General features: G+C 33.9%; 11 protein-coding genes and 2 long non-coding RNA genes across 17 annotated transcripts in view; 7 read left to right on the forward strand and 6 right to left on the reverse strand.

Moving 5' to 3' along the window:
• Nucleotides 1-1,802: 1,802 nt before the first annotated feature.
• LOC145555651 (uncharacterized) lies at nucleotides 1,803-3,248 on the reverse strand. The gene is made up of 3 exons (XM_081617428.1): nucleotides 3,115-3,248; nucleotides 2,931-3,041; nucleotides 1,803-2,846 (listed from the first exon to the last, which is right to left on the reverse strand). Exons 1-3 carry the CDS (start codon nucleotides 3,199-3,201, stop codon nucleotides 2,430-2,432), a joined length of 615 nt encoding a protein of 204 aa, XP_081473554.1. The 5' UTR covers nucleotides 3,202-3,248; the 3' UTR covers nucleotides 1,803-2,429.
• A 14,216-nt stretch (nucleotides 3,249-17,464) lies between these two features.
• LOC145627721 (uncharacterized) lies at nucleotides 17,465-20,907 on the reverse strand. The gene is made up of 2 exons (XM_081680076.1): nucleotides 20,361-20,907; nucleotides 17,465-19,973 (listed from the first exon to the last, which is right to left on the reverse strand). The coding sequence occupies exon 2, from the start codon at nucleotides 19,964-19,966 to the stop codon at nucleotides 17,465-17,467; it is 2,502 nt and encodes an 833-aa protein (XP_081536202.1). The 5' UTR covers nucleotides 19,967-19,973; nucleotides 20,361-20,907.
• A 1,047-nt stretch (nucleotides 20,908-21,954) lies between these two features.
• On the reverse strand, nucleotides 21,955-23,500 carry LOC145641709 (uncharacterized). Its single transcript, XM_081692630.1, has one exon. It carries the CDS (start codon nucleotides 23,452-23,454, stop codon nucleotides 22,282-22,284), a length of 1,173 nt encoding a protein of 390 aa, XP_081548756.1. The 5' UTR covers nucleotides 23,455-23,500; the 3' UTR covers nucleotides 21,955-22,281.
• A 785-nt stretch (nucleotides 23,501-24,285) lies between these two features.
• Nucleotides 24,286-28,905, reverse strand: LOC145641717 (serine/arginine-rich splicing factor RSZ21-like). 3 transcript variants are annotated; one of them, XR_014115501.1, is made up of 7 exons: nucleotides 28,802-28,905; nucleotides 28,572-28,679; nucleotides 28,237-28,325; nucleotides 27,337-27,559; nucleotides 26,897-27,049; nucleotides 26,162-26,392; nucleotides 24,286-25,986 (listed from the first exon to the last, which is right to left on the reverse strand). XR_014115501.1 is itself a non-coding variant. In XM_081692640.1 (6 exons), the coding sequence occupies exons 2-6, from the start codon at nucleotides 28,658-28,660 to the stop codon at nucleotides 26,386-26,388; spliced, it is 561 nt and encodes a 186-aa protein (XP_081548766.1). In that variant the 5' UTR covers nucleotides 28,661-28,679; nucleotides 28,802-28,905; the 3' UTR covers nucleotides 26,049-26,385. The 3 variants fall into 3 exon arrangements, 2 of the variants coding, with proteins under 2 accessions (XP_081548766.1, XP_081548777.1); XM_081692640.1 differs by lacking the exon at nucleotides 24,286-25,986 and having other exon boundaries at nucleotides 26,049-26,392; XM_081692651.1 differs by lacking the exon at nucleotides 24,286-25,986 and having other exon boundaries at nucleotides 26,049-26,392; nucleotides 28,572-28,665; nucleotides 28,802-28,862.
• An 8,928-nt stretch (nucleotides 28,906-37,833) lies between these two features.
• On the forward strand, nucleotides 37,834-41,153 carry LOC145627728 (uncharacterized). The gene is made up of 2 exons (XM_081680083.1): nucleotides 37,834-38,257; nucleotides 38,645-41,153. Exon 2 carries the CDS (start codon nucleotides 38,652-38,654, stop codon nucleotides 41,151-41,153), a length of 2,502 nt encoding a protein of 833 aa, XP_081536209.1. The 5' UTR covers nucleotides 37,834-38,257; nucleotides 38,645-38,651.
• Nucleotides 41,154-41,712: 559 nt separating this feature from the next.
• Nucleotides 41,713-45,774, forward strand: LOC145641731 (putative potassium transporter 12). Its single transcript, XM_081692662.1, has 8 exons — nucleotides 41,713-42,094; nucleotides 42,184-42,432; nucleotides 42,926-42,976; nucleotides 43,162-43,422; nucleotides 43,774-43,826; nucleotides 43,913-44,027; nucleotides 44,123-44,377; nucleotides 44,547-45,774. The coding sequence occupies exons 1-8, from the start codon at nucleotides 42,022-42,024 to the stop codon at nucleotides 45,587-45,589; spliced, it is 2,100 nt and encodes a 699-aa protein (XP_081548788.1). The 5' UTR covers nucleotides 41,713-42,021; the 3' UTR covers nucleotides 45,590-45,774.
• Nucleotides 45,775-70,335: 24,561 nt separating this feature from the next.
• On the forward strand, nucleotides 70,336-75,940 carry LOC145641738 (potassium transporter 6-like). The gene is made up of 8 exons (XM_081692674.1): nucleotides 70,336-70,715; nucleotides 70,853-71,345; nucleotides 71,513-71,566; nucleotides 73,278-73,538; nucleotides 73,633-73,685; nucleotides 74,111-74,234; nucleotides 74,325-74,579; nucleotides 74,692-75,940. Exons 1-8 carry the CDS (start codon nucleotides 70,671-70,673, stop codon nucleotides 75,759-75,761), a joined length of 2,355 nt encoding a protein of 784 aa, XP_081548800.1. The 5' UTR covers nucleotides 70,336-70,670; the 3' UTR covers nucleotides 75,762-75,940.
• Nucleotides 75,941-82,376: 6,436 nt separating this feature from the next.
• On the reverse strand, nucleotides 82,377-83,871 carry LOC145555750 (uncharacterized). Its single transcript, XR_014091556.1, has 3 exons — nucleotides 83,706-83,871; nucleotides 82,875-82,997; nucleotides 82,377-82,762 (listed from the first exon to the last, which is right to left on the reverse strand). It is a non-coding gene; the product is annotated as an uncharacterized LOC145555750 (long non-coding RNA).
• A 5,643-nt stretch (nucleotides 83,872-89,514) lies between these two features.
• Nucleotides 89,515-93,091, forward strand: LOC145555817 (uncharacterized). The gene is made up of 3 exons (XR_014091585.1): nucleotides 89,515-89,861; nucleotides 91,866-92,140; nucleotides 92,712-93,091. It is a non-coding gene; the product is annotated as an uncharacterized LOC145555817 (long non-coding RNA).
• Nucleotides 93,092-94,496: 1,405 nt separating this feature from the next.
• Nucleotides 94,497-100,572, forward strand: LOC145627733 (uncharacterized). The gene is made up of 4 exons (XM_081680086.1): nucleotides 94,497-94,550; nucleotides 97,406-97,501; nucleotides 97,625-97,756; nucleotides 99,874-100,572. Exons 1-4 carry the CDS (start codon nucleotides 94,497-94,499, stop codon nucleotides 100,333-100,335), a joined length of 744 nt encoding a protein of 247 aa, XP_081536212.1. The 3' UTR covers nucleotides 100,336-100,572.
• A 5,464-nt stretch (nucleotides 100,573-106,036) lies between these two features.
• On the forward strand, nucleotides 106,037-113,110 carry LOC145641746 (putative alpha,alpha-trehalose-phosphate synthase [UDP-forming] 9). The gene is made up of 4 exons (XM_081692685.1): nucleotides 106,037-106,194; nucleotides 109,356-111,381; nucleotides 111,825-112,092; nucleotides 112,176-113,110. The coding sequence occupies exons 2-4, from the start codon at nucleotides 109,400-109,402 to the stop codon at nucleotides 112,497-112,499; spliced, it is 2,574 nt and encodes an 857-aa protein (XP_081548811.1). The 5' UTR covers nucleotides 106,037-106,194; nucleotides 109,356-109,399; the 3' UTR covers nucleotides 112,500-113,110.
• Nucleotides 113,111-117,655: 4,545 nt separating this feature from the next.
• On the forward strand, nucleotides 117,656-120,808 carry LOC145641754 (uncharacterized). 2 transcript variants are annotated; one of them, XM_081692697.1, is made up of 7 exons: nucleotides 117,656-118,152; nucleotides 118,272-118,352; nucleotides 118,503-118,679; nucleotides 118,959-119,129; nucleotides 119,440-119,652; nucleotides 119,734-119,822; nucleotides 119,905-120,808. In XM_081692697.1, exons 1-7 carry the CDS (start codon nucleotides 118,053-118,055, stop codon nucleotides 120,595-120,597), a joined length of 1,524 nt encoding a protein of 507 aa, XP_081548823.1. In that variant the 5' UTR covers nucleotides 117,656-118,052; the 3' UTR covers nucleotides 120,598-120,808. The 2 variants fall into 2 exon arrangements, with proteins under 2 accessions (XP_081548823.1, XP_081548829.1); XM_081692703.1 differs by having other exon boundaries at nucleotides 118,506-118,679.
• A 21,471-nt stretch (nucleotides 120,809-142,279) lies between these two features.
• LOC145555879 (uncharacterized) overlaps nucleotides 142,280-144,179 on the reverse strand; it is a 4,836-nt gene continuing 2,936 nt past the window's right edge. The window contains exons 5-6 of one of the 2 annotated variants that reach the window (XM_081617624.1): nucleotides 143,222-143,322; nucleotides 142,280-143,143 (exon numbers count right to left, since the gene is read on the reverse strand). In XM_081617624.1, the coding sequence (XP_081473750.1) occupies nucleotides 142,631-143,143; nucleotides 143,222-143,322 (614 nt within the window). In that variant the 3' untranslated portion in view covers nucleotides 142,280-142,630. Of the gene's footprint in view, nucleotides 143,148-143,221; nucleotides 143,323-144,179 lie in introns of both variants that reach the window. The other variant, XM_081617682.1, reaches the window with a different exon arrangement.

Genomic DNA, 144,179 nt, shown 5'->3' on the forward strand with positions numbered 1-144,179 from the left:
GCGCCAATCTGCAGTTACTGACGCCAATTCAGTCATAAAATCTAGGCGAATTTCGGTGTTTTTCGGAAAATTTTCGACTTCCGTACTCGAAGAATTTCTGAAAAATTAATTTTTTCGGTTTTTCATTGCTTTAATAAAATAAATTTAAAGTAACAATTTAATTGAAAGCTGAAATTTCATTAATGAAATAAAATTGCATTGTTAATGGAATTTTAATAAGGCTGAAATAAATTAACTTTAAATAACAAAAATTAACAATCTAATAAATCTAAAGCTAAGAAATGTTCTAGTCTTTCTTCTCCTTCTTTTCCCTTTTCCAATTCTTTTCCGTTTTCTCCTCTTCATCCATTACTTTAGCTAGTAGGCATCTTTTAGAGGACCTACATTCAATTTTAGAATAGATTGTTTCTCCTTTAGCTAGCACCTCATGCTTCTTTTCCACCCAAGTCTTCTTGTCTGTAGCTTTCCTTTTCCCCTTGTCTTTAGTAGTATTCTTCTTCTTAGGCATTGTGGGTGTTTTGAACTCAATTCTTGCACCTAAGCGTTCCTTGGCCGGTGTCACCCTGTCACCTAGACGACTCTTCACAACGGTTCTACCCTGATCGATTGAAGACTTCTTCAACAACCACTTCTTTACATCATTAGGTAAAGAAGGGGGAACCTTTTGGGTAATCACTTCCCATAAAGGTCTAGCGCTCCAGTAAGTGTCAAATTTATCTACTTCTTGAGATATGGGATACTCATAGGGAGGACGAAGATCCCCGGAAGGAATATTTTGAAGCAAGCCATATTGTCTCTTTACTCTGCAGGGGTAATAATATGTCACGCGAGACAAGCTTGGAAGACGGCAGAAAGGTTCCTTGTTAACACCAACCATCCTTTTTATTTTCCACCATGGGATGACCCGCTTGATAGCGAAATCACGTGATTCAAAGACTTTCTTCCACCCATGGCGCCCAATTTTAGGGATGCGCTTCTTTCTCCTCACAAAGCAAGTGGGCGTATAATTTTCAATATCGTCCGGAGGGCTAATTAATCCTAGCCTCTCCATTAACCACATCTGTAAAAAAATTCCAATGCAAATAAATTAATATTACAATACAAAAATATGTTTTTTGATTTCTGTAATTAAAAATATTATTTTTCTACCTGTAATAAAATTGGAGAACCGCGAAGAGGTGCTTTTGGGTCCCTTTTCAATTCATCCAGACTAATCATAGTCTCTCCAACTATCAATGGCATTGGATTTCTCCCTGATTCAATTTGTTCTAGCACAGTGGTTATAATTGATTGTCCCTCATTATTTTTACCACTACTAAGACAATATTGATTAAGCATGCAGAATAAAAACGCCCTTCTTCTATATATGCGAAAAGATTCATAGAGCGGTTTATCAAAATAATAGCGTGCGAATTCTTTTAAGTTCACTACATTGCCATCTACTATTTTTGATAAATCCCTTTCCTTCAAGTTAAAGAAGCGCTCAAAATCCTTATAGTAATATGCATCTACCCTAGGGATTACTACCAGGTCTATTGCAGGGAAGCCTAAAATAGCACCAAATTCCTCTGGCAAAGGGCTAATTTCATCATACCCTATTCTAAAACAATGTGTTTCAATATTCCAATATTCTAAAGCGGTATGCATGAAGTCTATGTCTAGATCTGCCCCTTTAATGCCATAAATCCCCCCCAAGTGAAATAAATCCAATTCTTTTCTTTCTCTAGCATTAAGAGATCGACACCATTCATGAGAATATTGGGTGAAGGTTTTAGTGGCTAAAGACATGATTATTATTTTTTCTAAAGAGAAGAATAATTTTTTCGCTAGATTTATGTGAAGAATCGGCTGAGTAGGGGGCTATTTATGCACAAATTGCGAGGAATTTCAATCTGAATGAATTACGGAGTCAGCGTCCATTGGCGTCAAAACCCCGATATTGGCGTCACACGCTATGTGTAGCGCCTGACGCCACGCGCCACAGGCTGGCGCCAGCTGGCGCCAAGACAGCAGGACGGCCGCGCGTGCTCAGTTTGTGTTTTGATATTAAATTGGAGTCGGTTAATGACTTTATGGCCCCGTTTTAATTTCTTCTAAATATCTTTCTATCCTTTTCTTAATTAATTAATAGCAATTATTTTTATTTTCTTTTTTTGGATTTTATATTAAAATTCAAGAAAATCAGCCTTTCTCTCTGTTTTATTTTTCCTTTTTATTTTCTTTTTGGGGGAGAGAGTCGGATAATACCCTCCATCAATAATAAAAATGACGGAATTTTTTGCGCAAAATTGTTATCACACTTGCACACAGTAACATACACTAACATAATAATAGATAAATAACATAACATAAAGTACAAAGTGTCTAAATAATAAGTCAAAGGCAAAGTTCTATAAAAAGTCAAAATAAAATGCATATACAGAAATAAACTACGGCGCCGGAGGACGTAGGCCCATCATGCCATAAAACTGCGCCGTCCGAGGAGTCACCTCTCCACCAGCTCCGGCCTCAGCACCAGCTCCAGCTCCAGTCTCCGTAGGAGGAGGAAAACTCAAAACAGGACCGCTCCAGCCAAGGTCAACCTGAGGCTGAGATCGCGGAGGCTGCTGCGATGACGAGCCAACCTCGTACATCCCACCACCTCTGAAAGCCGAGGTAGCCTCTCCTACCGGTGCAGCAGGAGCACCCTCAGAAGAAGACCTTGAGCCCTCAGCAACATCGGCTCGAGCAGCCTCGGAACGACCACCTCTACCTCCGGACGAAGTGCGACGACGTCTCGAGCTAGACCTCGCCGGCTCTCTCCGCCCCTCAGGCCTCGTACGGGTGTGAGAAGCAATCGGCTGACCCTGCAAAAAGGATTAAATCAGAAGCAAGGTAAAAAAAAAAAAAACTGAAGCATAATGCAAAAATAATAAGTAAAGAAAAGTTACCTCTCGGATAGTGTCGTCTCGACGACAGGTAGCTGCATTCCTCATCCGAACGAGTTGGCTCCGGAAGGCATCTATGCATCGTGCCATAGCCGAAACCACTTCGCGTGAGAACTGTCAAGGAAAGTTAAGTCAGTAAAAATGCATGATAACTGAATACAAGATGCTGAATTAAAACTAGACTTACCCTCGTCTGGTGACGAGGAATCGACCGCTCCACGAAGCGCTCGCCCTCAGGAGCCGGAGAAATCATCTCCTCGATCGGCCCATACATCCCCCTGGTAGTGGATGGACATACGGGGTGGCACAAACTCAGTGGGACCATCCTGATAAGACAGAAAGAAATCAGCAAGGTATTACTTGGGGGCTACTTAGCGAAAAACAAAAGCTAAGGATTTTACCCTCACATCCTCGGCCGGCACAGGGGCTGGAGCTAACAAAGGAAGTAGCTCCTCAGCATAACTCCGCCCAAGGATCACATGGGACCGCCAGAGGGAACCAGACTCCTCGGCCATGCTCGATAACTCTCTCTCGTCGAACATGTGACGTGGTGGAGGAGCGGGAACAACAAAAATATCGGAAGAGTGTTGTCTAGCAACTCTCTCTCCTAAGTACACAACCGCTTCGTAGGTCCCCAGAAAGTAGCGGCGCTCAGCAGAATATTGCGCGGCTAATCCAGGGACTGTCCAACCACCCCATGGTCGGTATACTACCTCAGGTCCCTATAAAAATACCAATCAGGTAAGAACATGTCTAAAACATTGCAGAAGAGCAAGATAAAACACTAAAAGTCGTACCGAGATGATCCGACTCCGGACACGTGCAGTAGACAGGTCCACATGGTGGCCGCCCCAAGAGGCGCTCACCGGATACCCCCTCGGCGATGGTCTCGCCGGCGCAATGGAAGGAAAGTACTCATAGAACCAGATCTACAAAAAAAGCTAAAGCATGAGTAAATGCTGCCTAACATATAGGGCTAAACTTTATAGGAAATAATGTTTACCTCTACGACTTTCCAGAAAGCAGACAAAGCAACGTTTGTCCTGAAGGACCGATGACGACACGAGTCCCTCAGTGCGCGAACGAAGTCAGTGTAGGCCAAGCTGGCCCAATCAGAAGTCCCGATCCGCTGGAGATCGCGAACAGCAGGGAGGTAGTAAAGCAATGCCCTACTACCCCTGTCAGGGGAAAGTGTCCCTGACAACAACATCAGCACAAAGATGCGCACCCGCTGCTCTCGGGTGGTCACATTGTCATCAAGAGCCGCTGCCAGCGTTGAGCGGCGAATCCCCCTAGCACTGAACTGAGTCGTCTCGACCTCAGCTCGGGCCCGAACAGCAATCGGCCCCAACAGCTCCTCGACCTCTGGAGAAAATACATCGATACTGCCGTCGAATGGCAGCGGCACAGAAGAGAACTCCAGTCCTGTGATGAGACTGAAGTCTGTAGGAGTGACCATCATCTCACCCCAGGGAAAATGGAAGGTGTTGGTGGTGTCCCAGAAGAACTCCACCAGAGCGCGTACTACGTGGTGACCCCCGCTGGAGGCAACCATAGCCTTGGAGGTCTCAAACAGGGCAACCAATCCGCAAGACTCCCATAGGAGTCTCGTCTCTCGATCTCTGGCGATATGCATCCTATACAAATCGCCTAGACCATCACAGCCAGAGCCGTGATGCCGTGTCCTCCCAGGCTCGGTTCCCCGTCTCACCCTCTCAGAAATGTGGTGGACAGGGGCAAAGAACAAGGTCTGCTCATCCCACTCTGGGAACCGACCAAGCGAAGTGGACGGTGTAGTGTCGTCCTCCACGGGCTCATGCTCCCGTCTAGTGTTTCGGGACCGTGAACCTGAGCCTCGTTGTCTAGCCATGCTACATTGTGCAGAATCATCATAAATTAAGGTTCTATAGTATCTAAAGGTTTGCCTAGCCGCATGATACTATGTTCGCAAAAACAGAGTACGTAGTACTAAAACAGAGCACAAATTCAAATTGAGCATGACAGTATTTTTTCAAGCAATCAAACAATTTCTTGCAACACTATAGTGATTATTGTGACAAATTGAACAAGAATTGCTAGCAAAAACATCAAGAACGAGCCACATTGTTCTTCACGACCTTAAGAGGTTCAACAATGGCGGATTGCTCATTTCTTCACCAAATTGAGTCAAACAAGTCTCAAATTACTCCCAAGGCAATATACAAACATAAGCAAACAATTTCATGGCATAAAATTTGATAAACAAAGCAAATTGAGCATTATAAGTTTCGAATTTTCATGAAATTCGTGAATGAACATGCCAATAATTCATAAAAGCCGGTGTGAGTTGGAGGAAAACTTACATAGATCGAGAATATGGATGAGAAGAGCTTTGATTTGCAACAAATTTGAGCGAATTCGGTTGAGAAACGAATGAGCAACGATCAATTGAAGTTTCGACTTCTTTCGTGCAGCGTTCGCGACAAACCAGAGCACGAAATGAACTGAAAACGGGAATTTAAAGTGATTCCCGCGCTAGCGCCAGTCCTTAGGCATTGGCGTCACTTTCTGTGCTTGGCGCCAGACGCCAATTTCAGCGCATGGCGCTAATGCAATAAGGCTGGCGCTGATTGATTTTCAGCGACGCCAAAGCAGCCAGCCACCTGTTGGGGTTGTGCTAGCTTTCTGCAACATATTTTGGGTTCCTTGGTACGCCAGTTAGCCCCTCTAAGCAATTTGACATGATTAGGTAATCGGCTTGATTACGTAAAGTGATCGACCTGATGAAAAGATCGTCTCACTAAGCTTAAAGCGCCTAAGCATTGGCTCATTAGCAAAAAGCACCGACATCCAGGTTCAAGAGCAAAGGGCACCGACATATAGGTTCAAGAGCAAAAGAGCGCCGACGTACAGGCATAGCAAAGGCAAGTTCAGGCGAACTTTTAAAGATCGACAGGCGTGGATCTTCGGTATTTTCCTTTGGGAAAATTATCGCATCAAATGAGGATGACTTCAAGAGAAGATGTCTTCGACATCATTCCCTAGCTTGCGGAAGGTTGTCACAAACAACTGAAGGTAATTTCAGGGTGAAATTGTCTTCAATCATAGTTCCTGAGGCATGGAAGATGATCGTAATGCGGATGAGAATTATTTCAAGAGAAATAATTTTCGATGATATTCCCTTGGACGTGGAATATTATCACAGCGGAGAAGGTAGTTTCAGGCGAAGCAATCTTCTAATTGGAAGCAGTTACAAGGCGTAGCGGTTTTCAGGCGGGATGGCATTCTTTAGCTTGCAGGAGGTCATCAAAAAAAGCAACATACAGCGACAGAAAATCGGTTACTTTCAGAGACGTGTGCTCGACGGTGCAAGATACGCGTTTCTTAACTCTTTTATCTGTTTAACTAATGCTAGTTTTGCAGGTATCGGCGTTACAAGATTGATTTAGGATCGCAGAACGTTCTGAATCATTCTCCGTCCCTATCGTTACTTTGACTTTCGTTTTCGAAACTTGCGTTTCTCCAAACTCAGTCAAAGTGGGGGCTTCTGTAGACACCCATTTGTGTCTCCCCAAAACCAAACCCAGTGATGAGTACCTTTCACGTCGAATCATAATCGAATGAAACGAAAGTGTGGAAAGGTCTAGTGTAGCGGAAAGTTTTATTTCTCTTCTCCCTGTTTTTGAAAACTTTATTTTAAGAAAACAGCCAATCCAGTTTGGTTGGTCCATGATATGGGTCCAATAGTGGTGTAGTTGGATGGGGCTTGCAAAGACCTTTCCAACGATATATTATAAGCCCAATTCCGATGAATATTGAGGAAATTATGGCCAATTTACTAAACTGGGCCCGGTTTGAGCTTTATGTACGGCCCAATGATCTAGGGGAGGGCCTAATATGATTCCTAATGCAATTAGGAATGGTTTTAGTTTTCTAGAACATTCTAGAAGGTTCTTTTCATTCCTAATTCAATTAGGACTCTTCAGAGTTTTAATTGGATCAAATAGCATTTTCGACTGAAATTATATTATTTTATCTTCCAGTACGGTAAATTTATCGGATTTTCGAAAACGCGTTGAAATCCAAATTGGCGTCCAACCCCAGGCCTTGGCGCCTGGAACCAGGATTGGCGCCAGACGCCAGCATTGGCGCCTGGCGCTAACCACTGGTCCTGGCGCCAATGAGCCAGGGCTGACGCCTAGGTGTTTTGTGGTCTTCAGACTCTGTTTTGATAAATTATCTTTTTTTGGATGATTTTCTCTATAAATATCGTATCAAAAACTCCGGTTTCATTTATCAACAATCACCAATTACCAACTATCTTCATCATCTACATCTATCGTTCACTAATTCTCTTTATTCTTAAGTTTTCATCAACTCTCTTCATTCACAAATTATTCATCAATTAGCATTCATCTCTTTCAATAATCCTTTTCATTCATCAACTTTCATCAACATTCATTCTTTCTAAACTAACTTTGCTCTTTAATACAAAATTCCGCATTCGCAAGATCTTCATACACCTAGCCATATTCGAAGTTGCCTTCGCCCTAGACGTGAAAGGTTTTAATTTCTGAGGGTTTGGTTCCAAATCTCTATTTCAATTATTTAATTTAATTGCTTTGATTATTATTTTCCTTGAAGTTACTAACATGTGTATTTTGTTATTAGAAAGAGGTACGAGGCATCCAAGTAAGTACTTTAATTGATTAATTGATTTATGATGTAGATATCATGCTTAGATTGTTATTTTGATTCCTAGTATCATGTCTAGCGTAAATTTAATATTAAGTATGATTAAAAGTGTGATGCTTCCTATATTCTTCCTAATATTTATTCATGTTAGTATCATGTTAGGGTTAAAGATTTGATTTTAATTGCTTAGTGACATGCTAAGGTTTGTTATTAATCTTGTTAGTATCATGCCTAGGATCTTGCTATGCTTTAACATGATTATGATTGATATTATTATTATTATAATTTATTTTTATGATGATGATTATTTTTTATGTTGCTTGATATGTATCATATTTTATATTCTTTATTGCTTGATCACCTTTATTGAATGTTAAAGGGAATTGGTACTTGCAACCACGCTTAATAAGATAATTAATAATCTTGTTAGGGTTAATTGTGATTATAATTCAAGTGATCGCCAATAATAGTTTGTTTGTGCATTAATATTCAACCAACATAGATTAAACAGGTTTAGGGTTAACCTGTTGATTGTATGTTAGTCAGAAAGCGCACATGAATACGAGCAGAATAAATTAGAGGCCTATTATTAGGGCAAGTTCAATCTCTTTTAGGTTGGATTTGTACCATCATCCCCGAACCCTTATTTGGTTCATGACCTTATGGAGTTGACGATCTCTTGGATCGTTAAGGGGCGTAACCTTCATCCTATGAACGGTTTACAAGTTCCTTAAAAACTTGTTGGCGACTCTTTTGCTCTATCTTCTTCCCTTTTGGACGCCACCGTACTTTAGTGTATGATCACAGTGGGGTTCGAGATAGTGGGATTTTAAAGGCTTGCAATTATTCCCTACAATAAGGCTATAGTACTTCATCTTTGAGACATAATTACTATGTGCCATAGAACGCTGATCAAAATACTGAACTCTGAAGAAAGCCATTGTAAGTCCTTATAATGTCCAATATTATGTTTCACCACACCTAAAACACCCTCTTTTGTTCCTTCGCTTCCCAAAACGCTACATTCAAGGAGATAGCAGCATCTACCACTTCAGCAGGGTGAAGAGGAGAGGACCCACATACATTATTTCTGCTATTCCATATCAACCAAGCAATTGTTCAATCTCAGTATTGTTGATCATCTTCAAACACCAGTCGAGCTTGTTAAGCACATTTCCTATATTGCATTCATCTGTCAACTACCAATCTTAAGCTCTCCCAAACTCTAATTGGATATGGGTGTCTCTAAATAGCATGCATATTCACCTCTTCTTATGTTTTTACAACATAAACAATAGGATTGCACAAACTTTACATTTCCTTCCAGCAGGCTCATTTAGATCACTTAAATCACGTTTCCAAGATTTTATCATTCCTTATCATATTTCATCTTTGCTCCAAATTGCATTTCAACTCATAATAATTGAATAAACTACCAAGGTCATACAACCATCCAAACCCGAATCGTAAATGGGTGTTCAAATTAACTACTGCTAAATCACATTTCAGAGATTGAACTACTCTTGCTAATAGCATGACTGTAAAACACCGTGGGATTTAAATGTCAAAAATTACAAGAGATATCTAAATATTTGGGATTTTTTCACTTATCAAAAACCATAAATTAAGACCCAACCCAATAGAGCTAAAAACACCAAAGGCCACCAAATTAACTCATCTAATACGAAGTATTAGATATTAAATAAAACTGGCAGATAGTCGCTTTTCCTCTTTCTGAAATTAGTCTCATGCATTTTTCCATTAAGATACACAATACTCTTACAAGTAAGAAACACAAACTTGGTTCTATCTTTCTTATTCTAAAAGAAAATTCAGCAGGTCTTAGAGTTGGAGTTCTTATTTATTGCCAACTATCATATCTCCTAATCAGACAATAATTAATTTATAGTGTAACAAGAACAAGCTTGAAGCAGAAACTAACAATCGCGGGGACTGGGGGAATTAAGAAACTAACATCTTTTTCAGACAAGGGAACAACAATACCGTAACAAGAACAAGCTTGAAGCTTGGGTAATCAATAATTTGCAGATTTGGCAAAGCCTAAAAAGCAAAAATCAAAACCAACATCAGAATTTAAAATGAAAATTCAACTGATTTATATCAACATTTCATTTTAACAAATACATTCTTCAAACCAAAAGACATTTTGATTGTTCATTTCGTTGAGCACGATTCATTGCTTGAATGTGTGCATGCGGATTGAAATCTGAATCAAAAATAGTTACCAAACCTCAATTTTCGAGACATGCCAATATCATCAATCAAGATTATAAACAATATTCAACAAATAATAACCACAAGATTTCAACTTAGTAAAAATAAAGCATAACAATAAAACAGCTCTCAATACATAAATTAAGCAAAATCAAGCGAAGATTACGTTTCTAATAATCCACTCACCATTTGTGGAAGCAGAACAGCGGCGGTAGGTGGCCTGGTGACCGGGGGCACCGGAATGGAGACTGACATGTCAACTTCAAGGCAATTCCGGCGGAGGATCTAGATTTTCCGAGAACCAGAAAAGGGGTTGGTCGGTGAACCTGATAAAAAGTAGGAGCAGAAAATAGAGAGGAAATTGAGAAATGAGGAGTTGGTGTGTTGGGGTGTTATGATGGAGAGGAAGACAAACAAATAAACATTAAAGAGGGGAGAAGATCAGAAGATGAAGCGGACTATCGATAGAGCCACATTGAGTAAAAAGATATCAATGGTCAAATGTATCAAAATTTTAATTGGGGGTAAATAGGTAAATAAACTTTTTTAAGGGTATAATAGTCCTCACACTGTTCATAAGAACATCTTTCCACTTTTTATAAAGTAGGGATATATATATATATATATATATATATATATATATATATATATATATATATATATATATATATATATATATATATATATATATATATATATATATATATATATATATTCGCAAAATTTGATTACGTACTATAGTTGAACAACAACAATGAATTGAAGCCAAAAATATATAAAAAAAAATAAATAAAAAAATAAAAAAATAAAAAAAAAAACCCCAATAGTGCAACTAGAATAGAAAGACAAACAGAGTAACAAATTACAAACATATGCATATGCAATTAATAAATAAAAGTGAAAATAGGATAGAAACAACCTATTGGTTCAATTAGCAATTGTTCAAATGCCAAATATTGAAAACCCCATTGCCGCTTATCGTAATTACAGATTTACAAGTTACCAATTTCTTTTACTTTCCACTTAAAAAACTCAATGCTCATCAATATATTAAGGGGCCATTTGATTGGGGGTAATAATCAAAGGGAAAGGGAATGAACATGCTCCATTCCCTTTGTTGTTGTTTGTTTGCCACTATCAATCATACCCTTTACCCTCTTTCATTATTGACTTTACCCATTTTTGCTCTAACATGATTCCCAACCCCCCCCCCCCTAGACTTTTCCATTCCCTTTCCTTAGCCACCAAACCCACCACCATACTCACCCACCTAGCAACCTTCTACAACACAACCACCACCCAGCCACCTCGCCACCCTTCCCCCAGTCACCGCCGCCCCTCCCTTCCCCCCGAAAACATCTCCCCTCCCCGAAAACACTTCCAGATGATGCAGAGGAACTAGCTATATCACATAATAATGTTTCCGGGTAAATCAATGACGGTGAGGGTCGGAGGAGGGAGGGTGAGGAGCGGCGAGGGGCGGAAGAGGGAAGGTGAGGGGCGGCGAGGTGGTGGTTGGGTTGTAGGGTGGCTGGAAAATGAAGAAATAGAGTGTTGCTATGGTGGATGTGGTGGTGCTATGGTGGAGGTGTTTCTCTTGTGTTTTTTGTAAAACAAACAACATGCTAAATTGAAAGGGATTCATTCCATTCTCTTTGATACCCTTTCTCCATTCCATTCCGATTCTACCGTGCGAACCAAACAGCCCCTAACCTTTTTATGGACAATGAGTTTTCTTATTTTTTTTATTCATAATCTATAACTAATACTAAAATAGCAACCGCTAATGTCATCTTTTTCTAAAGTTGTACAAGTGGCTCTATCTCATGAAAAAATTTCCCACTCAATCGTTAAGCACCGAGCATGTCTCGGATATTATCTAGTCTATTAACTTATACTAAAATCAAATTCTTTTATGACCCTTGTCATTACCTAGTGAAAAATTTTCCCACCTTATTCGCTTCTTTTTTTTTTGGCAAATTTTTTAAGTAAACTATTTATACCTTATGTATTTTCTTTTCAGTTTGACAATCACATTCCATGTATACCCAAATGAAATATTTCTAAATATCTTTTACATACTTTATATTTTGTAATATTATTGTCAAAAATATTTAACAACCGTACATTGCATGGGATTTTAACCCAAGTGATTCTCTTTTTTCCCTCCAAAAGATCTTAAAATCCCGCCCATGTCCTTCTCGTGGTTATTAATTTATTTATCTTATTACCTACCTATTTTTTTAACCTTTATCACCAATCTATTATTATTAGTTAAGAAATATTATGGTTTTTTTTTTACCTTTTTTTTTATTAAGAGATAATTATAGGGGTGGCAATATCATCCAAACCTGATGGATAACCATCCACCCGATCCAAATATATGGATGAAAACCCGAACTTAAGCGGATGACGGATGGATGATGGATGGATCGGGTCGGATACGGATGATGATACATCCAATCCATAACCCGACCCATCCATCCACCCGTTAAATTTATATATAAAAAAATAAAAAATAAATATCTTTTTTAATAATTAAATGTCTATTGTAGTGTTAGGAATTGACATTTGTTTTAATTTAGTTAAAAGGAACAAGTATTAGAAAGATGTATCAAAGTTTTAATAAAATTGATGACTTTTTTGTCAAATCTTGATTTTAATTATGAAAATGAAAAATTATATTTATATATTTATTTCACCCGAATTATCACCCAATCCACCCGATTCATCCATGGATGACGGATGGATCGGATGTGGATGAATATATTAGGTGATGGATGGGTCGGGTGATGGATGGATCGTTGGTGGATGGAGGTGGATGAAGCATCACCCGACCCACCTCCGATCCATTGCCATCTCTAGATAATTATGATTGTTTTTTTTAGCCTTTATAACCTACCTTTTTTTTTTATGAACATTTTTTTTTTTTGAAAGAAATCTTAGAAGACATTAAATTTCATTAAATAAAGTCATATGACATTTACAATTGACAATTAACAATAATGAAAACAAAATTAACAAAATCAATAAACAAGAATTAATCGGGAAAGAGCTAAGAATCCAAATACATAGATATAATACTCCGGTACATTCTCGATTCGTTGTATCATACAACTTTTTGAGTGAATATGTCGTCGCTTTATAATTTTGTCATACAAAAATTCTTGTGTCGCTTTCGTAACCAAATCCGAGTAATAATCAATAGTAGCCCTGCACAACTAGAGACCCTATTAGGCGCAAATAAAACCTTGTCTTTCAAGGGTGTTCAAAAAACCTTGTTTTTTAAAGGAGATTAAAAAAAAACCTTTCTTTCGAGGGAGACATTATTATGGCCTTAAAAACAGAAAACGTACAAAAAACCTTTCTTTCGCTTGTGCCCGCCTTGAAGTATTGGCCGTCACAGTACAAGCCCTGACAACCCGCACTCCGTCGCCTAAATAGGCGTGAGTACTCTTGTGATTTAATTTCCACTACAAGAATCAGGTCAAATAGCGACAGATCGGTTCTGACGGATCTGAAAATCCGTCGGAAAAATCGATATTTCCGACGGATTTATTTTCCGTCGGATATTTCCGACGAATTAAAAAATTCTGTTCGTCGGAAATTTATGACGGAAAATAAATCCGTCGGAATAATTGGACGTTCTGACGGAATATTCCGTCGAAAAAGGTCAATTCCGACGGAAAAATCCGTTGGAATTTTAATTTTAAAAAAATAAGAAAAAAAGAGTATTTAAACCCCCTAACCCTAATCCCCTTTCTTCCGCCCCTTTTTTTATCTCCTCTTTCCTCTCTTTCTCTCTCCTCCTAGTCCTCCTCGTCTCCCTCCTTCTTTCCTTCCTTCTCTTTCTCTCTCCTCCTGTTCCTACTTCTTCTCAGATCGGTCCGCCCCTTCTCTCCTCCTTTCCTTTTTTTTATTTTTTTTATTTCTTCTTCTATTTTTCCTCTCCTCATCATTTTCATGTCCTCTTTCTTCTATCACCACAAACAACAACATCACTACCATCACCACCAACAACAACCAACATCGTTGCCACCAACAACACCACAACCACCGTGCAACAACAACAGCAACGCCTAACAAATGCAAAGCCACCGCGCAAGAATCGTTAAACGATTAGATCTAGTTTTAATTTAGGTTACATTGTAGATCTAGTTAATTTTTTATGTAATTGTAATGTTAATTTAACAATTTTATACATAATTGTATAATTATATGTTTCCTTTAATTTTTGTTGTTTAATTATCGCTTTTTTTTTAATTTTCTTATGAAATTCTTATTAAATATGTAGATCTAGTGGTTTTGATTTATTTGTGTGGTATTTTTCGATTTTATTGTCTTTATTTTTGTATTTTTGGGTTAATTTTCGATTATTGAGGTAAGTTTTCGGTTTTTTTTTTTTTTTTTTTTGCGAAGTTTGGTGTTTTGGGGTTATTGTGTGAGTGTGGTGGTGTCGGTGTGCAGTGGGGTGGTGTCGGTGTGAGTGTGGTGGTGTCAGTGTGAGTGTGGTGGTGTGCAGTGGGGTAGTGTCAGTGCGAGTGTGGTGGTGTACAGTGGGGTGTTGTCGGTTGTGGTGGTGTGAGTGTGATGGTGTGCAGTGGGGTCTGGTTGGGTGGGCTGGTGGTGTGGGGTGGGGGCTGGTGGTGCGCGCTTTTTTTTTGTTTTTTTAAAAGAAATTTTTGACAAAATTTCCGTCGGGAAATTCCGACGGAATCTGATTCCGTCGAAAATTTCCGACGGACTTTTCCATACCTGAAAAACCTCTTTCGACACTAAAATCCATCGGAAAATGTCGATTTTCCTACGAATACTTTTCCGACGAAACTTTCCGACGGAAACACGGTTTCCAACGGGAAACATGGTGTTTCCGATGAAATTTTTCCGTCGGAATTAAGTTGTTTTCTAGTAGTGTGTCCGCTTGTGTTGCTTTGTGCTCACAAGCCCCTCTTCCACTCAAGGCTTGCGTTCTTGCCGCCAAAAGGCTAGAGTGCGTCGCACATTTCGAGGCCCAAAATCCCAAACCGTGACACTTTTGTCTTATTTTATTTTATGTTTTACAAGCTAAGAAACGCAGTAATGCGTGCCTGTGCAATATAAGTAATCTACCAAACTTGATTCTATGCTCTATCCATAATATCATCTCGTTATTCTAATAATGATAAAAATATTAGTGGGTTTAAAAATTATTGAAATTTTTTTTTTAAAAAAAAATATTAAAATAAATATTTTGATTTGATGCATAAAGGCTAAATAATAAAATTTGACTTCCCTTAAAAAAAATTGAAAATTTTAAGGTATAGGCAAAAAACGTGAAAAGAACACGTAACTGTTTTGTAAAGAGCATACAACTGTTTTGTAAAGAACATATAGTTGTTTTGTAAAGAATATCAAGTTTACATTTTTTTTATCTAACAAAAATATGTAATATTAATAAATAACATGATAATATTATTTAATAAACATTATTTATATATAACCACCATAATTTAAAAACAAAATTCAAATAACATTTCACAATTTTTTTTTCTTTTTTATTTTTGGTGTGAAATAGAGTCTGGGACTCTAAAGAAACAAAAGAACACAAACAACCAAACAAAACAGAAGAAAAAAGAAAAAACACACAAAAAAAAACAAAAGAAACTAAATAGCAACATACAACAATGCTGCTTTATTCAAACTAACACTAAGGCTACGATAAAGCAACAGGCACCATCCTTGACGACGCATACCCCCAAGTCCTCCAATAAAATAGCACGAAGGTCCCTCGGGACCGCCTCAAGAATCATTACTCGTTGTGGAAGAGAAACTCCGAAATTAGCAAGCCAATCCGCAACACAATTACCCTCCTTGTAGCAATGATGAACTGTGACTTCCCATCCACTTCTACGAGCAATGGCTTTACATTTTCTTATGAGATGAATGTAAGGAGAATTTAAAGGAGTTTCCTCTCTCAGAAGCCGAACTACAACTTCAGAATCTACCTCCAATTGAACCTTTCGATGCCCCGAATTCCAAGCTATGGCAAGGCCACGCATCACTCCCAACAATTCAGCCTTTGTGCAAGAGCGGATACCACAATTCGAAGCAAACAATTCGAATAACTCCCCCCTATGCCCACGAATTATTCCACCAGCTCCTGTCTGACCCAGGTTCCCCTTCGAAGCTCCATCGGTATTTAGTTTAACCCACTCCTCTTTAGGGAACAGCCACTTAACCAGACGTTCCACCTTAATATTCCTTCCTGTCTTCTTACTTCTACCCAAGTCCCAAACTAGAGCTTTGTTAATCTCTCCTACTCTTGCATATATGAAAGCAATCTGGTCAATTGGAATATTCACCTCCCTTGCAAAGGCGCACTCATTCCTCCACCTCCACAACCACCAGCAGGTAGTAGAAACACTATCTCCAACCCCTCCTCCGTCACACTACCACAAGAGTCAAGTTTTCCAGTCAGCCGTTCATTAAAACTTTCTCCCGAATTTATAAAAAATTCCCTAACCCCAAGCTTACTCCACACCATTTTGGCAGCAGGACACAACCTCAGGATATGCTCTGTATCCTCTTCTTCTCCACGGGAAATGCATCTAGGATCATCTGTGAATTTTCGAATGAAGCGATTCACATTAGTCATAAGTCTGTCCTTTAAATCCAGCCATAGAAACATTCAAATGCGTTGCGACACTTGTGTTTTCCAAACAAGTTTCCAACCTTTAACTTGGCTCAAATCAATGTATAAGCCATTTCTCATAATTGCCAAAGCCGAGCCAATATTAAAGCCCCCTAAAGGAGCACCTGACCAATACACTTCATCAATCGCCTCTTCTTCTTCTGCTAGCTCAAAAGAGGCTAACTTACTCAACACATGAGACGGTAAGTAATCCGCAAAGAGCTCATACCTCCACCCAATATTCGGATCCCACATAGCCTCAACCAAGTCCTCATGTATCTCAATTGGAGGTTCTACTACAGCACTCTCTAAAAGAGTCTTCTTCGAAGCCCATCTGTGTTTCCAAAATTTAGTCTTGCGGCCATTACCAACAGCCATCCCTACCCCCTTTCAAAGAGTATCCACACACCTTAAAATCCCCTTCCACGCATTCGAGGCATCCGGCCTATCTTTGAACATATCAATGTCACACCTACCACCACAATATTTGTATCTCAATACTCTCGACCAAAGGGTGTTAGGCTCTGCCAACACTCTCCATCCCAACTTAGTAAGAAAACCCGCATTTTCTTGTCTCATGGAGCGTAAACCTAAACTGCCAGCACTTTTCGGCTTAGTAAGCGACTCCCACGCAACAATGCAAGGTGAACCTTCCTCACATTTTCACTGCCTCCCCACAGAAATCGCCTTGCTTTTTTTTATCAATGTCGTCACAAAGGGAATGAGAAAGCTTAGTTGTCTGCATTGTGTAATACGGAACAGACGACAAGCACGATTGAATCAATGTGGTTCGGCCCAGTGGCGTATCCAGGATTTCCAAATAGTGGGTTCGGAATCAGAAAAAAAAAGGAACGCGAATACATTAATTAAATATTCAGTACATTAGTTCAAATTTCGGATTACAAATGGATTACACTTAGAAAAATGAAAAAAAAAATAATAAATTAAAAAAAAAAACCTACAAAAGCATTCTTCGAGTTTTCATACTTTGGAAGCGTATCAATACATCATCATCACTAACTCTAGCAAATAAGTCTCTCTCAAGAAAAGTGACTAAACTATCATTCAATAATTGATCGCCCATACTATTCCGCAACTTATTTTTTACATAAGTCATTGATGAAAACACTCGTTCCACACTTGCAGTCGCCACCGGAAGGATCAATGCTAGTCGTATAAGCAAGCAAACCAATTTGTAAGAATTATGCTTATTTGTTTCAACAAGCACCATAGAAAGCTCATTAATATCCTTCAAGTCTCCAAACCTTGCATCTTTGCGCATATCATCAATAAAAAATCCAAGTTCATGACGAAGTGCAGTCATTGTCATATCATTAGTTGGAAATTCATTGGGATATAGCTCAGCAAGTCTCATCAACTTTTGCTTATCAAATGCCGCAAATGAATTGACCGGATTTAAGCATGATATACAAATAAGCAACTCCATATTTTCCTCATCAAATCTATTATTGAGCTCTTGGAGTTGTAAATCAATGACACTTATAAACATTTCTACCCGAAATCGGTGGAGATTAGAAACTTTGGCAAAGAAGCGTTTCGATCTTCCACGAGGAACATACATATCATCCATAGCAGGTACTTCCACATTATACTTATCACAAAAAGAAATTACAAGATGTAAAAAGTCTTCCCACCCATGGTCCCTCATATTTTGCAATCGCTCCTTAGTTAATGTTACAAATGCCATGGCATTAACAATATCTTGGTCCCCTCTTTGCAAAGCTTGGCACAGTTTATCAGTTTGGCCAAATATTTCAGACATCAAATGTATCATGAAAACAAATTCAAATGATTCAAATGTAGACATAATAGTGATAGCCTTCACACGATCATCCTTATAAATCTTATTTGATCCAACCTTCTCAAGAACTTTAACAATAGTAGAATACAATGAGGTAACATTTGAAACAGTTTTATAATGTGACCCCCACCTAGTATCACCAGGCCTACCTAAACCAAGTTCTTGGTTTAAACCTTGCCCACTTTCAATTTCTCCAAGATCTAATGCTTCCAGAACATGTTGAGATTGAATTTCTCTTATCATTTCCTTTCTCTTACAAGAAACACCAATAATATTCAACAAAATAGCAAGTTGATCAAATAACCAAATGCAATCATCATTATCCTTAGCAACAGCAACAAGGGTTAATTGAAGTTGGTGAGCAAAGCAATGAATATAATAAGCTTGTTTTGTTTCATTCATGATCAAAGTCTTGAGGCCATTTATCTCACCCCTCATATTACTAGCACCGTCATAACCTTGTCCACGAACTCTAGACAAACTCAAAGAATGCTCCATAAGCAAAGACTCAATTGCACTCTTTAGTGACAAAGCAGTGGTATCCTTTACATGTACAATTCCAAGAAACCTCTCAGTTATCTTCCCTTTTTTATTGACATAACGTAAACAAAGGGCCATTTGCTCCTTTTGAGATATATCACTAGATTCATCAGCTAGTATCCCAAAATAATCATCCCCAATATCATCAATGAGAAGTTTAGTGGTTTCTTTGGCACAAGAGTTAATGAGGTCCTTTTGAATTAAAGGAGAAGTCATTTGATTATTTCCAGGAGCATTACTAAGAACAACCTTTGCAACATCACTATTATTTTCTGCAAGCCATGTTAAGAGTGCAAGAAAATTACCCCTATTCCAAGATTCTTCACTTTCATCATGCCCACGACAAGCTAAACCTTGACTTAAAAGAAACTTAATGCATTTCAAAGAATAAGTCAATCGAGATTTGTATTGAAGTTTAGCTTCCGAGGAGTAAGTGCAAAAAGATTCAGCAACAGATGTCTTTGGGTTAGTGAAATTTTTATATTTCTCATTAGCTTCATTATGTAAACTACCAATACCACCTACATGAACATCAAATCTACCAATCTTATTCCATCCTCTAAACCCCCCTTTAACAAAGTTATCATTAACAGCCATATGAGTATCTTTATCCCTGAATAGATAGCACACAAAACAGAAAGCTGCATCCTTCTCAACACTATATTCAAGCCAATCATATTTATCAAACCAAGCAACATTAAAGCGGCGCATACCTCCTATTTGTCTTCGAGGGAAATTATGTGTTCGTGGAGCACAACGTTTCATTGTAATATAACCTCTCCTCACAGCATCTTGATCATTAAGAGGATACTCCAAAATTGGAATTCTCTTCCCAGGGTCATGTGGAAGAAGATCAACATCATAAATGCGAGTATCATCAGTTTCAACATTAGCATTTGGATTGTTCTCCCTTTGACAAGTTTGAGGTGTGCTCTCAGGAGTCTCAGGGGTTGGAATGGAAGCAGCCACAGGAATTGCATCATCGTTCGGAGACTCAATATCATCTTCTTCTATAAGAGGATCCCTTGAACTAGGTGAAGAACAAGCAGATGATTTTTGTGACTTCCCCACACGTTTCCAAAAAGACTCTAAACTCATTTGCAAACTGAAATCAAACAACAATCATACAATAAATTAACTACATCAAACAATCATCAATTTATCAATTATAAACCCCACAAATTATATTTATCAAACAATCATCAATTTATCAATTATAAACCCCAGTACCCCACAAATTATATTTATCAAACAATCATCAATTTATCAATTATAAACCCCACAAATTATATTTATCAAACAATCATCAATTTATCAATTATAAACCCCAACAATCTAAGTATTCAATATTTCAATCAATAAATCAATTATAATTTATAAACACCACAAATTTACAATCTAATTAAATGAATTAACATTTAAGTATTGAACTATATAGAATTGTACTTGTAGAATACCTAAAAAAAAGTAGAATTGTAGAAATGTAGAATACCTTACTCAGTTGCCTCGCTGCCGTCGCTGGAGTCGCTGCCTCGCTGGGCTGTTGCCGACTTGCCGCCTGTTGGGAAGGTGGTGGAGCCGTGGGTGGAGGAGGAGGAGCCGTAAGTGGTGTCGGCGTGCTGGAGAGGAGTGGTGGAGCCGTGGAGGTGAGGAGACGAGGAGAGCTGGAGAGGCAGAGAGGTGAGTTAGGGTTTTCGAATTTGGGGGAAATAATTTGGGAGTGAATCAGTGAATGACTGAACTGCTGAATAAAAAAAAATTACAGAATAAAAAAAAAAAAGGGTTATGGCAGGGTTCGAACCCGTGCCTTCTTAATAAGAGGGGAAGTAAAGGCGCGCAAGGCAAAACACCACTAGGCTGCACATTGTTTTGTTGATATTTAGTGTAAAGATATTGTATTTAACCTTTTTTCGTTTTTTTTTTTTTAAAAAAAAAAACTTTTAATTTTTTTTCAAAAATTCAGTGGGTTCAATGAACCCACTTGAACCCAACCTGTATCCGCCCCTGGTTCGGCCAGCAATAGACAATGTCTTCGACTTCCAACCTGGCAGTTTCGAGTTAATTCTCTCCATGAGGTACTCATAATCATTCCTTGAGGTCCTACCATTAATAGTGGGCACGCCAAAAATTTTTTCCAAAGTCAAGAGTGGCCTCCATACCCAGCTCTTCACAAATAGCACCTCGAAAATCCAAATTGGTGTTATTCGAGAAAAAAACCCGAGACTTATCTAGGCTCACTTTGCTACCCGAAACTTCACAAAACTTATCAAGGCATTCCCTCATCAACCTAGCTTGATCCACATTGGCTTCACAAAAAAGAATTAAATCATCCGCAAAGGCCAAATGAGAAATACTCGGCCCATTAACACTTGCTCTCACCAGAATCCACCCTCCACATTGAACTTCATGTTCAATCAAATGTGCCAACCTCTCCATACAAATAACATAGAGATACAAAGATAACGGATCACCTTATCTAATTCCCCTAGTTGGAGAAAAAGGCATAGTAGGCTCCTCATTCCATAAGACCTGCAACTTTGTAGAAGATACACAATTCATTACAAGATCAACCATATATTGCGGAAGCCGTAACTCAAGTAAAGAATCTCGAATAAAACTCCACCGCTATCTATCATATGCTTTCTCAAAATCGATCTTCACCGCCATATAACCCCTCTTCCGTTGCTTCCGTCTCATAGTATGGAGCATTTCTTGGACAATAATGATATTGTCCGTTATTTGACGTTTAGGCACAAACGAACACTGAGTCGGAGAGATAAGGCTAGGTAGAACCGGTTTGATACAATTTACTATAACCTTAGTCACAATCTTGTAAGAACATTTCACAATAACTCAATAAGCAATGAATTTATGACACAAAAAAGAAAACATTACACTGACAATCAAAGAACATGGATATGTTCTTTTCACTCTTTTTTGGTGCAAATATGTTCTTTCCACTCTAGAAACATGTTCATTATATTTTAATAGTAGTTGTTTTCACTATGGCTATATGTTCATTATTTTTCTATATTATGTTCTTTCCTACAAAACGACTGTATGAAGCATAAAAGTTTTTCAATCTGTTGCTCTATATAATGTTTTTACTTCTATAAAAACTGAAATACTCCGAAAACAGAACAAGAGATGTTTCAATTATACATCAGTTTGCAAAGTTTTGCGCTCCTCCTCAACAACCTTCTATAACAACACTAGCCCAACACAAGTTTACAAGAACTTTGTTCACTAAACTCATGAATGTACAGCACAAGTTTACAAGAACTTTGTTCACTAAACTCCCTCCGCAACAACCAGCCCAACACGAACTGCAGTGACTACAACTCAAATAATCAAATTATAACACAATTTTAAAAGTATAAAGGGTAGCCTCAAAGAAAAACTAAATAAAAATATCAAGATAAATCCCCAGTTGCTTTCACAGTTTTCCCCTGCTTATGATCATCAACCTTCTTTTCCATAGTTTGCTGCTTACAATATTCAAAGTACAACAGAAAAGCAATCCACTTCACCAAATTTCCAAATGAAACCGACATTATAACAATGGAAGTGATCATAACACCAGCCACACTTCCATTACATAATCCGGCATACAAACAAGGAAGCCTCAGAGCATTACCAAACACAAAAAAACCGAGCATCAACTGAAACCCGGTTTTCTTGCAATGCCTGCCATAATATTCTGATAATCCTAACGCAGCAACCCCAGTTTGTTCTTCTTTACAAGAAATCGCCATTCCCATATTCCAAAATGCACTCCAATCAAGGTACTTGTATAGCAAAGCTAGAAACATCACTGACTGGAGTGCAACAAACAGTACATACCAAAAAGATATAGACTGATCATAGTACCTAGGACCTGAGAAGAGAACTTTACTCAATAGTATTATCCAAGAAAGACCTAACAAAGTTGTTGATGACAGTAAGTGAACACAAAGACAGGTAGTAAAAGGACCACCGAAATTAACTTTCTGGTGAAACAACTCTTTGAAAGTTGACAGTTTCTCAGCTGCAAGAACTTTTGATGCAATTTTCGTAGTTAAGCTCAAGCTAAAGAACTCTAGAAAGGGATACAGAAGCAAATAAAAGAGAGAAAATTGGAATGTATTTAAGAAAAACTCCCTTCTTTGATCAGTATATGTTGTATAACTAGTGAACTCATTATCATACAACACAACTTGATAATTATCTACTGAGTTTGATGCAGTACTATTTATTAGTGAGGAATTATATGGGTACATAGTTGTTACAGAAATGGGGTAGTGTTGCAATAGAAGAGGGTTTGATGAAAGAAAACTTACTGATTTTTGGAGTTTTATCTCATAAAAGACCATAAAAACAAAAAGAGGAAGAATAGACAATATCATAAAGAGCATAAACTTGGTATTACTGGTAAAGATATTCAAAGCAGACTTCAGAATTTCAAATGACTTCAACTGCTTGATATCAACAATAGCTTTCCTGATATCGATCCCAATTCCTTCCCCAGTTCCTAGCAGCCTCTCATTTTGTGACTCGATATCGTCGAGTTTAGGAAGTAAGGAAGCTTCAACATTTCCTTCACTCATGTCTAAAATTGTAGGCCTGTATGTAACTTGGATAACCCTTATATTTTAGCTAACTTTATAGTCAATCAGCCATCCAAATCTATCATCATTATACTTTGAATTAAGTGCTAACCATTGCCTTTAAATTTCCACCGTTGACTTTGAATTTGACTAATATAACGTATCCACTGATTTAATTAGGTGCTGACCGTTTACTTTGAATTTTCCACCTTAGGATTCTACAAAATAATAAATGGTGCAATTGTAGTTGGAAGTCTATTACGGAGTAACTTGCTTGATAGCGAACATGAAAATTGACAAAAATTGGAAAGAACTTCCTCATCACTAAACCTATAATTTCATTTTTGCTCCATCCCAAAATGTCGTGCCTATTTCTCAATTTGCACAGAAATGAAGGTAAGTGAAGTGACCGGAAAATCATGCGTGAAATACGTTTGAAATATACGATAAAGGCTACACATACAATTGTTGTATGTGGTCCCTACAATAATGGGTCCATGTTCCATTAGAATTCAATTTATATTTTACTCTTAATTTTCTCCCTTTTTTTGATGATGTGTCAAATTTCTTGTGATGTTGTATGTAGGGACAACATACAATGATTGTATGTGTATCAGCTCTCGAAATATACTACAAAATGCACAACACATTTTCTTTTCCACATGATGCATTTAATGTACTCTGTTGATTTGTGCAAATATTACATATGGACGTCAAATTTGAAAGATATTCTGGGATCTTAACAATTACACATTACAACTATATACTGAAAGTATCAAATCAAAAATTATATATCAATCAAATGAAAAGTTCAGCTCAAAACATAAGCAATTGGTGCCAGAATAAATTTTTAGCCGAGGATAATTTGACATTAACTATTCAATTTATGTACTAACATACTGGATAAAAACCTACTCGGGAAAGAAAAGAAATTATACACCATGACTAGCAGTCTAGCACGCCTAATTACACATTTTACCCCAAAAAAAAAAAAAATAAATAAATAAATAAAATAAAATACTAATTCAAATACGTACATTATAAATCACATGAACCAAGTGTATTATTAACATTTGGCTTGGTGACAACATAGATCAATCCATCTCCATCTTCAAACATATTACAATTGTCTGGGGTTATCAACTTATCAAGTATATCCACAATCATTCACTTGAATTTGAAGAGGTCATACAAGAGATGTCCCCAAACATCACATGGAAAAAGTAACAAGAAGCTCTGGATTCTTCATACTTAAAGTAAAAACCAACCAAATTCTATACAGCAAGCAACATACACAGGCGTTTAGGTGAAATTATGCACAGATGTCACATGTGTTTTAAAGAAAAAACAGGTACCAACCAGAAAAGAACGATAGCTTAACATAGGACCTTCCACTCAATTGCACACAAACTCGTTGCCATTAGCACAGCTATTACTTCATATAAAATACGTGTTCAGTTTCATGTGAAAGCTAATCACAATACCATTCAATATGTATTCAAAAATAATCAAAAGAAAGCAAAGAAGCAACTTGCCAATTATTATCATTTAGAAGTTTGCACAGTTTGATTCTCTTCCAAACCGACTCTACAAGAAGTATCAAAATAAAAAAGAAGCCCTCTATGTAAGTTGGAGGCAAGCCAAGTTGTTGAGAAATCCAAAGATAAAGTTCCATAGAGATTTAAAATGTAGACCAATAAGCACTAGCCTGATTTATTAAGCATATTAGGCAAGAAACAATCTCAAAGCAGATAACTATTTTCAAAATAATTCATTGGTTCTTGATAGTTTACTACTAGTGACGCACCCAAAAGGAAATGACATCCTTCCTAAGTCCCCATCTCAAACTATGCAAACATCAAATGATGTTGGCAAACAAAATTTGAAAAAAAACAACAATGCATCTACAATTTGAGGAAGAGAAAAACAAAGTCAACAAGTGACTAAGAAATGTGTTTGCAACATACCCAAAATAGCAAGCAGGCAAATAAAATAAACTTACCTGCTGAGGGCCTTTGTCTGATGTCCTGGAAACTGTGCAAGAGAAAAAAGGTTATTTTGCCCTGAGGACATAACGGTTGGAGCAGTAGTTTTACCAAGTCTCATTGACAAACTGGGACATCAAGTCCATAATGTTCCCTGAGAAGTATGTTACTATATAGCGAATCTTATAATCAAAGGGGCATGTGCGGTTTACTTCCTTTTCTACACTGTGTGTACTTTTAGATCATCCAGAAACAAATTTTTGATGGTTCCTATGCCCTCACAACCAGGTTAGATGAAATGTGACGAGGTTTCATCTCCTTCAACTGGGGCAAGGATAGTGAACGTGTTCTAAGTGGAGCAGCTTGGTCATACATGATGAAATTTAAAGTTTGAGGGCGGCCAATGTAGTGGGGTTCCAGAGTCATGATGATACGAAGTTAAGAAGAAGCGATGACAAGCAGATGATGACGCAGACAAGCAGATTTGAAAAAACGGAGCACGGTAAGCAGTAAGAGTCGAAACGATGCCGTTGCATCCTAAATCACACTTCACAAAAGAAATATGAACTTTTAGTCTTTCAGAAATACCAACTTCATATAGAATACACATACACACACACACACACACTAAGAAGATTATAGAGCAAGAAAATAGCATTTGTCACAAAACTAATAGTAAAATATAAAAAGGCAGTAATATGGCAATCAAAACAGAAACCTACAACATTCAGAGAGCTGTAGAGAGCAAACTGATGCAGAAGGGATGTCCAGTAAACTTCCTACATTAAAACAGCATAGAAGCCATCCAAGCCCCCGAAGCAAACTTTAAGCACTTCATAGCCTTCAATATGCACAGTAATATCAAGTCTCTATTCCTAATAGTACTATTGTTGGATCCTGGCTGCAACTGTTGCCTGCTATAAAGCTTCGCCACCATTTATCAGCATCAAACTCTGCAACAAAAAAATATAAATAAATTAAGACTGGAAGCACAGAAAAAGTTCAAGAATATAGTCTGCAAAACAAGATTGAAGTGTATAAATGGGGATCTAAGAGAGGGCAACAAATAACTTAGTGTGGTAAATTAATGTAATTATATATCTTGACAACTTCATAAAAGTCTACACTACAAGTTACTCTACAGCCCCCCCCCCCCCCCCCCCCCCCCCCCCATATAACCTCCAAAAAAAAACATAGTACTCGAAACCTAAGAGAGTCACATCAATCACATAACAGCTTTACTTATTAGAGATTAAACCACACTTGTTAACGAATAGGCAATTGCCAATAATAATTCACAGCAACTGTAACCTTTAGGTGTTAGACATCAAAACTCGCATCTTGATTATAAAACAACTATCTAAGAATATATTTTGCCAGTAATAGATAAATGAATATTTTATCAACAATAAATAACAATATCATGGTAGGTGATTAATGTGAAAAACTTCACATACCCATTAGCATACGGTGAGGCACGGCGAGCACGACGAACTGGTGGTGATCTACTGTAGCTTCGACCACGACGATATGCAGGTGATATGCTCCGTTTCCTTGGCGGTAGTGGTGACCTCCTTCCTCGTGGGCTGTATCCACGTGGGCTATAACTCCTGCCACAAGATAACATCACATCAATCATTGCAAGTTGAGAAAACAGTGACAAAAAAAAATCAGATGGCAAGCAAAGTTTACAAAAAGCATCTTATTGATTAGGCAACAGGGTAATTTTAACAAACTTATGACATAACTAGAAAAAAAATACAGAACCAATTGGCCTAAATTGAGCTGCAACAATAGATTGGAAAAGCACTGAAAGAACTTTCAAAATATCAACATAACCATCCTTCATAGAATAACACATAAATAGATAATCATTCACTAAATCACAAAAGCAGACCTGCGGCCATAACTAGGACTTCCACGATGACGAATAGGGGAAGGACTACGACGCCGTCCACCACCTACCCCTCTTGAACCAACTCGCAAGCGACATTCACGAGCAAAGTGACCAGGTTCACCACACTCATAGCATTTCATATCATCACCCCCACGCCCACGTCCACCACGACCTCCACCTCCCTTTGTATTACGGGACAATTCCACTCGCCAGCCATTCCTTCCTGTTGTATAAGCTTGCTCATGAATAATCCAACATGGTAATTTATAACAAAGCAAACATGATAATTCTAAACATGGAGGGGGAATATTCGATAAGACAAGAACACCACGTTCAGATTGCAACTAGGCCAATTCAGACATAACGTAGGCAATTCAAACTTCCATCAAACATCATAGAGAGATCCAAACAATGAAAATACCAAATAGTGAGTAGTGACAATAATCAAACATTCATGAAAAGTTACATTGCGCTATAAACAACTAGATAAAGTAATCCACTAATCCCCATGTAATACACAATGGCATGAACAACAAAGTTGTAAGAAAGATTAAGAACAGCCAAGAACGGGAATCCAAACCTATTATTTCTCAGCAAACTTTTAAAAAAATGTTTAAAAAAAAACCCCTATTAATTCAATAAGAAACGAAATGAGGAGGAGGCATTGGATCGTAAGGGATGGAGGAGGCGGGTCTTTGTCAATGATTACACATTTACACGTAATAATAAAATTTGGTTCATGTAGCCGACCCCACTTTAAAGAATTAAGGCTTTGATTGATTGAATTTAATAAGGAAATCATCATCATCAAAGCTAAAGACCTATTAAAAATGTAGACTTTACAAACGAAAAAATCCTCCACCCAACTAATTTGAAAGACCAAACGAGAAGAAATAATACCATCAAGAGCTTGAATTGCATCAAGTGCATCCCTTTTGTCATCGAATTCGATAAAAGCATAGCCTGGAGGCCTTCGAGCAACCCACACACTGCAATCATGGTAATTTGCTAGCATAAGAAAATCATCATCAAAGCTAAATTCATCTAATTTGATACAAAATATAAATCACCCAATCATCAAGAAAAGATGGACAAATCTACCCAACATGTAAATTTCAGAAATCAGAATCAAAACAAAAAACAAAGGAAATCCCTGTTTGAAGTATTCGGATCAAAATTAGGGAAAAAAACTCATGTAAAATACAGGAAAAGGAAGAAGGAAAAAAAATTAGAACCTGCGAAGAACGCCATAAACTCGAAATTCATCCTCGAGCTCGCGTTCGGTGACTTGAGGATCCAGATTACCGACATAGACTCGAGCCATTATTCCTGAAATTTGATAGCTGAGAAAAATTTATGAGAATTTAATCAAATACAAATTCGAGGAATTGAGAATGATTTTTTAAGGTTTAATTCAAGAAATTGAAGATGAAATTAATAGAGGAAGTGAGGAGAGAGAAAATACCTAGGGCTTGATCAAAAGATGTTACAATACAGAACAAGTTTCTGATTTTGATTTGGGAATAATGAAATGTTTAAGGGGTTATTTGAACATAAAAATTTATGGGCTTTGATGGAATATGATTTGATGGACTATTGCCAATTGTATGGACCATATTTTGAGTAGTCCAGTCGACAAAATTAAAAACGGTTTTTCTAAGCTATGTCCCGTGATTGTTGAGTTCCTAAGGTATTTCCATGCTTTATCAAAATTACAAGATATGCCCCACAACTTAAGGTGATTATTCAATCGTACTCTAAAACCTAACGTTAGCAATTGTCTTAACTGTTAATTACCCCACTTTAGAGAGAAATTTCACGCCCAAATTAAGTTAGAATTATATAGGGGAATTAACATTAAGAAATTTTTTCACATTTTCTCATCTATTTTTTCATCGTTTTTTCAAAAGGATATGTTGAGCTCTCGATGTACTTCTTCATTTTCTCTCATCCGCTTCTTATTACTTCCTATTTTCTTTTAATTATTAACATCAGGGGGTACGGTTTATTATGCAGCTTAAGTTAGAGGACATAACTTATAATCTCTACCTTATAAAAAGTAGAAAATAACTCTTAGGAATAGTGTTCTACCAATCTTTTCTACCTTATAAAAAGTAGAAAATAACTCTTAGGAATAGTGTTCTACCAATTATACCCTCAAAAAAGTGTACAAAAATGTGTATTTACTTTTTTACCCTCTCTACCTTATAAAAAGTAGAAAATAACTCTTAGGAATAGTGTTCTACCAATTATACCCTCAAAAAAGTGTACAAAAATGTGTATTTACTTTTTTACCCTCATTAATATGTTTACTCATTAATATGTGTGGGGAATAGTTTCAAGCCTTTAAAAATCCCACTAGCTTGAACCCCACTGTGATCATACACTAAAGTACGGTGGCGTCCAAAAGGGAAGAAGATAGAGCAAAAGAGTCGCCAACAAGTTTTTTAAGGAACTTGTAAACCGTTCACGAGGTGAAGGTTACACCCCTTAACGATCCAAGAGATCGTCAACTCCATAAGGTCATGAACCAAATAAGGGTTCGGGGATGAAGGTACAAATCCAACCTAAAAGAGATTGAACCTGCCCTAATAATAGGCCTCTACTTTATTCTGCTCGTATTCATGTGCGTTTTCTGATTAACATACAATCAATAGGATTAACCCTAAACCTGTTTAATCTATGTTGGTTGAATATAATGCACAGATAAACTATTATTGGCGATCACTTGAATTATAATCACAATTAACCTAACAAGATTATTAATATCTTATTAAGCGTGGTTGCAAGTATCAAATTCCCTTTAAACATGCAATAAAAGGTGATCAAGCAATAAATAATAAATATCAAGCAACATAATAATAATATCAACATCATTAATAACAATAATATCAATCATAAATCATAATCATAACCACGTTAAAGCATAGCAAGATCCTAGGCATGATACTAACACGATTAATAACAAACCCTAGCATGTCACTAAACAATAAAAATCAAATCTTTAGCCCTAACATGATACTAACAAGAATAAATATTAGAAAGAGAATAAATAGCATCATAGCAATCATATTTAATATTAAAATTACCCTAGACATGATACTAGGAATAATAATAATAACAATGTAAACATGATTTCTACATCATAAATCAATTAATCAATTAAAGTACTTACTTGGATGCCTCGTACCTCTTTCTAATAACAAAATACACACGTTAGTAACTTCAAGGAAAATAATAATCAAAACAATTAAATTAAATAATTTAAATAGAGATTTGGGACCAAACCCTCAGAAATTAAACCTTTCACGTCTAGTGCGAAGACAACTTCGAATATGGCTAGGCGTATCAAGATCTTGCGAATGCGGAATTTTGTGTGAAAAAGTGAAGTTTAGAAAAGAATGCTAAAAGAATGAATGTTATGGAAAATTGATGAATGAATGATGTAGATGAATGAAGAGAGTTGATTATCGGTAATTCATAAAGTGATTTTATGATCCATCAAACCAGAGTTTTTGATACGATATTTATAGAGAAAAACATCCAAAAAAGATAATTTATCAAAACAGAGTCTAAAGACCACAAAAACATATTGGCGCCAGCCCTGGCTCATTGGCGCCAGGACCAGTGGCTAGCGCCAGGCGCCAATCCTGGTTCCAGGCGCCAAGGCCTGGGGTTGGACGCCAATTCGGAATTCAACGCGTTTTCGAAAATCTAATAATTTTACCGTACTGGAAGATAAAATAATATAATTTCAGTCGAAAATGCTATTTGATCTAATTAAAACTCTGAAGAGTCCTAACTGAATTAAGAATGATAAAAACCTTCTAGAATGTTCTAGAAGACTAAAACCATTCCTAATTACATTAGGAATGATAAATCATATTAGGCCCTCCCCTAGATCATTGGGCCGTACTTAAAGCTCAAACCGGGCCCAGTTTAGTAAATTGGTCATAACTTCCTCAATATTCATCGGAATTGGGCTTATAATATATCGTTGGAAAGGTCTTTGCAAACCCCATCCAACTACACCACTATTGGACCCATATCATGGACCAACCAAACTGGATTGGCTGTTTTCTTAAAGTTTTCAAAAACAGAGAGAAGAGAAAAGAAAAGAAATAAAACTTTCCGCAACACTAGACCTTTCCACACTTTCGTTTCATTCGATTATGACTCGACGTGAAAGGTACTCATCACTGGGTTTGGTTTTGGGGAGACACAAATGGGTGTCTACAATATGTTTAATGTTTTTTTTCATTAAACCTATCATCAATTAATTTAAAGTTTTTTTTTTAAACAAAAAACTTGTAATGCTAGCTTTTTTTTTTTTAATAAAAAAATTCTAATGCTTTATACTTTATATGTTATTATTATTATTATTTAAAAAGAAAAAAAAAACTATATGTACAAAGAGACTGTTTATTACCAAAAGACTGTCTATTTTTACTCCTTCGTGGTTACTCTTCTTATTTACAATCTTATCGTCATTTAATTGCAACTACTATTAAGGTTTATTAGCTTTGAAATGCACATGAACAACATTATGGAATTTGAATGGGATTCACATTAAAAAGTGATATTTGAGCAGATGTTATCAAGAAGTATAAAGAACTTAAAAATCCTAAAATCAAGGGCAACGATGATTGGAAAAAAAATGGTATTAATTAATTATGGATAGAATTTAAGAAGAAAAGTATAACTAACGGAAGAACTTACATTATTAAGTTTTTAGCTACAATAAACATTTCCCATTTTAAAACTTCGTATGACCAAAGCTCACAAAGAATTCATTTGAAGAAAAACACACTAGGTATTATTGAAACATGTAAATAAATTAAGAGTTCTAAACTGACAATTGCCGCTTAAATTATGAAGGAATCGGATACAAATCAATTAAATACTATTTAATAATAATTTGGAAAAAAAACACTATCAAACTTTTGAGGGTTTTAAAAAATAACTGCCATAAAAGATTTTTGTGATTTTCTTATATTTCTACATCGCCACCACATAGGCACATAAATCAAATAGTACGTATTAAAACTACCAGGTCTACCACCCAAATCAAAGGTATTAATATACGTCAATACAACTTCTCTGAAGACCTAGCTCTTTGCGCGCATCGCGCGCGTAGGCCACCCTAGTTTTATAAAAGCATTGACACATTTTAAAAACTCAACAACCTCAAGGCATAATAGTTTAGAAAAACCCAAATAAAAATAAAGAATAAAGAAGAGTAAAAAATTTTTGGACCAAAAATAAAATGAAGAGTAATTTTTTTTTTTTTTTTTTTTTTCAAGGGTGTTTGAGTGAAACATGATTTAACTATTTTCAATACTACTCGTATGTATTTTGCATTGTTAGAGGATGAACACTTTTCTTCTATTTGCAACCTAAACGTATGCTGTTAGACATACATTTAGACCTTTTCTTGGGTTTCTAAACCTTGTACTACCTCCGTTACATTCTAACTCTCGGAGTATATGTACAATTTTAATGAATTATTTGTGACATATAAAAAATTCAAAAGTTACACATTGTATGTAACAGAGGTAGTATATAAGAACAATCTATGTCCCAATTTCTAATGCATCAATAGCACGTAAGAGTTCATAATCATTGGTTCTTTCAGTTATGGGAGCTCATGTTTTGACAATTTTTTTCTCAAACTTGGAATTTTTCTTAATTTTGGAGATTAAACTTGATTGTACTTTAATATTTGGGTTTTGCCTCTCATTAATATTAAGGGCAGGGGATAAAATATTGAAAGAACAAGGAAATGGGACAACAGATCATCTCAAGGATATTCTTCATTCTATATATCAAATTTATTTGTATTGCCTTTCGTTTTTCCACTTAACATCATGTTTTTAAAAGAAATGATGATGATGATCCATTTGTTTATGAATAAGACATTTGTGTTTGTACTAACTCACTTATGGTCCCTTAAGTAGGGGTGAAATAAACTCGGTTTAAAACCAAACCAAACCGAAAATTAGGAATGGCAACGGATCGGATTCGGGTCGGATGTGGCTAAATCCGAATCCGATCCGTTTAGTAAACGGACCCTGGACTCGGATCCGAATCCGAGTCCGAATCCGAAAAATCCGAGTCCGAATCCGATCCGACTCGTAATTTTCGGATCCGAATCCGGTCCGTTTATTCGGACCTCCGAAATGATCCGAATATTTTTTTATTTTTTATTTTTTGTAATGTCATATACCTATAATTGCTTGCATTGTCATACTAATTAAAGTATAAACATAACATATTTAAATTATAAATTAAGTTACATAACAAAATTTTGCTACAAAACAAGCAAATAATTGTCCCAAGTTATAGAGCATATGCTTATACTCTTGGATTCGGACTCGGATCGGACTCCGTCGGACTTTGCGTAGGGTCCAAGTCCGATCCACCTCCTATTCGGATTCGGATCTATTTTATCGGATTCGGATTAATTTTAAACGGATTCGAATCGGATTTTTTCCTTCGGATCGGATCGGATTCGAATCGAACTCAGTTTAAATTGCCATCCCTACCGAAAACCAAACCGAATAACAAATATGGTTTGGTTTTTTTTTTAAAGTGGTTCGATTTCGGTTTTGAAAAAATAAATATTTCGGTTTTCGGTTCGGTTTCGGTTTGAGAAAGTGAAAAACCGAACAAAACCGAACCAAACCGAAATTAGGCCCAAACCCAAAAAATTACCCTAGCCCAACAGATTTAACCCTAAATATATAAAGGAAAATAAACCCTAATTCTCATATTTCACCTCTCCTTTCCTCTTCTCTCTTCTCCGCGGCTCCACCATCCCTCTCCACTTCTCAATCGTTTTTCAATCTCTCTCCTTTCCTCTTCTCAGTTCGCACTTCTCCCCCTTCACTCTCTATCCTTTTCTCTTCTCAATTCTCACTTCTCCACCTTCACTTGCATCACCTTCGACGAATTTTCGAGGTTTTTTGAAGTTTGAACTCAATAAAAGGCATCAACTAAAGGGTTTTCATGTCAAATTCGACCATGAAAACACTAGATCTAGTGTTTTCATGGTCGAATTTGACCTTTGAAACCCAAATTTGAGGTTTTTCGGTGGAATGTGAGGTATGTCCTCCTTTTCTTTCTTTTAATTTGGTTTGAGTTTTTTTTCTACTTTGTTTTTATGGTGGTGTGTGATTGAATTGCGGTGGTGGTAGACTAGTAGGTTGTTTTGGCTTTTTTGGGTCGATCTAGGGTTAGGGTTTGGGTGAAAAGGATGAAGGGTGGTGAAATAAGGTGGGTTGTAGTATGGTGGGTGCGGATCTTGGTTAGGGGTGGTGAATAAGGTTTAAACTTGTTTAATTATGTTTGTATAGATTGGTTTGGTTTGGTTTGGTTCGGTTTTGATTGGGTTTGGTTCGGTTTTTTTTGCAAAATTTGATGTTTATGATAGATGATATGAAAATTCGGTTTGGTTCGGTTTTTTTTTATGAAACCGAAATAAATATGGTTTGGTTTGGTTCGGTTTCTAAAGTAAAGTGGTGCGGTGTGGTTTCTAAAATCCATAAACCGAATTAGGGTGGTTCGGTTTCGATTTGGACAAAAAACCAAACCGAAAACCGAACTTTCACCCCTACCCTTAAGTAATAGAATCTCTTATTCTATTTGTGTTTTGGCTTGAAGAGTGTCCCTCTGAAATCCGGGGGCTCTATGTAACAATATTGAACTTTTGGTGAATCAATAATATGTGCTAAACTGCAGTTTTTGTTTAAAATAAATAAATAAATAAATATAAATAAAAAATTTACCCATTTCTAAGAAGGGGAAGGCCTTAAACTAAGTAACTTCATAATAAAGCCAAATTTTGACCATTTTTTCTCAAAGCAATGGCAGAGTTACTTTTTTAAGACTCCACTTATATTTTACTCCATACAAAATTGTTGGGGTTTGGTGAGTCCGACTCACCGCGGAAACAACCCCGACCCAAGGAACCACTCGCAATTAATAAAACCATAAAGCATAAATAAATAATCACAAGAAAGGAAGAACGAATCTTACCCTCAAAGCTTCGCCCTTACAAAAACGGGCTCTTACTTGAAAGCTTCGAGCACTGCAAGCGCCGTGCCTCCAACGGTATCCACCCACAAAGGACGAACACGACTTTAAGGTCCGCTACCTTGGAGTTAGCAAGGTCCGACCAAAACCCGAGTGTTATTAGAGTTTAAGAGTTTTCCCAAAAATATGGAATGCTCTTTCTAACTCCCACTCAAGCAAAGAATTCTCAAGCCATGCCATGACTATTTATAAGGAAGTATGTCTTGTGAATTTCACTCATCTTTCAATGTGGGACTTTTCACAAAAAGATCCCACATGGAAAGATTGGTGAATTCAACCCTTAGTTAAATAAACAAAGGAACAAGTAACAAGTGTCACATGGTTAGGTGTGGACCACTTTCTCACTTGGTCCCCAAGGCATTTCACATGCAATGTGAACTAACCATGTGTCACCCAACCTTGAGCCCCAAGTTGGGTTCGGTTGGCCCATTTTATTTTGGCCCGTGTCCATGACCCATCAACCCGGGTCCACGGCCATTGCCACATGTGTCGCCACCATGGCGCTGCCACTAGGTGGCTGCCAACGTGGCGGCCACGTGTGCTGCCACGTGGCATGCTCCTATTGGGCATGCATTCCTAGCCTTTTGCGTGGCTAGGATTTTACTTGTTACTTGATGCATTTTCCCGTCTCGCCAAATCCTAAATTTTGGCTCGACATTTGAGATTCTCCGACGCTCGGTTTCGACGCTCCAAGCTCGAATTTCCGACGTCTAAATGTTTAACACTCGGGCGACGAATTAATTTCTTCTGAATTAATTTCTTCTGAATTAATTCGTCGAGTCAGTTCGTATATTTTGCTTGGGTGTGACCCGAAGGGTTCATTCAAGATTAAGCTGTAATATTAATTATATTAATATTACTGATCGGAAGCGGCCTCCACCCAGGCATTTCGATCACTTGACCTTGCTGAATATATTAGCTTTCTAATAATTCTGAACCCGCTATCAGAATAATACACTTGTTCGAAGGACACCATTCCTTTCAAAAATAACTAAATATTAATTTAGGGCTTGTTCACATTTAATTAATGAATTGAGATGAACTAAACTGAATTGATTGAAGCTGAACTGAACTGAACTGATTGGAGCTGAACTGAACTGATTGAAGCTGAATTGAACTGAACTGAATAAAGCTGAAATGAATATTTTATGAGAGAAGAAAATTAGGAACTGAACTAATTTGAGCTGAATTAAACTGAATTGAATTAAACTGATTGGAGCTGAACTGAACTGAACCGAGTTGAACTGAAATTAAGATGGAGTAAACAGGCTAGTGTAGAGCAAGAGAGGTTGTTGTTTTTGTGAAATTACATAGCTCCACAAATCTACATGATTTCTTGTTCAGCAGATTGAGAGTTGACACACTCAAATTATATACTATTGTCTTTGAGATGATTCATGGACTACTACATATTTAAGATTTAATTACTCTTATAAATAAAAAAAAAATTACATTTATATGATGATGTTAGTTTTGTTTAAAAGTTGGACATTGTAAGTTGTTATGAGCTTTATTTATTTTTATTTTTTTTTCCATTAATAAATAATACAGAGTACATTTTATACTTACAATAGAAAATTGATATTGTACAAAAATTTTAATCCAGAGGAGCTAGAAGTCAAAACAAAGTCACACATTAGAGAGGGGGATTAGAGATGATCTCAAAGCTCAAGTCACCCTCTCTTCAACCAATCAAAAGACAACCTTTTATTGCATTATTCTTTCTCTTTTATTTTTATTCCATTTTTCTCCATGAAATAATACGTGGCAACCGCTGATTAGTTCTTATTTGTGCGGCTCGATTTGTCAAATGAATGCAAATTTCGGTACTCCTCCTCCATCACTGTGATCTGTGACAGTGCAGTATCTTAATTCATCAATTATTGAATAAATAATAAAAAATCACATAAGATAACAAAAATACACACAACTACCTACTACAATTTGTAAAATTTACATAATTTGATAAACAACTACCAAAAATTGAAGGATTTCATTTATTGTGAGTGTAACTTGTATGCTTACAACTATGTTACAAAACCCATTTTTGTCACATCAAAGTCATTAGTTCAATAACTTAATTCCGAAAGAATGAGGTCGCTACATGAACCAAGATTACGTATCGTGGGTCTTCTAAGTAGTACAAAATTCATACCCCATTTGCAAGATTGATGAAAGATTTGATCTTTTTTAAGTTGATTATTTTTTGGGGTAATTTGAATTTTGATACATTTCTTTTGTTGAGAATTTGATTAAATAAAAATGGGAGGAGATTTGATTGAAGAGAGTAGTAGTCTGACATGGGTTGGAAGCAGGGGCGGATACAGGTTGGGTTCAAGTGGGTTCATTGAACCCACTGAATTTTTGAAAAAAAATTAAAAGTTTTTTTTTTTAAAAAAAAAAAAACGAAAAAAGGTTAAATACAATATCTTTACACTAAATATCAACAAAACAATGTGCAGCCTAGTGGTGTTTTGCCTTGCGCGCCTTTACTTCCCCTCTTATTAAGAAGGCACGGGTTCGAACCCTGCCATAACCCTTTTTTTTTTTTATTCTGTAATTTTTTTTTATTCAGCAGTTCAGTCATTCACTGATTCACTCCCAAATTATTTCCCCCAAATTCGAAAACCCTAACTCACCTCTCTGCCTCTCCAGCTCTCCTCGTCTCCTCACCTCCACGGCTCCACCACTCCTCTCCAGCACGCCGACACCACTTACGGCTCCTCCTCCTCCACCCACGGCTCCACCACCTTCCCAACAGGCGGCAAGTCGGCAACAGCCCAGCGAGGCAGCGACTCCAGCGACGGCAGCGAGGCAACTGAGTAAGGTATTCTACATTTCTACAATTCTACTTTTTTTTAGGTATTCTACAAGTACAATTCTATATAGTTCAATACTTAAATGTTAATTCATTTAATTAGATTGTAAATTTGTGGTGTTTATAAATTATAATTGATTTATTGATTGAAATATTGAATACTTAGATTGTTGGGGTTTATAATTGATAAATTGATGATTGTTTGATAAATATAATTTGTGGGGTTTATAATTGATAAATTGATGATTGTTTGATAAATATAATTTGTGGGGTACTGGGGTTTATAATTGATAAATTGATGATTGTTTGATAAATATAATTTGTGGGGTTTATAATTGATAAATTGATGATTGTTTGATGTAGTTAATTTATTGTATGATTGTTGTTTGATTTCAGTTTGCAAATGAGTTTAGAGTCTTTTTGGAAACGTGTGGGGAAGTCACAAAAATCATCTGCTTGTTCTTCACCTAGTTCAAGGGATCCTCTTATAGAAGAAGATGATATTGAGTCTCCGAACGATGATGCAATTCCTGTGGCTGCTTCCATTCCAACCCCTGAGACTCCTGAGAGCACACCTCAAACTTGTCAAAGGGAGAACAATCCAAATGCTAATGTTGAAACTGATGATACTCGCATTTATGATGTTGATCTTCTTCCACATGACCCTGGGAAGAGAATTCCAATTTTGGAGTATCCTCTTAATGATCAAGATGCTGTGAGGAGAGGTTATATTACAATGAAACGTTGTGCTCCACGAACACATAATTTCCCTCGAAGACAAATAGGAGGTATGCGCCGCTTTAATGTTGCTTGGTTTGATAAATATGATTGGCTTGAATATAGTGTTGAGAAGGATGCAGCTTTCTGTTTTGTGTGCTATCTATTCAGGGATAAAGATACTCATATGGCTGTTAATGATAACTTTGTTAAAGGGGGGTTTAGAGGATGGAATAAGATTGGTAGATTTGATGTTCATGTAGGTGGTATTGGTAGTTTACATAATGAAGCTAATGAGAAATATAAAAATTTCACTAACCCAAAGACATCTGTTGCTGAATCTTTTTGCACTTACTCCTCGGAAGCTAAACTTCAATACAAATCTCGATTGACTTATTCTTTGAAATGCATTAAGTTTCTTTTAAGTCAAGGTTTAGCTTGTCGTGGGCATGATGAAAGTGAAGAATCTTGGAATAGGGGTAATTTTCTTGCACTCTTAACATGGCTTGCAGAAAATAATAGTGATGTTGCAAAGGTTGTTCTTAGTAATGCTCCTGGAAATAATCAAATGACTTCTCCTTTAATTCAAAAGGACCTCATTAACTCTTGTGCCAAAGAAACCACTAAACTTCTCATTGATGATATTGGGGATGATTATTTTGGGATACTAGCTGATGAATCTAGTGATATATCTCAAAAGGAACAAATGGCCCTTTGTTTACGTTATGTCAATAAAAAAGGGAAGATAACTGAGAGGTTTCTTGGAATTGTACATGTAAAGGATACCACTGCTTTGTCACTAAAGAGTGCAATTGAGTCTTTGCTTATGGAGCATTCTTTGAGTTTGTCTAGAGTTCGTGGACAAGGTTATGACGGTGCTAGTAATATGAGGGGTGAGATAAATGGCCTCAAGACTTTGATCATGAATGAAACAAAACAAGCTTATTATATTCATTGCTTTGCTCACCAACTTCAATTAACCCTTGTTGCTGTTGCTAAGGATAATGATGATTGCATTTGGTTATTTGATCAACTTGCTATTTTGTTGAATATTATTGGTGTTTCTTGTAAGAGAAAGGAAATGATAAGAGAAATTCAATCTCAACATGTTCTGGAAGCATTAGATCTTGGAGAAATTGAAAGTGGGCAAGGTTTAAACCAAGAACTTGGTTTAGGTAGGCCTGGTGATACTAGGTGGGGGTCACATTATAAAACTGTTTCAAATGTTACCTCATTGTATTCTACTATTGTTAAAGTTCTTGAGAAGGTTGGATCAAATAAGATTTATAAGGATGATCGTGTGAAGGCTATCACTATTATGTCTACATTTGAATCATTTGAATTTGTTTTCATGATACATTTGATGTCTGAAATATTTGGCCAAACTGATAAACTGTGCCAAGCTTTGCAAAGAGGGGACCAAGATATTGTTAATGCCATGGCATTTGTAACATTAACTAAGGAGCGATTGCAAAATATGAGGGACCATGGGTGGGAAGACTTTTTACATCTTGTAATTTCTTTTTGTGATAAGTATAATGTGGAAGTACCTGCTATGGATGATATGTATGTTCCTCGTGGAAGATCGAAACGCTTCTTTGCCAAAGTTTCTAATCTCCACCGATTTCGGGTAGAAATGTTTATAAGTGTCATTGATTTACAACTCCAAGAGCTCAATAATAGATTTGATGAGGAAAATATGGAGTTGCTTATTTGTATATCATGCTTAAATCCGGTCAATTCATTTGCGGCATTTGATAAGCAAAAGTTGATGAGACTTGCTGAGCTATATCCCAATGAATTTCCAACTAATGATATGACAATGACTGCACTTCGTCATGAACTTGGATTTTTTATTGATGATATGCGCAAAGATGCAAGGTTTGGAGACTTGAAGGATATTAATGAGCTTTCTATGGTGCTTGTTGAAACAAATAAGCATAATTCTTACAAATTGGTTTGCTTGCTTATACGACTAGCATTGATCCTTCCGGTGGCGACTGCAAGTGTGGAACGAGTGTTTTCATCAATGACTTATGTAAAAAATAAGTTGCGGAATAGTATGGGCGATCAATTATTGAATGATAGTTTAGTCACTTTTCTTGAGAGAGACTTATTTGCTAGAGTTAGTGATGATGATGTATTGATACGCTTCCAAAGTATGAAAACTCGAAGAATGCTTTTGTAGGTTTTTTTTTTTAATTTATTATTTTTTTTTTCATTTTTCTAAGTGTAATCCATTTGTAATCCGAAATTTGAACTAATGTACTGAATATTTAATTAATGTATTCGCGTTCCTTTTTTTTTCTGATTCCGAACCCACTATTTGGAAATCCTGGATACGCCACTGCCCTATGGTTTTATTTTGTCGTGTCGTATTGATATTGTTATATGTAGCATTAAGGGCTAAGAATAAGCATATTATATATTTGTTCGAAAATAGAATTTCATACAATATTGATTTAGATGTTTAATGATTTTACTGCAATTGTCTTGTCAGAGAAAAAAAAAAAAAAAAAAAACAATTCAAGTAATTCATTAATCAAGGATGCTGAGATTTTTGGGAATTTCAGACAAGTGAGGGATGAAAATGTGATAAGTTTAGAGGTGTGATTGTGGTTATGCTTTGTCGTGGCTTAGTACTATCCCCGTTTCAAAATAATAGGCCACATTTAATTTTATTTGATCACTTAGTGATGAGATAATCGTCATATTGTATGATTCATTGGAATGAATATTGTATGAAGTTTTGTTCTGCATTCCAATGCTAATGCCAATATCAGATTGGGCTCTTAGCCTTTTCTTCCAGTAATTTGTATAAGCTTGCTCATGGGTGAAAATTTAACAATCTACTAAAATATGATGTTCGTGTTATTGAATACAAATTGACTATTATACAGGAACTATCTACATGGCATACTCTTTCATTGGCATTCCAAACTCTTGGTGTGGTGTATGGTGACGTGGGCACGAGTCCTTTATATGTATTCACTGATGTGTTTAGCAAGGTGCCTATAACATCAGAAGTTGATGTTCTGGGAGCACTGTCTGTAATAATGTATACGATAGCCCTTGTGCCCTTGGCAAAATATGTATTTGTAGTGCTTAAAGCTAATGATAATGGGGAAGGTACATGATTTTCCAACTTTCTTTTCGCCTTATGTGCTTTATCATGAGTTATTTTGCATCTAAAAATAATAGGCTGCTTCTGCCTGCAGGAGGGACATTTGCACTGTATTCTCTTATAAGCAGGTATGCTAAAGTGAATAAGCTTCCAAATCAACAGCAAGCCGACCAACAGATCTCTAGCTATAGGCTCAAACTACCCACTCCAGAACTTGAAAGGGCTTTATACATTAAAGAGATTTTGGAAAAGAACGCTTTCATGAAAACCCTTCTTCTATTTTTGGTTCTTACTGGAACTTCGTTGATTATAGGGGATGGCATCCTGACTCCAGCTATGTCAGGTATGTAATTATTTTTAATGTGTGTGCTACTCAATATTCTCTCTTTCTTTCACGAAGATAATAATAACTGTGGTAGTGTGATGCTACTCTATAAACATCACACTTCCACAGCTTAATTCAACAATATTAAGTGAATAAGTTATAAGTTACAAATATTTGCTTTATGAGCACTTCCTTTCTGTGTTCTCAGACTTTTTCGAGTTGGCTGTGCTCAAATTTGTCCAACATCTTAAGGGATTATATAGTTTTATCTGAAGCAATATAAAATAAAGAACATAGGAAAGCTTTATTATCATGTTAGCCACTTCTTAAAGAGCCAGGCATTTGCTTGCCTCTGCATCACCATGACAACTTTTGTAGTCCTTTAAGCTTCTGCATAAAATGAACTTCATAAAACTAAGTGCTAGAGTTACATATAGACTATAAATGCTTTCTTGTGAATCAGCTTTCTAATGTTTCCTCTAATTCTCATTTACTGTTTTCCCTTGTGCAGTTATGTCAGCTGTAAGTGGTTTGCAGGGCGAGATTAAGGGATTTGGTCCTAGTAAGTATTCACCCTTTACGCAAACACAGTAGTTTAATAGCTTCAATGCTGTTATCACTTTCATCAGACAATGTCAAATCACTCAAATGCAAATATTTCTAGGTCTTTTAGATGGGCTGCTGTAGTTATAAACTTGTTATAGAATGTTTTAAGCATGGGACTGAAGTTTTGTGATGTTTTGACAGACGCTGTAGTCATTGTTTCGATGATCATTCTGGTTGGATTATTCAGCATACAGCGTTTTGGGACCAGCAAAGTTGGCTTTTCATTTGCGCCTGCCCTGTCATTGTGGTTCTTTTCTTTGGCGACTATTGGAATCTACAACCTCCTTAGACATGATATTACTGTCCTGAGGGCCCTGAATCCAGCTTACATCTACCTTTTCTTTAGGAAAAATGGTGTTCACGCATGGTCTTCTCTTGGCGGCTGTGTTTTGTGCATCACAGGTATATATTTTGTGGTCCCTTCAGCCTTTTATGCGGAGAAATTTCAGCCTAAAGGCCTTAAATTTAGCATTAAGATCCATTCAATCTTGTTATATAATTTTTTTTTATCAAAGCAAACTGTTGCTATTTTCTGTAACATAATTCCTCGTGATCATTGCTCGATGTAATCAGCATGAAACAATCCCATTTGCTTGGGTTGTTGCAACTATGTCTCCTGTTTTTGTTGGTTTCGGAGCCAATATCTGACTAGCATACATTGCTGAAAGCCTAAAATCACTGTTTCTTACCTGAAAATCCATGTACGAGTTGTACCTATGCTATCAGTGTAATTTGTGAGCTATGTGATTACAGGAGCTGAAGCAATGTTTGCTGATCTAGGCCACTTCTCCGTACGATCTGTTCAGGCAGGTCTTTTTAGCATATAGTACTTCTAAGTTCCATCACTGGCTCACTACTTTTGTTGATTTATAATGAATGATGGAACTTTCAGATTGCATTTACTTCTGTTGTGTTCCCTTGCCTTCTGCTGGCTTACATGGGCCAAGCGGCATTTTTGATGAAATTTCCAGCCTCAGCTGAGCGAGTATTCTATGATAGTGTGCCAGGTGAACCTTTAATAGAAGTTACTTCTTTATGGTCTTATAGTCTTATATCATATGAGCTTTTTGCTGACACTTCTATAAAACTTTCTGGTTACTAGATGGATTTTTCTGGCCAGTCTTTGTGATTGCTACACTTGCTGCCGTTATTGCCAGTCAGGCTATGATATCTGCTACCTTTTCGGTAATAAAGCAAGCCATGGCTCTGGGATGTTTCCCGAGGTTGAAGGTAATTCACACCTCGAAGAAGCAGATGGGTCAGATTTATATCCCTGTCATCAACTGGTTTCTTATGGTTATGTGTCTAATAGTGGTTGCAACGTTCAGAAATACCACGGACATTGCAAATGCATATGGTAAGGAACCTCTTTTTAAACGTCTTCCATTCCCTCTATTACTCCTACAAAGTTTACTTATGAATCACATATGCATTTTAAGTTATAAGTTTACATCAATATGCATGACAGTATGACACAACTGACTATTGAAGAAACATCTCATATAGCGTAACCAATGTTATTTCAGGAATTGCTGAAGTTGGAGTCATGCTGGTCAGTACAGCCTTGGTGACACTAGTCATGCTTTTGATCTGGCAAACTAACATATTCCTAGCTCTCGCTTTCCCTATTGTATTTGGGACAATTGAGCTCATTTATTTATCAGCAGTCCTATCAAAACTCTTGGAGGGCGGTTGGCTTCCTTTAGCCTTTGCTGGGTGTTTCTTACTAGTAATGTACACATGGAACTATGGAAGTGTACTAAAGTATCAGAGCGAGGTCAGGGATAAAATTTCTATGGATTTCATACATGATCTCGGATCTACTCTTGGAACTGTAAGAGTCCCCGGAATTGGATTACTCTATAATGAGCTAGTTTATGGAATTCCTTCCATTCTAGGACAGTTTCTTTTAAGCCTTCCAGCCATTCATTCTACCATTATCTTTGTTTGTATCAAATATGTTCCTGTACCTGTAGTACCTCAAGAAGAACGATTTCTCTTTAGAAGGATTTGCCCTAGGGACTACCATATGTTTCGTTGTGTTGCTCGTTATGGTTACAAAGATGTACGAAAAGAAGACCATCATTCATTTGAACAACTTCTGATTGCAAGTCTGAAAAAATTTCTGCACAATGAGGCCCGAGATCTTTCTCTTGAGGCCAACATGAATGAACTAGATATGGACAGTGCTTCAGTGAGATCAGCAGACGCAGTAGACCCTGATGATGAGCTGAGAGTCCCACTGATGCATGATCAACGAACAGTTGAGTCAGGACATCAGCCATTGAAGTCAGAAGACACCGAGGAGTTGCCATCGAGTGCAATGTCAACAGAGGAGGATCCTAGCTTAGAGTACGAATTATCTGCTCTTCGAGAGGCTGTTGATTCAGGTTTCACATATCTGCTAGGGGATGCAGATGTCAGAGCAAAGAAAGAATCCTGGTTTCTTAAGAAGTTGGCCATCAACTACTTCTATGCTTTCCTGAGAAAAAATTGCCGCAGGGGCGCTGCTGTACTCAGGGTTCCACACATGAACATCATAGAGGTTGGGATTACATACATGGTTTAATTTCATGGCAAATTTACCTCATAAAGATGTAAGCTAAGCTTCTTGAGGTTCATCATTTATGGATTGGCCTTCTAGCATGTTATATTAATATAAACTAGCTTTTTGGCCCGTTCAATGCACGGGTTGTTACTTGGGTTAATTATTTTCATATGTAGGTATGCTTTATTTCTATAACTTAAAAGGAAAAAAAAAAGTGAGGGTAGAACTGTAAAAGAAGATGAAGGAATTTAGTTAGATTAATAGAACTTTATTTTATTATGGTGGAAATAAAACACTTCACTTTCTTAATTGAATTTGCAAATTGCAAGTTGTAGAATGTATAAAGACTTACATATAAATATTAAGGGAGGTGACATGTGGCATATGGTGTAATGAGTGACTTATGATGCCATGTGTCATTTGAAAAAGTTGTGGTTTGTGTTTTTAAATACTAATAAAGTATAGATATAGATATAGATGTGTTGCATTATTTTAACTCTAAGGGTCTTTCTTTTCTAAAATTAACTAACCTTATGGCCCGTGCAATGCACGGGTTATTCATATAAAATTGTATTGAGAGATAAGTGAGGAAATATCATGCAATAAGTCATAATAGGGTATAATATGTAATCGGAAACATGATTAAAGAAATTAAAATTTTGGAACTTTAATTGAAAAAGAGGCTTAAATAGAAGGTGGAAGGGCTAAAATTAAAGAGAGAATAGGAAAAGGTTTAATTAAAGGGGAGAGATGAAGGTGAAGAGATGAAGTGTGTATGAAAATGAAGTATAAGTTTAATGAAAGAATTAAAAAAAAATGGTGTAATAAAAAATTAATAGTGTAAGATGACATGTGGCACTATGGTTAGAAAAGTGTAATAGAATGGATGAGGACATGTGTCTTTCTCAGTATCTTGGTTATAGTTTTTAAATACTAAGTATAGATATAGATTAATAATATGGTTGAATCATACCAATAAGGTCTCGACCTAGTGGTTAAGAATGAGGATTTATATTCGATAAAATCCCTGAGCATCTTTCTCAAACATATAGCAAAATGGGTATCTATTTATAACAACGGCACAAGAAATCTATATGCTCAATTGCAATCTCAACCTACTAGTAGTATGATCAATGTTTTGCTAATCTCTTTTCGGCTACTCACTCATGCACCTTTAGGTCAGATTGCCCATATTTTGTCCATCATTCTTTCATCCTCAGTATTAATACGTATATAAAGAGATGTTCTTTATTCTAAAGGTACAAATTCATTGTCTGTGGCTTTTGTTATGCCACTTAAAACTTAACATCATGTGTTTCTTTTAGAGATGATGTTCATGAGTATGACATTTGTGATTGCATAGAGTGTCCAATCTCAATGGTCCCCTAATTTATACAATTGCCGACAACAAAATTTTCAAACGAACCTTGATTTGTAACACCCAAAATAAAGGGATTGTGATGTGGGCATTGTCACAACTCGATTCGGATGTATTGTGTAAAATTACACCTTTTTATCTACTGGTATCGTCATTTTACGTGCTAATGCTAATTAGGGGGTGTAATGTTTCATCCGAGTGTAAAATGGAAATTGTAAAGACACATGTTATTCCTTAATTTTGAGACTAATTAGCATCATATGCATGATTACTTGGTTTTACTTATTCATTTAGGTTAGGATTTACACTCATCAATTGGGGATAAAGTTTTCAATCTTATTTAAAAAGAAGAATAGATATCACCTACACCTTATTATCAAAAGGATTTGTTAATACACTACTTGCATTCAAAAATAGATAGTTTGAATTTATAGTAGAAAATTGAAACAATTTTTAATAACACACTAGTAAACTACATTATCCCCAATTGATGAGTGTGAATTCCTTAATAATACACTAATTAGCATCATATGCAGGATTACTTTAGTGTCTTTACAATTTTTAATAATACACATGTTATTTCTTAAAATTGTAAAGACACATGTTATTCCTTAATTTTCAGACTAATTAGCATCATATGCAGGATTACTTTAGTGGTTTTTCTTATACACTACTTGCGTTCAAAAATAGATAGTTTGAATTTATTGTAGGAAACTGAAACAATTTTTAATAACACAACTAAAACCTATCAATTTATTGTAGGAAATTGAAACAATTTTTAATAATAGACTAATAAAGATCTCCTATATTGAACTATGAATTAGACGACGTCGAACATATATTACATCATAGCTTTAATGAAATAAAACCTATCAATTTTTTGTAGGAAATTGAAATAATTTTTAATAACACACTAATAAAGATCTCCTATATTGAACTATGAATTAGACGACGTCGAACAGATACTGTATCATAGTTTTGATGAAATAAAATATTTTAAATTACAAAATATACGTAATTCTTATTTATATTCATGTATATATAATAGCGATTTATTATTAAAATGTACAAATTAAAAATAGGTTTTATATAAATCGTGCATCGCCTAGTTTTATCTATTGAATGTGAGCTGGGAGGCAATGAGGTATGGCATATTGAGATAAGCGAAGGGGTTTTGGTCCTTTATATATTTAGGAGTTATCCATCACCAAAAAGCCTTATGCAACCTTTTTATGGATCTTAAAACTTTAACTTTTGACTTTTTTAGGCTTATTAGATCAAGTTATTCCTTATAAGATACGTAATAAATTCTTTCAAAAAAGAAAAAAAAAAGGGTACGTAATAAAATACTCCATTAAATTAATGGAAGCTAATTAAGGTTGAGTCTCAACATCTATACCTAATCTATACCTCTATACCTAGTATTTAAAAACTCTAACCACAAATTCATACTAAGCCACATGTCACCAATCACTCATATGTCACATGTCACCTCCCTTAATCTTTCAATAGAGTAAAATAAATAATGTTTTAAGTCTTTATGCATTCCAAGACTTGCAAATTTAAGTAATAAGAAAATGAAGAGTTTCATTTCTACCATGATAAACTAAAGTTAAACTAATTACATAGACAATAAAATAATATTTTCATCTCCTAAACTTAAAATATAACTTAAATCAATAAGTCATTTCATACCACGCAATATCTATGTATATATATACCTAACTAAAATCCAAAACAACATCGACACATATAACACAAATATATATATGCAACACATTTCAACAAAAATAACCAACCCGTGCATCGAACGGGCTAAAATACTAGTTAGTGTTTTATAAATTGAATGTATGCAATTATATTATGAGACACGATGTCATATCATAAGATGAAAAGATACTACTTCATTATTCAGTAAAAAAAATTACCTCACAATTAGTAGGCTAACTAGCATAGTGCCCGTGCAATGCACGGTTTATAAATCAAATTATTAAATTCGTAGGAAAAATAAAAATAAAAACAAAGGTAATTCATTTACTATTACAGGACTTGGTTACTAATGGTCAATAAAAAAAAATTTAAAGGAACGTTATTTGAATAGTATTTTATATTATTTGAATTTCTTTTAATTTTTTATAATGTTATTTTATTAATTGAAAAATAATTGAATAATACTCCACATAGCTATATAAGAAGTGGACTAATTTATTTATATCTCCCGTTGAGAAAAAACTAAAATTTTCTTATCATACCATCCGTACCAGTAGCTACAATCAATCTAATATACATGTTTTATTTACCCATTGCACTCATTAAATCTATATACACAATAATAACCTTATATTTGACCTACCAGAACATATATTTTCCTAAGTTAACCATTATGCCAACAACTATATATTATATAATAGTCACATATATAACCAACAACTGATTAAATATAGTATACAACACAAATACTTCGTATATAGGTATGGATACTGATAATTTTATATAAATAAAATATACGGAGTATATATTACTAAGATTTATCCCTACCTTAATTATAAAAAGGTTAACAAAACTCTTATAATAGTGCATGGACATTTATATATCTAAAAATGTTCTTTTTACATATATTTTCCCCCATTTAATTTTAAAAGCCTTAAAATTGTCTCTTGAATTCGTTAAATTGATTTAAAAGGTTATGTTTATTTCAATATTTATGGCCATTTACTATTTTCATTTCCTTTTGTTTTAATTTTTCTATTTGGAATTTATTAGACTATTAGGTTTCAAGATCGAAGTCAATATCTTTTTATCGTACAATCACTAAATCAAAGTCGTTGAACTAAAGTTTTGGACATTGCATAGCTACACAACATCCAACACATTTAATGATTACATGCAAATAATTTTAATAAAACTACGCATTCGATATAAGTTATCAAACAATTTAACTATATATACATTTTGATAGGTTTATATCTTTCATATTAACAAAAATTTACAAATGTTATTATTATATTTTGAAAAAAAAATTAGACTTTGGAGTTTTGTATAAGATAAATAAAGGATAAGTTAATTCCCGTCGTATATGCATTGAGTTTTTGGGTGTTATATCCGGTTCACCCTTTGGGTTAATCCATATTTGAGGATCAGTTCTAGGTTATTAGGTTCCATTCCCCTTCCGATTGTTGTTGCAGGGGAGCGAACACAGGTCCTCCCTACCTAGTGTAGTCTCAATCACCACTACACCAACAACCAATTGGTGTAGTGGTGATTGGGACTACACTTGGTATGGAGGACACGTGTTATAAAATATTATATCATATACATGTACTTTTTTATATTATAAAAAATATTATATTATATACACATACTATTATAGTTAAAAGTATTATTATGTATAAAACAACATAAATTATTGCACATGATTGTTGTATATCTAGTATAGTACATGAGCAATGCACGATTTTTAAATCAAAATGTTAGTTTTTCTAAAAAAAATTCATAAGTAATAGCATTGCTAATACGAATATTACAATTTAAAACACGAGTAATAGTTATAATACATTTAATATCTATCCCTTTTCCGTCAAATGTCTAATTCAATTTAACTTTTATTCTTCTTGTTTAGATTGGTTATTGGTTCAGTTTTTTTTTTTTTTTTTTTTTTTTTTTTTTTTTTTTTTTTTTTTTTTTTTTTATGCAAGAAAAACAAAAGGTCATTGTAAAAGACATTGTATAGAAAATGAAAGGCCGATTAAAATTAAATTTATGTTCAAGATTATGTATTTTTTTTCCAAGACAACATTTCGGCTCAGCATTCAGTATTTGTCAAGGAGTACAACAAACGATAAAAGTAATTTTTACACTATTTTGTATTTTTATCAAAAACTTTTGTATTCATCCGATTACTTGAATTGAATTTAGGATAACTTGTAGACTATTTTGGGTAACTTTTATCAATAAAACATAAATAACTTTCCTTCATTACAGGGTAGCTTTTATATAGGTGCACAAATATTTTATTGTACATCTGATTTTTTTTTAAATGTTTGTATTGATTTCATAATTGACGTCAAACTAAATTCTATCGATTTTATTTAATTTTCATTAAAAAAACAATTTTAGCCTTTCAAAATACGAAATATTTGTTTCCTTAATTATGTCACTTTAATCATATTGCTTCAAATTAGCTATTATTCTTTAACTTGACTATAAATAAAGATGGAAAAGACTTTATGGTTTATTTGTAGTATTGGAAAGTATATATTTATTATAAAAAAAATTAAATCAATATTTATGTTAGGAAATCATGAAAATCTTATGCATGTATAGAAACTTGCTTTTATTGTTTGAAGTTTAACAAAAATAACTATGCTTGAATATGTAAACAATAATTATATAGATATATTTTATACATAATAATATAAGCCAATGAGAGAGTGACATTTGTCATCCTCACATTGAGGTGCTTGTCTTTTAGTATAATATATAGATAGATGTTTAGTGCCACATTTATCTTACCATACAAGTAATAAATGCACCTCATGTTGCACCAAGAAAAAAAACAGCACCTCATGTACAAATTACAAACTTAAAATACAAAGTCATAATAAAGTTATATTTCTAAAATGGAAAATTTGCAAATTGCAGCCCAAAAGTTCATATAAATTATAAATTGCAGCCCGATTCAACTTTTTTATCGGTTTACAAGTTGAAAAATCTTCGATTAAGGTTTTAGGGGTCATTTTAGTTCTTAGGGGTCCGAATTGAGCTCGAAATTAGCAAAAAAATAACGCAAGTATCTCGTTTTGCGTAACAAAAGTGTATCAATTTGTGGGAAACTGTAAATATGAGACACTTACGTTATTTTTTTGCTAATTCCGAGCTCAATTCGGATCTCTAAGGGATAAAATGACCCCTAAAACCTTAACCGAAGATTTTTCAACATGTAAATCGATGAAAAAATTGAATCGGGCTGCAATTTACAATTCATACGAACTTTTGGGCTGCAATTTGCAAAAAAAAAAAAATTAATGGCTGCAATTTGCAAAAATGATTGCAATTTGCAAATTTTCCTTCTAAAATTAATCACATTGAAGTAATAAAGTTATAAACTTTCAACAAAGCTAGTTTAGTACACTTTTGCTTTTGCATGTAAATATATATTTGTAGAAAGCCCAAAAGAAAGTCCAAAGCCCTCAAGCAAAGGGAGGAAAAGTTGGGCTGGACCATATCTGAAATTTGTACCTTTCAACCATTTTTTTATTTTTATTTTTTTATTTTTAATTTCATTTGTTTGGTAATTAAATAAATTCAAAGCAAGAAACAAACATTCTTGTAAATAAACTAGCACTTTAACATGTAGAGTCTTTATCTAAACAGCTGTAAATGGCCAGCCAGCCCCTTCACAAACTCTAGAATAATTACTTGTAGATACTGCAAAAGTGGCCCAACTTTTAAAGTATTAAAAAAAAAAAAAAAAGTGATTGTAGGATATTGATGATACTATCCAAAAAAAAAAAAAATAGGACAACCTAAACAATTACACATTTACACAAATCAAGCACTTTTATCCTAAATCCTTTTCGTATATACTAATTTTAAAGGTGTCAAAATTACATCCAACCCGATCTAATGCCAAACCGACTCAAAAAATATGTGATTCAGATTTCGACTTGCGTTGGCACAATATTTTAACATGACTCAAGTATAAAAATTGACCCCATCTAATCCGACCTCACCGAATTAGATCTGGACACCTGAATTGACATCTCTAATTTTAATTGGAATTTTTTAAATCTAGATTGATTTGATATAGTCTAATATAATACTCTGCATGAACGATATGAATATCAAAGTAATACTTGTAATCATATTTTAGCAAATAGGTAGAGGAGTTGAAATCATTCAAGCCTCATATCCAATTGCCCTACATTCACTTGCCTAATCCATATTTCCTTATCTACCCAATCCTCGATTTGTATCACAATTTCAAAACGATTTAAATATCTTAAAAACAAAGTAAAATAAAGTTCTAATATCATTAAGCGAATAATATACCTATAGTTGGAATCATTTGGATGATGAAGCGAACAGGATTTAAGTTTATCCTCCTTCATATTATTGAAGAATCTAATTTATTTATTTTTTTTCATTTTATTTATGATGATAGAATATGCTTTGAATATTATGGATACACATACGACTACTATACGAGTGATGGATAAAAATAGAAAAGGGGGGAGTTGAGTAGTTAAGAAGGTCATAGCTCCAATTATCTAAAAACGACCACGTAATACACAACATTTCGTCATGGTGTGCAAACTTACAAAGTAATAAGCAACAAAGTCACATCCTCGAGAATTTTGATAACGACTTATATGGGGACATTGGACGTTCAAAAATTAGGTAAAGGCCTTTTTACGTGCGATTTTGGGTCCCCCTAATTTTCACCAACTTGGTTTCATACCCACATAATTTTGGTATTAATGGATATGTCATCTCATATACTTCCTCTGTTCTTGTTTGTAATGATGTATGGAGTATAATCGTATTACAATTTAATAAGAAAAGTATTATATCAGAAAAATCGATCACCATGAGTATGAGAAAGTGTTATACTTCCTCCATTTTTTTTTTAGTTGCTACACTTTTGTTTTCACAATCTTCTAGATAATTTTTTAAGAGGAGAGAGATAGAGAGCTAAATAAGATGGACTCATGTGAGTAAGAGAGAGAAATAGAGAAAAAAGAATGTCAAAAATGAAAAGTTTTGCAACTTATTAACAATTTTTAAACTAGAAAAGTATAGCAACTAAAAAGAAACGGAAGAAGTATTTATTAAAACAAAATGAAGGGATATTAGATTGTACAAGATATAAATAATTTGGTTCCTTGAAAAACAAAATTATAAATAATTTGCAAAGAACAACAATTATGATAGCAAAATGAGGTTGCATTGTTGCATGATTTCATTTTTTAGAGAGTGTATAGTTTTTGAGAATCATGGAGTACGTATGTGAAGAATAAGTTGTAGCGGAAAGTTACAAATACAACTCCTCTATATTATACATAGGATTTTGGACAATTTTAATTTACAATCTTATCTAATCCATTTTATTTGATAATTTTTTTTTCTTACAGATTAATATACAAATAAAAGCAAAGTCAATTCAAATAAAAAAAATCTTAAGTGCACCAAAAAAAAAAAAAAAAAAAAAAAAAAAAAAAAAAAATTCTTAAAAAAGAAAAAAAGAAAAACAAATGAAATCAAACTAAATCATACTTCGTATTAGATTAGATTAGATCAAGCGAGTAGATGTCCATATTATACCTTACATATGCAATTAACTCTTCTTAAAGAGATTACAATAAATGAGTACAACAAAAGAAAACAAAAGAAATAATACAGTATTATAATTGTTTTATTATGACATAATCTAATCTAATCCTGATACTACGAATTAACTAAGACATAAATCATAATAATAACAGCAATTATATTATGATTGTGACATATCAATTACAACCACTAAAACACATTACAAATCAACTAAGTTTTGGCATTCTATTATATTCCAGCGCATGGATTATTTATGATTTTATCTAGTAAGTGGAAAACTATATAATATCTCAAATCACTTGATACTTCTACTCCTTATCAACTTGCAATTTTTATACCAAAATTCGATCTTCCAACTATGAGGCCAGGGCCAGCTGACAAGACATTGTCATTTCTTTTCGACTACTTATTAATCCTTTTTAATCAATCAATAGAGTGATTTTCGAGCATAAATGATACTTTATTCGTCTCATTTTATTTGGAACGTGCTTATTTTTCGTGATTTTTACTTTTTAACCATGTTTATGTTGAGTAACAAATATACTATCTCCGTTTCTTATTAGTTGCAACTTTGGGGTATTATTTGTGAGATATAAAATATTACAAAGTTGTAACTAATACGAAACGGGGGTAGTAATTACTTTAGGCTTGTTCTTTTAGCTTAATTTCAGTTCAGTTTAGCTCCAATCAGTTCAGTTCAATTAAGTTTAGTTTAACTCAGTTCAATAAATTCGAACAAGTCCTTTGTATGTATGTTACTTGTACTACATATACGTTATTTCTAACTAATAGTTTCAATTATAAATTTATAAGTGCGTAGTACTTTTTTCAAAAATTAAAAATAAAATTAATAAACTATGCATTGTATATCAATTGTATATTTGTGCACAACACATATGTTGTGTTGTCATTGCATGTATTGATTTATACTTCGTATTATCTAATACGAAGTACATCTTAGTTTCTTTATACCTTTTTTTTTTGGATTTAGATTAGCAATAATAATTAAAATAAACTTATAATCCATATAATATACCATCAAACTTTGAGGATGATTTTGAAATTTTTTATTTTCCATTCTTTTTTATAAACCAAACAATTGAATGTGTGAAAAATGATTATCGTAAAAGATATTTCCCTCGAAATAATTAAATGGAGGCTATGGAGCCTTGTGAATGCATTTTTTTCTTGTTGAAAATTACAAGACCGTTTTCGTATGTCCTAATCATAGCATAATAATTTAATAATCTTTTGACTTAAATTATTGGTAGGGTTATTGTAGTTTTTGAACCGTACATATGTCATTCTCAATTGAATTGAATTTTTTCAATCATCAATACATCATTCCCCTTCAAAGGCCAAACTCTATCTCCATAACCTAACAATTTAAAAGCCTTTAAATCAACCGTACTATTATTTAATTGGCAGAATTAATTTAATTAGGACTAGTACAGTTGTTATTTTATACCATAATTTTAAAATAATTATGATATCACAATCATCAAACTGTCGCACGTATTCTAGCTAAGCTAGAATTTCCAAAGATATGATACTACCAATTAAAAATGAAGTATGCAAGTAATGTAACTTTTGATACATACCAAATTCTATCAAATATATATTTAAAAAATAAAATAAAATAAAATAATAATTCTAGTCATGCATGCAACAACTTTTGATGTGAATATTGCTACGAAACATATAATAATGTGTGTACAATTCTTTTCGCAAAATTATTAATGTAATCTTTATGCATGGCAAGCAAGCCAAACGTGCGTCCCTTAGGATGGTGAAATTAGTTGAACAAAGTCACCATAGTTCATAAATCAAAGACACTTCAAATTTGGTCATAAAGTTTAAAAGAGTAATCCGATTAATTAGTCTTTAATCAATTAGTCATCAATATTCAACATTTTAGCTAGACAAGTACATTAATAAAATGGAAAAGAGGTGATCATTCTCTGTCCAATACCTAAGGGACCAGGAAATTTTTTTCCTTGATGCCTACTCTATTTATACTCGTAATTTTGCTTTCCTTGTTCCTTTTTGAACCATATCATGTGCGATCTCGTTAAATTCGATTTTAAATGTATTTTCTAAATATCGACATGCAAGAAATGTTACTCATACCATATTAAATATATACGTGATCAAACATATGTAGTGGAAACTTTAAAATACATAATTTAAAAATATACTGATATACAAAGCTCTTTTAAAAATTGATCCCATATCATTATTGGGAACGACAAGCTGAGAATTTGATCATTCCAACACCAATCTTTAATCAATTACTTATTGCTATTAAATTTGAGTAGTTTAGGTTTCTGAGTTTCTCCCTCAAAATACACAGTTTAATTAGGTTTTTTCAAAACTCACCTCCTTGTATACCTATTTATTTTTAAAAGGACAAAAAAAAAAAAAAAAAAAAAAAAAAAATCCACAAGTCAAAGTTAAGGGACCAGCAAAGGGTAGGCCAGATCAAAGATGGTCACAAGGCTCAGCATACGGCATACCCTCTCCTTGTAAATGTCGTTAGTTTTGATTATTGTGTACGTGCAACATCGTTCACCACCATTCACCAACTGCATTAAATATCTCAATTATGGAGATATGGGACACAAAGTGTTACTTCATTACTTGTAGGTCTCATTCCATGTAGTGTATATGAAATACTCTGTACTATAATTTTTAGTTTTTGTTATTATAGGGAAAAAAATGATATATATAGCCCTAAGGATATGTTGAAACTCATTGTAGTCTGAATGTCCCACATTGGAGAAAGATGAGAGGTGGTTCCACTTTATAAAGTAGAGGAGTAACTCCTCCTCATTCGGATTTCCCAGACTTATTTCATATTGTCTCGAAATTTAACAGGCTATGTATGAGAAGTTAAAAGAAGAAAGAATTAATTGAATACATACATTAACCACACTGATTTCGCGTGATTTTGTCATACATTCCTAAATTAAGAGTATGTTCTCATTGACTGGACTAAACTGAACTGAACTTATTAGAGCAGAGCTTAACTTAAATGAATATTTTATGAGAGAAGGAATTAGGAGCTGAACTGAACTGAATTTATTAGAGCTGAACTGAACTGAATTTAGTATAGAACTGAACTGAATTTATTAGAACTGAGCTGAACTGAACTGAACTGAAAATAATATGATGAAAACATACCCTAATACCAAATAAGGAAAGATATTCAATGCTTATTTATAGTCCATGTAGCATTATCCAAATGGAAAATTATGGTCCACATAACAAATACAACCCTTTGTCAAGTCGTTCCTAGCTAGCTAGGGCCTAGGGGGGCATATCTAATAGACTAATACTTTTATACTTGGTTCTGCATGTTACGGATCGGAGTATTACATATTTACATTAGATAGTGTGTGAAGGTCTTCATTCAGAAGAAAGTTGCAAATTCATTACTACACGATCACAAGATTCACAACAAAGTATAGCATGTGGATTTACTTAGTATTTTTCCCAAATATTTCATCATTATAACATAATTGTGTTTTGATAGAGAATTTATGTTACTAATTATTCAAAATCTTATGATTTGTATATTATGGGTATGTATGCATGGCTAAAATTGGCACGGTCGCTAGGTTGAATGTAGAAATTGATGCCATTATGTTAACTATAAAGCTAGTTTGTCCATGTAGTTTCATTCTCTAGCTTATGTGTTGCAATAATTATCGATGAGATTTTGACCCAATGGTTAATAGTTTAAGACTAGGCCTTTTAAGATATACCATAGGCCTAAGCTAATTCCGTCATTCCATTATTTGAAATGCTCTTCTGGTTTATTCATTCAATTTGCATAAAAATAAATAATTACAACAACTTATTATTTGGTTGGCTATGGTAAGTTTCATTGCAAGTAGTCAAGCTTCCCATGAAGATTCACTTTGTTTCACTGAAATTTGAGGTGTCAAATTAAAGGACAATGATAACTATTTTTTTTTTTTTAAAAAAAAAGGATAAGCTATAATTAAGATACAAGTAAAACCAATTGTTGCGTAATTAAAAGGGGTTAGAAAATGTAATTAATCCCCCAATAAAGGTAAACTTATTATAGGTCGGTGTCGTGTGATTAAAACTATTGATAATGTCAATTATGACCTCTAAGTTAAAATGCAAAAAGTTTAAAAAATTTAAGGTGTAATTGCTCATTTAAGGTGTAATTGCTCAAAAGTTATGTTAATTTTGCTAAAAATGATGGGGACAGGTGGAAAAATAAAACCCTATTATTGTCCAAAATGTCACCATTATTAAAGCCATTAAGGGTCCATTATCAAGTAAAAAAGATGACCTACCATAAAGTAAGCAATTATCTTCAAAAATAACCATCACAATATATATACTTTAATTTTTATTATAAGATAATGACCAAATCAAAATGAAATTCAATTCAACATATCATACAATTGGGAAGTGTCCTTATTAAACATGGGCACGGGCCGTGCCGGCACGCGGGCGGCACGGGCCCGGCACGACTCCGGCACGGCCCGGCACGGCACGGTCGCCGGCACGGCACGGCACGGCGGCCCATCTGTGGGCCGTGGGCCGTGCCGTGAACAAAATTGTGGGATTTGGCACGGGCACGGCACGTGGCACGCCGGGCGGCACGGTGGCCGGCACGTGGGCCGGCACGCTGGCACGACCCGGCGGCACGGCACGTGGCACGGCCGGGCACGGCACGGCACGGCACGAGCCCGCAAGGCACGGCCCGGCACGGCACGGCCCGTGCCATACCGTTGGAAAACTAGCCGTTTATGGCCGTTTTCCAACAGCTATAAACGGCTAGTTTTCCACCCCTTTTCCCACCCAAATTCCCTATAAATACCTCATATTTTCCTCCAAAATTTTCACAATTCATCAACTTATCTCTTCTCTCTTATTCTCTAATTTTCTTACTCCCAAATTCTCAATTCTCAAATTCCTACAAATCCTACAAATCTACAATCTTGCTCTCTTTTGTGAAAAAAAAAAAATTCCTACTCTCTTATAAATTTTACATTTTTACTATTATTACCTTTATTAGTCTACTACCAAAAAAAAAAATTGTTATATTTACATTCGGGAAATTATAAATTCGGGAAATTATAAATTCGGGAAATTATAAGTTCGGGAAATTATAAATTTGGGAAAGCATTGAAGCGTCATTGTAAGATCTAACTCAACTTTATTTTAATTTGTTATTGTTAGTTGTTAATCTTGTTATTATTATTATTATTATTATTATTATTATTATTATTATTATTATTGTATTCTTGGAAGTTGGAACTACTTAATTATATAAAAACTACTTTCTATTTTAATTGTGGGTTATTTGGATTGTTGAAATCTGTCTAAGGCGGGACTTGGGCTCTGGACAACGTCGCTCCTAACCTCTCCTACCTGGGATCTCATTGATCCAAGTAATCTACTATTATTATAATTATTTTTAAAAATTTAATTTATATAAAAACTACTTACTAATTCTTATTGTTATTGTTATTATTATTATTGTGAATTGTTATTATTATTGCTATTGTTACTTTGTTATTGTTATTGTTATTTGTATTATTATTATTGTTGTTATTGTTACTTTTATTGTTATTATTATTGTTATTGTTATTTGTATTATTATTATTATTATTGTTATTGTTACTTTTATTGTTATTATTATTAATTAATCATGGCATCAAACCCGAACGCTTCCTCCTCCTCTAGAAAAGCCAAGTCAAAACGTAGGGAATCACCAAATCCAAACACTTCAATGCCTATGCCCCCCCCTAACATGCCCTTTCCCTCCCCTAACACGCCCTTTCCAAACACTTCCACCCCTTTCTTTAATCCCCAAATCACGGGAGGGCAAGAACAAATGGATGATATGGCTCCTTGGACCCAATTTCAACAAAGCCAATTTCAACAACATGAATTTCCTTTTCCTCTTCCTTCCCAAGGTAGCCAAACACAAGCCTGCGGGTCGAGTGAACCATCCACCCAAATGCCCAACACCCAAAATCCTAACATATTAGAGTGGTGTACCGAAGAGGATTTTGCTCAAACCAAAAGAAAGAGTGAAGTTTGGTCACATTATCAATTAAGTAAAAATGGACAAAAGGCCAAGTGTCGGACTTGTGGTAAAATTTTCTCGGCCGATACCAAGGGAGGGACGGGACACCTTAATAGACATACAAAAAAATGTGGTGGACCATCTAGTGATCCAACCCAACCCAAAATTTCTCAATTCCATCCACAAGGCTTCATTTACAATTACGAGAGAGATAGGGATGAACTTGGGAGAATGATTGTACATGCGGAACAACCTTTTCTTTTCGCCGAAAATGATGCCTTCAACAATTATGTTAACCGAGCACTACAACCAAAACACAAAAAAATCTCCCGAAAAACCGTTCGATCTGCTGCCATGAAGAGTTATCTAGAGTACAAATTGAAATTAGTAAATGAATTAGCTAATCTTCCTAGTAGAGTTTCTTTAACCGCCGATGCATGGGATGGTGGTTACGGACTCCACTATTTATGTGTTACTTGTCATTGGTTAGATAATGAGTGGATGTTACAAAAACGCATCATTCATTTCAAAATGCTTGAATACCCTCATACCGGTCTTAACATTTCACATCATTTAATGGAAGCCATTGATGCATATAGTCTTAGGGATAAAATCATGTCAATGACTTTCGATAATGCAACTTCTATGACATATAGTGCGAATTTGGTCAAAAACCAATTGACCGATGTTATATTAGATGGAAATGCACTTCATGTTAGATGCATTTGTCATGTTCTTAACTTGTGTGTGAAGGATGGAACACAAGCAATTGGTCCATTTTATCACAAAATAAGGAATGCTATTATGTCTATTAATAGCTCTAACATGAGATATCAAGAATGGAAAGGTTTTTGCAGGCAACAACGGATAAAAACCATAAAAATAGCACCGGATTGTCCAACTAGGTGGAACTCCACCTATGAAATGTTGAGTCGAGCAATCGAGTACAAGGTTCATTTAACACTTTTTTATAATATGAAATTTCCACAAAATGCTTTACTAGAAGATGATTGGGTTAATTGTGAAAAATATATGCAGTTTTTACAATTACTATATGGTATGACACATTGTTTTTCTTCTGTATATAATCCTTGTTCTCATTCTTTTCTTAGTAATGCATGTTTACTTGCACAACTTTTTGCGGAACACCGATCTCAACATGTTTATCGTGGATATCTTCCATCCATGGAGGAAAAATGGCGTAAATATTACACCGATATTCCTATGATTTATATTTTTGCTTCTATTTTAGATCCTAGGCAAAAATATGATGGCACCTTTTTATTAATTGATATTTATTATAGTAACATGAATTTTGAAGATGATGTTGAAGCTTTTAAAACTAAGGTGACAAATGATTTTTTTTCTTTATACTCCACCTATGAAAGTAAATATGGAACCGTGTCTCGATTTGCCCCTTCTCAAACATCCAAAAATGTAAGTAAACGGGCCAAAAGTTTATTTGCACAAGCTGCTAACATGATGTCCAAGTTTTCAGGTACGGAATCATCATCAAGTAAGAGAACACAAAGCGATGTTTCGGAGTTGCAAATGTACTTAAGTTACGACTTCATGAAAGGCATGGACGATGAAGAGAAGTTTGGCCTCGACATCCTCGATTGGTGGAAATCACAAACCGTGAAACATCCAATTTTGTCGGCAATGGCTCGTGATATTTTTGCAATCCAAGTCTCCTCCGTTGCCTCCGAAAGAGCTTTTAGTGCGTCGGGACGAGTTTTAGACGATAGAAGAACAAGACTAAAACCCGAAACACTTGAAATGTGTGTTTGCTTCAAGGATTGGTTGGATGCCGAAACTCGTTCTCAAGATCGTACTTATGCACAAAACGACGACGATGAAGGAACGTCGACTTCTTTTAGTTCTCATACTTCTCAATCAACTCAATTGGCGGATGAACTTGAACCTCTAGAAGACGAAGACGAAGACGAAGGCGAAGGAGAAGACGAAGACGACCAATAATAATTACATGATTACATATTTACATTATACACTATTGTATTCTTTTTGTATTATCGAACTTCGTATTCCGTATAATAAATGAAGTTATTCAATATTCATACACTATTGTACGATTTTTAATTATCATTACTTATTTTGTATTATTGAATTATCGTACATTCGTACCGCGGTACCGGCTACCGTCATATAATAAAATAAGTTATTCTTCAATTTTTTGTGTTTTCGGATTATCGCACTCGTATTTTTTTTTTATTATATGCATTGTTGTTTTTTGCTAAATTAATAAAATTGTTTTTATTTGTTTAAATAAACTTAAACATAATTATTAATTAGATAAATAATTTATATAACCTAAATTAAAATAAAGTTGTTCAAAAAATGAAAACAAAATATATTAACATTAACATTTAACATAAACATAAATTAATCACATATATTAAGTTGTACTAAAAAAAATATATATCGTTTAATTCGTTTTTTTTTTTCATTTATTAAAAAAAAAAAAAAAAAAAAAAAACTGGCACGGTTTGGCCCGCGGCCCGGCACGGCACGGCCCGCAAGGCACGTGGGCCGTGCCGTGCCGTGGGCTGGGGTGTGCCAAATTCAGGCACGGCACGGCACGGCACGGCACGACACGGACGGCCCCCACCCCGGCACGGCCAGGCACGGCCCGCGGCGGCACGGGCACGGCCCGCGCCCGTGCCCATGTTTAGTCCTTATATAACGATAACCAACTTTTTATCATATTTTTTTCCTTTTCTTTTTCCTTTTTTAGGGAGCAAGCAAAATGGCTAAGGGTCAACCAAGAGAGCAATGGGTGTGTGTGTTACATACAGTAGTTAGATGTTGAAATCGTGACGAAATGTCGAGGTCGTCTTTAGGATTCTAGAACCAACCACATTCGATTCTTTTATTGCATACGCGATACGCCATATGGTTGTCAATACCGGAGGCGAATGGCTGAGTAATGTGTGGTGTGGTCATGTTATTCAGCTCGTTTTATTAATGTTATCGAATGCTACTTTCTTTAAAAACATTTTTTCATGACAATGCATGATAAAAAAATGCATGTTAGGAAAATTGTACTTAATTTAATTATTGTGAATTATCATTTACTATATAAAATGTTGATGTGATAGAGTATAAAACATAATTCTAAACCTCAACCATCATTTTAAACTTTTGATTGAGTGTTATCTTAGCTAATGTGACACAAAGGTCACAGATTCAAGTATAAAACATATTGCTTGACCTCTACTATCAATTTAAAAATATCCCATTTGTGTTTGTTCCACTTAGGGCCTATTCACATTTACTGAACTGAACTGATTGGAGCTTAAATGAATATTTTATGAGAGGGAAATTAGGAGCTGAACTGAACTGAACTGATTGTAGCTGAACTGAACTGAACTAATTGGAGCTGAACTGAATTGAATTGAAATTAAGTAAATGTGAACAGACCCTTAATTTGATTGGTTATCATAATTACAAGAATTCACTTTAAGAATTTAATAGATAGACAAAAAAAATATTATGCCAACCAATTAAAATTAAGTGAAATGCAAATGGGACATGAAAAGTGGGATTGAGGATTTAAACCTGACTACCTTTAATCAATTAACTTGATGTTTGTTCGGTTCTCTCCATCCCCCATTATATTCCCACATTTTTTATGGGGAGCATATTATGGAATTAAGAGAATTTGGGTTTTTCTGTATAATTATTTTGAGCAATATTCTACCTTTAATTAGCTTTTATTTTACGGGGATAGCTTATGCTTCTAAGATATGTTGAAGAAAAGTGGCTATTTAAGTAGTTGCATATAGCTTGATATTACTTATTATTCCGTACTTCATAGCTAGCTATTAGATAGATGTTACTATATATGTTAGTTATAGCTCGTATTATTGTACCCACTTGTTCAAGAAAAGAAAATTCAACTTTATATAGTTTTCACCTTTATAGTTTTTGTTTTGTCGAAAGAAAATTTAAAAAGCTACTTCTTATATAGTAGAGTATGTACTTTTAAAAAATAGTGTAATATGACCTTATACTTCGTATGAAACTATACCATTCAAATTAGGTTGCCCTTGTGTAATACTAAATGAAATTTAGGGTAAATTTGAACATTAAGTTATTATGTATGTATGGTTACAATGATCATTTTAAGTGCTAGTAACCTTAACCTATCTAGTCAACGGTTGCTTAATTTTTGAACTAGTTTTATATTACTTGTTTTTTTTTTTTTTTTTTTTTTTTTTTTTTTTTTTTTTTTTTTTTTTTTTTTATTTCTCAAAAACATAAACTCCTAAATTGTTTAATTATTTGAGTAAATAATAGATTTATGTTTATAATACAACAAACTGTGATTATTTGCTAATGCTATTATGTTAGAAATAGGGGTGTGATAAAAATAAAATTTAAGCTAATAATTAGGATCATATATATTCAATATTCAATCCAAAATTCCCGATATTATCTGAACCTTATTGGATCGATTACGGCCTTACGATTATTATATTTATAATAAGTTACATAAGAATTATTGAAGTATTGTGCATTGAATAATCAATCCAAAAACAGTACGGAGTACTAATTTGGATATTCAACCAATGCACAACCCCTAGTCTAAAGTACAAACCCTAAGAAACGAGTCAAATATCAATGAGATGGGGATTGTTCCACTAATCACGTTTCTTAATTATATCTAGACATCAAAATTACTGTTAAAACTACCAACAACAACTATTAGCAAATAATACTGTAGTAAGGAAAAATATCGTGACAAATTTCTCTTCTTAGATTTGTGTTTGATAATAAAATTAAATGGTCCTACCAAAGAAAAATACAAAAGGTTGCCCAGCTAACCCTTCATATCTTACATCACTTATCAAACAAATTTAAAACCTTTTCTTCCAGACATTTCTTCCAATTATTAATTATTGAAAGTGATGTTTTGGGGGTGCTTAGCTTCTTAATCACTTATTTATTTTCTTAGTTATTTTTCTAATTAACTCCTGTTATTGTTTACTTGTTATGGGCCATTTTGATACTAAATTGATGATTATTCTGACTATTGAGATAAATGAATGGCTAATTAACTTGAGCACCATATCTTAATCCAATTTGATTTCTCACTATTTATATTAATGAAGTGTTAATTAAGGCCCTGTTCTCTTCACCTTAAAAGAATAATATTAAGTAAAAATAAGTTCAGTTCAGTAAAAATAAGTTCAGTTCAATAAAATTAATTTCACTTCAGTAAAAATAATTTCAATTCAGTAAAAATAAGTTCAGATCAGTAAAATTCAGTTTTCTTAAAGAATAATTATAATAGAAAATCAGTAAAAAATAATTTAAGTTCAGTAAAAAAATAATTTCAGTTCAGTAAAAATAAGTTCAGTTCAGTAAAAATAAGTTCAGTTCAGCAAAATTAAGGTGAATCAAACAGGGCCTAATTAAGAGGGGAACCGGAGGGCAGAGGAAATGAAATATAAAATATGTACTACGGGAGTATAATTATAATTCATGTAATTTCACGGGTTTATTATATTGTCTATATACAATATATAAATTAAAAGTGGGGATATAAATGAAATTATATACTTATATATATAAATCATGTACATTTAATGGATTTTTTTAATGGAGTAAGGGCCCGTTTACTTTAGCTCCAATCAGTTCAGTTCAATTTAGCTCCTAATTTCCTTCTCACGTAAAATATTCATTTCAACTCTATTCAGTTCAGTGAACTCCAATCAATTTAGTTCAGTTCAGCTCAATTCAGTAAATGTGAACAGGCCCTAAAAGTTTTAATTGATGAAGTTCTTTTAATTTAGAAATTGAGTGGTGAGGTATTAATTAGTATTACTGTAAACATGAATTATTTTTGAAAGAAATTATAGATGTAATTCATGTAAAATTTTAAAATAATTAATTCAAGAAAACAGATCATGATTAATATAACAAAGGATAGAATATGGATTAAAAATAATTTAGATAAATTCTTTTTCATTATCAGTTACTTGTATACTCCAAACAATATATAAATTAAAATAACAAATGGAGGATTATATATAAATTGAATTCCTAACTCCTTATATTATACAATATATTAGTCAATATATAAATTTACCTAGCTCCTCATTTTCTTATTGAAGCATGTTTTCTTATAACGAATGACGTACAATTTTTTTATATGGAGTATGTTTAATACGAAGTAATTTTCAATTAAATTAGGGTCTGTTCTCATACGTTTATTTTCAGTTCAGTTCAGCTCCTAATTTTTTGCTCTTATAAAATATTCATTTTAGTTCAGTTCAGTTCAGTTCAGTTCAGCTCAACTCAGTTCAGTTCAGTTCAGTTCAGCTGAGTTCAGTCTATAAGAACAGACTCTTAATCTAATGGTGTTTTTATATATTTTTCTTGGCGCATAAGTAGTTTTATTTAATGCGTAAAAAAGACAAGTTATACAATCAAATACAAGAAACCACGAACATCATATTAATTGCTCCGTGACAAGTAATTTGACGGCAAAAATTCTTGGAGTAAAAACGAAAAATGGACGACTCTATAACTAACAAAACTTGCACTGGTTCAATTACATGGACTCGACGACTCTTGTAGAACTACAACACTTTAATTATCGTTCACTCTTACAATCTTACATGCATTTTTCTTACCACACATTCTTCAATTAAATCACAACCACCAACTATTTTATCTTTCTAGTTTATATACTCTGGTTTTGTATTCTTTTGGTTGGTGTGAATTATGATACTAAGGGTCTGTTCACATTTACTGAACTGAGCTGAATTGAATTGAACAGATCTGATTGGAGCTTAACTGAACTAAACTGAGTTGAAATGAATATTTTATGAGAGAGGAAAATTAAGAGCTAAATTGAACTGAACTGAACTGGGCTAAAATGAATATTTTATGAGAGAGGAAAATTAAGAGCTAAATTGAACTGAACTGATTGGAGTTGAACTGAACTGACCTGATTGGAGCTGAACCGAACTGAACTGATTAGAGCTGAACTGAACTGAACTGAAATTAAGTAAATGTGAACAGGCATTAAGATTGAAACCTAAACATAAAGATTTAGAAGGTAATAAACGTCTGCCCTACATTTTGAACTAAACGTATACATTTTTTTTATCTGTTTTTAACTAGCTATCTGAACTTATCATAAATAATTATCTAACTTGATAGAGTATAAAACATATTCCTGGGCCTCATGGTATTGGAGCCAGCGTGACATATAGGTCACGGGTTCGAATCTCATCCACCCCCCACTTTCAAGTGGAATATTAAGCGCTGGGTATGAGAAGAGCCCATGCTGCATCCACACTTCTAGCCCAAACGGGCTCTCGTGTGAGGGGGTGTGATAGAGTATAAAACATATTCCTGGGCCTCAACTATCAGCTTAAGCTTTTGGTTGAGTTGGTCCACTAACATAACTGCTTCTTGTTGGTGATTGTATTTTATTTTACAAATTTTTGTATGTGGTTGTGGTTACGTGTAGGATATTACTTGTAGGTGTTACCTATATTTTGGGGTTATTTGTAGGGTGTTACTGGTTTTGGTCAGGGTATTAATTGCTTGTATTTTGGAGTTACTTGTAGGATGTTACTGGTTTTGGTCAGGATTTACTTGTAGGGTGTTACAGGCTTGGTATGGGGTTACTTGTAGGGGTTACTCAGAATACAAGTAACACCTACAAGTAATCCATACAAGTAACCCAAAAATACAAGTAACACCTACAAAGTAACCCCTGACAAAACCATTAACACCCTACAAGTAACCTTTGCCGCTGTCGTACTGGAAAACCTCTGTTTTTGTTTTCAGTTTTTAAGTTACACAAAACCAAAGACATGAAACTTGAAAAAGTTGGTTCCACTTTTTTATTGTTAGTTTTCAAAATTATTATAATTTTAATAAGTTTGACCAATTTATTTATTTATATATATCATATAAATCATATGGTTTTGAAAACCAAAAATAGAAACCTACATTGATGCCAAACGGACCTGTAGCTTCGTTTTATTCTCAACCAAGAAAAAAAAAATGATGACATGGACCATACATAGAGAATTTTGATAAGGTAACATAATATTGAATTTTTTAAATTTTTTAGCAAATTCCACTTAAAATCGCTCATAGTCATGTCATTGGTAATCAAAACTCATTTTCTTTTGAGGAGATAAGCTCTCATTGAATATGCATTGAGACTTAATTTTAAGCTAACCAACACTCCAATAATTTCACTAAAATGGAAATGTAATTGAGAGCTAAGAACCAAGGGAATAACATTTATTATTTTTCGTATTATTTGTCCCAAAGTCTAACAAGAAATCACCCTTGTAATAACTATCCTACCAAATATGGCAGCAATAATTAACCTAATTATTTACTCATCCTTGTAAACATGGTTGTTACTTGTTGGGAGCAATGAAAAAAATTTCCCCTACTACAAAAGTGAAATTACATATACTCTATTTGAAGCATTAATTTCTTTTGACTTATAAAAAACGAGATATGATCTCATGTCATGCAATTGTCATAGGTACTATCCGTTATGTGTATGACCCCATTTCTCGAGAATGGAATCTCGTAAATGTTTAGCTATTTAAACCCAAAAATCCCACAAGTGAACAGTTGCACATAAGGCATAAGAATCACATACTATACTAGAGAGCAAGGAAAAAGTTCATAAAAACAAAGAGATCTCAACATCAATATATTGTTCTGTTTCAAGGGTGAATGAAATGAATAAAATAGAGATATAAATTTAGATGCAATTCCTCCGCATCCGCTGATAAATTATTAATACACTTCCACACCTCTTTTGCCACCACTTCACTCTCTGTAACCAGGTGGTATAATTCTCTCCTTGAATTGATCCTTCTTCTAATCATACCCGCAAAACTTGTATACAACGCGTGTATATTCCGTAATTGAATTTATTTTTCTAAATTCTCTTCACTCGGTCCTACAATATACTACAGTCACATCTTTACCAAGGTAATTACTGAAAACTTTTTTTTTAATTATTATCATTGTAATAATTTTGAGTTTCTTGTATCTTTTTTTTTTTTTTTTTTTATTTGAATTGGAATGTGCTAATAAGGAGAAGACCCTAACGAACTAAATTCGATTACAATTTGAAAGTGAAGGGGAAGGGTAAGGACTCCTCATCTTTAAAGTGTTTTCAGTGGGGATAGAACACTCAGTTCCTAAACTTCAAGATTGAAATGTGCTTTTTTTTTTTTTTTTTTTTTTTCGAATTAGACCTAAAATAATAAAACCACATATACAGATTCAAATTTATTCCATACTTTCTTTGTTATTTTAGTTGACATGTAGTTTATTTAAATTTATCTATGCACAAATTTATTATTATCTTTATTTATAAATTTGCAAAAATTATAAAAAGCTAAAAGCTTCAATTACTCCCTAATACATACAAGTAGAAACGAAGTTAATAGACCCCACATTATTATATTTTTATCAACTCTAAAAATAAAAAAAGAACTCGGTCAAAATATAGTACTCCATAGGTGAATAATGTCATATTCAATTTGTCAAGGACGGAGTAAAAATTAACAACTGAAGTACTTACAAATTATTGTTTTATTGAACAAAATGTTGTAAAATTATTCTCCATCAAAACAAATTTAACAAAATTATATTTTTTTTCTTTTTTTGACACAAAGATTATATATTTTTTTTCAAATACAACAATCGCAATTAAATAGTCAAATAATACTACTCTAAACAGTATGCATAGTACTCCTTTAAAAAAAAATTACTGTAGTAAAATAATTACTTAATTGTCTTTCAAAAAAAAAAATAATTACTTAATTAGTGTTGAAATTCAATTATTATGATTATTTTTTTTTAAAAAAAAAACAAGGAAGAAGGGGGTCACCAAATCATGATATAAATAAATTTTTAAAAATCCCATTTCTCTTTAATTCTTGTCTTTGTCTTTCTCAATTCTCACTCCTCATTCCTCACGCAAAATATTCTTAAAATCTGCCCCCCATTTTTATAAACTCTCTGATTCCAACTTCTCTTTCTCTCTCTTAATCAACCACTCTCTGTCTCTCTTAAAAGTGTCTTAAAGTTTCTGCCTTTGTTTGTTCAACTGCTTTAGGAACTTACAGTCTCATACACCATTCCCATTAAACTAAAATATACTCTGTTTTTATCTTTATTTTTATTTTTTCTAATTAACTTTGATTGGGAACTGTATTTGCAAAAGTGGGGTACTTGATTGAATCCCTTGAATTATCAACAAAAATGATATTGTGCTTTTATTGAAGGAGTTTATGATGGATCCAGAAAGTGGGCTTTCTCAAATTCAAGAAGTAAAGGTGAGTTCTTTTGCATGTTTTCAATAAAATAAAATTATCCAAAACCTATTAGACTCCGACTAATCTCAAATCGAGCCGTGCCACTAGGCATGGCCCGATTGGTTCCGTAATGCTAATGGGTGTCTGTAATGATGCAGAAGAAGGAATCATGGAGACAAGTTCTGATCTTGGCCTATCAAAGTTTAGGAGTTGTGTATGGAGATTTGAGCACATCCCCACTTTATGTTTACAAGAGTGCATTTGCAGAAGATATTCAACATTCTGAAACAAATGAAGAGATTTTTGGGGTTTTGAGCTTTGTTTTTTGGACATTAACAATTGTTCCATTACTCAAATATGTGTTCATTGTTCTTAGAGCTGATGATAATGGTGAAGGAGGGACATTTGCTTTGTATACCCTACTTTGTCGACATGCTCGAGTTAATTCACTCCCTAATTGCCAATTAGCAGATGAAGATTTGTCTGAGTATAAAAAAGATGGGGTTGTTATTCCTTCTGAATCAACTATTGGGTCAAGGCTTAAATCAATTTTGGAAAAGTATAGAGTTTTGCAGAAATTGTTGCTTGTTTTAGCTTTGATTGGAACTTGTATGGTGATTGGAGATGGTGTCTTAACCCCAGCAATTTCTGGTAATTTTTCATTTAATATGGGTTCAATGAATTAGGGCAATGATGTAGTCGGGATTTGATTTCACGTCTTGGGTACCACCCCCAGTCGGGTTTGTTATTGGGGGTGTGTTGTTTATTTTTATTGAATGATTGATTGATTTTTTTGGGTGTGTGATTGGAATTTGCAGTTTTTTCAGCAGTTTCTGGGTTGGAGCTTTCAATGTCACATGAGCATCACAAATGTAAGGATCCTTGTTTTTTTTTTTTAAATCTTGTTTTACTGTTGTGCATGAATTAGGAACTAGTTAGTAATACTATAATTAGGTAGAGATTTAGATTAAACAGTTTTGATTATGACCTATGGTTTAAATTATAGTATGATTTAAATTTATAAAATCATTTTGTTTGATGCCTTAGAATAATGGACTGTCATATCATTTCTAAATATAAAGTTAGGTTTTATTAACTGTGATTCCTTGGTTTTGTTCTTCTTCTAGTATAGTCTAATTTGAAACTGTGTTATCTTTTCTAAACATGACAAAATTTCCTAATTCCATTACTTTCTTTTAGTGTTAAGCTTTTGTATAGCTAGTGGATTAGGTTCCATATATTTTTTATGTGATTGTGATTTTGCATCAATTTGTCTGTAATTTTAATTATTCGAAAGGATATATTGAAAGAATATTAACATATCTACTATAGTTTTTTATTTGGTAGTGTCAACTTTTCACCCATAACATATTAACATATAACCAAGTGGTTGAGACAAATATTGTTCTGTGAAGCAAGTCATGTAATTATTCATTATAATTTAGAAGCTACTCCGTACCCTTTGTTTCTTGTTATTTGGCTGCATCTCTAAGATTTTTTTTATCAAGACCCCGTAATTTTTACATTATATATTGAATTGATCAGCCATTACATTCGCTATGAAACTTGATGAGCTAATTTGGGATATATTTTAATTTTAGTTTATCAATTGGGTTGTCTATAAACATGTCATTGACTAGTATGACCACCGACCACTGACCCTCGAATAAAGCAGCAGCCGCTTTGTATATAAGTAAGAAGGGAGAATGTTTCCAGGATGGTGCTTGAAAAGTTTATATACCAAATTGGATGCACGGGCTTGTTTTTATTCTAATCTTTAAAATGAGATAGTTGGAAAAAGATGCATCTTTTAATCTTTTATGAAGCGGCTAATCTTTGACTGTCTAGGATATGTGTCTACCAAAGTAACTTTTGGAAGTAGGTGATGCTGTATCTTTCTACCAAAATTTTAACCTTTTAACACAAGGCACAAAAATTAGCAATGAGATGACCATATATTTTATCATTGATGCCTTCCAATAGCATGTTCGGATTTCGGACGATGTTTCATGATGCGATCAAGAAGGCTTGTGCTTTAGCATCCGCCTATTGTTGAATTATTGTTATTAGACTTTTTTGAACTAATATAATAATAATTTAGATACAGTTAGGACTTTCATCACTCTGCAGTCTGTAGAATACTAATTCAATTTTATGCTTATACTTAGCTGTAGTGACTTAACATGTTATTATATATTCTGTCTGGGAATCATTTCGATCTTGATACCATTATATGCTGAAGCTCTTGCTCGGGCTAAAACTATCACCTTCCAGGAAACATTAGGAAGCATGGTTTCATTTGTATCTTTCCACTTTTAAAGGCAAAGGATAATAATGTTTTATAAAATCTTATGAAAGAGTAGCTTAGTGCATTTATGCTGTCCCCCACTTTGGGACAACAAAAAATCGATGTTAAATCGCATTTCAGTAATATCTTATCAACTTTCTCATATACTTTGAATAGGCGAAATTCACATGGGTTTTTGAGGGCTGATATGTTTGGTTTTTACCTCTCGCTATTGTTTTTTATCTGCATTTATTTGATCTTCGCCCCTAACAGCTTTGTATCCCTTTGTAAGACAGATGTTGAAGTCCCAGTTGCATGCATTATACTTATTGGCTTGTTCGCCCTCCAGCATTTTGGGACCCACCGAGTAGGATTCTTGTTTGCGCCTATAGTCGTGACATGGCTTTTCTGCATCAGTGCCATCGGTTTATATAATATTATACACTGGAACCCACATGTTTATCAAGCACTCTCTCCCTATTATATGTACAAATTTCTGAAGAAAACGCAAACCGGTGGTTGGATGTCTTTGGGTGGAATTTTGTTGTGTATAACAGGTAAAAAATCTTAGTATTTCAATAAAATCGTTTGTGATAGCCCTTTATCTCTTTTGCAGTGTTAAGCTCACAATTTGAAATTTTACAAGTACAGGTTCAGAGGCTATGTTTGCTGATCTCGGACACTTTTCACAATCATCAATCAAGGTACATTTAACTTTAAATACACATCTTAGTACGCAGTATAATTTTTAACAAATGGAGTGATGGGCCATTTTCGTCAGTCATTCTGGATTCAGTTGCTAGATATTCCAATTGCTATACAATGCTTTCTTTAGTATGACATGCAAGTAGTGACTTTGATTTTCATCTTACTTTGACAATTTTTCGAAAGCTTACTCTTTCGGAAGTCCAAATGCACGGTATCCAAATCATCTATGTGGAATTTGATGTTGTAATTTGGTATTAAATTCTCAAAACCACAGTGATCACTCCACCAAGGCTGTATTACAAACTATATAGACACTTCTTTTGACTGCTTTTAAAGACTAATTAAAAGCACTATCCATTTTACTGTCTTTAAGCCTTATGTTAGAGGCTGCAATTGGTCTAAAAGTGATTTTTCTGTGCAGATTGCCTTTACCTTTTTGGTGTATCCGTCGTTGATTCTTGCTTATATGGGACAAGCTGCCTATCTATCAAAACACCATGTGATGGCCACGAGTTACCAAATTGGATTCTACGTTTCTGTGCCAGGTAGCCATTTTACACTGATTTATTGGAGTATTTCTTGAGATCTTATCAGTTCGTATGGTTAAAATTTGGAGTTGAAATCGTATGTGGCAGAAAAACTAAGATGGCCAGTGCTTGGAATAGCCATTCTAGCTGCTGTAGTTGGCAGCCAAGCCATAATTACTGGAACCTTCTCCATTATTAAGCAATGTCAGGCCCTTGGATGCTTCCCGCGAGTTAAAATTGTGCACACATCTTCCAAGATTCATGGACAAATATACATCCCGGAGATTAATTGGACATTGATGATATTATGCTTGGCCGTCACTATTGGTTTTAGAGACACAAAGCGTATGGGCAATGCATCAGGTATGTTTTTCAGGTTTTCATATCTCAAAATCAAGCGAATTGAATGTTTTTTTCCCTCCCCTTGTGTCGTGGGATTGGAGGTTAAATGTGATTTTGTTTCATGTCTAAACAGGTTTGGCTGTCATTACAGTAATGCTTGTGACAACGTGCCTAATGTCACTCGTCATTGTCATTTGTTGGCGCAAAAGTGTCTTCGTAGCACTTGCTTTTGTATTCTTCTTTGGCGCCTTTGAAGCATTATACTTCTCTGCATCCCTGATCAAGTTTCTTGAAGGAGCTTGGGTCCCTGTTGCCCTTTCGTTAATTTTCATGGCTATAATGTACATTTGGCACTATGGCACTCTCAAGAAGTACGAGTTTGATGTCCAAAACAAGGTGTCCATCAATTGGCTGCTTAGCTTGGGGCCGAGCTTGGGTATTGTACGAGTCCGTGGTATGGGTTTGATCCACACTGAGCTTGTATCTGGTATCCCAGCAATATTCTCTCACTTCGTTACCAATCTTCCTGCTTTCCATCAAGTCCTAGTCTTCCTATGTGTTAAATCAGTGCCTGTTCCACATGTAAAGCCTGAAGAACGATTCCTTGTCGGTCACATTGGGCCAAAAGAATATCGGCTGTATAGATGTATTGTGAGATATGGGTACCGCGATTTTCACAAGGATGACTTTGAGTTTGAGAATGATCTCGTGTGTAGCGTAGCAGAGTTCATAAGGGGCGAAGGTAATAAGATGAATGGGTTGAAGGATGAGTCAGATAAGGATAGCGATGAGAAGATGACCGTTGTTGGAAGTCCCTCAACTCATGTGGATGGGATAAGGATGCGTGAAGACATGGATGAAGATAACGAAGACTTGCCAGGAACTTCCGAGCTGAAAGAGATACGATCTCCATTGACCACCCCAACCCCAAAGAAAAGGGTTAGATTTTTGTTACCCGAAACACCTAAGATGGAAGATAAGTCTAGGGAAGAACTTCAAGATCTAATGGAAGCCAGAGAGGCGGGAATAGCATACATATTGGGGCATGCTCATGTAAGAGCAAAGGCAGGTTCGAGTTGGGTTAAGAAGCTTGTGATTAATGTAGGTTATGATTTCTTGAGAAGAAATTGTCGCGCGCCTTCTTATCCGCTCAGCGTTCCTCATGCATCAACGTTAGAGGTAGGAATGATCTGCCATATTTAGTTAAAATGTTATCTGATGCAATGAGATTTTGCGTATACTTTGTAAATGATGTAATTTTGCTTTGTATATGGAATTGTCACCTTGTTTTGCATAAATTGAAAGGCGACGATAGGAACACTAGCAGATAAGCTGTCCATAAAAACTTCATACCTGCATAAGGCATTTGTTATTTTTTGCGGCAGCAATGTGCAACAACTGAAGATCATAATTTTAGCTCCTTGACAAAATGGTTCCCTTCTTCCTTGGCTTCTGACGAGCCTATCCCTCCACCTTTGTGTTTTCACGTCTACCCCAATCGCTTTGACATCATAATCGCGCTACAACCATGTCGTGATCGAGGGAGTACTCTTAGGAGTTGTTCTTTTCACCCTAAATAAGGAGATCTGGTCTAATTTTATTAAGATCTGATCTGGTCTAATTTGAAATATCCTCTGGTCTGATCATATCTAATTCAATAATTTGACTAAACTTTGACTGCATTTAATACTGATTTATAAAGAAAAACATTATCAAAATGAATCTTGTTAGTTTTATTTCATTATGAATTTTTCAAATATGTAATTTTCATAATTTTTTTAATTACGCAATTCACGATATTATGCCATAAGTAAATGATGATTAAAAGTTCTGATCTGATTTAATTTGAATGCAGCTGGTCTGGTCTGATCTGATCTGATCTGATATGATCAATCTAAATTTAAAGAATAAGTAATAAGTATTTGAAACAAGTTGAAGAAAACAAGTCCTAATTTATAAAATACGTACGGAGTAGTATTTATACTTAGTATTTCATATTCATATAATTACGACTTAATATTTTGTCTAATATGCTTTAAATGTATTTTTTTAAGTCAAAGAAACTATTTTGTATTCATTGTTGATTATTTATGTTGAAGGGTAAAGGTTACATCGTTGGCCCTATGAATTCCCCATCTCATAGAATACAATTGATATTTGATACACGACCTGCCCGTGATGCTCAAAAGACCAACGAAAATGCAATCTATTTAATAAATTAGAGCATGCATGTTCTTTGTCAGTTTTCTATAATAACAGGTACTAACGTATGGCATATTCATTTATAGTCCAAAATCAATCATGTTCACTTTTTTGGAATAAGCATATTCTTTTTGCAAATGACGATATTCATTTAGAGCACCATATGCATGATATCTAGTATGATAGAGTTAATCATGCTCATTTATATTTTTATTTGCATTAGTATTAACAATGACATTCATTTAGAGCACCATATGCACAATAATAGTGTATTTTGTACGAGTATATCATGATTATATTTTGGTATAAGCGTATTTTTTTATATGACCGAGTGACCGTATTATTCATTTAGTACACCATGTACAATAATAATACTCGGTACAAGATACTACATACTCCGTAGTATGATATGGATTTTTTATTTTTATTTTTATTTTTTTTTGTGGTGGTGGACAATAAGAAGATCTGATTCTAAAACAGGCCCAATGAGAAGGAGCTACATAATGCTGATCTGGGCTCAAAAGTTCTCTATTATTGTATAGCTTTGGGCCGTATATCGTTCCTATTTACAGCAAATTGATTAAATTGAATATCCATTTTTGAAGCTGCATAGCTTGTATAAATTGTCCTTCCCTATTTTCTAAATATTAAATATTTTACGCTTGTCAATGCACACATTACGTTAATATCTTTCATTATCATTTGGTAAAATTAATACTTTGAAATGTACATACTAAGAGAAATTTGACAAGGTCATACACTATTGATTGTACATTTTCATACGTATTGATCATACACATGGTCACATCCTATTCAATTTGTGTTGGATGGAAATTAGATGAACATAATTCGAATTTGAAATTGCCCAGCTCATCTTATCCAGGTTGATTTGAGTCAAGTTGTTATTGAATTAGATCAAGTTGACTTTTTGTAGCTTGTAAGCTCTTTCGATTCATTTAATGGCACCAAGCTAAGTGTATAGATATAACTATCAAAGTTAATTATTACTCAACATAAAATCTTATTTGCAACGATTAGACATTTTTTCCTCTATATTTTATGTCAATTCACTGCAAATAATATGAAACATAGGTAGTATAAGTTTAATTGCTTTTAATAATTTAGAAATTTCAACTTTATTGAGTCATTTAACCAGCATTGCTCATTGTCAGTTTTTGTTCAACATCATATCATGATTTCTATGTCTCATATATATTGTATGCACACTGCTACATCTTTTATCTATTACAACCCCTAAATCCGTTGTATTAGGCTTCTTTTTAATTATTCCTAACCACTTTTTTTCTCTATATCTCTCTCTACACCTCACATGTACTTAAATACTTCCATAAACTTTCTTTTCGTAAAAAAAAAAAACCCAAATAGTTCTTTAATAAAGAGACAAAGAAAGTACTCCGTAAATTATAATATACATGCCTTTAAAATCAAGAAAATTGAAATGTCTAAGTGTTGTTGGTAATACATAGAGAACATTCTACACAATAGTGTGGGACCCAAACACTTTGTAGTTTGGATGTGGATAAAGATGAGCACATTATTTTCCCAAGTTCATCTCTCTCTCTATATATATATATATACTACGTATATATAATAATTTTTTTTTTAAAAAAAAAAAAACCCTTAATAGAGTATATAAATTGATCCTAGATTTCAACCATTAATTTAACCTTGTAGTTGAGTTAGTCCACCAACATGGTATCAGAGCCAGCGTGATACAAAAGTCACATGTTTGAATCTCATCCACCCCTCTTTTTAAAGTGAAATATTAAGCGCATGGTATGAGGTGGCTCATGCTTCATCCACACTTCAAGCTCAATAGAACTCTCATGTAAAGAGGCATGATAGAGTATATAAATCAATCATGGATTTCAACCATTAGCGTAAGATTTGGGTTGAGTTGGTCCAAAAAAAACTCACTTCATTTTTTATTAATTTCATTTTATCGTCACCAAGTTTTGTGTGATTGATTTGAATTTGCTAATATTCTACAGAGTATTAAGTAGAATTTGTTGGAGGGCTTTAAAAAAAAATTGTCATATAAACGTAAGGAATGTAAGATGATAAAATGGGGTATGAGTGAGGATGATGTAACAAAAGTTATACATAAGTACTATGGAGTGCATCTCGGACTCTCGGTACATAACTGTTATGCTTTTAAAAAAGCATATAGAAAAGCAAAAATGTAAATTTGGAAAGCTTTAGGAAAAAAAAAATGACTCTATAGTGCCATAGTGGTGCATTATTATGTACTACTATTCACATTAAAGCATAAGTTGACTTAATAGTACTTTATGTGTACTATTATGCATGTAGTTGTACTTTTTATCATTTTATAGGTTGAATATTTTCCCCCAAAATATTTATTACCTATCATCTATTATGCATATATTATAGTGGTACATTTTTTCCATCATATATGTTTACTAATAAATAGCAGTTATGCGCTAAGGGTTAATCAGTAGTTCAAACTCCATAATAAATTACAAAGTGAAGTATATCCATTTTCAAAAGTGTTGCAGACTTGCAGTCAAATAAATAAATAAATTGGTTGAAAAATACAAGTACTGCGTATATAATTTGCCCTCAGCATTATTTTGGTGTGGCTAGCTATACCGTCGGCAAATTGACACACACTGACACACCAAATATTGACTAAGTAACCCCTAACTGACTGAGTAACCCCACACCAAATAACTTCTAACCGACCGAGTAATTTGGCCACATCGTGTGGCCAGCCACACTAAAAAATTAAAAACATTGTGTTTTTTATATGGCTGGTCACGCTATGTGACCGGTTGACACACACCAAAACACTAATCAAATAACCTTTGATCGACTGAGTAATCCCTAACTGAATTACCCCCAAACAAATAACCCCTCGCCAGGCCAATCGAGTAATCCCCAACTAAGTCATCCCTAACCGAGTAACATTTAACCAAGTAATTCCGGCCACACAGTATGGCCAACGACATACTACCTCCGTTTTTTTTAGTTGACACCTTTATAGTTTATATTATCACTCTTGCCAAAGTATATATGTTGTAGCGTTTAATATCTCTAATTATCAACTTTGTATAATTATAAAAGTGGATATTTATAATATATATATATATATATATATATATATATATATATATATATATATATATATATATATATATATATATATATATATATATATATATATATATATATATATATATATATATATCGAGATGATTCAAACAAGATCTCATATGGCTATATTTTATCGTATCTATAATTACAAAGCGAGTCAAAATGTAATGTGTAAATAGTGTAAAAGTAAAATGATGTCAATAAAAAAACGGAGGTATACGTAGTACAAACTACTTAGGACCTGTTCAGTTCAGCTTAATTTCAGTTCAGTTTAACTCCAATTAGTTTAGTTCAGTTCAGCTCCAATAAGTTTAGTTCAGTTCAGCTCCTAATTTCTTTCTCTCATAAAATATTCATTTCAATTCAGTTTATTTCAATATATGTGACCAGGCTCGTAGTATGAATTTTTTATTTTTTAGTAAAGATGTTAAAAATGACCCAAAAAAAAAAAAAAAAAAAAAGGCACTTGTCCACGTGGTGTGCAGTCCCCACCTTGGACATCGCCTTCCGATTAATGCGGCGAATGGATAAGTTTGCTTTCTATCTTCTCTCGAGCCTCCTGTACCAAAAGTTTTTGTATGCCCCAGGTGTACAATAATATTATTATACATCCAAATCTCACACGTGCCACAAGGCCCATAAGCAATCAAGTCATTCATGAAAAGTTGAAAACAACAACAAGAAGTCAACAATCACAGTCCCCAATATTTTTCTCTCATGTTTGTTCAACCAAACAAAAGAATATTGCAACCAAATTCAACCTCAAACCACAAAAAGATAGTTGTATCTGTATAGAATTTCAATTCCACTAATCTTAATTTTCAGCGTGCAATTGATTGACCTGTTGATGATCAAATTACGAACCCTAAATTACTCAAATTGCAATACTTGCTTTCAAATTTATTGATTAACAATTCCAGTTGATTTTTCCGGTCATATTTCCGAACCTTCAATTCAAATCATGGCATGAAATTAAAATATTTAACTCTCAAATCATAATTGAAGCTACACGATGGAAACAACTACAGCTAGTATTTGGTAATGTCAGAATAATCTAGTATCCTGTTGTTATTGTATTTGTTTTCATTTTATCGCAATTCTCGCTAATATTTATGGTGATGCTTTTGATTATTTTGTGGTGTTATCTTTCACTTATAGCTTCAATGTCATTCTAATACTGGTGTATCACAATTTATCACAATTTATATTATCAAGGTACTATGCAATTTTATTGATACTGAGTATATTCATAGCTTTCTGTAAAATTGTTGTTGGTGCTTAATGCTTATGTATTATCAAGGTACTATGCAATTTTATTGAATATAAGAGTATATTTATAGCCCTCTGTAAATATGTCATTTGTTAATTGGAAGAGAAAATCATTATATACAAAAAAACAATTTTTTATTATGTTGTTTACAAGCCTATTAGTTCAATTGGTCGAGCACTCTATGCTTCTACATACGCATAGAAGATGTAGGTTCGAGTCCTACGTAGGCTATTTGTTGTACCATAGTATTAACTTAAGAAATAGTGATTCTAACTAGAGACAAAAGTGACCCTAACTAAGGACAAAAGTGATCCTAATTGAGGACAAAAGTGACACAAATTGGGGATAAAAGTGACTCTAACTAAGGGAAGAAGTGACCCTAAGTGGGACAAAAGTGACCCTGAGCGAGAGAAAAAGTGACCCTAACCAAGTGCAAAAGTGACCCTAACTGGCACAAAAGTGACCTTAATTGTGGGCAACAGTGACACTAACCAAGGGCAAAAGTAACCCTAATTCAAGACAAAAGTGACCCTAAGCGAGAATAAAAATGACCCTAAGCGAGTGCAAAAGTGACCCTAATTGGGACAAAAGTACCTTGAGCAAGGTAAAAAAGTGACCTTAATTGAGGGCAAAAGTGACCCTAAGCAAGAATAAAAGTAACCCTAAGCAAGAATAAAAGTGACCCTAAGCGAGTGCAAAAGTGACCCTAACTGGGACAAAAGTACCTTGAGCAAGGCAAAAAGTGACCTTAATTGAGGGCAAAAGTGACCCTAACAAAGGGCAAAAGTGACCCTAACTGGGACAAAAGTGACCTTGAGCAAGGCAAAAAGTGACCTTAATTGAGGGCAAAAGTGACCCAAACCAAGGGCAAAAGTGACCCTAAGCAAGATTAAAAGTGACCCTAACCAGCGCAAAAAATAACCATAACTGAGACAAAAGTAAAGTGACTCTCACCGAGGGTAAACGTGACCCTAATCGAGACAAAAGTGACCTTACTCAAGTGAAAAGGTACCCCTAACCATGGACAAAATTAATAAAGAGTGAAAGTGACCAACAATATGAATACACCAATATGTATAGGCTATGTGGGGCTTGAACCCACACCATGTACACTTATAGTACATTGCTCTACCTTTTGAGCTAATAGCCTTGATATTAAACACTTCAATTTCCATTGCTATTATAACCATTGCAACACAATCACACAATTAAAAAAAATAGCTAGTATGCTCATTAAAAGAAGGATAGAAAGAAACTTGAATTCATCAATAACTCTGGTGTCATCAAAAGTACATTGTGCCAATCCAAATCATCATCAGTAAATGACTCAAGCTCTTATCATAGTTGCATATTGACTATTACAATATCAGTTTACTTGCTCTAAAAGTTCTTGAGGCCTCGAGATCCCTAAAACCATTGAATAAGTGTTATAAAAAAAGAAGGATGAACTTTGAAAGTTACAGTAGCAAAATTTATTAAGGGATGCTAGCAGAATCAAGCATCACAGCAGCCATTACACAACGTGGAGCCTCCTCAACCCATACTCTCATCTCCACTAGCTTGGGCAAGTTTATGAGCAGCAACATTACCACATCTACTTACATGAGAGAAAGAGATAAGATTGTTAAGACTAGTAAGCTTAACAAAATCACTGATAATAACTTCCTGTTTCACATGCTTCAAATAAGAAAAAAGTTAAATGTTACCAGTCTCAAGAATAGCCTTACTAAGGCCAGCATCCATAGCAATTGTTAAGACAGGTCTTGCAGCACAAAGGTTTTCATTGATCTTCTCCCAAAGTGTCCAGCATTTCTCTTCAACCAAATCCCCTACAAAAGACACCAAAATAAATCCCACCAAGATTTATCCTTTGAAAGTTTATCCCTCTCAATTTTCAAGTAATAAGGCAGTGATATCTAGTTCAAAAGACTAAACAATTTTTACTGTACTCAACTCTATTGTCTAATGCTTTTGTAAGTAGGATAATTCCCTTCTTTGCAAAAAAAATTCCATAGAAGTAAGGCCTAAAAAATTTTAAATACTACCATGCACTTTTTTAAAACTCTTTTATCTATTGTATAATGTCTATTTGGTCCAAAATTATCTGAAATTCGGAAAGCTACAAAATACATTAATTTCAATTTCTTCAATAAAGTATAATTTCATATTGCAGGATAACAAAAATCAAATTACATAAAAGACAAAGCAAATTAACATCCACAACATAGAACCCTATAATTTGATTTGAATGATGAAAATAAGTAAAATTTGCACAAATTACAAAATCCACCATATATCCTAGTTAAATTCATCATATAAAACCCTAGAATTCAAATAAAAACACGAATTACCTTTATTTCAATTGATCCTCAATGATTATTTCTAATGTGTGTAAAGAAAAGTGCAAAACAGAATACATAAAATAAAAATTGAAGAAAAAATTCACCTGCAGTTAGTAGATTCGTTTGCAAGACGATTTTCACAGTAAAAAGAAAAAAAAAAGTAAATTAAGAAAACAAAACTATGAGTAAACAAACCTAGAAATCGATGGAAGAAAGCTACAAGCTTGTAACAATGGCGGAAACGGGAGCAAAAAATATGGCGGAAGAGAGAATGAGCAAAGGAGAGAGAAGTAAAATTAGGAAGAGAGAGAAACCAAATACTGTAAATAACATTGACACGTGCGAGCAAAAACAAGGAAACCTCATTCAACCCGCCACACAGTACACTAATGTAAATCGGTTTTTTTAAAAAATTTGTGTTACCGTATACGTGTACTCCATTTCATTTTTATTTTATTTGTCTATCTGCAACGTATTAGTTGCTCCGTACATAACTACATACGGACTACGTATACAGTCCTCTCTCAAGCATCAAGTCCATAACTGTAATTAGATTGACAGATTTATAAAGTGTTTGAATTAGTTTTTAACTTTTTCAAGAACAATATTAGTTTTAAACATGTTGTATTTACTTAATTTTCACTTAAGTAAATTTATTAAGAGTCATGTTAGTTGTAATTTGTAAATGAGCAACCTCTATCATAACTTTTTTTTTTATTATTATTATTAAAAATTGCAAGTACTTAAATTTTTGACAATTTAATAAGATGAACAAAACAGAGTTTAGTACGATCTCTATTCTTATCAAAGATACTAATTAAAAAAAATACAAAGTAATACGTACTTAATCATGCTTCAATTTTACATACTAAAACACAACATGAAATCAAAAAACTCCGAGAATATTCTTTCAACTTGATTTTTGTTTTTTAAACAATATTATATTCATATATACTTAAGATTAGTTGGTCAAAATCCATTCTTTTTTCTTCAAAAGATACATACTCTACATTTGGAATACCCCAATTAATTCTTATCTTGGCATATGAATATATGATCTTTTCATTCCATCAGCTTTTGTTTTTTTTATATATTTTTTTTAAGTTCTTTCTAACCTAGATCAAGACATCTCATAGATAAGTCAACATTCCTACACAAAACTCTGGGGAAGGGAAAGTTAGGGAAAGAAATAGAGAATAGAATCACCATTTGGAAGAATCATATGTACTCCATAGTTGATATCGAATAGATGAAGCTATGACTTTAAGATCATAACCAACTACACTACTACATAAGAAACGAGTATGCGCCCGTGCATTCGGGTTAAAACTATTAATGGGATTTAAAAAATAAAATATATAACATACAAAAATAAAAATAAAAAACTAGCTAAAAAGAAAAGTTAAATATGACCTAATACATTATTTGTTTTTGAGGTAATAAAATGTCACATTTTAAATTATTGATATATATGAAATTAAAACAGAAAAAAGTAGTGCCCGAAACTTATGGTGAAATTAAAAAATTAAAGTGGTGCACATAATTTAGGGGGGGGGGGGGGGGGGGAATGTGTCACTATTTTTCAGATGAAAGAAACAATTGCAAGTATTTATAGATAGATAATGGTTTTTATTTATTTTTCTTACTCCGTATTGAGCAAGTATATGTAAAACTATGGCATTTTTTTTAGTAAAATTTGCAAATTGCAGCCATTTAAAGTTCGTATTTTGTAAATTATAACCATTAAAATATTTTTTTGCAAATTGCAGCCCAAAAGTTCATATAAATTGTAAATTGCAGCCCGATTCAATTTTTTCATCGGTTTACATGTTGAAAAATCTTCGGTTACAGTTTTAGGGGTCATTTAGCTCTTAAGGGCCCGACTTGAGCTCGGAATTAGTAAAAAAATAATGTAAGTGTCTCATATTTACAGTTTCCCACAAATCGATACATTTTTATTACGCAAAACAAGATAATTGCGTTATTTTTTTGCTAATTCCGAGCTCAATTCGGGTCCCTAAGGACTAAAATGGCCCCTAAAACCTTAATCGAAGATTTTTCAACTTGTAAACCGATAAAAAAGTTGAATCGGGCTGCAATTTACAATTTATATGAACTTTTGGGCTGCAATTTGCAAAAAAAAATTTTAATGGCTGCAATTTGCAAATTTTTTTTTTTTTTTAAGTAATAAAACTATGGGACTTAGGCACTAGATTAATTACATTTTTTTCGCTTAAAATGAAGTAAATATCAAAACCTTATAAGGGTATGTTCTCTTCAGCTTAATTTCAGTTCAGTTCAGTTCAGCTCAGCTCCAATCAGTTCAGTTCCTAATTTTCTTCTCTTTTAAACAATTTAGTTCAGTTCAGCTCCAATCAGTTCAATTCAGTTCAGTTTAGTAAATTAGAACAGATCTTAAGTAGATAATTTTTTTTGTATTAGTTAGTTATTAACATACAAAAAATATTATCTCCCACCCACCTAAAAAAACATACAAATAATTTTATGGAGTTGCCATTTCAACTTGCTACCTTAATAAGTAATTTTTTATTTTTTTAAATAAAAAAAGGTGAATAAGGAAAAAGGCCAAAATTACTATGACTCTATGAGGAAGAAACCAAGAGGTTTATCCAATAAAATGAAGGAATAGTAATATGGCCCTTAGGCAAAAGGAAAGACGTGTGGGTGTGGCCCATCTACAGCACGTGATTTGACACGTGTCAAGACATTGGACATCCGGCGGCATTTGGAGAATCCTTCTTGGGCCATCTTTGATGTTGGGGGGTTTTGACAACTAAGTGGTGGGACCCACGTACGAAGGTTTTTAATATTGATTATGATTTGCTGAGTTGGCATCATTTGATTGGCTTGAGGAGGGTGAATGAAATAGGAAAATTATCGTAGTATTTGTGGTTTTGGAGAGAGATGGTGGAGAAAATGGTGTTTTCTTTCAATTAAGCTTCAAGTTTTGTGGTGCATAGTTTTGGTTTTCATTTGCTTGAATCTATACTTGCTCCTTATATTTAAACATAAAGTATTTATAATACACATTTTTTCGCCAAATATAAGAAAAGCATAGCTCATATGATTTAAACACTTAAAATGAAGCTCATAAAGTAATAGGATTATAATTAAGTGGACCATGAACTTAAATAAGGGTAGAATTATAGCCTTCACCTAACAAAACTTTTGAATTATAGTGTGTCGTAAAATTGCGACTTTTTCATTTTAATTAGTGTTAGGCCCGGGCAATGTCCCGATTTACTGCTTTATTTTCATGACAAATTTTTTATTAATATTTAATTTTTATTAAATGACATGTAATATAGTAATAGCTCATTAATATTAAATCTTGTAGGAACTATATTTTTAGACATGGAGTGAAATCTGGATTAAATGGGGAGAATGTCACGTGCCACCTAAACTTCTTTAAGAACGTCTTTTAATACACAGTATAGATATTGCAACAAGGATTGCATCATAAAGCTCATTTTACATGTTATTATATATCTATAATTTTATAAGAGTAAAAATTATACTTCGTATAAAGTTGATATTGTGAAAATATTTTATGAGACGAATCTAGTAAGAACCCACGTGACTATATTTTGCTTAATGTATAAATCATATTATATGGTCAAACAAGAGTGATGATTAGTGCAAAAGTCCAATTGTTGCAATAATATTGAAACGAATGAAGTATAAGGTAACATGAAACGTACTATGAAAGACTCTATTGAATTAGCATTTCTTATACTAGTAAGTTAAGTCAGACTAGATCCGCTAGTGAAAGGTAAAGAATTTGCCCTACTTCCAAAACAACATCGTTGGTGGATTCAAGCTTGTGACTTCAAAATTAAAAGATGAGTTCCCCACCAACTTTACCAAATGTACTATAAATACTATGCATATCCATAACATACATATCTTTTTTTTTTTTACAAAAGAACTTACAAACAAACAACAAACAAACTAAAAACGAAAACAAAGTAAATCACGCCGACGCGCCATCCCCGCTAAACAGTGAGCTTGAGCAACCGTAGACCTTGGACCTTCTGAATATGACACACAAGTACACAACCAAAGCCCCAATAACTTCTAGAAGCTCCTGTTGAATCCAACACACAGAAATATCCTTGGGAAACTGAGAGCGAAGCAAATCCACCATCGAAGAATAGTCAGTAAGAATCTGTAAAGAAGAATACCCACGCTGCCTGACGTGGCGTAAAGCAAACAGACAAGCCATCAGTTCATACTGGTACGCGGAATTAGAGCTACAAGCCTGCGCTCCAACACCAAGATGAACATCAGAAGCCAGATCCAAGAATACCCATCCAGTACCCGCATATGACTGCCGGAACTTCAGGCCTCATCAAAAGTAAGACTAACTGTACAAGCATCCAAAGCATTCCCTCGAAGAACTGTAGACGACATAGTACAAGAAAACCTAGGAGGAAACTCAAGAGTAATATCAAATCTGAACAACCTAGCCTCGGAACACCTATCCACCCAACTAGAAGCGAGATCCAAAATCGAATCAGGAGAATTAACCGCAGAACGAAACCTCATGGAGTTTCGAGTAAGCTAGAGGGCCCATAACAAATTAAAAAACGATCTAGCATCAAACAATCCTTATCATGAAGAAATCTAGAAAGAACCTCGGGAAACCACTCTTCAAATGACTGATCTTGGGACATATTCAAGGTCGATCCACAAGTTCGGTCCTCCCATAAACTCTAAGTAAAAGGACAATCTCGGAAAAGATGAGAGATGGTCTCCACCTCCTGATGACGGAACCCACATTTGGATTCCACAAGCAAACCCTTCCGAGCAAGCAACGAAGCAGAAGGCAACGCATTATGAATAGTACACTTGTTTGTATAAGTGGTGGGATAAAACGGTTATAGTCTTATAGAAATACACTAGTAACACAACTATGTCTTTGACTACCGGATAAGCTCCCTATTTTATGGAGATTAAAATACATACTACTCTGTAGTACACATTTTACAATTCTTTTTAATTGGTTGTAAAAAAAAAAGCACAATTGTTCGGGTCTAATTTAGCCTAATTGGGCCCAGTCCATAAATGACTCAATTAAAGCCCAAGGTCAAAGGTTCAATTCTCCAATCCATGCCAAGTCAAGTCAAGGGTCCGGTCAACGTGGTCAGCCCACTTGGCCTCAAGCCCATTTCTCCCTATTGTGCTAAGGTATAAAGGCTTTCACTCCCCTTACATTATTGCATTCATTCACAAATAACCTCAAGCAATTAATATTCTTGCATAACACTTTCTCTCTCTACATTGTATCGACTTCGGCATCGGAGGGGCCTTCCTCGGCACACCCCCGAGGCCAGTTTACGTGTGTTTGCTGTGCAAAAAATCCTCGGCCCAGCGTTACTAGGACCGAGCCAGTCTTCAGCCCACTTCAAAGGACCTTTGGCAAGGTCCCATTGTTTTCACCCGAAACAACAATACACTAGTAGAATAAACTTAATGGGCAGCCACAAATGGCAAGCGGTTATTGAATTCCGCTTGCCAAAATGTAAATGGCAAGTGGTTTTGGATGAACCGCTTGTCAAAATGCCAATGGCAAGCGGTTTTGGATGAACCGCTTGCCAAAATGTAAATGTCAAGCGGTTTGAGCATTGAACCGCTTGCCATTCACTAGTGGAAAAAATCTCATTCGTAACAGGCTATTCGTAACGGGCAAAGCTTTGCCCGTTACAATTAAGATATTCGTAACGGGCAAAATAGTGTCCGTTACGAATACTTATTTATTCGTAACGGGCAAAATAATGTCCGTTACGAATACGTATCTAATTGTAACGGACAAATTAGTGCCCGTTACAAATAAATAAGTATTCGTAACGGACACTATTTTGCCCGTTACGGATATTATATTACACGTAACAGGCATATTGTGCCCGTTACAAATGTCCAAACTTGGCCCAATAAATAAGAGGAGCCCAGTAGTTGGCTTTTTAGGGTTTCACCCAAATGCCCAAACTGTGCCGTCATTCACCTCTTTCTCTCTCATCAGTCCATCACTCCCTCTCTCCCTCTCCTCTCCTCTTCTCTCCTCCCCGTAATTCAACAATCTTCCCCATCAATCTCAGGCCTTCTCTATTCTCATTTCAAAATCAGGACATCAATCTTCCCCTTCCATTGGAGAAAAACAGCCTTCCGCCGGATCTCCTTCAATCCGCCGAGAGAGAAAAATGGTTAAATTGACGGGGGTTGCGCCGGATCTCCTTCAATCCGCCCTTCCACCGCCTTCCGCCTCCCTCCTTCTCCGCTTCTCCTTAATCTCGCCCGCAATTCTCGCCGCCTCTCTTTCACTAACCCTAGGTACCAATTTTTCAATTTACTGATTATTATTTTTTATGTTTGATTTTTTTAATATACGGGTTTGTTTGATCTTAATTTTTGTGACTTGATTTGGATGATTGATGGGTTTGTGTTAATTTTGCTGGATATTTTGTTGTGTATATTAGTTAATTTAAACATTTGAAATCACCTGGGTTTTTTTTAAATTTTTTTTTATTTGATTAGTTCTTTTTTATTTCATTGATTTTGATCTATTTGTTGTGCTCTATCTTTGTTTTTACTGGATTAATTAATTTAAACAGTTGAAATCAGTTAGGAAATTTTGAATTGATTGATTGATAAACTGAATTTTCAGGGTTTGTGATTTTGTGTTTCGAATCCTTGTTTTTGTTGTAAAGTTTGTAAATTTTACTTTATTTGGAATTTTATGGTTTACCATGTTAGGGTAATGATCTGTTTTTATATATGAGGGATTTGTATCTGTTCACGACCCAATTCTTAATTTTCATCCAAACATTGACAAACCACCACCGGCTATAACCAGCTTCACCTTCACCCTCCCAAAAAACCAAACTGTGGCACCACCTTAGACCGCGCTTCTGATTTAGCTAGTGCAGGAGGATCTAGAGCTAACAGGGGAACTTCAGATTGCTGCTCCTCCGGATCTGCTCTTGGGTCTCCATCTTGAGGGTCACCTGGATTTATCACCAGTCTACTATTATTCTTCTTTTTTCCTGCATTGTCAAAGTAAACTGAGCAGTTTTCTTCACTTTCCCATGAATCGAACTTTGATACTTTAGGCTGGGGAGAATACAAAGCACCAGAGATGTTATATTTACCACTTATTTTCTTTTTTGCTCTCTAATCAGAGTAAATGTCCAAGTATGTCATACGTGACAAATATACTAAAATACATTCGAATGTCACAAAATAATTAACTCTCTGTAAAAGAATTCTATGGACTCAAACAAACCAGTATGATGTATCTATACCAAGTAGACACTAGACAGACAGATTTGCGAGGTTCTCTATAAACTTTGAGTGACAAAATATGTAGAAAACATTCACTGGATTTAATTAAGAAAATAGCAGCAATTACCTTCAGCCTTACTTGGTTCACTGATGAAAATTGAGGTGTTTCGTCAACTTCCAAATGCAGAGGTAATTGACTGCTGGGATTCTGTATTCCCTTCAGGACAGTTCTTTCAATGCCAGCCATAGAGATAGCAGAACCTCAACTTCAACTCAGCTGATCATTAGCCTTTTGCAGGATTGCAGGTTTAACTCGGTTTTAACTTAATATGTTGCTTATTCACCTCTAAAGAGAAGATTTTTTTTGAGATTTGCTGCTGTCATTTTCAAAACCTACCAAATTTGGACTAATTTCAGAGATATTATATCAGAAGATTTAAAATATATTGCAATGTAATAATTTAAAACCGTGTGCTACAAATAGTACAGGCTCCATCCATTAGCTGGCTATCTGTAATTTATAGATTATTATTTGGTTCTTGAACTTGTTATTTGATTTATTATTAGAGAAATGTTGTATAGCAGGCTGATGTTTGTGGCAACTTGTTATGTCATTAATATGCGAAACCACCAATTCATCATCAAAGCAGCACATCATAGCCAACCATTGCTGCAAACCCCACCACAATGTGCCCGACTGTATCTGTAAAAGCACAACAGAGACAAATGAAGTAATAGATCCCAAAAACAATTAATGCAAATTTCACTTCCCATTCACTGCATGTTCCAAATCTGTCCTTGTTTTTGTTGTAAAGTTTGTAAATTTTACTTTATTTGGAATTTTATGGTTTATCATGTTAGGGTAATGATCTGTTTTTATATATGTAATGTTGCAAATTGATAGCTTCTACTGGTTTGTTCATCTAATTAAGTTAAAAAAAGTAGTGGGTTTTGTTTAATTATCATAATTCATGCTATATTTGAGATTTTAGGGAGGAGTTTAGTATATAGTTGAATCATTAGTGATGATTTTGTGAAATGGATGGTGTACAGGTGGGAAGAAATTTAAGAAGCCACGTCATCCTTATGAGAAGGAGTGACTGGATGCTGAGTTCACCATGCTTTGAGCCGTATCTGTAATGCTGCTAGGCATCTTCTTACTCTAGATGAGAAGAACCCTCGCCGTATCTTTGAGGGAGAAGCTCTTTTGAGGAGGATGAACAGGTACGGGCTATTGGATGAAGGACAAAACAAGCCAGATTACATGTTGGCTCTTACCGTTGAGAACTTCTTGGAGATGTGTCTTCAGACCCTCATCATCAAGTATGGTATGGCCAAGTTTGTTCACCATGCTAGGGTGCTTATCAGAGGCATATTAAGTATCATATTTGAATCCCTTGTTACATTTTAATTGCAATTATTGATTGTTTTCTGATGTGCATTGCTTGATGTTTTTAATTGCTTAGTTTTGATGGTGTTTAGTGTTGGATACGTTTTTGACATAGGTAGGGTGTTATACTAGATTCTAACTCAATGACTTCCAATGATTTAGTTTTTTTAACCCATTCATTTCTCGACTGATTCTTGTGTGAGCCAACATCTAATCGTATGCTTTTCTCTCCCTTCCCACCCCTGTTGAATATTTTAGAGAGTAGTACTCCCTCTGTGTTAAAATATTTTTGTTAGCTTTGGTCAACCAATGTCTAATATGATCATTATTTAGTTCGGGAATTTATTATCGTGTCAATGATTGATGACCACTTATCAAATCATCAAATAAGCTGTAAATTCTTTTTATTAACGTTTTTTTGCTTCAACTTTTATGAATGTGAAAGGATAATAAAATGAAATTATCTTTTCTAATCATATTGTTCTCTAACACCAGCTTATATGCTGCAGATGCTACTGGAGATTTTGTTAATAACTTCCATAATGTGTCGGGAAGAAAGCCTTAGTAATGACCTGAGGCAGATAAGAATGTGATTCTTGTAACTTAGACGGGTTGTTGCTGCTGCTCTTGGTGGCTGCTCCTTAGTTGCACTGATGCTGTTGCTTTAGGATGCTGCTGTTGTGGCTGACTGGATGTCACTTCCTCCGAACATTGCTGTTGCTACTGCTAGTATGCTCTTGGCCAGCTGTTTTTTCGTATTCCATTTTGTTCGCGGATTTATTATCATTAGCATTTTTAATTTTACAAGATTCTACAAATTTTTTGAGATGTAAATTTAAAATTTGGTGTGCCATATTTTGATAATATTTGTGTGCCTTTGTGGCATGGAAATCAGTATTTGGGTTTTTGTTTGTTAATTATTATAAATGATAATTTGAGATGTGAATGGAAAAGGAAAAGGGGTATTTGTAACAAGCACCTTTGTGCCTGTTACAAATATCCCTAATATTTTAATTTTTCAAGACATTATTCGTAACGGGCAGTCAAAGTGTCCGTTACAAATAACTGGCTATTTGTAAATGGCAGTCAACCTGTCCGTTACAAATACCTGACTATTCGTAACGGGTAGTCAACTTGTCCGTTACAAATACCTGATTATTCGTAACGGGCACTTAACCTGCCCGTTACAAATACCTGGCTATTCGTAACGAGCACTTAACCTTCCCGTTACAAATAACTAGTTATTCGTAACGGACAAGTGCCCGGTACGAATAATATTTCTATTCGTAACGGCGGTATTCGTAACGCCCGCTGCCCGTTACGAAAAGCCTATTTTTGCCCGTTACGGATAGGCTTTTTTCCACTAGTGATTTGGTCAAAAAAACCCTAGGAAATTAAAACCCACTCACGTGGCACCTCATCTTCTCTCTCCCCCGTCCCCTTTCCCCTCATTTTCACGCTCTCTCTCCTCTCTATCCCCTCATTTTTTCTCTCTCCTCTCATTTTCAAGCTCTCTCTCCTCTTTCTCCCCTCCATCACGCCTCAGTTCTCTCTCCTCTATCTCCCCTCCATCCTCTATCTCCTTCTCTTTTTTCTCCTATCTCCTTTCTCAGCCTCCCTTCTTTCCTTTCTCACGCCTCACCACAACGAAGAGTGACGAACACCGAGTACCCAGCGACGAGAATGAAGAAAACGTTTGGGTTCAGTTTTCCGGCTCGGTGTTAGGGTTTAGATCGCTGCTTCTCAAGTCATATCTCACTTGAATTTCCGGTATTTCATTAAATTTTTAGCTAATTTTCGAGTTTTTGCATATATTATGTTTGTGTATAATTTAAGATCTGAACCCGGTATGTTTGTGTATAATTTTCGAGTTTTTAGCTTTAAAATTTTGTTGTTTATAATTTAAGATCTGATTTTTTTTTTTTTTTTTTTTTTTTTTTTTTTTTTTTTTTTACACAATAGATCTGAAATTAAGTTAATTATTGTTGTTTATTTTTTTCAATTTATTGTTTTGCAGATACGGTGAATCTGGATAGGGTGGTGGTGGTGGTGGTGATACAGGTTAAGGTGGTTGGTGGTGACGGCTGGTGGCGCCCGCGGCTGGTGGTGTGCACGGCTGGTGAACAAGAGCAGCATCCATTTTATACTTGTATTTTTTTTTTATGAAAATGTAATATTACAACAAGTAATTAATAAAAATATTAATGTTTTTGCATATATTATGTTTGTGTATCAATTTAATTGAAAAAACTAAAAAAAATTATTATTATTTTTTTAAATTTTTTATATCCATAATGGGCAGTGGTTTGGCACCAAAACTGCTGCCCTTTCACTACAAACGACAAGCGGTTCTGAACCGCTTGCCATTTAAAAGGCTAATGGCAAGCCCCCCAAGGGCATGCAGTTCAAAACCGCCTCCCATTAGGGGGTTTGAACCGCTTGCCATTACGTTTATTGTAGTAGTGATATATATCAATATGTTTTGTATTCTACTATTCATGTATGGAGCCTATAACTTTTAATAAAGAAATCATTCATTAATATAAGATTATCAATAATTAATATCTACATCATCCTAACTTGTGTACGTTTCGTATGATTTTGATTATTCATATACTTTAAGGAAAAACGAAACTTTAAAAAGTCAACATTCAAAAGTCAACAAAATAGCATGTTCAAAAACATTTTCCTCGAATAAAGAAAAAAAAAAAAGAATTATATTAGTACTTAGATTTACTGTACTAGTAACTACGAGTAGCTAGTAAGCTCTAGACGTTAACAGTACTACAATAGAATAAAACACTGAATTAGTGTGATTAAATTAATCAATACGTATAACGTAATACTCCGTACATAATAATTACTTATTATAAATTTAATTATTTATAATCTATGCTTTTTTTATATATTACTCCGTAGGTAGTTGTTTAGACCTTCATCAAGGTCGGTACATGCATGCTTCTTGATGTGATCTTGTGGTCCAAAATTAAATTAAACCTACAACTGTAATACTAATGGATCGAGTAATGAATTGAAGTATATGGTTAATACTTAATAGTATACTACGTATAATACAGTTTTTATCCGTTAAATATTGTTTATTACAACTTGGTTGGTTAGTTGTTGCCAACAATCACCTATCTATCCCACTCAATATAATTATTACTTAGTACAACTAATGTTGAAGTACTTAAGAGTTAATTATTTCGACACAAACCTTTATATAGATAACATATTATGCAAATACTATATTCTTTTTAGGATACGTTTTGGCCTACAAATTAAAACCGTTATTAAATTACTTTCAAAATCAAAAGCTAAAATTATTCTTAGACTTCCACCATTACTGGACACTTTATCCGTCTAATAATATAGTGTCTACTTTCTATTGGTACTGAATATTATACGAAATAGTATTCCATGTGATCAATCCTTCATCAAATTAGGTCATATTTGTTCTCTTGAAGTCAAATTTACTTTACCTTGTTTTTTTTGTAAGGCAAAATTTTTTTTACCTTACTAAGGGCCTCCGGCCTGTTCTCATTGACTGAAGCCAACTGAATTGAGCTGAACTGAACTGAAATGAAATGAATATTTTATAAGAGAAGGAAATTAGGAGTTGAACTGAACTAAACTGAACTAAACTGAAAATAAACGTATGAGAACAAACCCTAAATTTAAGTTATTTTTACTAATTAAAACTTATTTTCATTTATGTAATATTATTTGTTCTTTAAAATTACAACTGAATAATTTTTTAATAATAAAAACCTACTACATATATTTTTCATATCTTGTTAAAACCTATAAGGATAGTGATTTGAAGAGGGAGATTATTTATTAATTAAAGGAAAAGATCAAATCTGATATTGACCTGTAATTATAGAGGTTAGTGGATCACATTCAAGTATACTCGACTTGTTCACACTTTCTTGTTTGACTGGACTAATTTAACTTTGTTGATTAATTAAATAAGAAGCTAAGCTCTTCACCAAATAAAAAAAGAAGCTAATAAGCTAGGCTAAGACGACATTGGATAACATGTACTAATGTATTGCGTTTTACCCGTAACATGTACTAGTAGGATTTAATAAGATAACATTTTTAATGTACACTTAATAATAATTAATTTATTAATTTATTTGTTGATGGATTATTATCACTTTCTTAGAAGTTTGAACCAAACCAAACAAAACAGGTTGGATCATATAATAATTTACAACATATGCATAGTGGATAACTAGATATAAAATACTCAACAAATAAAGTGTCATTAATTCATATACTAGGTTATAAAAATTATGTTTCAAAAAAAAAAAAGTTATAAAAATTATTACTCCGTATTAACTAATTCGCCTTTTTTATTATTTTTTATTATTATTATTATTTTTTTTTAATTCCCTTTGTCAATTATGCTCTATGGCTGCAGCCTGCAGATTACAAATTCACATTATAGCCAAGCTTATTTAAATTAAATAATGTCCACATAGTCAAACAAATTTATGCTTCCTTTGTTTTAAGAAATTGTAAGTTTGTAACACTTTGACTAGTATGATTGCTAATGTGCAACAAACTTTAATCAAACTAATTATTCAACAACATTATTTGATAGAATGGTTGCTAATGTGCAACTTTAATAAAACTAATTATTCAGCAACATTATTTGATGATAACATTTGTTTCCAATTTGCTATAAAAAATTGTTGTCAAAGTTAGGGCTTGTTATGCTCACCTTCTTTTCACATATTTCAAGTCTAATAAGTTCATTTTAGTTTAAAAAAGTAAAATCATGTGAATAGCTAGAACACACCCTTAGTATATAAATAGAGCAAAGTGATGTAATTATTAACTTTTACTTGTAAAAAGTCCGTCAAAACAAAAAAAAAATCACTACTAGAATCCGCCTAAATAACGACAATTAAGCTGCGACGGTCATAGAAAACTGTCGTAACATTATGATTTTGCGACGGTTTAATAAGCTGTCGCAGATTACGACAGTTCCTATCCCTTTTACGACGGTTTTTTTGTCGTTGAAATTATATGAATAAATTTATATTCTTACACAGGTTTTACGACAGTTAAAAACTGTCGTAAAGAATTGTTTTTAATTTTTTAATATTTCGAAAATTCTGCGACAGACATAAACTGTCGCAGATTACGATTATTTTTTGTTTTTTTTTTTTAAACTCCAAAGAATTATTAGAACACCCCTACTTTCCCTCTTTCACTTCACTACCCTTCAGCAGAGACGCGACGAGAGAGGAGGAAGAGGGAAGTCAGCAACGATTCTTTAACGCCGGTGTGCCGCCTCCCCTGAAACCTTACTTTTCCGTCGCTTCTCTAGTCGGTTATCCCCATTTAATTAATTTTAATTTTATCAATTTATCACTGAAACCCTAACTTTTTCGTCACTTGTCTACAGGTATCGGAGGGCCACCGGAGTGCCGCTGCTTCTGACGCCGGTGTGTCGTCTTCTCTGACTCCGGTGTGCAAGTTCACTAAGGCCGGAGCTACGACTGCCCTGCGCCGGACTGGGTTCACGCTTAACTTTGAGGTAAAAATCGATTTAAGTTTTTTTTTTTTTTTTTAAATTTTTTTTACTTTGTTATCACTTTTGGAATTTAAGAATGACTCTGAATTTTTCATCCCAAATTGATTTTAAAGTCCAGAATTGTAATAACAATCATACAAGCACTAATGCCTTCAAATTTATGGGTTTATTATGTGAATTTGTAACAAATTGAACATACTAGGTTAGGTTTGAGGTAAACATCTTCAATATATCATGAATTGTGAGAAACCTTGAGAAGGGCAATACAGAATTTTAAAATTAAGAGAAGTCTGGAGTACTTTGGGTGTGTCCTTGGCTTATAATTGCTTTTGGCTCAATTGGGTTCCTTGCTTTGGGTGTGTCCTTATCTTTAATACCTTGAATTAGATTATTATCCATCATTACTATTATTATTATTAGTAAATACAAATCATTCTAAATGTTTTTCTTATGTGATATGGCTGCTGTTTGTGTAGTTGGGATTAATGCTGGGAATTTTTCCTAGTTTTTACTATTTTTATCACAATTATTGATAATAGTTCGTAGTTAATTATTTATTTATGCTAATTTGTGTAGGATATAATCAAATTGGTTTGCTTTTGCTTGGAGTTGGTTTCTTTCTAAGGTGAGTTGTGCATAAATTTATTTGGTATGCTTCGAATGAATATTTATTTTGTTACATTTGTATGAGTTATAGGAGTTAGTTTATATGATGAGTATGAGTATGATTTTGTTTAAAGTGTGTATAAGTATGTAAATGATTATACTAAAAGTATGTATGGTGTAATTTAAATTTCAAGTTAAAGTATGTATGCATATTGTTTAAAATTAGTATGTATGTAATTGTTTAAAATATCATTCCTAAAATCATTCCATGTTAAAATCTGAAAAAGTATAAATTATATATAAGATACAAGTTTACAATAGTGAATGTCATGATTAAAGCTTAGAACTTGTTTATGAATATTAATTAACGTAAAGTATGTTATGGTTTGTTCTTCACATTGGAGGTTTATAATGATAGGTGATTATTACTCTCTTATGTATTAGTATGGTTACATTAACAAGTGGGGTTAGATGTCAAAGGATGGGTAATGTTGGAGTGATATGGATCTTTAGACATCATTTTAAATCTAAGTCCATATCATACATACAGACATTTAAATGAATGCGTTATTGTTGTTTGTGATTAAATTATGTGATTTATCGATTTTGAATAGTGTTGTAGAATTTGTCACCATGAAAAGGAAGGAGCGCTGGTGGATGTACGATAGAAAAGACGGTAGTTGGGTGAAACCGAAAACCCGGAAAAATAACATCATCAACCTTATCAACCTCATGTTTCTCCTCCATTTTCTCTGTTCTGCTGTGCTTAGTTATAGAAATTTGATTAGTAACTCAATGACAGAAAAGTGGTTTTAACCAGAAATAGCATTGTTTGGAAGGGCTAAAGTGAAGCCATAAGTAGAGTTTAAATAAGCTTAGCTCTACTGAAGAGAGTTTAGTTACACTCAACTCAAGTGAAATAGAGAGTTTAAATAAGCTTAGCTCTACTGAAGCAGGAGCACTATTTCTTCAGTTTGCTGGTTTACATTATCCCACTGTCAGCAATCTTTCTTATATACAATTATAAGGGTTCTGTACTGTCAGCTAGTCAACAATCTGGCATAGCTTCCTAATATGAATTAGAGAGGCTTGTAATTGCCTTTTGACCAAAGTACGATAAATTCCAACCCCCCCCCCCCCCCCCCCTTTTTAATGAACTGTAATCACAAGTTGGCTGCATAAATGCTAGATACTATATATTTACATTGAACTAATGTATTGTACCTTTCCCATGTCACCGAAGATAACAACACGTTGTAAAGAGCTCTTTATCCAACGTTCCCTAAGATACTAGCATCCCTGCCCACTCAAAGAGACTAATATAAGTCTGCAAATACACATAATTGCAAATTTTTAGGTTTTTCCTAAAACTAAGTCTTCCTTTTTACTCTTTAGATGCATAAAACAGATGGTATTAATATGATCTTTGTTCTTTGTTGCAACTTCAAACTAAAATGTAGTAAAATGATGAGAAACTTAACTCTGTTTGTATGTATGTATGTGTATTTTTGCAGGATGCATATGAGAAGAAGGTGGAAGAATACACTACTCAGGGTTCACAACTTAACCCCAACCAGTTGTACTGGGAGGCAGTTGGTGGTAGGAAGCGGGGTTTGGTTAAGGGACTAGGTCAGAGTGATCGCCTGTTCTATGAACCCCCTCCTAGTCGTGGAGACGGTTCATCGCAACCATACTGTCCATCAATTAATTCTCAGGTTGAAGCCCGTGTACAAGAGGAGGTTGCAGCACGCTTGGAGGACATCCATGCTCAGTTCGATGTCAGGCTGCAAGAGGCACTCAAAAAAGAAAGGGAGGAGGCACAACGAGCGAACAAGGTTCTCATTACGCAGATGTTGAAGGGTTGGTCTGAGTTTGGCCATGAGTACCTTTCTTCTTGCACTCCACCTCTCCATCCTAGGCGGGAGGATGACTCAGATATGGGAGGTGATGGTGCTGACCAGACTCCGGTGTCTTAGCTCGTAGGTGTTAGTGGTTATTAGTACTAACCTTCAGCATGTTAATTATGTGTAGTACTAACCTTTTGTATTATATTGTTAGTACTAACCTTTTGTATGCTATACTATATAGTTAGTACTAACCTTTTGTATGCTATTTTGTTAGTACTAACCTTTTGGATGTTATGTTTCTAACTTGGTGAATAACTTTTGTTACTAAATGTTATTTAACTTTAATGAAATTAATATGAGTTTAATTTATGCATTTATTTATATTACTAGTGCTCTGGATGAATGGATATAGGTTCAGCTTAGGGTGAAATAGGTGGCGGAGAAGAAGACAATTTATATCTCACGTATATTGCGACAGAAAAAAGTTGTCGTAAATAAGAAAATGGTGACAGGTATAAGCTGTCGTAGGTTACGACGACTTTAAACCGTCGTTCTCAGCGACAGCTTTAAACTGTCGTACATTTCCATATTTGCGACAGGTTTTGGCTATCGCAAATTACGACAGTTTGTAAAACCGTCGCAATCTGCGACAGCTATAAACTGTCGTAAAATCACATTTTTGCGACAGTTTTTATCTGTCGCAACACAATTACAACGACGAATTTTGAATCTGTCGCTGAAATTACAAAAAACCGTCGTAATGGTGATTGCGACAGTCAATATGTCGTAATTTTTTTTTGCGACAACATTGATAGCGACAAAAAAATTACGACAGTTAGCCGTCGTAACTAGTAATTGCGACGGTTTACTGCTTCTTTGCGACAGAAAAAAGCTGTCGTAAAAAGTCTGTTTTCTTGTAGTGAATACTTGTAAAAAGAACCGTTAAGATTATCACTACATACATGTTGAATAGAGTTTGATGCACTATTTTATAATAATAATAAGGAAAAATGGAAACTAATAATCCCACCTTTGTCACTTCTGCTCAAAACAATCCCACCTTTTCGAATTCCCAAAATAATCCCACCTTTGACCCCCATCTGCTCAAAATGAGCCTTTTACCGGTTTGTGAAATTGGTAACTTATTTTAGAAGGTGACTTGCCACGTGTCACCTTCTGATTGGTACAATTTTAATTTTTGCAAATTTAAAAAAAAAAAAAAACTCCCCACCACCGTCCACCGCATCAGACACCATTTCACCACCTCTGCCCTTTCCCCACCTCCATTTCCCGGTTTCATGGGTGAGATCGGGGTTTGTGGGTGGTCGGGGTTCGTGGGCGGCGGTATTTCAGGGTGGTTTGGGTTTCGTGGGTGGCCGGGGTTCGTGGGAGATTCGGGGTTCGTGGGTGGTTTGGGTTTTGTGGGTTGGTCGGTGTTCTGGGGTTGGTGGGTTTCGTGGGTTGGTCGGGATTTTGAGGTTGGTGGGTTTCGTGGGTGAGATCGGCGGGGGTGGTTTGGGTTTCGTGGGTGGTCGGGATTCGTGGGTGGTGGGAGTTTGTGGTGGCTAGGGTTCGTGGGTTTGTTGGGATTTGGGGGTTGGTGGGTTTCGTGGGGAGATCGGCACTTCGGGGGTGGTTTGGGTTTCGTGGGTGGTCGGGATTTGTGGGTGGGTGGTGGGAGTTTGTGGTGGCTGGGGTTCGTGGTGGCTGAATTCGTGGGCGGTGGTATTTCGGGGTGGCTGGGGTGGTTGGTGTTAAGGGGCGTTTGTGGGTGGATGACGGTGGTATTTCGAGGTGGCTGCCACTGGCTGGGGTGGTTGGTGTTAGGGGGGTTTTGGGTGGATGGCGGTGGTCGGAGTTAGGAGAGAGAAAGAAGGTGGTGGGGTTAGGTGGTGATGTGGTGGTGCTTATGGAAGGGTGGTGGTGGTTATGGTGGATAGTTAAGGTGGGAGATGAGAGATTGAAAAAAAAATAAAATTATTAACCTGCTAAACAAGTTGTGGGTTAAAAGGCTCATTTTGAGAAGATGGGGGTCAAAGGTGGGATTATTTTGGGAATTCGAAAAGGTGGGATTGTTTTGAGCAGAAGTGGCAAAGGTGGGATTATTAGTTTCCATTTTTCCTAATAATAATAATGTATCAATTAGTCATTTGGTTAAGGTAGATTACACATTGTTTCTAATACCCATGGGATCGGATGAATGAACCATAAATTAATTATATTATAAAATAGTAATAATAATTAATACACAAAGTGTATATAAGATGAATGCAAAGTGTAAAGTATGAGTGAAACTTATAGATTAATCAAAAAAGATAATACGGAATAATAATTAAACATCGCACTTTTATTGTTCATAAGAATTGAGTTGCACCATGTAATGTTATAGCTGGATTAACTTTTTCCTCCTTTCTGTCTCCTCCTTTCTCTCTCCAAAACCCTAGCCTCCATTGTTGAATTTTGAAGGGGCTTCCATCGATTTTAATCGGTGGAAAGCCCCAATCATTGTTTCTTTATTGTTTTTTTAGGTTTATAATAATATTTCCTCCTTTTGGGAGGAACTTTTCTCCCTCGAAAGAAAGGGTTTCCGATCTCCTTCGAAAGACAAGGGTTTTTCGACCTCCTTCGAAAGACAAGGTTTATCTCCTCTTTTCGAGGGAGAAATTTCTTAGTTTTGAATCCATGGTAGCAGATCTAATGGATTGTCGTGAAATTATTTCGTTGGTGAAAAAGTTATCAAGTTTTCGAATACGAACAGATGAATCAGAAGGAAATCATCATCAAGGCTACAAAGGATCGTTAGATTGTCTCTCCAACAAGGCTGTAGTTTTCAGCGATATAAGCGGGAGATGCTCCGCAGTGCAAGATCTACTCGACGATCGTAGTTTTTATGAAGGAAAATTCTATTTGATTCAATATCTTATGTATTTGTTAACGTCGAATCTCTATTGTAGATGTCGTATGACTTTTAATTAATGAAATATTTTTGCTATTCAAAAAAAAAAAAAAAGTAATGTTATAGCTCAACTTTGATGCTAACTCAGAATATTAATTATCTTCCATGTATCTAATTAACTAGCTAGGTCAAATAAATAATACAACAGTCACATACATGCATGATGATATATAAACATGCAACTTGCAATTGTTGATGAAAATCTTGAAATCTTTCTATGGTCAGCACACTGTTCATAAGGAGGGTATAGAAAATTGAAAAGAGCATTGAGATAAACATGATCTTGGGCCAAAAAGTTCAGGGGCCAAGATTTGATCCCTCAAACTTTTGCACAAAAATAACAATACTTAACCATTATGCCACAACATTTTATTTTTAATTATTAGACATCATATTAGTTATAATCAACAACTCAAATATGTTTAAAGGGGCCGGGCCCTTAGCCGCCCTAACCAAGATTCGCCCCTTCCGCCATCTGATCTGATGTATAATTAAGAATAAAACATGAATATTGAAAAGAGCATTGAAATAACTCTATAAGTTAAATGTGATATGATTGAACGAAGTCATTCTTGAAAATTTTGAGTAGCATAGATTTGGGTATCGTCTATAAAGGAATCAAAGCCAGTTTTGAAGCTTCTTTACCTACCTATGAAAGAGGACTAAAAGAGTTTTTGTTTTTTTAAAAAAGAAAAACCATTAGCAATGGTTTGATTTCGTTTGCTAACTTTAAGTGATGAACAAATATTCAACAAAGTGGTAATAAAATCTGATTAAATCATTCCAACCAATTTATGTCTTATAAAACAAATCTTCGTTAATGATCTATTTGATACTATGGGCATATTCTTCTAGATATTTTGTTATCTAACAATTAACAATTAGTCAAAAATCTAAGCTACTGAGTATTTCTTTACTCACATACCCAAATATGTAAATGAACGATATAATTGATACGAAGTAATTAACTAGCAACTCATAAAACACACCAAAATAATCCATTTCAATGGAGACACAAAATCAACATGGGTTCATGAATTCTATCTCTTTGATTTTCATTTCATTATTTCATTCTAGTAAATAAGGAAAAGGATGTTAACAAAAGCTTAAACCTCTTACATATCCTCCCGACCCGATTAGTGGGTGAGACAATTTAAAAGTAGAGGGGGATAAGGGCAGACCCGTTTTTGAGATTTCGGTGGCCTAAGGGCAAATAATAAAATGGGGCCCTAATAAGTTAATGCTTAAATTTATTAATTAATTGGAAAAAAAATAATTCGGGTATGCGATAAAATTTTCGCAATACTTTTTTTAAATACAGTACTATTTTTTTTAATACAATAATAACACTTGTATATACAAATCATATACTTCGTATTACGCAACACTTTGTAAAGTACAGCACGGAGTATTATTTTACAAGTAAATTAAAATGTTTATACGAAAAAAAAAAATCATTCTTTTAATCAACAATATCACAATCTAATACGGAGTACTAATTAATTTATTATTGTTAATCTATTTATCGATCTTATACAAGTATCACGTAATCAATTTATCTTCATCTAAGAAATTTTTTTCAAATTTCAGATTTAAAAAAATGAGTTACTGGACATTAGTAAAAACAGAAAATTTGACGAAGTTAAAAAAAAAAACAAACTTCTGAATGATTGAATAAAGTAGTATATTAAAACTACTACGTAATTGACAAATTAGGAGTATATCTAACAATTAGATAATTCATATGATTTCATTTAAAGACTAAAACTAAATATTTAGGATATTTTTCATGTAAATTTAATAATTCAATGCCTTAATTTTGGGAAAAATCAATGAACAACATTTGAAAACAAAAAAATTAAATTAAACTGAAGAGCTTTTCAATGATTTAGGATAATTGGTCCCGTTGAAACCCGTTGAGATTTGAAGCTAGAGAAGAACGTTTATAGGATTCATTTTTTTGGCAATTATTAATTGGGAAAGAAGATGAAAAATTAGAAATATAAAAGTAATGATGGAGAATTGGAGATAAATAATTTCATAGAAGAAGGAAGGTTATACATTTTTTTTTTTTTTGGAAATTCAAGATAATACGGATGAAATTGATATAAAGGGGAATGTTGGGAATATTAAACTTCCAAAATTGAAGGTGATTATTTCTAGGAGAAGATTTATTGTAGGCAGAAGTTTCAAGAAGTAGGTTTAATGATGCATTTATGTGATTAGCGTGTTACAGTACATAATTTATTTTGCTCCTGGGCTTGCATTAAAAAAATCTGGGCTTCAAATTTTGGGGCCCTGGGCGGCTGCCCCGGCTGCCCTGGGTCAGATACGGCCCTGGATAAGGGGAAGGGTAAGCCGGTAAGAGAATCCCCTAACCCCAAAATGCCTCTAACCACAATCTCTTGGTTATAAGATGCAAGCTTTAGCGCCATTACCGCTATACCAATCTTTGCTCCATAAAATAAATCATATACATAGATTAGACACACCCTAATTTTCATACATAAAATAAATCATACACATACACCCTAATTTCAATTAAAAAGACATAAAAAAGCCTTCATTTTTTTAAAAAAGAAATTAAGTTTCGAGTATATCCTAGAAGTTAGGTCACCATGAAGTAGGTAAGGGTAAGATTAAGGGCATGGGTAGGTATTTTTGTAATAAAAAGTACTCCCTCCGTCCCTAAATTACATTCCTCTTTCTCTCTATTATGTGAGGAATAAATGCTAGAAAGAGGAATGTAATTTAGGGACGGAGGGAGTAACAAAAAGGGTCAAACACATAAAAGTTAAATTAATAAAAATAAATTTAATTAAAATAATATTATTAATAAAACCTTATCCAAAACCAAGGTTTAAATCTAACCATGGTAAACGTAAACTCCCAACCTTCTCTCTTCCATCTCTTTCTCTTTCCCTTTCTCTCTCCTCTCATCTTTTTCTCCTCCGTTTTTTCTCTCTCTTACCTGAGTAGTGTGCGTTCACATTCTTCAATCTCCTCATATATTTTTTTCTGCCATTTTTCTGGTGAGTCAACTCATTTTTATTTTTTCACCTTTTTTTTTTCTTTCTTATGATCTGAAGTGTTTTGCATCTTTTTTCATCTTTAATTCGGGTTAATTTAATTTTAATTTTTTTCAAAAAAATAATAATTCATGAGTAAAATTAGTGAACTTTATGAATACCCAGATCGTTTTTGTTTTCTGGGTTTCCCTTTGATTTGGTTTTTGGGTGTTTTTTTTTTTTTTTTTTTAATTTTTAATTTTTTAATAGAGGCGCAAAGGGTAGTGATGTAGACGGGATTTGATTCGAGGTCTAGAATTATATTGACCCAAAGTTTTTACCAACTAAACTAGTAGACATTCGGCTTTGTTTTAGACATTGGTGTGTTTGTTCATAATTTGTGTTTTGGTATCAGACTAGATTTATCATTACTGTGTTTATGTATTAATTATGGAGAAAAATTGTATTATTTTTATCTTCTTTTTGGTTATGTTAATTAGATTGGTTCATAAAGGAATATGGATATATGATGCTGTTTTTGTATGAGTATTAATAATAGCATTTTTATATTTGTTGGTAATTTGACATTTTTTTTGGATTTATTTGTGATAAGTTAGGAAAATTATAGTTTTTGGAGTATTGATTTAATAGGTCACTGTCAACATGAAAATATCCATTGGCAAAAAAAAAAAAAAAAAAAAAAGAAGAATAAAGAGAAAAATAGGGTGGTTCTAGGGATTTTGCTGCAAGGACTAATGATGAAGGAGTGTTCTAGAATATTGGGTATTAAAAGCTTCAACTAGTTTGTCTGATTCATGGGGCTATTTAGTTTTCCTCTGTACTGTAATAATTTAGATTTAATGAAGGGGGTTTTAGGTTTTGTTGAGTTTGGGGGAAGGAAAGTTTTGAGATTTTGTCTGAAGGTTGAAGTTAAGTTTAGCAATGTGTTAGATTTTCCATTTCTCATAGAGTACTCATCCAAGGTGGGTGTAACTGGACATATAATATGGAACCCGGGAACTCAGCAATTTGACTGAAGAAGCTAAAAGATTGAAGGAAAACTGATCCTGAAAGTAGCTATATCTGATTTTTTTATTACAGATTTCGAGTGTATAGAAATCTTATGTGGAGCATTTCTCAGCCTATGGCTTCTTATAACGTTCATTGGTACCGAGTTGTGCTTAGTTGGTACCATCCTAGTTCCCAAGCACTTCTTCATTAGTACCAACAAGTGCAAAAATTAGAATTTTAAGTTTTGTAGGTATCAATAGACTCTTTTTATTGGATTAAGAGTGTACCATCTAATCACAGCTTAGAGTTATTCATGAGAAATTCTCATCTCATGTGCTCATCATCTGGTGACCTAACCCTGTATGTCTTCGTGAATGTCTTCTAAGTTCTTTATACACGGTCTTTTTTTTTTGTTTAATTTTGTGTGGTTGTGGTGCTGTGTTGTATTTCCCGCTTACACCTTTGTTTATTATGTTGCATTTATTCAATATGCATCTGTTGTTGAGTGGGGTGGCGTAGTTTGATCTTATATACTGTAGGTCTGTTGGATATATCTGTGATCACCAAAAGATTTAACTAGAATGCTGTGCAAGTCTGCTTAACTGAAAATCTTTTGTTGGTATTTCTATGATCTCTCTTTTTATTTAATTTATATATATATTGATTAATTAATAAACTTTTCCAATTTGAGCTCCCTCAAGCGGCAGTGAAAATGTCAATGTCAAACAATATTTTACATGGGAAGCACTCCTCACAAAATTATTGGGGAAAAAGTCACCAACTTTCACTAAAAAGTTAACAAGAACTAGGAACACTCACAACACTCCTTTGAGATACAACCAACCCTCTCAAGAACTCTTATCTAGTAACCTAAGTATTTGTGATCTCTTCTTGCTGTTGTGCAATGAAAAGTGATACCCATGATCCTTTTTTTATTGTATATTGAGTTATACACCTGCACCAAAGTTCTAAATATTTAAACTCTAACTAGATCTAGGATACAAAAGTTATTAGATAACTAAAATACTAAATATTATATAAAATGATTACAATTAAGGGCTTATTCTCTTACGTTAAAATTCAGTTCAGCTCTTAATTTCCTTCTCTTATAAAATATTCATTTCAGTTCAGCTCATTTCAGTTCAGCTGAGTTCAGTCAATGAGAACATGTCCTAAGTAGGAATTTGAATACTAGAGTCCTAAATCAAACAAGGTAAGAAGACTAAGTTACTTGCTATTATAATCCTCAAACTGCCACTTTCTTGTACCACGTACATGCAATACTTGCGTCCGTGATAGTGCCACCAAGCCTTTACCTTGTTTTATTGCTTTGCTTACTTTGTTCCTTCATAACCAAATCTGAATCTCACCACATCTTGAGGCCCCACTAATCATGTTGGAAAAGTTGGGCTTGCCATATTTAACAGTAAATTAGTGTTGGCATCTGGCTGAGTCAAGCTTTGTGCAAATTAAACCTTCTACAAAAGTACCAATTCCAATTATGCATACAAAGTATTAGTGATCTTGAACATGAGTTACACTTTTTACTATTATTATTATTATTTTTGTATTTTTTATAATATTGATTTCCTTGTGGTTCATCTTCGTGGACCAGCGTGGCATCTATTGGCAGCGTCCTGAATGATAGTATATATTTGTTAAGTGATTGAGTTTTGATAATTCTGTTATAAAGTTATATCCTACCTGAGGTATCATTGCATAGCATAGGCTATTATCAATTTCAAAGTTTCCTCTTCATATGAAGTTGACCCTTAAAAAGGTTGTGATTATTGCTTTCTCCAGTTTAAGGCTTATAAGGTAGAAAAGGAGCTGTATTAATATTTTCTTCATCCCATCTTGTTTGCCATATTGGTGCGTTGTTAATTTTTTTAAATGTTGGTTGCTTAAGTGTTGTTGAGATTGGGTATCGGTGGGATTAATTGTAGTGAATGTGAATGTAAAGTGGTATTTTTTCATAGTAATTGATAGAATGATGCAATGTCGAAGATACAGGCCAAAAAGAAAACTGATGTTAACAAAAGGGGATGGAGGGAGTAGCAATATCCTACTGATCCAGCATCTGATGTGTGTGTATATATATATATATATTCCGCCCTTATTGTCTGTCAACAATTTATGTTTTATTTGATTGATTTATTTTTACCAATGATCAGATAACCTGTATGGTCAAGCTGTTTGACAAGAGCTACTATTATCCATGGGATCAAAATCATATGGAAACTTGCTGGGCCTAGTCTCTGGTGATCTACTGGATATCCCATGTACCACTAGAACTCTTCCACGGGTTATGACTGTTCCTGGGATTATCTCTGACTTAGATGGCCGTGAAAGTAGTGATGAAGATACAGAGGCTTCAGTTGTTCGTGAGAGAATAATTGTTGTTGCTAATATGCTGCCTCTCCATGCCTCTAGGGATCCAGAAACTGGAAAGTGGTGTTTTACTGTAGATGAGGATTTAATTCTATTACAGTTGAAAAATGGATTGCCACCCAATACTGAAATTATCTACATTGGTTCTCTGAAGGCTGATGTTGATATTACTGAGCAGGATGAGGTTTCACAGAAGCTTTTCAAGGAATTTAAATGTGTTCCTACCTTTCTTCCCCAGGACCTACAGAAGAAGTTCTATCATGGGTACTGTAAGCAGTACTTGTGGCCACTATTTCATTATATGCTACCCATGTGCCCTGACCATGGTGATCGTTTTGATCGCTCACTCTGGCAGGCATATGTTTCTGCTAATAAAATATTTGCTGATAAAGTAATGGAAGTCATAAACCCTGAGGATGATTATGTATGGGTGCATGATTATCATCTCATGATCCTACCTACTTTTTTAAGGAAACGATTCTATCGAGTTAAGCTGGGATTTTTCTTGCATAGCCCATTCCCTTCGTCGGAAATTTACCGAACCTTGCCTGTAAGGGATGAAATCTTGAGAGGCCTGCTGAATTGTGATTTAGTTGGTTTTCATACCTTTGATTATGCCAGGCATTTCCTGTCATGCTGCAGTAGGATGCTTGGACTGGACTACGCATCAAAGAGAGGGCATATTGGATTGGATTATTTTGGTCGCACTGTATTCATTAAAATCTTGCCTGTCGGTATTCATGTCGGTCGGATAGAATCTGCTTTGAATCTTCCGTGCACATCAGTCAAAGTTAAAGAAATTCAAGAACAGTTCAAAGGGAAAAAAGTGATAGTTGGGATTGATGATATGGATATATTTAAAGGAATCAGTCTGAAGTTATTGGCCATAGAGCAACTGCTGCTTCAGAATCCAGAGTTCCAGGGAAAGTTGGTCCTTATTCAAATCATTAATCCTGCCCGAAGTTCAGGAAAGGATGTACAGGAAGCAAAGAGGGAGACCTATCTGATCGCAAGAAGGATCAATGAGATGTATGGCTCTCCAACTTATGAGCCTGTAGTTATTATTGATCGCCCTGTTCCTCGTTATGAGAAGTCAGCATATTATGCTTTAGCTGAATGCTGCCTAGTGAATGCTGTTAGGGATGGAATGAATCTGGTTCCATACAAGTATATTGTCTGCAGGCAAGGAACACCTGCTTTAGATGAAGCTTTGGGCGTGAAATCAGTCACTCCTCACACAAGCATGCTTGTAGTCTCGGAATTTGTAGGATGCTCTCCTTCACTCAGTGGTGCAATCAGAGTGAATCCATGGGATATTGATGCTGTTGCCGAAGCCTTGAATATGGCTCTTACGATGCCAGATACTGAGAAACAATTACGTCATGAAAAACATTATCGATATGTTAGTTCTCATGACGTGGCTTATTGGGCACGCAGCTTTGTGCAGGATCTGGAAAGAGCATGCCAAAACCATTATAATAAGCGGTGTTGGGGATTTGGTTTAGGGCTAGGTTTTAGAGTTGTCTCTCTTTCGCCAAATTTCAGGAAGCTGAATGTTGACTTTATTGCCTCAGCGTATAAGAGGACCACTAAACGAGTGATATTCCTGGATTATGATGGCACTATTGTGCCACAAACGAGTATGAACAAGTGTCCAAGTCCTGAAGTTATCTCTGTCCTGAATGCTCTTTGCAATGATCCCAAAAACACAATATTCATCGTCAGCGGTAGAGGAAAAGCTCAATTAAGTGAGTGGCTAAGCCCATGTCAGTTGTTGGGAATAGCTGCTGAACATGGATACTTCTTACGGTAAGTTGACTATGTACAATTTAAATTATGATGTTTCTGAGGTATAAATCAATTTTTTCATAGTGACTGACAATGATGATGGAGGATGAACCTGGGCTTCAGCTATGCTGTAGTAGATATTGTGAAGGTTAGAAGATGGCTTTAAGAATTGGAGGACGAATATGAGCATAGAAGAGATATAAGGGCTAAGCACTATTAGCGGGAGTAAAAAAGATTGTTTATAAAGAAGTTAATTGCCGACAAATGTCAACATACTACAATAAACCAACAACGTTTTATTTGTCTTTAGAATGGATAATAGTAGATTACTAGATTTATATCTGAAGTAGTTTTGATTTTCATAAATTTACTCAAACTGTCCACGAATTAGTTGTGTACAATAGCACCCCAGCTGTAGAAATTTCTTGTCTTGCTTAAACTCAACCTTTTCTTTCTTCTTGCAGGTCAAATAAAGCTGTTGATTGGGAATCTAATACTGCAGAGCTTGATTGGAAAGATATTGTTGAACCTATCATGAGATCGTATACTGAGGCAACAGATGGATCCAGCATAGAGAGTAAAGAAAGTGCCTTAGTGTGGCACCATCAAGATGCAGACCCTGACTTTGGGTCCTGGCAAGCAATGGAGTTAATGGACCATCTCGAAAATGTGCTTGCCAATGAACCAGCTGTCGTTGCAAGGGGTCACAACATTGTTGAAGTTAAGCCACAGGTAATGTGTTAGTTTACTCTCCTTCCTTTCTATCTCTGTTTTGCCACTCCATATCCCAATCGGTCTCTGTGTGATTTTAGCAGGGTGTTAGCAAGGGGCTTGTTGTTGAGAAAGTTATAACAACGTTAATCGATGATGGCAAACGACCAGATTTTCTTGTGTGCATTGGGGACGACAGATCTGATGAAGACATGTTTGAAAGTTTGTTGAAGTTCTCAAGTTCATCTTTACCTGGGCTTCCTGAGGTCTTCTGCTGCACGGTTGGGCAAAAGCCTAGCAAAGCGAAGTACTATCTTGATGATACATCTGATGTCTTAAGGCTGCTGGGTGGCCTAGCAGCTGCTGCCTCAACTCAAAAACCTCGGTATAATCCTCATGCTCAAGTCTCGTTTGAAAGTACATTCTAGTAGGCCTATGTGTGCTTATAGTTATAGATCCACCCCAGTGTGTCTACGCCAGAGAATGTTCACAGGATTCCTTCTTTTCTCGACTTCTGTGATCTCGCGGGATTTCAAATCTTTTAAACACGTTAAAACATTGGGTAATTGTACATGGTGACAGTAGTGTAGTTCTCCGGCAGGAAGGTTCCTTTGATGCAGATCGTCATACAACTGTGGTTGCTTTAAATTGCACCAGACTCCACCCATCAATTTGTACAGAAATCAGTTTGATGTCAAGGTTCCCTTGTTGTCTCTAACAAAGTGATTTGGATGATCATGAACAAAAAACGTAGGGATATTCGACTTGATCTTTTATAAAGGTCAACAGGATACTCGTTGCTAACAAAAAAAGCTTAGGCGGACATAAGCGGTTTCTTCTACACCCCGTTGAATCAAAATTCGGAAAAAAGAGAGTTTCTGTGTATTACTTGGTCATATGCTAATTGTTATTGGAAATGGGCTTGTATGTTTTGCCTTTGTAAATGTCTTTGTATACATGGACAACCCATGGAGTAGTAAAAAAACCGGCTAATGTCGTTCTCTTAAATATAAATCCATTGTATCTTTTTTTGGTTGAATTTTGTATAATCTGAAAATGGTTGAGCAAGTTGTGCAGTGAATGAGTGAGCTGTGACAAGATGATGCATTTGGTTGTGCGAGTGTATGATAGATGTAAGCCTAGGCAGGTCCACATGAGAAAATATACATTATGCCTCACTTGTAGGCTGCACATGGTGTTGTGATGGAGATGGAGATAGCTAGCATTTCTGTCTCTTTATGATTTATACAATTGATAAATGGGTGTATTGAAAATGATCTTTTTGCCCCTTGATTTTTTTTTTTTTTTAATTTATTATTATTATTATTATTATTTTTTTGGTCACAAGAAGAACCTAGGGTGGACTTTAACCAGTATCGTTTTAGATGGTCTAGTGTACGTTATTTATTTATTTTTTTTACGATAAGGGGTAGGATTCTGATCGTAACTTAATCATTACGGTTTTTTTGGTCCAGTATTTACGAGTGTAGTGTACGTGGGTTAATGGGGATAGATAACAGAATTATCGTATCTTAAGTCTAATTAGCCCAATGTTTGCGGACACTTGAAAGTAAAGGGAGTGGTAAGGCCGTAAGGAAATTGTTGCATCTATGGTAAAGAGTTGTCGCTTGACTATTCGTAGACCTCAGCACTCACGTTTTTGGTCTTGAATCTGTGAGGCTGTGAGCTAGATCACTTCGAAGTAGGGGAAAGCATTAAGAAGATTCCCATTTGAATGACCATCTTCAACAAGATTGGAATCTTAATTAGCCTTTAGGATCAAATGTAATTAATGTTATTACATAGATTTACACGTCTTATCCAGGTGATTAAAACACTGCTTCGTCTGCTTGGTAGGTAAATACTATATCCATTACATATTAGTTGCAATTTTAGGGTATTATTTGTGAGATATAAAATATTCCAAAGTTGCAAGTAATATTTAACGGAGGTAGTATAAGATTATGCTTGGTTGGAAGAGAATTCTATTTCCGTACAAAAATAGGTTATCTATAGGGTTTGAATGATTTTTAGCTTTTAATGAATAATGTGACAGTTTCCTGAAATCTACCCCATCCTACACCAACTTCCTTGCTTCCATCTTCCCTTAGATTATTTGACAAGGAATCATGCATAGGGACGGTATAAAAAGTTTTGTTTTACTCTGTAGTACATAGTTATTTATTAATGCATCTTTCTAGTATTAAATTTACGGAACATGTTATATGTAACAACTTTACACAAGAATATCTAAAGAAAGATCGAGAATAACTAATTATCAATTATCAATTATGCAGGGTTACACAATTTTTTTTGTCAAATTTATTCCAAGATTATATTGTACCATTTAGAGTTGTATACTTGGTACAACATTACCTTGTTTGAATTCCTTTCAATTCCTAGATTTATTCCAAATATACGCTAAGAATATTGCTAGTATTTTACAATTCATCTTAACCCCACTACGTTTGGACACAAGCTTTGTATAATTATATGGGGACAATGGTGACATCAATTATTACTTGTTTCAATTTAATTGGTTGATATGCAAAACCAAAATGAGAATCAGAGTTCATGTAAGTATATTATTACTTGGACTGGACTGTTATCTTGGATGGATTTGTATTATTCTGATCTTGCTAGATTACAATAACTCCCTTATTAGAGAAAATCCATTCTTTTCCATCCTTCACATGTTTTTTTACTTTAGTCCTTTTCACAGATTTTCTTGAAAATCATTTGTGATCTAGAAAGTATACGTGACCAAAAATATTGTTATATGAGATCTTATGATACGGAGTATTCATCTTGATATTAATAGATGTATTTATGAATGGAAAACATGACTAAATAATGTATCACCTGAAGTGGCAAAGGAATTATGTTTGAATGCTCCTTCACAATTATGAAGGGGAAATAGACTAGAATAATGCCAAGATATCTTTTATTGAATCACAAATGTGAGTTAAACTATATAATTTTTAAAATTTCATTCTTCGTAGCCTCTAATTTTGTAGCCATTATATCTTTGCTAATGCATGCGATCTTTCTAAGATTATTTCTTATATTCTTCATGTAATTAAATTGTTATTATAGAGGATAATATATTATAATCATATAACATACATTTTCGTATTATGAGATATTGATACATAAGACAAGTATAGTTATAGGTTCCAAAAACATTAACATTTTGTTTTGAATTGAGGAAAACAGAAAGATAAAGTATCAATAAAGTATCTTTCATTTGAATAACGAATCAAGAAGGAAGAGAATTCAGATTGACATTTGCTCAACTCTCATTGATAATGCTTTGCTTTAACAATATAGATTGGAAAATTATTTTGAAAAGTACAAGGACTTTTAAGGTATTTTAATTATAAAGTAAAGTAAGTTGATGCCAAAGTATAATTTAGATGTATATGAAATTACGAATAATGAGCAATCCTTCTAAGTTCCGAACAATAACTTCTCAATTGTAGACGATCCTATCTTTATGTTGATGGAGGGACACATTATGATGTTACTTGTTCAGTTGTTTGCTAGTTGTTACTACAAATTTTAAAATGGAAAGGATTAAAGTTAATTAAATTTATATGGAGTATGCTCTTTCATCATTGATCTTGGAAATTGAATATGACACATGAACGAATTGGACCCTACTTTTAATTACCCATGCAAAACAGTGAGATTCATGTGTTAATTGATTAATCCTTCCTCCGTTTTTTATTGTTCTATTTTATGACTTGACGTAGTTGTAAATTAGCAATTTTCACTCTTAATATTTTGTATTTTGTATACACTTGTAATAGTGTAATTGTAAATGTTTTGAAAATATGTATCAAGCTGAATTCAATGAGAATTGAGCCAATTGACATAACAATGCTTTTAGATCGTTATGTATAACAGTAATAATCATATTAATGTTTCCGTAAAATATCAAAAGTAAAAAATGAAATAACTACAACATTAGGTTTGACGCAAAGTGAAATATCGATCTACATATGAAATCTTGTAGTGGTACTCAATATATGAACTTCGGAGTATATCATTTATCATTAAAATATTTCTACATACAAAAAACATGAATATAGTTAGCTAAGGCTAAAATATGCCGAAAATTAGCAAACAATTCCAAAATCGAAGTCTAACCACTCTTCTCGTGAAATGGTTTTAACGCTCTAAGCCTCTAACTAATTTTTGACATTTTCATTGTGAAAGCACAATTTTCTATGCATTACTTAGATACCGGAAATCCGGAATAGAGGAATGTCAAAATTGTTTTACTAATATATCCTTCGAAGTTCAAACAAATAACTAAATAAGTAGTCCAATTAAAACTTCTGAAAAAATGGCTCCCACTTAATAAAACCATCAGTCCACTTCCTTTAATATTCTCATAATTTCCCTAAAAAAATACGGAGTAAAATAAAATTCTCAGAACTAATTAATTCGGCGAATTTATGACATAGTAATTTACTCTCCAGGATAGATTATTAATGGTTACACTAGTTGTGTACCAGTACCATTGTTATAGTTGGGAGTCTCAATTGTTGGTCAAGGTTTATTGAGTCTCTAAGCCTTATACTTTAAAATTTAAAGCACTTTCCTCAACAATTTGGACCACTGTTTTTTTTTTTTTTTTTTGTCCCCTTTCTTAAAAGACTTTTTTTTTTTTAATTTTTTTTTTTTACTAAACATGGTCTTATCGAATCTAATTTTACATCAGAAGATGTTATGTAATTATAATTCATCATATACAAGTAGATTGTTTGGATGTTACATCTTACATGCAAAAAGTTTAGTCTTAAATCTGTATGATTATATTTCTATTTTCCTAAATAACCATGTAAGAACTTTTAACAACAATTATAATTTACTTATAATTTGGTCCACTAATATATTCGTGCATGCATGAGATGAATCAGAAAATTAATTTGTTCTATCTATTTCTTTAAATTCTTTTCCCTTTATATGTGGATAGATACAATGTATGAGAAGTTAATTTAATCGTTTATTTTTAATTTATAAAAGAAAGTGTGTAAAACAACAGGGATGAGTTATATAAGCACTTACAAATGATATTTATTGCCAAAAAGGAAATCATCCCTCTAGTCTTTACAACCTTATTATGTGCTTAGAGGCGTGATCATGACTAATTGACTACCTTAAACAAAAATTATATATGTATTCACCTAGATACATGTACAATTCACTGCATAAGGTAAGATGCTGTTGGTGCACATAGTTGGTAGGTGCATCACACTAGCTGACATCATAAGACACATCTCGTGCATAGTCACAAGTATTTGCCCATGTATCTCATGCGCTAACACATACAGAGTACAAGATATTAAACGAGTATGTGTCTATTCTTCTCATACATCGGTATATACACAACGTTACATCATACGTGTCATCTTATGCGTCGATACAATGATACATACACAACGTTACGTCCTACGTGCCACCAATAAGGTAGCTAGAGTAAGAAATAGGCAATAGAAGTGCATAGTGTACATAAATATAATGAATCCAATTACAACTTTATTAAGGCGGTGGCTTACCTCACTACACACACTCAAAGATTACACATTTAAACACTCTCTTCTTTCTCTCTCTCTTTCCTTGATTTGCTGTTGAAAACATCCCCTTCAATAATCTCACCAGTTGTACTAATTCCTTCATTTATTAACCCAGATTTCAGATTCTTCTTCATTTACACTGTTTTACACTCTCTTCCCCACTCACTCTTTCACTCACCTTTTTTTCCTTTTCTCTCTATCTTTTTCTTCAATTGTCTCTTTCCTCTTCTCAAAAAGCAAATCAAAAAAGCTAAAAAAAACTTAAATTAATCCTAAAAATTCTCCTTTTTTTCACAATTTTTTGGTCACAAAACCTCTTAAATCATCTTCACTTTCTCTCACTAGGGTTTTTACTGATAATGCAAACCTCTTGAAAAATCATCAGCAAAAAATGAAATGGTGTTTTTGATGGGTAGGAAATGTTTGGTTCTTTTTCTCTCATTTTTGCTTCTTTTTTCTGGGTTTTCTTCAGTTTCTGCTTCTACCCCACCTGCAAGTAAGTAATCCCACCTCAAAATTACTTCAAGTTCTTCACATTACTATTTTCTTGCTGATTTTAATTGTAATTTAACTCTGATTTGTTGATTTTTTTTTATTTTTTTATTTTGTTTGCAGAAATTGTTAGTGGGTTCATCTCAAATTCTTTAGCTAGATTGATGAAATGGGTGTGGTCACTCAAAGCTACAACCAAAACAGGTTATTATACTAATTATTTTAAATTATTTTTTTTATATTTTTGAGATCTTAATTAATTTTCAATTTATTTTTTTAATTTGAGTGTTTTGAGAGAAATGTGGGTTATTAATTTATTATTATATTGATTAGTTTTTATGATGATGATTACAGCAGTTTCTGGGCGTTCAATGATGAAATTTGAAAGTGGGTATTTAGTTGAGACTGTATTTGATGGAAGTAAGCTTGGAATTGAGCCTTATTCTGTTGAAGTTTTACCCAGTGGAGAGCTTCTTATTGTGGATTCTGCTAATAGCAATCTTTACAGGATCTCTTCTGCACTTTCTCTCTGTAAGTGTGCTTATTTAGGAGTATTAGATTCATGGTATCAGTGTTTTTGCTAGTTAAGGGCTCGTTGGTATCACTGTCAGTTTTTGGGATCGAATTTGATTGCAATTGCATTATTGGGTTGTCAATTTGCTTTGGATGCCAATTTGATTCTTGTTTTTGTGATGCTTAAATTCGTTTATACTTATGTAGTAAGTGGTGTATTTGTGTGCACATGTGCATGTGCATTGTTTATTTGGGTGGATCCTGAGTGTGGTTTATGGTTATAATGCAATAATGCAGACAGTAGACCTAAGCTGGTTGCTGGATCACCTGAAGGATACTCTGGACATGTTGATGGGAAGTACAGGGAAGCGAGGTTGAACCATCCGAAAGGTGTTGCTGTTGATGACAGGGGTAATATTTATGTCGCGGATACTATGAATATGGCAATCAGGAAGATCAGTGATACAGGTATTTCAGAGACTTGTGTATGCTACATTGAGTAGATTATTGCCAAATTGTCCATTGAGGATATGTAACACACATTGGAATTAGGATGGAATGATAATTCGTGTGATTGAACTCTATACCATTCAGATATACTCTTGTATTAAGCTGATAATATGATGGTAGATTGAAGAGCTTATAATAGTAAAATGTCCTGATTTATTGGTAGAATGTGATATTTTTCAATCCTGTTTTTACTGAATGATTGTGGGATGAGCTCAAAGCTGACTTGTTAAGTGCAGAGTATCTAGACTAATCATACTATTTGTTTCAGGAGTCACAACTATTGCTGGTGGGAAATGGAGTAACAGAGGTGGTCATGTTGATGGACCGAGTGATGAAGCAAAGTTCTCCAATGATTTTGACGTTGTCTATGTTGGAAGCAGTTGTTCCTTGCTGGTCATTGATAGGGGGAATCGGGCGATCAGGGAAATTCATCTCCATTTTGATGACTGTGCTTATCAATATGAAAGCAGCTTCCCTCTTGGTAAGCTAAAGCAGATTTTATAATCTACTTAATATGTCTGGTGACATTGCTTTTGCTCATTCTTTCGTGTCACCATTACAGGAATTGCTGTACTTCTTGCTGCTGGATTTTTCGGCTATATGCTGGCCCTATTGCAGCGGCGAGTTGGTTCAATTGTGTCTTCTCAGAATGTAAGAATTACCTTCCCCTCCTTAATTGCCATTTTGGGTGTAAAAATGCTATGCAGTATATGACTTGTTTTCTTCATCACAGGATGCCAAAGTAACAGAAAACACTTCATCTAGTCCATACCAGAAGCCTCTTAAATCTGTGAGGCCCCCATTGATCCCTACTGAAGATGATACAGAGAAGCTAGAAGAAGGGTTTTTTGGATCACTTGGGAAGTTGCTTGCCAATGCTGGCACAACAGGTATGGAAATAATCGGTGGCATGATTCCAGGTTTTAAAAAAAAGCCAGTGGTGTATCAATACAGGAATCAAGGACCGTATCATCAAACCAATAATTGGCAGTCACCAGAGAGTTTTGAGATACCCAAAGAAGAGGAGCCTCCTTCAATTGAAACTAGAGCGCCCACCCCAAAGAAAACCTACGCCTTCATGTCTAAGGATGCAGAAAAAATGCAGCAGCAGCTGAGGCAAAGCCGAGTTTTCTACAGTGGTTGGGACACAGAATTTCAGCAACAGCAACTACAGCAGCAGCAGCAGCAACAACAGCTGCAGCAGAAACATGAGAAACATCAGTACCGTCATCAGCATCACTCATCTATCCCTCAGACATACTACGAGCAAAGCTGCGAGAAAACCAACGAGATTGTGTTTGGGGCAGTCCAGGAGGAAGGACGACGTGAATCAGTTATTAGGCCTACTGATTATGCTATGGATGCATTCAATCAGCAAAATATTCGGTTCAGAGCAGGGTACGCCCGTAGCTTGTCTTATACATAAGTTAGATCTTCGATTTGTTGGCACATATATGTCGTACCTATTATCAATTCCTTCAAAAACATAGTGATCGGTAATTCGGTATGGTGATCCCTTTTTGAAGTAGGAGTATTGGGGGGGTATAATCTCACTTGATGATTGTTTAACGCCTTTTGTTTGAGAAATGGCATCCCCTATATATTGAAGTTAGTAATATATTGTCCATTTTCTCCAAGTGCTTTTGATCTCTTATTTTTTGATGACTTTTGATCCCAAGAACATCGAAACTCTAAAATCCCATGAATGTGAGGGATGACCACCCTCAATCCCCAAATCCCAAGTACACATTTTGTCACCATTTTTTGTTGCTCATTATGTTCATTATGTACAAACTCAAAAATTCAACTTTCTTTATTCTCACTTCACACACATTAGTGGTGCAATTATTATGGTTGTACGAAGTATATTGTACTCATCAACGCCTCTCATGGCTTCATTCTTTTCACCGGTATTTCCCTTATCTGAACTTATCGAAACAAACAAGGACGTCTTGTACCTATCCTCAAAGTCTGAAACTGGAGTTTCGACTTTCAAAATCAGTTTTCTTTTACAGCACAGAACTCGATGAGATCAATCATTGTCTTGTTTAACCTTGCATCAAGCTGATCCAAAAACAACACATACACACAAACAAACCTACAAACATGCATACATACATACAATAATACATACAATATGCATACATTCTTTAACATAACTAGAAGCCAAATATACTTGGCAAGTTGCTAAAATATAATTGGACTATTAGTCACAAAAGCATGGTTCTTGGTTTGGTGCTAATTTAAAATTCCAGATTCCCGGGGAAAACCATGGTAGCAGCCAAGCAGAATTAACAATGTTTATGAAGAAACAAAAGAGTGTCAGATTTGAGTGCATTCTTGTCGCAAGAATATGTGCTGACTGCTGAGAAATTTCATCAGTTTCTCACTGTCAGATGCTGCAGTCTTATGAAAAACATACTTCCTCGCCAGCCAGAAAGGGTAGGGCATTATGCATGTGTTTTATTTATTTATTTATTTATTTATTTATTTTTTCCTGCATATGAATTTCTATAATGGGTTTGTTCAAAGTGTTAATTATTTGGGTTTTGAATGTGATACTATGGACGGGCAACTTGTAGGTTATGTAGGTCTATGACACACGTACAACAAGTTCTCGGGATTGGATTGGGAAAAATCTTAATACGTCCTAAAGATATCTATTAACTATTCCTAAAACACAATATTTTCAGTCTAAATGCAAGGATGATGTTTTTTTTTAGGCCAAATGACCTCCTACATTAAAATATACGGCTATTTCACCAAATGCCACTGACAAATTTAAAAATTCACCAAATGCCATCGGACTTTTCAGAATTCATCAAATGCCACTTAGTTTTTAAATATTTCACCGAGTGCCATTAATGACTAACGGACGTTAACTCCGTTAGTCATTAGGGTCTAATCATGACACATGTCATGATATGATTAGTCTATTTATTCTAATTCTTAAAAATTAAAAGAAAATAAAAAACATTAAATAAAAAAACAAAAAAAACCCCAAATTTCCCCAGCCACCTTCCCACCACCGCCAAACCCTAGCCCCCTCCCCTTTTCTCGCCGGAAAACAGCCGGCCACCCCCTTAACCACCAAAAAACGGTCGATCGGCCCTTAAGCACTCCACCTGACCCATCGCCGACCCCCAAAACCACCCACACAACCTGCCCTGACCCCAAATGTCACCAACATGAACTTTGATTTAAGTACCCATCGTTTTTCAACCACCGCGCAAAACCACTCCTCCTATCCTCCACCCTTGAAACGATGAAATCAGCCATAGAAATCGACCATTGTAGATTTCCATGGTTAATTTCGATCGTTTGAGGGTGAAGGGTTTCCACAGTCGGGTTCTATTTTGGATTTCTGGGTTTCCATGGTCGGTTGTGGTGGCTATGTGATGCGTTGTGTTGGTGCGTGAGGTGGTTGCGGGGGTTGGGGTGGGCATCAGCGCAAGGTCGTCGGGTAAACGGAGTTTTGTGGGTCAGTGTGTGGGTGTTGGAGTTTTCGGGCATTGCATGAGATGGTTGTGGTGGTTGGGGTGGTTTTTCGAGGGATTAAGAGGAGTCGACGGTTTTGATGGGGTCAAGGGGTTCCAGCGGGACGTCATGGGTTCCGGCGGGATCCGACGAAAGGTTAGAGGGTTCCGGCAAGGAGTTCCGGCGGTTGGCTTTGGGCCGTTGGTTGGCTTGGGCAGGTGGTTACGGTGGTGGGGTTAGGTTGGGTTAGGATTTAGAGTTTTTTTAATTTAATTTTATTTTTATTTTTTAAACCAATAATCGATTGCCATGTGTCATGATTAAGCCTCCGTTAGTCATTAATGACACTCGGTGAATTATTTAAAAACTGAGTGGCATTTGGTGAATTTTGAAAAGTCTTATGGCATTTGGTGAATTTTTAAATTTGTCAGTGGCATTTGGTGAAATTTCCGTAAATTATATTTTAGTTGACGTTGAACCGACATTATTTCATAATTTTGATGAAAATCTAAAATTTTAAAATCACATTTTTTTTTTTGGGTACAAAGGTGCAAAATTTTTTTATTTAGTACCCTGCATATAAAAAAAAAAATTACTATGATCTATCCAACCCTAAAAATTGGATTATTACTCTGTATAATGTGTTAATTAAATTTGGATTTTGGAGGGGGAATTATTTGAAAATTTGTCCAGTCACGTGAAAGATTTATCAATAATTATGAGTTTGTATATAGTTACCTCAACATAGAGAAAGCAATGAGTTAGTTGAGGAAGTCTTAGTTCTATCACTTTGCCATTTGTTTATCATATAAAAAAATACTAAATAAATCAACAAAATTATCTAGTGATAAGACAAATGGACTTCGTATCAACAATTGCGAGTTCATATTTAATAAAAAAATTGGTGATTTATTTACAGTTTTACCAATATATCACCCTTTATTAAATTTACTTCTAATATATGATTACAAATGTGGTGTAGCTTATGTGCCCCAGTCGGTTGTACATATACTTGCAAGTTATATCAAGATTTGCATTCAATGTCCACTTGCAAGTTGCAACTATTGGCATCACAAGTCATAAAGTAATCACAAAAATAAGACATTCCTATCTAACATTATACTACTATTACGGAAAATTATAATGACTAATGTTTTTTTTTTTTTGATAAAACCGGGATGAGATTATATTAAATCAATATCCGTCAAAGTCGTGAGGCTTTAGGGAAAAGGACCCAAACATATATACTCATCACAACCCCTAGTGATTATTTATGAAGCCTATATATAAGACCTAATGTTTTTTTTATGAAGCCTAAATATAAGACCTTAAAATAAAAAGATATATTTTTAAATTTTGATTGTTTACAGTGACATGTATTTCTAAATTTATTTAAATTTAAAATATATTAAATGTATATTACAACGGTAAAAGCTTTATATATTATATTATTACCCTTATAAATGGTTGCTAAAAGATATTTTGGATTCTAGTAGATCTTTGTAGATAAAATTGAGATCAACAATTCAACACACTTTATTGTAATTTAGGAAAGTTTTTCTTGATACAAATTGTACTCCGTAATAAATTAAAGGAAAGTTAATTTAGTAAAAAAAAAAAAAGATACGGAGTAATAAAGTTTCCAAGTTTAATTAGCTAATTAAGAAAGCTTTTCTTACCCCTGCAATACTAAGCAGTACGAGCACAAGTCATGGTTTGCCGCCTTATAGATTTCATAATTAGGTTTGGATTAGGAAACTTTTATGCTTGGTGACCAAGCTTCCTCTCCTATATATATATATTGCCTTGATTATCAATGAAAAACATAAACAAGCTAAGCAAGAAAATCCATCCTTAGACCTTAAACACTAAACCATAAACCCGTAAACGAAGATCGAAAAGATGTCAGCTGTTGAGCCTTCTTCTCTGTCAACTCAAAACTTTGGAGAGATTTTTTGTGCTCCGAAAACATGGTTTGTTGATGATACTAATGTCCAATATGTCACGAAACAGAAGACGAAACCAACCGATAATGGTGCTGTGTTGATGTTTAGTCCTCAGACTGGAATACTGTTCTTGAAGGTTATTGACACCAGTGAATTTGCTGCAGGACAGGGTCTGAATCTGCTAGCAGAGTGGAAAACAAGTGTAGAAATCGCGGCTATTGTACGAGCTATTCCTCTTGAAGGAAAACCGAAACAGATTGTTGTAACTCGTAAAGAACTGTTGGAATCTTTTAAAGTACAATTTCAAGATTCACCTGACATAGTCATCAGAGCCTGTGAACTGCAATTCCCTATTTACGCCTCATTAATAACAGACAAACTCGGTAATTTGCTTGATGGTTTGAACTTGGGTACATCCGAGAAGCCACTAACGGTTTGTCTAAACATCTATGATAACTGGTTGGTTGAGGGTTGCTCTTCATACTCTGCATTCTGTCGATTTATACTGATATGTCGCGCACTTGCTGTCAACTGTCAGAAGGCGAAGATGTTACTGAACCTTGCAGACAGTGCTGCAGTCACTGAAGTACATAAATTTTGGCCTTCGCTTACTAAAGATCAGTGGTTTAATTTAGAGGTTTCTTTGAAGAGTCTAATTTTTTCGGAATATGCAAAGAAAACAAACATTTTGACATCTTCCTTGATGCAGTCTCAAATTCGCGATACTCTTCTTGGAGCTCAGAACACTCCTGCAACAACACAGTAGAATGTAGATCAATTAAGATTACTGAATTCAGATTATTTGTTAATCTTTCCAAATTAAAGTAGTTTAATTTCTAAATTTAAGATTGTAGTCGTAAATGATGATTTCAGACAGTATCTGAAACAAACACCATTAATTTGTTTTAAATTTTTTGATATGTACGTATTATTGTTCTTGAATAATGGAATTCATGGTATAATGATCTTTCTTTTCATCTCTAATTCTGTATTTCTTCGTATAATATATTCTAGCATTTTTAATTTCAACTAAGATTCTTATGATTTTCAATTTTTTTTATACTAATGTTACTAATTTTTTCTGCATTCTTGTTTTATAATTATGCTAAATGTAATTTTTTGATTATTATCACAATGTTAAATTTAGGAATTAGGATATGTTTCCTATTTGCAATTGATAAGAGTTATGGCCTCAATGTATTGTTTAGCTTTCCTTCTTAAATTAAATTAAATTAAATTAATTCAATTCATAAATTAAAAGCCATAGCATTTAGCTTTCCTAAATTAATTCGAGCTTGTTTAAAAAAAAAATAAAAAAAATAAAATCGAGCTTTATTTTTAAGTTGCCTTGTGCTCAAAGTTACGAAAGTATGCTATAAAGATTTTTCTTAGGTTCAAATAAGAATAGCTTGGACTTTGTACCTATGCTCTAATTAAGCTAGTTCCTGGTGAAGAGTCGAACGAATTATACTTTTCTGTTCATTTACATGTATCATTATTTATCATGGTGTTATGATTGATCCATATGTTCTATTTGATCAAAGTTATGGAAGTGCTCCTCTGTCTAGGTTATATTAGGCTGAAAATTAGTATATTTTGGACAAAATTACACTCCTTCCGTTTCATAATGTTAGTCCCATATGAAATCAATCACATAAAATAAGAAAAGAAATATATGTGAAATATAATATAATATTAAAGTACAACATAATTCATGATTAGTTTACCTTATTTAACTTTTTTTGATTTTTATTAGGAAAACACAAGTCATAATTGCATAATTTAAGGTAGATATTTTCTTACTTATAGGTATGCCATCAATCCACAACCAATTAATTCCAAAAAAAAAAAAAAAAAAAAATCAAGTTATCAAAAAAAAATTATTTAATTTGGGTAGATCTTTTTGAAACGTTCAAAATTATATATGGACTAACATTATGAAACAGAGGGAATATGATTTATCTTCATAATTGGGTGCTTTTGTTGATCAAATTACAAATTTTCCATTGATTTGCATTTGTCATTTATAAGGGTGATTTTTTTTAATATTTTATTGGTAATTTTTAAACATATTGCTATAACATTTTATCATTTACTAATATTATTATGATGATGACTTAGGCTCTGTTCTTTTCACCTTTAAAAAATAATATCAAGTAGTAAAAATAATTTTAGTTCAGTTAAAATAAGTTCATTTCAGCAAAAATAAATTAAATTTAGTAAAAATAAGTTCAGTTCAGTAAAAATAAGTTCAATTTAGGGCATGTTCTCTTCCGTTGAAATTCAGTTCAGTTCTTAATTTACGTCTAATGATATTGCTAATGATATAAAGCCAAATTTCAAACAACAACAACAACAACAACAACAACAACAACAACAACAACAACAACAACAACAACAACAACAACAACAACAACAACAACAACAACAACAACAATAATAATAATAATAACAATAACAATAATAATAATAATAATAATAATAATAATAATAATAATAATAATAATAATAATAATCAATAAATAATAATAATAATAATCAATAAATAATAATAATAATAATAATAACAATAATAATTGAAATAATAATACTAATAATAATAATCAATAAATAATAATAATAATAATCATCATCAATCATTAATAATAATAATAATAATAATAATAATAATAATAATAATAATAATAATAATAATAATAATAATAATAATAATATGTACATTTGTATATACACATATGTAGTAATAAATAATCATTAAATAATCAAAGATCACTAATCCGTAGTTAAAAATCACTAATTAATAAGTTCAGTTCAGTTCAGTTCAGTTCAGTTCAGCTGAGTTCAGTCAATCGGAACAGACCCTTAGTAAAAATAATTTCAGTTCAGTAAAAATTAATAACTCCAAAGAAGAAATATAACATAGAATCAATAAAAATAATTTCAATTTAGTAAAAATAATTTTAGTTCAGTAAAATTAATTTCAGTTCCCTATTCACTTAATCTTCTTACACCATCATTTGTGATTTATCCATTAGGAAAAACATAGTCATTTGGGATCTAGTTAGATTCGTCTCAAAATTTACTTTTCAAATATCAAATTTTTATAATTTTTACAAAAGTAAAATTGAGGATATTAATAGATAAACTAATGCATTGGGAAGTGTGAAATCCCTCATGGTGCAATAAAAAAAGAACGGAAAAAGTACATATTTTGAATTGAATTTTAAAAGTTTTCTATAAATAAAAATGAGAGCAAACCTATTTATAAGGATTATTGCGTTCAAATCATTTTTAATATAAGAAGTATTTCATCATCCAACGTTCATTTTTGTTTTTTTGTTTTTTTTTTTTTTTTTTTTTTTTTTTTTTGCAATTATAATTTGAATATTAATTCTTCTAAAAATGAACATAAAGTCCATCGAAAATGAACATTTACGATAGAATAAGTGTACTAGTCAAAATTTACCGAATAACAAATTTAATTAAATTATAATATAATTATGGAAAATTCTTATAGAATAATTCTATTTTTATAATAAGAATCACTTCCATTAAATACTACAAACTCTAATTGAAATTCTTATTAGATATGTGAAGAATTCTAATGATTATTTATTAATAAGTAAATGACCATATAGTAGTATATGAATGAACTTTTACCAAAATAAAAATGAACATTCATAAAAAAATATAAAATATATCCATTACGAACTAAATTTACATTTCTATAATTCTACGAAATAAATCAAATTATTCATTATATATATTAGGGCAATTGAAATCTCTTTTTAGTAGAATTAGACAAATAAAAAGTTAGGGTTTGATCTTTTTTTTTTTTGTGAAAAATAAACAAAATCATCAACTTACAATTTGATTGATGGTCATTCTTTTGTAGAAATTTTCTTCGAGAGAGAAAGTGGTAAAATTACGAGAAGGGAGAAATTTTAAATGTTAGTAAAATTATGAAGAAAACTGACAACTAAACTTGAGTTATGAAGAAAATTAGGAGAGAGAAGATGTAGGAAACTAAAGGGGGGAGTTGTAAGTATTATGGTAATTTAGTGAGGGGTGTAGGCTATGAATCTATTATGCCTAAAGGGGGTGTAGGTAACAACAACTAGTTTATTGGTCCAAGGCTGGACCAAAAATCGAAAATTAGAATTTTAAGAATTGAAGACCGGACCGATTAAGTTGGGACCGAACTCTGACCGGACCGAAAGAATAGGTCTAAAACCCGAACCGGACCGCTTTGGACAGATTTAAGAATTGTTTTTTAAAAGAGAATTGTAAATTTTTAATAATTTTATGGTAAACTTGAAAAAAAGTTAAGGAAAAACTGTAATTTAAAGTTTTTTTTTTTTTTTTTTTTTTTTTTTTTTTTTTTTATGTTTAGTACAAAAAAGCTCATAGCATTAAAGCTTTCTAAGCTTATCAAGGATAATCTTAACAATTATTTAAGGTTTCACGTTTATGTGTAATAAAAAAATCGGTGTGGTCCAAGATCGGTTTTTATAGGGTTTTGGACTGAACCGGACCGGAAAAATAAATTTCCAAACCCGATGATCGGACCGTATTATTCGGTCCAGTCTATTTTTTCGGCCCGGATCGATTTATGAATACCCCTACAGATTCATCTACTATTTCACAAATTCATGTGCATATTATAATGAAGGTACAATCGCTACGAAATAATCTCTACGAAAAGACAATTTTCTTCTATTGTTTTTTCAATACTTGTTTTTAGTTAATCTATCGATTGCCTAATTTTCCCCGAAATCCTTCAATTTTGTTGTTATTTCAAATAAATACATTATATTACATGCGGTGAGATTTTAAAATATCGCGCAGATTTTGAGAAAAAAATAGATTATTATGAGTGATATAACGTTAGACACCCTAAATAGGTGAATTGGAAGGCATTATATTTAATTATTAACTTTTACATAGTAGTATTCAGGTTGGATTATCGACACTTTGATATAGACAAAAACACTTACGATACACAGTCATTTTTAACTTAAACTATGGAACTTTAATAAAAATAGTCGAGGGTACGCCTAGGCATGGCATACATGATTGTGCTCGAATTAATGTAAAGTAGGTATTATGATCAAAATGCTTTCTCCAACCCATAGTTGTTTATTTAGATTTGTACAAAGGTTGTGGTGATTGTTAATATCTTCGAGGAAGTTTGAAGTTAATAGTGAACTAGTGAAGAAAATAATAGAAGCAAGATAACACAATATTTAACTTGGGAAAAATTATTAAAAAAAAAAAAACACATGAAAAAAAAAAGGAATATATGGTGGTTCGTAATAGAGAATGTAGATAATTATAAAGAGTGTAGATAAGTAGGAAGGCTTTTGTACATTGATTGAATGTCCAAGACCTATATTTATACTTGAAGATGGAGCTTGAAAATTCATTCTTATAACCATAATATTCTAGAAGCAAACATTCATGAACTATGTATTCTAGTTGCTTCCAATGTCAATATTTCTCTAGAACGTTCAAGTAGACAATTCTTATGAAAAAATGAGCAAGGAACTAACCTTGCTTGATTTTCCAAGAAACTTTGAAAATGTGCACAAATACTCCATTCAAATAACGGGCTAATAAAATTTGGACCACACCCAACCTATTGATAATACTACCTCTATTACATATTATTTGCAACGATTTGACATAAATCAGAGAGGAAAAATGTCTAATTGTTGTAAATAATACACCGTATGTAACTGAGGTAGTATGTTTTTCCACTGTCTACTGCCTTCATGTATTAGTCAAATTATTACTTAATGCAACTGTTTTAATTTGAGGTCGAAAATGCTTTAATACTCAAGGCTTTGGTCATCTAGACATTTATTGGATGATTATGAACTTACAATAACATGGAAATAGCTAATATGAATGATCTGTAGTAGAAGTTAGTATAATGTGTCAATCTGCGGCATATTGCTATCTTAGATCATCATGTTTTGCTTTATCGTATGTCCCACAGATTCAGCACACTAGTTAGCAAATGGTAAACCTATATTCCCCTCCCTATAACAATGAACAACATGAAAGAAACTACCAAAATGATTGATAAAAGAACGACACTCCCTAAGCTGCTAAGCATATGCACGCATTCCCCTCCTTGAAGACTAATAAGCTAATTGTGAGCTAGGGTAGGTATTTGTAGTTGAATTTTAATTTAAATGGGGGTATAAAAGTCATTTTACCGTAAGATTTTGAATAAGCTAATTGAATAAGCTCTTAAAATAAGCTTTACACCAAACACCTTGAATTAGTAATAATCAATAGGTTTTTTATTTTTTATTTTTTATTTTTTATTTTTTTTAAGCCATAATCAATAAGCTAATATTTGTCAAATAATCTAATGTTTCTCTGTTAATGTACTCTAACTATCCCTTGGTTTTGTACCTGATATGATTACGACACCATAGGTTTCATGGGATTCCAATGGAGCTTTAAATGATTCAACTAACCCTCTTTTTGATGAAATTATAAATATAGAGATCATATGGAAAGAATATTAAAAGTTTTATTCAATCCAATTAAAATTAACTACAATAAAAAGTATATAGGCATAAAAAAACAAAGGTATAGGTTTATTCAAAAAAATTAAATAAATAAAAAATAATAATAATAAAAAAAAACAAGGTATAGCTAAGATTGCATAACCCCATACACAAGATTTTTTGTTCTGGATTCCATTCTCGGTTTGGAGAGACCGCAGGAAGAAATGGATGATTTCGTTTATTGGAAATTTACTCGGGACGGGTCATTTACTACTAAATCTGCGTATGCTCACCTGTTGAACCAAAAAAAAAAAAAAAAAAAATCGCTATAAATGTTCAACTCATTTTCTTCAAAAAAAAAAAAAAACATGCGTATGATCTTTACAAGATTCGAACATGCAACCTCAAACTCTTATATTAAATGTTTCACCAATAAGCTATGACATATTTTATGTATTCTTTGTCAAACAATATTTATATATCTAGTGTTGAAAAGGCTTTTCGTATCGATTTTTAGGATTTAGTGGCGATTGTAAATGATACGATTTCTCAAAATTATATAAATGTGTAAAAATAGTGTGGATATGTATTATTATGCTTTCCGTATCGATTTTATATGGGAAAACCATGGCGATTGTAAAAATGATACGACATCCTTAATTATTTCACAAACATACTTGCATATTGTAGCGAATGAACAATCGCTACGAAATAATCGCTACGAAAAGTGATTTTTCTTGTAGTGGGTTGAATAGATCTTTGACTTCTACTATCATTCCAGGTTGGTGGAAGAAATTCTGGGGTCTTCCGATTTTACCGAAATGGAAGATCTTCATTTGGAGGATTTTACATAATGGTCTTCCCACTGCAGCTGTTTTGGTCTTAAAAGGTGTTCCAATTAATGCTATATGTGGGTTTTGTCATCAGCACCTCGAAACAGTTTCTCATATTTTCCAACGATGTGAATTTACTTGCTTGGTTCGGGCTTCTCACCATCTGGAGGTGATTCGGACTTTGTCTATGGATTGAGACTTCTGTACTTCGTTAACTGAATCCATTAGTGGTTTTGCGACTGCTAAGGATTGGAGTAGTTTAGATGAGCTCCTGACTTTTTTGTGGGCTGTCTGGTTGACTCGGAATAACCTTCGTTTTCGTTCGGAGGTCTATTCTCCTACAGGGATTTTCGCTGTGGCTGCTACCTGGTTTTCTAGGAGTAAAGAGGCTAGAGATTTGTTTGAACTTTCACAACCCTCGTGCTCGCCGGGGTTTGGGTGTTCTTCTCCACAAGCTCTAGAATTGGGCGACCCGTCTGCTTAGTATGACATCTGTCTTACCTTTGATGGTTCTTGGAATGTCAAGGATCAACGTGCTGGTATGTATGGGTTCGTTCTTATTTTCAGAATTATCTTCCCCGTTTGTTGGGGGAGGCGCCCAAGCTGGTTTTGCTTCTTCGGCCCTTCACTCTGAACTGTTTGCCTGCTTTCTTGGTTTACGACATGTTAGAGATAAAGGCTACTCCAGTGTCAGAATTTTTACGGATTGCTGTTCAGTTCCGACTTTGATTGGGCGTCAATCCTCCGATACTATCTCCGTAATTTGGATATTGCGTGAAATTCGGCAGATTGTTGCAGGTTTTCACAGGTTTCACGTTCAGAAGGTCTCCAGAACGGAGATTGGTTATGCTCATCTTCTGGCTGATTTCGTCATTTTATTTGTTTTTGTTTTTAGTTTCTTTGTTCTCTTTATTTTTTTTTAAAAAAAAAAACTAACTAACTAACTAAATAACCCACTATGTAACACCCCCGATTTACTAAATGAAAATAAATAAGAATTAAAGGAAAAATAAACAACCTTTAAATAAAATTGCGGAAGCATACACCAAAATCAGAGGTATTACTGCCACACTCGACAATCTATCAAGTGTTAAGGCTTACAAATTCCCAATAATTACAACCCAATAATCTAGGTGAGCTATTTATACAACTTTACAAACTGGTTACATCATACTAATCGAAACACTTGAGCTCCTTTAGCTACAATCACTTGATCAACCTGTTTAGACAAACTTGACTACTCACCATTAAGGACGAATTCCAAAATAGATCGTCGCAGGGCCACCATAAGAAAAAGACATGGCCGCAAACACAAGTAGCACAACAAAACAATACACACACGTCAACAAAAGCTGAGTAATCACCACATATCAGAATATAGAGTATAATTGAATGATTGACAATACTAGCTCAATTAAACAATGTAGTTCGAAACTACATTACACATTTTACTCTGGTAATAACCTTTGTCAAACTCAACCTCGAATAATAATACGAACTTTTACTCAATTAACTCATATAACCCATAAGTGTGCCATGCTCTTTGTTTTATACCTAACCTTGGACATGGGTAATTCGAATAAAACCAACAAGAATAAAAACTTGAATACTCCCAATAACCAGAAAACACCTTGAACCAGACCACATACGGGCCAATTCCCACTGTAAGGGACCATAGAAAAATAAATAATAAAGATCGTACCTCATTCTAAACTTAAGATCATTATCTCATTACCAACATGCCAAGGACTAAGGTCTATAACGTCGAGCCTCAAACCAATAAAAAAATAATAATTCTCACCCTTTTGATCTCATACATCGATTAAATAATCATTCACAACTAATAAATAATATCTCAACAATGGCACAAATTCCCAAATAACATAACAATTCAAACTCGATTCAATCGTAGTATATCTCAACTCTTAAAGGGCAATCATACTAGTTACCCAAATGTAATCAATTCTCAACCCAAAAATAATACTCTGCACTAGGAACCATAAAACCTCGATATAACAATACTCCCTATATAAACAACATTAAGAACCCTATAAATTATAACATAATCAATAATATAACAAAATAATACGATAATTAAATTATATATCACGACATATTAACCAATATATATACAAAACTTGATCATCATACGAATAACAACAAATCATAGTATTTGCACATAATAATACAAAAGTATATCACAAACATCTCCGATAAAAGTTTCGTGAGATTACCTTCGACATAGCACAATGAAACAACAATATTCAAGGCAAAGTTAGATCAACTGAGGTTGCAATTTGCAGCAGCTTCTATATTGATCTCACAATATAAGTCATCATCATTTAAATCTATAGTCAAGATAATGGATATTAGAGAATGAAATAATAGTTTATAAGAAGAAACAAATTTGGGATTGATTAGCACATCTCAAGGCAATTGGAAAACGGCTGCGGCTTTCCCTTTTTTTTCTTCTAAAATACAATTATTTTATTAGGGTTGAAATAATTTATAGTTCGTAAATAAAAGTTCTACTAGACATAAAATAGGTTTTAAAAATTACTTTATTTATTTTTTTTTATAAAATATATTATATAAAATTGTAAAATATCCGGATATTACAATCTACATACCCTCCTCAAAACAAGTTTCGTCCCGAAACTTACAATAGAAAAATAACTTACTTGTAAATTTGAAAGAAAGTAAAAACTAAATCAAACTTTTCTATGTAAAATATATATATATATAGTACTAAAACTAGCATAGTGCTCGTGCGATGCATGGTTTATAAATCAAATTATTAAACCCGTAGGAAAAATAAAAATAAAAACAAAGGTAATTCATTTACTATTAAAGGACTTGGTTACTAATGGTCAATAAAAAAAAATTAAAGGAATGTTATTTGAATAGTATTCTATGTTATTTGAATTTCTTTTAATTTTTTATAATGTTATTTTATTAATTGAAAAATAATTGAATAATACTCCACATAGCTATATAAGAAGTGGACTAATTTATTTACATCTTCCGTTGAGAAAAAACTAAAATTTTCTTATCATACCATCCGCATCAGTAGCTACAATCAATCTAATATATACATGTTTTATTTACCCGTCGCACTCATTAAATCTATAGATACAATAATAACCTTATATTTGACCTACCAGAACATATGTTTTCCTAAGTTAAGCATTGTGCCAAAAACTATATATTATATAATAGTCATATATATAACCAACAGCTGATTAAATTAAATATAATATACAACACAAATACTTCGTATATAGGTATGGATACTGATATATAAATAAAATATACGGAGTATATATTACTAAGATTTATCCCTACCTTAATTATAAAATGGTTAACAAAACTCTTATAATAGTGCATGGACATTTATATATCTAAAAATGTTCTTTTTACATATATTTTCCCCCATTTAATTTTAAAAGCCTTAAAATTGTTTCTTGAATTCGCTAAATTGATTTAAAAGGTTATGTTTATTTCAATATTTAAAGCCATTTACTATTTTCATTTCCTTTTGTTTTAATTTTTCTATTTAGAATTTATTAGACTATTAGGTTTCAAGATCTAAGTCAATATCTTTTTGCCGTACAATCACTAAATCAAAGCCGCTCAACTAAAGTTTTGGACATTGCATAGCTACACAACATCCAACACATTTAATGATTATATGCAAATAATTTTAATAAAACTACGCATTCGATATAAGTTATTAAACAATTTAACTATATATACATTTTGATAGGTTTATATCTTTCATATTAACAAAAATTTACAAATGTTATTATTATATTTTGAAAAAAAATTTAGACTTTGGAGTTTTGTATAAGATAGATAAAGGATAAGTTAATTCCCGTCATATATGCATTGAGTTTTGGGTGTTCTATCCGGTTCACCCTTTGGGCTAATCCAGATTTGAGGATCTGTTCTAGGCGATTAGGTTCCACTCTCCTTCCGATTGTTGTTGCAGGGGAGCAAACACAGGTCCTCCTTACCAAGTGTAGTCTCAATCACCACTACACCAACAACCAAGCATTTGGTATGGAGGACACGTGTTATAAAATATTATATTATATACATATACTTTTTTATATTATGAAAAATATTATATTATATACACATATTATTATAGTTAAAAGTATTATTATGTATAAAACAACATAAATTATTGCACATGATTGTTGTATATCTAGTATAGTACATGAGCAATGCACGATTTTTAAATCAAAATGTTAGTTTTTCTAAAAAAAATTCATAAGTAATAGCATTGTTAATACAAATATTACAATTTAAAACACGAGTAATAGTTATAATACATTTTATATCTATCCTTTTTCCGTCAAATGTCTGATTCAATTTAACTTTTATTTTTCTTGTTTAGATTGGTTATTGGTTCAGTTTATTTTATTTTATTTTATTTTATTTTATTTTATTTTTAATTGCAAGAAAAACAAAAGGTCATTGTAAAAGACATTGTATAGAAAATGAAAGGCCGATTAAAATTAAATTTTTGTTTAAGATTATGTATTTTTTTCCAAGACAACATTTCGGCTCAGCATTAAGTATTTGTCAAGGAGTACAACAAACGATAAAAGTAATTTTTACACTATTTTGTATCTTTATCAAAAACTTTTGTATTCAACCGATTACTTGAATTGAATTTAGGATAACTTGTAGACTATTTTGGGTAACTTTTATCAATAAAACATAAATAACTTTCATTCATTACAGGGTAGCTTTTATAATAGGTGCACAATATTTTATTGTACATCTGATTTTTTTTAAATGTTTGTATTGATTTCATAATTGGCGTCAAACTAAATTCTATCGATTTTATTTAATTTTCATAAAAAAAAAAAACAATATTAGCCTTTCAAAATATAAAATATTTGTTTCCTTAATTATACCACTTTAATCATATTGTTTCAAATTAGTTATTATTCTTAAATTGATTATAAATAAAGATTGGAAAGACTTTATGGATTATTTGTAGTATTGGAAAGTATATATTTATTATAAAAAAATTAAATCAATATTTATGTTAGGAAATCATGAAAATTTTATACATGTATATAAACTTGCTTTTATTGTTTGAAGTTTAACAAAAATAACTATGCTTTAATATGTAAACAGTAATTATATAGATATATTTTATACTTAAGATAAGCCAATGAGAGAGTGACATTTGTCATCTTCACATTGAGGCGCTTGTCTTTTAGTATAATATATATATAGATAGATAATATGGGTATTACACACTAACTCCATTTAACTCAATAGTCCATATATTCAGGAAAATACTTAGCAACCTAACAAAACAAGCATGTTCCTAATTCCTATCCAAAAATATAGGAACTACTTTGAATCACTTAGTCAACAGTTCAATATCAACGCCAATAATTCCTCCATATATAAATCCATAATATGTTGTTAGTTCTTATCAAAATAAGTTAAATTACCCCAAAACATGTTTACTGTTCAATGTTCCTATGTTTTTCGTTTTGGTTTCTTCATTCTTCTGAACATATTTATGTTCTCTAATCTTGTTGATCCTTAAAGCAAGCAAAGATCATGAATTCAGATGACATGCGTACAATTCTTGGAGTTATTGGTATGATCTTCTCTTCCATATCTTCTAAATTTAATATTTGGTGTCACTAAAATAGCAACGGATTATAAATAAAACTCCCTTTGTCCCTAAATTACATTCCTACTTCTCTCTATTATGTGAAAAAATATATTTGGTTGTTTTTAGGGTCGAAATATTGCTACATAATTGCAAGTACTTATTGGTTCGGAATTTTCATTGATTATCTTGCTTGTTTTTTAGGATGTAACCAACTATTCTTATATTAATTTTTTAGGCCTAGAATTTGGGAAGCTTGGAAGTATAAAGAAGAGCTGATACATGATTATCACATTCCTGCTTATAGAGTAATCTGGTGTATCATGTGGGTGCTTTACTCGATGCCATTTGTGCACCCAAAAAGCATTCTCGTTACCACCAGTAATTGTGTTGGGGCGTTTATTTGTATAATCTACCATATCATATTTTTTTCTAATCTTCAAGAAGGCAAGGGTAAGATGAAGAGAACCCAATCAATATTATTCATTCGATTATAATTAGGTGCATTGCTGATCCCTGGTTTTGTCATCAGAGGTCAATGGTGGCTGAATACATCGTCGAGTTTGTTTTTCTGGGTGGCTTAACATGGATCACACTAGCAGCATTCGATAGCCATTCTATGAGGTCTGGCTTTGTTGGCTTCTTTTGTGATCTCTTTGGGATCATAGGCTCTTTTTCTGAACTAGCCTGCACGGTATGTATCTCACTTCTCAACATGTTAATGTACATATACTACCTCTGTTAAATATTAGTTGCAACTTTAGAATATTTTACAGAATTAATAGTGACATTGCCTCTTTATTTGGAATTGTGAGTCAGTGTAAGTATTGAATTATAAATATCCTTTTGGACAAGGAACTAACAGGCTAAGGCCCTGTTCTTTTGAGCTTCTGGGCAGAGCAGAGCAGATTTCAGCAGAGCAAAGCAAAGCAGAGCAGATTTCAGCAGAGCAGAGCAGATTTCAGCCGAGCCGAGCAGAGCAGATTTTATTGATATTATTATTATTATTTTATTGATATTATTATTATTATTATTATTATTATTATTATTATTATTATTATTATTATTATTATTATTATTATTAATACTACTACTACTACTAATATTATCGCATTATTATTATAATCATTAAATTTTTAAAGTTAAATATTAATTATTATTATTATTAAATATTATTTAATTATTATTATTAAAAATTAATAATTAGTATTATCTTTAAATATTAATCATTATCTTAATATTAATTGCTATTATAAAAATCAATTATTGTTATTATAATTAATATTATTAGTTACTAATATTATTATTACTGTTAGTATAATTACTATTATTATTATTATTATTAAATATTAATTATTATTGTTATTATTATTATTATTAATTTATTATTATTAAATATTAATAATTATTTATTATTATTTATTATTTTTTTATTAAATATCAATAATTAATTAATTATTATTATTAAGTATTAATTATTATTATAATTAAATATTAATTATTTATTATTATTAAATATTATTTATTATTATTATTATTATTATAAAATATTAATTATTATTATTATTAAATATTAAATATTAATTATTTATTATTATTAAATATTAATTATTATTATAATAATTTAATATTAAGTATTAATTTTAAGTAGAGCAGAGCAGGGCAGAGCAGAGCAGATTGAAGCAGAGCAGAGCAGATTTCAGCAGAGCAGAGCAGAGCAAAGCAAAGCAGATTTCAGCAAAGCAGAGCAAAGCAGCTCTAAAGAACGGGGCCTAAGCATATAAGAATGAAGCATGAGTTAGCAAGTAAGACATATGTATGGCTGCTGCTTTACTTTCTGTTTCGATTTCTCAACGGAGTCGTTTGGAGTGCATATGCCTTGATCAGATTTGATATTTACATTCTGGTAAGTAATTTATTCATTCTTAGGTTTATAAATTGGCTGATATCATATGTTGGGTGCATTTGTACGTACTAAATGATTATCATACTAATCACTTGGACCGAGATTAATCTTCAGTCCACATAAAAGGACCTATCCGCAGGTCCCATTGTTTTTACCCGAAACAAATACTAATCCTTTCTCTCACAGATTGACAATGTTGTTGGCGCGGTGGCTGGTTTTATCCTGCTTCTTTTGTTCGCTGGCTACTACTGTGTAGATAGATTTAGGACCATTAAGCTTAGTCCAATAGATGATTGTTAGTTGTTGTCTTGTTGATTTGGTTAAAGACTTGAAGACAGCGAGCTTTCAGAAATTTTAATTTTTTTTTGAGGGGAATTCTAAATTTAATTTGAGTGTACATATAACAGAAATTTAATTAAGCAATTTATTTTTTTTGCTACGTATGCATTGTTCAAGCTGAGTTTATTTTTTAATGGGTTTTGGTTGATTGCTAATTTTCTATTCCTTACTTTCGATTGATGAATATTTCTCTAATGTAATACGAACTTACGAAGTACATTTTTTTTTTTTTGTTATGTTTAAATTTTCTAATTTATAATCTTGAAATTGCTATCATCTTACTTATAACATTGTGTTGATTGTGAATTTGTAATATTTGCTGCCGTTTGATTAGTATAGTAAAACCAGTGCCCAGGTTGATTTGTGCCCTTTTTATCTCTGAAAATTTTAAGGTGCAGACGGCTATACCTTGCTTGGTACAACCAAAAAATGCAAAAAGAACATGTAACTATTTTGTAAAGAGCATACAATTATTTTGTAAAGAACATATAGTTATTTTGTAACTAACATCTAATTTTATATATTTTTTTCATATCTAAAGAACATCTGCAATATTAATAAAGAACATGATAATATTATGTAATAAACTTTATCTATATATAACTACCCTAATTTGAAGACAATTTCTTATTAAACAATGATCATTATGTTGCAAATAAAGTACATTACATTGACTGATCAATGAACATAAACATATGTTCTTTTTATTTATTTTTTTTTGGTGCAAATATGTTCTTTTCACTCTAGGTATATGTTCATTACATTTTAATAGTATGTTATTTTTACTTTAGGTATATGTTCATTACAATTTAATAGTTTGTTCTTTTTACTATAACTATATGTTCATTACTTTTATATATCATGTTCTTTCCTACAAAACGACTGTACGTTGCATCGTATAGGCGCCTGTAGGAACCAGTTATTATACATCTCTTTGTATAAAACTATAAATTGAATAAGACTTATTCCATGGTTTTATAACTCTACGAATTCCTTTAAAATAAATTATATTTTACAATAGCGATAAAACAATAGGAAAATATTGATTTGGTAACACGTGCACTACTCCATGTATCACATTGAATTGTACTAATGTTTAATCTTTTTGTAAAATTTTTCATTAGCATAATTTCTATACTTGTCAAAAAAAAAAAAAAAAAACAAAAAAACACTATAATAATGTTTACATAGTAATTTATTTGAAAACCTTTTTTTTTAAAACAATATTTGAAAACCTCTTATTATATTTACATTCATTTATTAATATGGTTTGACATCAACCCTTTAAAATTAATTTTGTTCAAACTCATAAATTTATAATGATGTACGAAGTATAAGATTATAGATATGAAGTATGAGTTTAAAATGACTAAAACACATATCATATATTTGGTTGTCAAAAGTATTTTAAAACCCATACCTCAAATCCACTCATGGATTTGAGGTATGGTCGTATGGGATTTAGAAACTATGGAGGAGGTGGATTTGACTCATTTTATTCCCTTAAGTATCAAATAAAAGAAGATAATAGTGAGATATTTCATTCTAGAATTAAATCAACTTATATGTAAATGATAATATAAAGCGTTGTTTTACCTATAGTTAACGACCAAATGGTACACGAAGATAAATAAAAGAAATGGGGAAAAAAAGGTGCTTATAACTTATAACATACATAATAAACAAGCACAAAAAAAAAAGGGGGGGGGGGGGGGGGTTATTGTACTACTTGATATTTTGTACTAATGTTGGAGCAAATGATATTGTACTAATGTTGGAGCAAATGATATTTGCTTTGCTTTTAAAACATACCCAACTTGATAGTTCACTTGAGCAACATTACCAAACAAGAGAGAATCATCTGAATTTACATTTGCTAGATAAATTAGATTTCCAAGTTATAGCCTTTAGCACAACATCAGCCCCTTTGAAATGGAGCACTACATCAGGGACACCCGAGGGCAGGGTCTCGTAGCAAGGGTCCAAAGCATTTTCAGGGCCTGGCACAGGGCTGACTGTGATAGCAGTCATAGCACCCTTCATGGTGGTCTTAATGCTGTCATAGATGCTACTTGGTAGGAAAGTTAGGGTCATGCCAGAGTCGATGATTATATCTTGGGTAACCAGTACAAAATTATTCCCTACACTAATGCCATTGTATTTTTGTCGTGTCTTTTAGTATATAGTTATTGATGATTATACAAGGTTATAATGGTTATTAGAGCATCCTCAATGGTGGTACATAAGGACCTGCTAGCAATTTTTAACTAATTACTAACTACATGTGCCATTATGAAGCAACAACCTCTTGTAGATAAGCCAATCTACATATAGCTCTATAGAGCTACGTAGTTTCACTCCATCCAATGCTATTATATTTATTTATTTAATATATTTTATGTATTTGTTTGTTTATTTTTTTATTTTTTTTTTATGGTTTATTTATTACAAAAGAATGTAACTTACCATTGTAGAGGTTGTAGCTTAAATTATGTAGCTTAGAGATTTATGATGTATTGATGTGGCAATCCAAAACTACATATACATGTAGCTAGCCATTGTTGATACTCTTAAGGTGCATATATAATCTCAAAAACCAATTGATTTTGGGAGTAATAAATATTTGTATACTGGAATCACTGCAGCACAAAATCAAGGACAGCTAAACTTCAGCAATCAGCAGTATCCCTACTTGCAATTGATGGACCATATACAGGCATAATGTCATTTGAAGAAGCAAAAGAAACACAGACATTAAGTTATTTACAGCAGCAAAGTTAAAGTAGTTCATCTCCTCCTGACTACAGTAGAGACCCCAAGGAAGGTTTCCTCAAGCACAGCCGGTGCATCCACATTGAAGCTTTCTACATTAGCTTTGATCAGATTATCGATCTTCCCATGACAGCGATCATCTGTCTCCACCACATTTTTGTTCTTCAATATGCCATTAAACATGTTGGATGATCCCGAGTCTCCATCAAAAGTGGTCAGACACTTCAACTGGTCAGCATATTTTTGAGACAGAAGACACTCTGAATTACCCAAGTTGTCAGAATCTAAAAGAGAAACGTACTCCTTACATACAATACTAGAAGTAGAGCTAGGATAAAATCTATTTACTATAAAGCTAAACATAAGAGACAGAAGAGAGATAAAGGGCATAATCAGCTGCTTCAAAAATCTGATTGCTGGACTAGCAAGTACGCTTCTGGTGCCGAAGCAATGCATCAAAGTTTGTCTCCCCAGATTCATTCGGTAAGACGTCCATGACTTGCTGCTGTTGAGGCGTTTGAATACTTCCTGTCTACAAAATATTTCTTAATAAAGGTACAAGTCTAGCTTATGATAGAAAACCAAACAAGTAGAAATGGCACTTACAGTCCGGATTATGTAAGGACGAACTGCGAAGCCAACTAGCAACCCAAAAAAGCATGAAAATGCGAGGGCTGCTACCCATAGTGTAGTGGAACCCAAGGAACCTAAAATATATAAGGACATTAATACAAATTTAGACAATTTGAAGCAAGACGTAACCCACAGAATTAAGTCAGGGTGGCTTAAATGGAGAGCGGCCACGGGAGTGTTATGCGACCGCAGCATTCCCCTACAGTTGAAGGGAAAATTCTACAGGACTGCCATAAGACCAGTGTTGCTCTATGGTACAGAATGTTGGGCTTCTAAGAAAGAGCATATTAAAAAGATGGAGGTTACGGAAATGCGCATGTTAAGGTGGATGTGTGGAAACACTTTAAGAGATAGAATCAGAAATGAGGTTATTCGCAAGAAAGTAGGTGTGGCGGGCATTGTAGATAAATTAAGGGAAAATCGTCTGCGTTGGTTTGGACATGTAAGACGGAGACCCGAGGGTGCACCGGTGCGAAGAGTGGAAGAGTGGGACCATGGAGGGATTAAACGAGGAAGAGGGAGACCAAAGATGACTTGGTTGGAAGGAGTGAGGAAGGATATGAAGTGCATGGATTTACGTGAGGATGAAGTTTTGGATCGTAAGGGATGGAGGAGAAAGATTTATGTTGATGACTACACGGAATAATCAAATTTGGTTCATGTTAGCCGACCCCACTTTTGGGATTAAGGCTTTGATTGATTGATTGATTGATTGATTAAGGGCCTTAAGGCTCTAAGTTCTAACTCTACCAAACCTAAATCTCACGCACACACCCTCTGAGAGTCTGACTCTTTCTCCTCTCTCCCAAGTCCAAACTCCCAAACGACACCTTCATTCTCCCATATTTTCCGGCGACCGCAATACACTCCAGTAGTCCACCTCATCCTCTCCGACGACCGCAAGTACACTACAGCAGTTCGTGTTCTGGTA

The sequence above is a fragment of the Chenopodium album genome, chromosome 1, assembly GCF_948465745.1.
Source record: "Chenopodium album chromosome 1, dcCheAlbu1.1, whole genome shotgun sequence".
Classification (NCBI taxonomy): domain Eukaryota; kingdom Viridiplantae; phylum Streptophyta; class Magnoliopsida; order Caryophyllales; family Amaranthaceae; genus Chenopodium; species Chenopodium album.

What these genes read in the sequence shown, in the direction of transcription:
- LOC145555651 (XM_081617428.1), bottom strand. Translation starts at nt 3,201, where the DNA reads ATGTATGGGCCGATCGAGGAGATGATTTCTCCGGCTCCTGAGGGCGAG. An exon ending in TTCCTCGTCACCAGACGAGG is followed by an intron (nt 3,042 to 3,114) that starts GTAAGTCTAGTT and finishes TTTCCTTGACAG; the next exon opens with TTCTCACGCGAAGTGGTTTC. An exon ending in GAGACGACACTATCCGAGAG is followed by an intron (nt 2,847 to 2,930) that starts GTAACTTTTCTT and finishes TCCTTTTTGCAG; the next exon opens with GGTCAGCCGATTGCTTCTCA.
- LOC145627721 (XM_081680076.1), bottom strand. Translation starts at nt 19,966, where the DNA reads ATGAGTTTAGAGTCTTTTTGGAAACGTGTGGGGAAGTCACAAAAATCA.
- LOC145641709 (XM_081692630.1), bottom strand. Translation starts at nt 23,454, where the DNA reads ATGAGTGAAGGAAATGTTGAAGCTTCCTTACTTCCTAAACTCGACGAT.
- LOC145641717 (XM_081692640.1), bottom strand. Translation starts at nt 28,660, where the DNA reads ATGGCTCGAGTCTATGTCGGTAATCTGGATCCTCAAGTCACCGAACGC. An exon ending in GTTTATGGCGTTCTTCGCAG is followed by an intron (nt 28,326 to 28,571) that starts GTTCTAATTTTT and finishes CCATGATTGCAG; the next exon opens with TGTGTGGGTTGCTCGAAGGC. An exon ending in TGCAATTCAAGCTCTTGATG is followed by an intron (nt 27,560 to 28,236) that starts GTATTATTTCTT and finishes CTTATACAACAG; the next exon opens with GAAGGAATGGCTGGCGAGTG.
- LOC145627728 (XM_081680083.1), top strand. Translation starts at nt 38,652, where the DNA reads ATGAGTTTAGAGTCTTTTTGGAAACGTGTGGGGAAGTCACAAAAATCA.
- LOC145641731 (XM_081692662.1), top strand. Translation starts at nt 42,022, where the DNA reads ATGTATACGATAGCCCTTGTGCCCTTGGCAAAATATGTATTTGTAGTG. An exon ending in CTGTGTTTTGTGCATCACAG is followed by an intron (nt 43,423 to 43,773) that starts GTATATATTTTG and finishes ATGTGATTACAG; the next exon opens with GAGCTGAAGCAATGTTTGCT. An exon ending in GGACATTGCAAATGCATATG is followed by an intron (nt 44,378 to 44,546) that starts GTAAGGAACCTC and finishes ATGTTATTTCAG; the next exon opens with GAATTGCTGAAGTTGGAGTC.
- LOC145641738 (XM_081692674.1), top strand. Translation starts at nt 70,671, where the DNA reads ATGATGGATCCAGAAAGTGGGCTTTCTCAAATTCAAGAAGTAAAG. An exon ending in CTTAACCCCAGCAATTTCTG is followed by an intron (nt 71,346 to 71,512) that starts GTAATTTTTCAT and finishes TGGAATTTGCAG; the next exon opens with TTTTTTCAGCAGTTTCTGGG. An exon ending in GTCACATGAGCATCACAAAT is followed by an intron (nt 71,567 to 73,277) that starts GTAAGGATCCTT and finishes TTTGTAAGACAG; the next exon opens with ATGTTGAAGTCCCAGTTGCA.
- LOC145627733 (XM_081680086.1), top strand. Translation starts at nt 94,497, where the DNA reads ATGGGCAGTGGTTTGGCACCAAAACTGCTGCCCTTTCACTACAAACGA. An exon ending in GCAACGATTCTTTAACGCCG is followed by an intron (nt 97,502 to 97,624) that starts GTGTGCCGCCTC and finishes ACTTGTCTACAG; the next exon opens with GTATCGGAGGGCCACCGGAG. An exon ending in GGTTCACGCTTAACTTTGAG is followed by an intron (nt 97,757 to 99,873) that starts GTAAAAATCGAT and finishes GTATTTTTGCAG; the next exon opens with GATGCATATGAGAAGAAGGT.
- LOC145641746 (XM_081692685.1), top strand. Translation starts at nt 109,400, where the DNA reads ATGGGATCAAAATCATATGGAAACTTGCTGGGCCTAGTCTCTGGTGAT. An exon ending in GAACATGGATACTTCTTACG is followed by an intron (nt 111,382 to 111,824) that starts GTAAGTTGACTA and finishes TTCTTCTTGCAG; the next exon opens with GTCAAATAAAGCTGTTGATT. An exon ending in TTGTTGAAGTTAAGCCACAG is followed by an intron (nt 112,093 to 112,175) that starts GTAATGTGTTAG and finishes TGATTTTAGCAG; the next exon opens with GGTGTTAGCAAGGGGCTTGT.
- LOC145641754 (XM_081692697.1), top strand. Translation starts at nt 118,053, where the DNA reads ATGGTGTTTTTGATGGGTAGGAAATGTTTGGTTCTTTTTCTCTCATTT. An exon ending in CAAAGCTACAACCAAAACAG is followed by an intron (nt 118,353 to 118,502) that starts GTTATTATACTA and finishes TGATGATTACAG; the next exon opens with CAGTTTCTGGGCGTTCAATG. An exon ending in CAATTGTGTCTTCTCAGAAT is followed by an intron (nt 119,823 to 119,904) that starts GTAAGAATTACC and finishes TCTTCATCACAG; the next exon opens with GATGCCAAAGTAACAGAAAA.